General features: G+C 38.7%; 3 protein-coding genes across 3 annotated transcripts; all 3 read right to left on the bottom strand.

Annotated features, from left to right (window-relative positions):
• Nucleotides 1-17,323: 17,323 nt before the first annotated feature.
• On the bottom strand, nt 17,324-20,516 carry LOC104604374 (GDSL esterase/lipase EXL2-like). Its single transcript, XM_088890707.1, has 5 exons — nt 20,263-20,516; nt 19,678-19,808; nt 19,330-19,563; nt 18,954-19,209; nt 17,324-17,650 (listed from the first exon to the last, which is right to left on the bottom strand). The coding sequence occupies exons 1-5, from the start codon at nt 20,465-20,467 to the stop codon at nt 17,451-17,453; spliced, it is 1,026 nt and encodes a 341-aa protein (XP_088746833.1). The 5' UTR covers nt 20,468-20,516; the 3' UTR covers nt 17,324-17,450.
• Nucleotides 20,517-28,034: 7,518 nt separating this feature from the next.
• LOC104604261 (GDSL esterase/lipase EXL3-like) lies at nt 28,035-33,252 on the bottom strand. Its single transcript, XM_010268536.3, has 5 exons — nt 32,884-33,252; nt 31,973-32,103; nt 31,616-31,846; nt 29,491-29,746; nt 28,035-28,538 (listed from the first exon to the last, which is right to left on the bottom strand). Exons 1-5 carry the CDS (start codon nt 33,170-33,172, stop codon nt 28,345-28,347), a joined length of 1,101 nt encoding a protein of 366 aa, XP_010266838.1. The 5' UTR covers nt 33,173-33,252; the 3' UTR covers nt 28,035-28,344.
• Nucleotides 33,253-55,217: 21,965 nt separating this feature from the next.
• LOC104604260 (protein FREE1-like) lies at nt 55,218-86,734 on the bottom strand. The gene is made up of 10 exons (XM_010268535.3): nt 85,566-86,734; nt 83,252-83,338; nt 82,697-82,828; nt 66,845-66,976; nt 63,684-63,749; nt 63,446-63,556; nt 60,301-60,393; nt 58,399-58,432; nt 55,703-55,773; nt 55,218-55,578 (listed from the first exon to the last, which is right to left on the bottom strand). The coding sequence occupies exons 1-10, from the start codon at nt 86,535-86,537 to the stop codon at nt 55,501-55,503; spliced, it is 1,776 nt and encodes a 591-aa protein (XP_010266837.1). The 5' UTR covers nt 86,538-86,734; the 3' UTR covers nt 55,218-55,500.
• Between the last annotated feature and the right edge of the window lie 27,940 nt (nt 86,735-114,674).

The following is a 114,674-nucleotide window of genomic DNA, read 5'->3' as shown; positions in this document are numbered from 1 at the left end:
CCTTATAGCGTTCGATTGTGTCATCAGCATTATACTTGATTTTGTACACCCATCTACAACCAATTGGGTGCTTGTCAGGTGGGAGGTCAACAATAGACTATGTGTTGTTTTGTTCCAAAGCAGCAATTTCTTCTTGCATGGCACGACACCAATTTGAGTCATGAGAAGCCTGGCTATATGAGGTAGGTTACAAATGGTCTTGCAGGCCAGAGATGGGGAGGGAAGTAGGTCCATGGCAGATGTAGTCACGGAAATGAACTGGTGGGCATTGAATCCATTGAGGTCTAGGCGGAGAAGTGGATTGGTGATTTAATGGATTTGATGTTGCGGATAGCCTAGACTTAATTGTGTCGATCTCATTAATGATAGGCCCATGTTCAACAGTTTGATCTGGCTCACCTTGAGCTGGCCCATGGTTGAGTACATTATCCCTATGGGGAGTATAAATGAAGTTAGGCCCGTTATTGTCATGAACAAAAGGATTAAGGCCATAGTCATGTTGAGGAAAATGAACTACAATATAAGAACCAAGTCAAGGTTCTTGGTTTGCTGTTTGGGAATTATAAGGAAATATCTTCTCATAAAAGGTGGCATCCCATGAAATAAATAGATGTCCTGTAGTCAAGTTATATACCCAGTACCCCTTCTGGCCATATGGGTAACCAACAAACAAGCAACCGGCTGCTCTAGGGGCAAACATGTTACTGAAAATGGGACGTTCTTGGGCATAACACAAACACCCAAATGTAAGAAGATGGTCATATGTAGGTGGTCTACCAAATAATAGCTCAAAAGGGGTTTTGCCATTCAAGGGTTTGGGTGAAAGGTAATTGAGTATATATGTAGCAGTTAGCACACACTCTCCCCAAAACAAAACAAGTAAGGAAGCATGAAATTGAAGTGCTTGAGCAACCTCTAGAAGGTGATGGCGCTTCCTTTCAACAATTCCATTTTGTTGGGGGGAATCAACACAAGAGTGTTGTTGAATGATTCCATTGGAAGAGAAATTTGTTGTAATGGGCCAGACAAAAATTCCTTTCCATTGTCTAACCAAACAGCCTTGATTCTTCAATCAAATTGGACATGAACCATGTTGTAAAATGACATAAGTAAATGATAAGTTTCTAATTTATGCTTCAAGAGATAAATCCAGGTGCAACGGCTGAAATCATCTACAATGGTGAGAAAGAACCTAGCACCAGAGATCGAAGGAACACAATATGCTCCCCATATATCACAATGTATGAGATCAAAAGGTGTTGAGGCCCGTGTAGAGCTTATTGGAAATGAGACACGTGCATGCTCTTCCCGTTCACATGCATCACGAGCATCCCTTAATTGACATGAGAAATGTCCATCAAGACAAGCTGATAATTGTTGTGTAGAGGCTTGACCGAGGCGATTGTGCCATAACAGGTGTCCTCCATTATCAGTGCAAGAAGACAAGACAACAAAAGACGTGTGGTGAGGTAGCTACAAGTAGTATATGTCATTGTGCAACTTTCCTTTACTAATCACAGTGTAAGAGACTAGGTCTTGTATCACACAACTTTCATAACAGAAAAATACAAGGCACATTGATGAATCGATTTTGGGTGATGTATCAATCTTTTGGCTAAGTACCTCATCATTTGATCTGAGTTGGGGGCAGATTAGGTGACGAGCTAACTGGGCCAAGCTAGGCAGGTTAGGTGACGAGCTGACCAGAGGGTCGAGCTGCCTATTAGTTGCTGAGCTGACCAGAGTGCTGAGCTGCCCATTGGGTGCCGAGCTGACCAAAGTGCCGAGCTAGCTGGTGGCGAGCTAGATTGATTGTTGAGCTTCATAGTTCTTCAGAGACCTGCAAGGAATCAATGCCAAAGGACCCGCGGTGGCTAACCCGGCGAGGTCACTCCGATGCTTAAGTCAGTACTCTCATAGTAGACTGCGATGCTTAACCTTTATATAGGCATTATTTGGCGTGGGCTTCACGCACCATATCTGAGGTTTCTGAGAAGTCGTCTAAATTGCCTGAGATTCCCTGAGGTAACTGCCATGCATGTTGACCACCCTCCGGATCGTTCGGCACATGGGCCAACTTCCAAGGATCGTGGGAGTGTTTGGATATTCGCGCCAGGGCCAGGCCGCCAGGTCACGCCAGGGCCAGGCCACCAGGTCGCGCCAGGGCCAGGCCACCAGGTCGCGCTAGTGCCAAGCTACCAGCTCGCGCTTGTGCCAGGGCCAGGTCGCGCCTGTTCCAGGGCCAGGTCACGCCAGGGCTAGGCCGCCAAGTGGGACACCATCAACTTGGCTAAGGCAAGTTGTTTCCAAAGTGGTTAAGGGTGTCACCTAGTTGTTCCGAGGTGCCATGTGTCACAATATCATTGGAGGGCCAAATCTGCCCTCATCATTTGCCCCCCACTCCCGAGCTGAAAGTAACTCGGCGAAGGGAGTAGACTGCTCCTTTTGGCCTGAAATGACTAATTTGATGAGCTTATAAGTGTCGATTCAATTCTTTAGGCTCTGGGAGCAACTCGCAATCCACTCTCCTTACCCTTGATTTTGCCCATGCCAAAGAGGCGACTGGGTCTTATGTGCCCATGCCGAGGAGGCGACTGGGACATGTATGCCCATGCCAAGGAGGCAGTTGGGACTTATGTGGTGTCGTGGTCTTTTATCAGTTCGGAACTTTAGCCCTTAGGCTCTGGGAGCGACTCGCAATCCACTCTCCTTGATCTTTGATTTTGCCATGCCGAAGAGGCGACTAGGTCTTATGTGCCCATGCCGAGGAGGCGACTGGGTCTTATGTAGTGCCGAAGTCTTTGCCAGTTTGGCACTTTAGCCCTTAAGCTCTAGGAGCGACTTGTAGTCCACTCTCCTTGATCTTTGATTTTGCCCATGCCGAAGAGGCGACTAGGACTTATGTGGAGCCGAAGTGTTTTATCAGCTCGCCAGTTTGCACCTGGGCTAGGTCACCAGGCCGCCAGGCTGCCAGGTCGGTGCCTGTGCCAGGCCTCCAGGTCGGCGCCTGGGCTAGGCCGCCAGGCTGCCAGGCCGCCAGGTCACACTTGGGCCAGGCCGCCAGGTCGCGCCTTAGAGCTACGGCTGTGCTGCATCAACCTCATTAGTGACGTTGGTTACCCACTCCTACAAGAAACTACTAGGAGCTCAACCTACAAGGGCAGGACTACTGACTTTAGGTCACCAGCTCGCACTGGAGCCTTGGAAGGCTCGACCAGCAAGGGCGTCCATGCAGTCTGTTGGCCGCTTACTCCTGCGGAAGCCACAAAGATCTCATCTTTGTAGAGGGTACCTCGCGAAGAGGACTGATGAGACTTTATCCGAATTGAAATAAAGTTGGTAGAGCTGCTTAAGTTTGTTGGCCATCAACTTCCTGCATAGTCTTTGAGTTCATAAAAAATGGAAACTAGAAAGTAAGAGTTTTTAGTTTCTAAAAGGTGAGAACTTAGCTTTCTAGAAGAAGAGGACTTAGCCTTTCGGAGGATGAGAACTTAGCTTTTTGTAGGCATTATTTGGGGTTGGTGCCTTTATATAGGCATTATTTGGCGTGGGCTTCACGCACCACATCCGAGATTCCTAAAAAGTCGTCTAAGTGGCCCGAGATTCCTTGAGGTAACCGCCATGCACGTTGACCATCCTCCTAATCGTTCGGCATGTGGGCCAAATTCCAAGGATCATGGGAGTGTTTGGATATGCATGCCGAATTTGTCGCCGAGCACGTTTCGCAGGTCTCCAAGTCAGTGCCTGTGCCAGGCCGCCAGGTCGCGCCTGGGCCAGGCCGCCAGGTCGCACCAGGGCCAGGCCGCCGGGTTGCGCCGGTGCCAGGATGCCAGCTCGTGCCTGTGCCAGGCCTCGCCAGGGCCAGGCCTTTAGGTCGTGCCTGTGCCAGGCTGCCAGCTCGCACCTATGTCAGGGCCAGGTCGCGCCTGTGCCTGGGCCAGCTCACGCCTATGCCAGGGCCAGGTTGCGCCAGGGCCATGCCGCCAGGTCGCGCCTGTGCCAGGCTGCCAGTTCGCGCCTGTGTCAGGCTGCCAGCTCGCGCTAGGGCCAGGCCGCCAGGTGGGACACCATCAACTTGGCTAAGGCAAGTTGTTGCCAAAGTGGTTCTGGGTGTCACCTAATTGTTCCGAGGTGTCATGTGTCACAACATCATTGGAGGGCCAAATCCACTCTCATCACACATCAATTGAGATGCTAGCTTACTGATCAACAAAAGATTATGTCTAAAATGAGGAACATAAAGGACGTCCATGATGGTTAATCCAGGTTTCAAGATCACATATCCTTTATGAGTAGCTGTCAAAGTGGAACCATTAGGTAGATGAATTATAGGTTGTTGACCTTATTGGAGGTCATGTGGTTTGATGCTCCACTGTTCAAGATCCAAGAAATTGAGAAGACAGAAGGATCTTACCAGCCATGTTAGTGGTACCAAATTTTACGGTATTGTTGGTAAGCATCCTTAAAAGTTGTGTATACTGCTCATGTAGAATGTTAGCAATTGAGGAGGTGGAGTCAGTGATGGGATCAAACAGTACATAATTGGCAGTTGCTCGAGGACGGATGAGTTTGTTCTTGTTTGATTTTCCCTTTTCCCAACCTTCTGGGTAGCCAATTAACTCATAGCAATGATCTTTGGTGTGGCCTTGCTTCTTGTAATGGTCGCATTTATATTTTGATTTTTGATTGTTCCGATTTAACGATCGTTGAATAGAGGCATTGAAGGCAGCCGCTTTTAAAGTGGAAGAGTTTTTCTGTAAAAGCAATGCTTAATGCTTCTCTTCTTGGAAGACTAAGGCATAAGCTCGATTCACATTGGGAAGAGGATCAAATGCAAGTATTCTTGAATGAACATTGTTCAAATTGTCATGAAGGCCCATCAGGAATTGATTCAGCCTATCTCTTTCACGGTGGGTGAGCATTTCTTTGGTAGCACCACAAGCGCATTCAAGGACTGGTGCTAAAATTGAAAGTTCGTCCCAAAGACCTTTTAATTTTGTGAAATAAGAAGCCACTATGAGATCTCCTTGATGAAAGAAAGAGAGGTCTCATTTTAATTCATAAATTCATGGCACATTGCTTTGATTGAACTGTTCTTGAAGACCACACGAAATGTCTCTCATGTACTCAGAGTAGGTGACACTTTCATATAATTCTCGAGCAAGATAATTAAAAATCCAAGAAAAGACCATGGAATTACATTTAGACCAAGATCGCTCTTCTATTAAACCAAGAGCAGGTCGTGGAAGCATTCCATCAACAAATCCATATTTGTTCTTGGCATTCAAGGCATTCTACTGTTAGACAGTGTATGCCCTTAGCTCCAATCATATTGATGTACTGATGCATTTATAGTAAATGAATAAAAGTACATAATTGTTTCGTGTTATAATTGGTCTGTTTCTGTATAATTTCTCTTACGAGACTCGTGTTAGTTTAGAATGTTCTCAGCCGTTGGATAGACTTGAGGAAGTTTATCCTATCAAGGCTAACACTGATGTGCTACCAAGAAGGTTGGGGCAGCTTGTCTTAGCTGCCAGGATTGGACCCAAAGCACATGTAGTGTGTGATTGTTTGAAACACTGAGCTCGAACCATTTTCCAGTTATGCCCTAGACCTTGGAGACTTGTGGGCAAAACTGGAAAGTAACATATAACCCCTAGACTCGATTATGGTATTGCACTGGGTGTCGGATTGGGCTATCTTTGATATGCCGATCAATGAGATCATTTGGGGGTCAAAACATGGGTATGTTGAGGCAGTCTGAGAATTCATTCAAGTGGGTGATCATAGTGATAGTCAATTTCGGACAAAGTGAATGATCGGGACTGCACTCTCTCTAATGGAAACCAAAACTGTCGGCAGTCATTATATATATATATATATATTATGTTTTAAGAAAAAGGTTTTAATTCCTGAGACCCATTCGAGCAAAAAGTGCAACGCTGCACCTTGCAGCCAAAGGAGAGGTCATTTCCTGTCGGGTAGTGTTCGATCATTATAGGCTGAGAGGTTAAGTGTAAGAGACAATTTGGATTAGAAACCCCCTAATTCAATTAGGAGTGGTGATCCTTAAGGCTAAGAAAAGAGGAGATCGAAATCTACTCTAGATAACTCTACTCTCAGTTCTCTCTCTCTATTCTTGCCTCCCTAGAAACCCTAATTTGACCTCTAGTTCTTAGACTTATCTTAATCAGTTCTGACTTCTGATTTTTGCAAGAAAATATCAGAACCAATTTATGCTCACCTCCCTTGTTCGATCCAAGGTGTTGGATCACATTTTTATTGAAAACTGTGTTGCTGTATCGACTTCAATTCAAGCTGCGCCATCTTCAGTGGAAGATGGTTTTGAAACTCTCTTTGGGCATGAACTACCACTTTGGGAGCTACATTTGTGGAATCCGTATCAGGTATATTTTTTCCTTTCTTTTGGTTTCAAATCCGGTCCGCTTTCGGTGCAAGAACGATCGTAGAAAAATGTAGTTTTTCTAAAACTGGGAATGCAATTCCTAGAAGGTTGCAAGAAATTTTTGAAAATTTGCTCAACCATCTAGCATGGTTCGGCCATCCATATAATGAATCTAACCTTCCTTCACCCTTGGGTTATCAGATGGATGAAGGAAATAAGGTGAACTCGGATCTTGATCTGCCATGCTGTGAGTTTTTGGAAAGAAAAAGTGATACAGAAAAAACAGAGCAGGGATGTGAAAAACAAAGGAACCGCTAGAAAAAAAAATGCAGCGGCAAGAATCACCAAATAGTGATGACTGAAGCGGTGATAAAAAAGGAGGAAGAAAGGATTTACAATGGCGAGGGCCATCAGGAAGATAGTAAGATCTGCGAGAAAAGTCGCAGCAGTAAAGACCAAAAGACGCAGTCACAGCGGAAGTGATGATCAGAAAATGGCGAACAATATCAAAGCCCAGACGAGGCAGCTCTGATACATGACAAATGGCGAGCAAAATTTAGAAAATGAATAAATTCTCTATGTAATATTAAACGATTGAATACATATGTAATATATAGTTTTACAATAAGGGTGATACACTAGTTGTCAACTTGCCTTCCACGTGGCAAGATTAGTTACAACGGACTGGTATCGGCTAATATGATTCATTGCAAACGATTATTCAATCCAAGTGGTCGATTCAAATGAAGTAAAAGAGTTGTAAATAAATTTCAATTTGTAAATGCAAAGCTAAATGTTTAAAGTTGAGTGAATTGCAAGTAAAAAGAGTAGTAACTAAGAGTTTATAGTGGGGTTAGAGTCCAAAAGTCAATCAGTTATTTAAGTAGTCTAAGACCTTAAATGTCTATAAAAAGGGGTGAGTGTGTAAAAAGTGTAAATGGTGCAATTCGGAAATAAATCATGTTCAGAGAAGTTTTAAAGAAAAGAACAAGTTTGCTCAATTGATCTGAATCCCATACTGCATTAGTAAAGAGAGAAAAAGAAAAACAAAAGGCACAAAAGACTTGTAAAAAGAAAAGAGAAGACAAGGTTAATCAACCCGAAAGCAAAACCAAAGAAAAGTGTCAGTACAAGGTCTAGTTATTTCCTAAGTGAGCTACAAGGAGCTTTGTATGAGCCCTATTTGAGCCATGCATCTCCAAGAAAAATGTCTCTCATCTTACGTTTTTAAATAATATAATGATATTATCATCCCAATTTTATTTGCATCTTTATCTATTATCTTTTTGAGACCTTGGGTGCTCCAGTCTTGCACCTTCATCTCAAACTCTAGATTGCAACTCTATCTCAGGATCTGATTCGGAGTTGGATAACATCATATCAAGTTGTTCCTTTGAAAATTTGGATTACCTCCATAGTTGTAGAAAATCCAATTTTCTGGCCAATCTCTACAAGGACATGGTAGACAGGTCACAATACTAGAGGAAGGTAAAGGACTGGAAGAGGAAGAGGGTGACTCTCAATTGCTGAATAATTAGTCTTGGTTGTCCACTTGTCCACCCTTATTGGATTTTGGTTGAGTCTGATGCCTGAGGCAAGTCTTGTTGTTATCTGTTTTGGGTTCTATTCTATTTGTTTTTATGTTTTATCTATTCTATTGTGTTTTAAAAGGGTTTAGCCCCTATTTGGTATCACTTAAAATATGTAATTATTCAAATAAGTACTTAAAATAAGTGGTGGGATCACACAATAAGTGGTAAATAAGTACGTATACTCTTGTTTGACAGAAAAGCCAAGAATAAGTGCTTAAAAAATAAGCAACTACAGGGATGCTTATTTTAAGTACATAAAAAAATAAGTGTTTATTCTATTTTTTTGGGACAAGAATGTCTTTAAAAATATTCAAAATATTGATACTACCTCTGTTACTCTGTTACTGAAGAAAACCTTATGTCTTCTCCATTCGTGTAAGTGGCTTGAAGTAGTAGTGGATGGTGTTCTTCCGATTTGGAGCTCAGTTATGCAATATTTTCATAGTTTCTATTATTCTTGAACCATTTCCAATCCAATTTGGACTTGTTCTTGGGTTTTTTATGGTTTAATAACTTAGTACAAATCGTTTGTTTTTTTTTTTTTTGCATATTTCTCTAAATAATATGTCATTAACCAATTTTTTTATTTATTTGTATAATATTGTCAATAATATGCATTACCTATTTTTTTTTATTTTATCTACATACTACTGTGAATAATATGCATTACCCAAATTTTTGTAGATTTTTTTGCATACTATAAATAATATGCATTATCTGATTTTTTTTTTTGCATACTACTTATAAAAGTACTTCTAAAAATCACTTCTTGAAAGTATCTACATGTAAAAGTACTTCTTGAAAGTAATGTCATTAAAGTATTTTTTTTTAAAAGTACTTTTATAAAATTGATTTTTATGAAACATTCCATGAAAGTAATTTCATAAAAGTGTTTTTGTAAATTATTTTCTAAAATCACTTTCTAAGAGTAATTTTGAAAATTTTTTTATTGTATTTAATTTTTTATTTTCATTAGTTATTATATATTATTATTAACAGTATTTATTTTTTATTAATATCATTACTTTTTATTATTTATCATTGTTATTAGCAGTTTTGTTGTTTATATTATTGTTATTGTTATTATTTGTTTGTTATTTATTATCACTGTTTTACTTTTTGGTAATAGCGCCATGTGGATCCGTGTAGTTCTATGCACGCTACGTGTAGGCCCATGTATGTGTCGGGGGGTATTGTAGTCATTTCTATGTAAATAATTGAATATAATATTCAAAAACCAACATTTATATGCATTTGTGAACTAGGGGCTAAAAATGCCATTTCCAAAAAATTATTGGTCAAATGGCTCACCAAACAGCCTAACCCCAATAATTACTTAAAATAAGTACAAGTGGTGTGGGGAAGGGCTGCCAAATAGCAATAAGTAGTTATTCAAATAAGTACTTAAAATAAATAATTATAAAATAAGTACTTATTTTTTAAACCACTTGTCCGCCAAAGCTTCATCTATGATGGGTTCCAAAAATAGTATTTTAGATGATGTTGAATAGAGCCTCTACATTGTAGTGTGTGCTAACCATTACAATGAGTGTTAAATTGAAGGAAAGGCTAAAACAATATCCCAGCACGTCACCTATAAGGTTTTTCTTCTAAGTCCAACGAATGGGCGTGAGAAGTTTATGAGATGCAATCCACAAATAATTTACGAAGCCATAATGGATGTTCTTGCCATTTATTTGTTACTTTGTATCGATTTTCTTAATGATTTTAGCTTCATGGTTATATTCTAAGCATTTTATTGAATGGAATTTGTCTTATCAGGCTCAGAAAAAAAAATAAATAACAAACAGCTAGTCACAATTACAAAAATGCTTGATTTTTTTTTTTTTCAAAAATAAAGAGGAACATTAAAAACATCACGGATACAGAATACAAAATATACCCCTGATACAAGAAGGCACAAGTCTAGAGATATAAGAAGGGGGCATACAAAAAGAGACAAAAGATTTAGCGAGTCCAGCTTTCTTGGCCATTACATAAGCTATTAAAATATCACTTCTGCTTGCATGAACCAACAAAACATGATCAAAAAAGGAAAGAAGATGTCAGATATGATCAATGAATTGTTGATGATTCCATTTGGGGGCATTCTTTTTTCGGATTTTGAGAGGGGGAAAGTTGGTCAATGGGATTTTGGTTCTCATTGACCAAGAATCCCATGTTCTTTTTTCAGATTTATGTGGGGACCTGGAAAAGTTTATTTTCCTGAGAATCACTTACCCGGGTAAGTGATACCCATTTTTTAGGTGGGTAAATAACTTTCCCACGTAGGGGGAAAGTTGATAACACTTGAATGGGACAAAAAAGCCCCTTTTAATTATGATTAAAATGGTCATTGCCTTATTTACATGAAAAATAAAAGAACATGGATAAATGCACTTACCTAGGTGGGTAAGTGTTTAATTCGCAGGAAAAACTTACCCAGGTAACTGCATTTACCTAGAAAAGTAACTTACTGAAAAACGAACGGAGCCTTAATATTTCTCTTGGTTCCTCTAATTTCCTCCAAAATTGCCTTTGCGTTAGTGAAAAGCATCACAATTAGGATACACTTTGATATAAGGAGTCTTAAGCCTCTGATGATTGCCCATAGTTCAGCTTTGCTAGGGGAGATTGCAAAGTAATATTGTCCCTCTAAAATGCATGTGTTGTTACTATAAGAGGACAAGAAAAGACCAGTTGTAGTTGTGTGTGTGCTAGTGACCCACGAACCATTAACTATCATGGAAGCGTGTGATGTATTATATAAACTAGTGTGTTGGATGGGTGCTTTCGCAGTGTTATCCAAGAGGTTTAGTGTTCAAGGGGAAATAGTTGTCTACCTTAGAGCACACATCTAAAGGATTAGGATTTTTGTTCTTTAAAATAACCTCATTTCGTTCATCCCATAGGCTTCTTAGGGATGGCGAGATTTCTGGCCTAGAAAATCTTCTTGAGTGACTTGCCCCATCATTTCTCTTGTACCACCACTCAAGGAAATATAAAGAGAGAGAGAAAGAGTGTAAGTTCTGGATGGAAGCCTACTTAGCTTTGGAGCCAAATAGTTTTAGAGAAAGTGCACTCAAGGAAGAGGTGAGCTTGGGTTTCTTCTGCAGAGTTACAAAAGGGGCAAATAGCAGTACCACCAACTTGCACTTTTTGTTTTCATAGCATTTGACACAAGTTTCCAACCAAACAATTGGCATCTGTGCAGGACTTGAAGAGACTAGAGTCTATTCCAATGTGGAGCTGGTAATGATTGGGGTTGTGGACTAGAGCTGTTGAGAAAACTCTATAGGTTGAACGTACAAAGTAGATACCATTGTTTGTTCCTTTCCATGGCATCCTATCTCTGTTGTTCATTGAACTAGCTAGGATGTTGGTGATGGCCTCGACTGTGATAGTTGTGAACAAATGATAAGAAAGTGTGATTCCATTCCCCATCTGGATAAAGAAGATCTTTCACTTTAAGAAGTGAGTTGGTAGAGGGAGACAACAACTCTGATCATAAGACAGGCTTATGGTTTTCAGTCCATGGGATCCATGGATCTCTTAAGGCATTGACCAATTCACCATTACACACTTTACAACAAAAGTGTTTTTTGATGTTTGGTTTCAACTTCAGAATACCGCTCCACCAACAAGAGTCGGGGGGCTTTCCTTTTGCAGCTGAAAAAGCTCTTGTTTTTCAAGTACTTTGCCTTTATTTGTTTAACCCATACCCCATCTCTTCCATTGAGGAGTTTCCAGAGTTGCTTGCTAAAGAGAGTCTTATTCATTGCCTCTGATGTTTTGAATCCTAATCTATTCATTCTTCATTTTAGAGATCTTGTTCCAAGCCAAATTATGACCTATGATTTTTTCCTTGCTTCCTTTCCACCATAAATATCTAGATAATTGATCCCGTCTGCATAGAGCTTTCTTTGGCAAGATAGTGGTCAGCATAGTGTAGGTGAGAGTAGCGCTACAAATTTTATTAGAGTTGTTCTACCAACTTGAGAAAGTGTTTTTTTCTTAACACATGTCCAACATTTTCTCCACTTTATTGATTGGTTCCCTAACCAAGGCATTTTTATTGTTCTATTTTGTTAACCATGCACCAAGATATTTTGTATGATAGCTCACTATTTTCATGTTTAATAACCCGCAAAGCATCTTTTAGTGCACCTTATGAGTGTTTTTGCTAAATAAGATGTCTGATTTATAGTACTTTATTTGCTACCCCAATAGATGCTCAAAAAACCTGAGAATTGTCTTTAAATTCCCAAGGGGAGTTTGGGCTTGCCCTACTAAATATGAGACGATCATCAGCAAATAGAAGATGAATGATAGGCTATTCTTCTCTAGTGATGCAAGAGCCCTGCAGGCACCCCTGAGACTTTGCTTTCAAGAAGAGAGTTGAGAGAACTTGCATGCCAATAACAAAAATAAAGGGGGAGAGGGAGTCCCCTTAGGGATGGCAACGAGGCGGGTATGGGGTGGGGCACCCCCTCCCCATCGCTACCCGTGGCTAAAATCCCCGCACTCATCCCCGCCCCATCCCCGGTATTGGGGTAAAGATTCAACCCCCATCCCCAGCCCCGTCGGGGATGGGGAATGCCCAATATGTACCCGCCCCACAAAGACCAAGAGGACACTAAGAGAAGGCTCAGAGATGTGAGTTTGTATAGGGGTTGCTGTTGTGATAGAAGTGTCCAACCATCACCTCTTGTATCCATTAAAGAGTGAAGATCGAAGAACGAAGGAAAGACTGGAAAGTTTGCTGCTATGGCGGCGGTAGCAGCTGGTGGTCGGCGAATGAACAGAGAGCAAATGGAGAGATGAAGAATGAAGAGATGAAGAACTAGGCTGTTAGATCTGTTACAAACGGAGAGATGAAGAACTTGATGGTTCCTCTGTGCTACAACGGTCGGTGGTCGGCGGTTCCTCTGTGCTACGGTAGTGGTGGCGCCCGGCGGTCGACGGTTTTGCAAAGGTTGAAGGAAGACTCAATCTCTCTTATGTGCGAACTGCGAAGGTTGAAGGAAGACGAAAGTCATGAAACAGTTGTCAGTAGGGAAACAAATAGGCTGCTAACTCCTAAACCTAATACGTAATAGGTAATACCTTAATACATTATATATATGGGTATATTTGTAATTTACAACCGGGGTTAGGGCGGGTTTTAGGATTTATAAGCATACCCAATCCCCGCCCCATCCATGGTTAGGGGCAAAAGAAAATTCCCCAAACCTGACCCGTATGCATTTGTGATCGGGGAAAATCTGCCCCGTTCGGGGTAGGGTGGATCGGGGACCCGATTTTGTGGGTAAAATTGCCATCCCTAAGTCTCCTTGTCAAAGCCCTCTCTTAATGTAGAAAAGGTCACCCAGGCTACCATTGTTTCTATTAGAAAATGCTAACCCATTTTATCAAAGGCTTTTGCCATATCTAATTTTATAGTAGCCCATATATTCTTCCCTTTCTACCTTTTAAACTTGTGAATAATGTCTCTTGCTAGCACTATGTTATTTGTAATATGACTACATGAAATAAAAGCCACTTTGTTGTGGCTAATGATCTTTGGCATAAGTGGTTTCATTTTATTCACCAATACCCTAGCGATTAACCTATAAAGGACATTGCGTAATTAATCAGTCTGTAATGATCAGATGTCTCTACACCCACTTTTTTAGGGATGAAGACCAATTTGGTATGGTTTAATTAATTACTTTAAAAGTCTTTGTCCTATGAAGAAGTTTTGGATCACCAACTAACCTCCAACATTAATTTTTCATAGAAGAAGACTATAAAGTCGTCAGGTCCTCTAACCTCCTCCTTAGTGGGAGCAGTGAGTAAGAGAGCTTGATCTTCTCCCGAGAGAATGGGGTTTACAAGGCCTTCGAGCAGACTGGGATCAAAGCATTCCTCTACGCCACTCATGTCTAAAATTTTCTTTTTAAAGCACTCTTCAATATCTTTCCTCCCAATAACCCAAGAGTCATTACCCTTCTTTAACAATTCAATTTCAAACCATCTTCTCCTATGTTTCATTTTAAAGTGGAAAAATCCGTTATTCTTGTCTCCTTCCTTGAGCTAGAATTCCCTCAACTTTAACTGCCACAATTGCTCTTCATGTTTAAGCCATTTGTTATATTGATTCTATATTAGTAATGGTTCAGGCCTAATCTTGCTTCCTTGAGATATTTTCTTCTAGCTCTTGTACCTTCTTATTTATATTGCTAAAAACATCTTTGTTCCACACCACAAAATATTTTTAAATTTTTTTAAATTTGCCTCCCTTGTAGGTGGAAGGATGTTCAGCTTAGACTCTAGGAAGAGTTTCAGCCATTGGTTGTTGGCTAGCACTCTATCTAATCATTCTTTCACCCTTTGAGAGCCAGACTAATTGTCAATCCACAAAAAGAAAGGGCTCATTCCCCCCAAGTCAGAGAGAGAAAATTCGTTTATGCCTAACTTTAAGGGGGAAGAGAGACGACATTGACTGCTAGAGCTTGCATACTCCTAATGGTCAATGATATCATTGAGGTCATCCGCTTAAGATCCAAGGCTTCAGATAAACGTCAGATTTTCTTGTCTTAAACTAGTCCCAAAAAGAAGTGTGATCTTCCCTACTTTAATGGCCATAGATGAATAGAAGTGTCCACCCCATACCTCCTAGACTTGAAGCAATCTCTAGTTCAATATATCTTTGGGAGCTATCTACTATAGTGACATCAAGGCCATCCTTCCAAAAACACAGAAGACCATCCCTATTCCCTTGGAATTCAACGACCCCTGAGTGGAAACATTTTAGCTTACGTCTTAGTCTCAAGGCTTTCTCATTATTTAATTTAGATTCTAAAAGGAAAAGACACTCAGGGTTGAGTCCAACCCCTTAACCCCCCCCCCCCCCCCCCCCACCCTAATATTCCATGCTAAAGTACACATTTTTTATAGGAGGAGCAGTGGAAGTAAGAAATAATACAGAAAGAAAATTTGATAAATTATTAGGACTACAAAAAATAACAAGGACTAGATACAATCAAATACATGAACAAGTAATGATGCAAGAGTTGCCATCTATTGTTGGTTGAGTTAGAAGTGTCTCCTAGTACTTCCACCATTCTAAGTCTTCCAAGCATAGGGATCCAACGATTTTAGGCCCAACTAATCATTTCCTTGGGCCATAGGAATGAGGGCTGAGGGTGGTTCAAACACTACTTCACATGACTCTTTCAACAAGGAAATCCATTTTTGGATAAAACCACCCTCGACACATGAGCCCTCACCATTTACTTTTACTTCTTTTGGGTCTTACTTCTGTTTGTTGTGCTCCACTTTCAAATTAGCTAATAGTCTTTTAAAGAGACTTCACACTTAAAGGGTCATCCTTGCCTATTCAATCATGTTGTCAGGTTAATCAAACCAAGGCCACTCAAGTTGGTAGTGTATATTTGAAGATTTTCTTCTAAAGAAGGATCTGACAAGACATGCCAAGCAAGTGCACTCGGGTTTTGAGCTTGTAGTTTCATCTTCTTCTGAGTAGCATTATTGCCTAACTTGGGTTGCTTCCTCTTCGAAGACAACTCACCAACATCACCAATAGATTGATCCTTCTCCTTGCTTTGAGTTAGCTTCGATTAGAGAGGTGACATGCCGATTTGCAAGGTTTCTTCCCCCGTACGTTGTCTCTTCTCTTGCAGACTATCATCCTCTGAATCTTCATCCAAGCTTTCATCCTTCCTAATAATCTGTAGTTGCTTGTAGGATTCAATGTGCTTTCTATACTTCGGATACTTAAGGGGAGTTTTTTATTTGAATTCCACTCCCATCCAATCACTTGGAGTGTCTATTTTCCTCATCTCCATCCAACCTAGTTGCCTGCATTTCTTCTATGCATGTCCAACTAAACCGCAATATGAACAAATCTTAGTGAGATTTTCATAGGCAAATCTTATCCAAACATGATTGTTTCCTATACTTAAGAAGAAGCCCCTAAAGAGAGATTCTCAAGTCAACCTCAAGGTGGAGTAGGATCATTCATCCTCGTGAAAGTTTTCCCGGTTTGATTTCCTCGTTCTTAGAGAGGACTTTACCTGTTGCACTTGCAAAGGCCAGACAATATTGATTGAAGATAAAGCCTCTTGGAATATTGTGAAGTTGCACCCAAATTTTTTGTACCAGATCTTTACTTTTTCTCCATCCATCAATTTCTTCCACTCAGCTACTAGCTTCCCACTTGAATGGATGAACCAAGAACCACCCTTCAGGACCTTCATGTCATCCTTGTCTTCAAACATAAACTCTTAACCCCTGCTATCGTCATCGCCAACCTATACGCTGCCCAAGTATTCGCCATGAACGCTTTTACATTTTCAAGGGTGACTTGAATATGGGGAAAGATCCTGCAACGAATCGTCCTTTCAACTACATTTAAAGCTTCCTCTGTAGGATTTATAGAGATTTCAAAGTGATCTCCCACAATGTCTGCATATTGAGTCAGTTCTTCTCCCAACTCTGCTATACTCTTTTCTAGGTTGTTGTTTAAGGAAGCATTCAATTTCATGGATTAAGTTTCATAGCTGAAAGCTAGACCAAAGTAGAGGAGGAAAAATAGGATAGGGAAGACTAGAAAGCCATTGGCTCTTCACAACAACGGAGAGCGAAGAGCAAAGTTTAACAACAAACAGTGATGCCCGATTTCCATGCATATCCCGTATCTGTTTTTCAAATTTTAAACCTTGCTTATACATGTACATGGGACATTAGGAATGATCACATGTAGCCTTCCACCATTATAGAGTGGACGTATTTTCCCTTTCTATGAGCATATACACTATAGATATATGGGGTTGTTCCTACAAGAGAATACATGGACATCCTATTAAATATGAGATATCGTGAGGCAGGGTATCACTGCATCCCAAGAAACTATTATATGAAGGATTTAGTGGCATTATTCATTTGCCAAAATGGGGGATCTAACTTAACTAGGAATATGGGCCAAGAAACTATTATGTGAAGCCCATATGTTTTAGAAACCAGAAGATATAATTAGAACATACTTGAGAAGCTTTGAATAAGAGTTATTTACTCAATCCCCACTAAAAAATACTTCCAACTAGGACTTTGGTTTCTCAATTGAGGAGTGTGATTTGAAAATTTAATGAAGGTACCATTTTGAATAAATAAATAGAACAAGAGCTATACATGAATACACTAGTAAAACGTTGTAGATAAATATCTTTTACAAATAGTAAGAGGGCAAAACTTAAATAGTAGAGCTTCTTCTTAATTAAGCTGGACATGTAGATGGTGCATTTTATTATTAAACCAATTTGGACTCTGTCACAAATGCAATTAATATTTGCAACAACTAATTAATAAGTAAGCTTGTCTGATTTTAATGAAGAGAGGAATATATATATATATATATATATATATATATATATATAAAGTTTGGACCATCAGCTTTGAAAGAACTTTCTAAAATAGTTCTTCATGAAGATAGTGAAGAGGGCCTTGTAGCCTGCCTCGGTGGGATGGAAACTATCCCAAAACAAGTACTTGGAGGCATCTTTACATGTAAAAGGGTTCAAAACATTGCACAGTATCGTTGTTTCTATCTTCCCCGTTCCACAACATCCTCTGGTTACCTCTTCAAACCCTGTAAAACAGAAACAACATCAAAGTGGGAATATATACAAATAATATTTGATTTCCAAAGTCTTGGGTTGCCAAATTCTAGAAACAATGTTAACTTCTCAAAAACATGCAGTGCACTTTGAAGATTTTGGATCTAAATTGGTCCTGTTTTTTGGAAATGATCTAAATTGGTCTTGAGTGCAGTCCATAAAAATAAATCTCAAGAATTCGGTAATGAAAATATATTGTGCATTCGTGTTTGAGGAATTTATTAGGAATGGCAACGGAGCGGGGTGGGATTGGGTTTTGCATGCCCTGTCCCAGACCCCGAACTCAAATGCCCCTCCTTGAACCCCACCGGGGCTAAGAAATCCCAACCCCATCCCCATCTCCATGGGGAATGGGGATCCCCATATTTGCCCCACCCACCCCAGTTACTTTGCATACATGCAAATTATATTTTTATTTTCTTTGAAACCTACCTAGAATTATATTGTATTATATAATATAATAATAGAATATAAAGGACAAATCTTGGAAGTATTTGGGACAAATTAACAAATAATTGGAGGGTTAATTTAGATATTTTAAAATTTTTAAAGGGTTAATTATCATATAAAAATATGAGTTTGAGGGCATCTGTGGCATTTAAAAGAGAATCTTAAAGTTTAAAAATGTGATCCCTACTTTATTGTTATAAACACCAGAAAAGGCAGAAGCCAAAGCTAATAAAGAATGGCATCTGATATAGAAAAGCCAAATGGAACACGCTAAACAGTTTTAATCGGGCAATTTGTATGATCTCATTAGGTCATACAAAATATCCTGCAAACAAACTTAATATTAATGCATGACTACGCATGATATAAATAGGGGTGGCAATAGACCAGTTTTGGATTGGACTCCGTTTAAATCAAAATCAATTTAGATGGATTGGACTGACCAATAACACATTGAATTGGATTGATTCAGACTCAATCGTCCAAAGCATTTCTTGGATTAGATTGGACCTGGTCCATCCTGAATGAATTTATATTGGATTGGGTCTAATTGAATCAATATCCGATCCATTAATGATAGAAGATAAAAATATAGGTGTCAATGGACTTGCTTTGAATTGGAAACAATCTAAATTAAAATCAATTTGATCAGGTAGGATGGTCTAGATAATGAATTGGACAGGTCCAAAATTAAATGATCCAGAGTATTCATCTAATTGGATTGGACATGATCCATCATTAATTGAACTCATTATACCGGATCCAAAATCTAGTCCGATTGACACCCCTAGATATCACTATGTGAGTTCATAATTTGATAATTACCATAATCTTGAGGCCTTTGAATGATGTCAAGTAAAGAAGAGTAGACATCAATATACACAAGGGTTGAATGTGATAGCTTGTTAGTGAGAGAGATTAATTCAGAAGATAGCTTAGCGTTGAACATCTCATCTGCTTGGTTCAAATTGTCTACGCAGTCTTTGTGTTTTCCTCCAGCAAGGGTTCTCTGAGATGGAACACATCCAATGGGTGGAATGTTGAATACACCAATTCTTCTTGCCCCAAGGCCATACAGTTCCTGTGAAATACATACTTTTATCATTTATTTATTTTCAAGGAAATATTTGTGTTCTTGATCATTTTTTTTTTTTACAAAAAGAAGAAAAAAAGAAGAAGAATAGAAATTAGCTAGAAATACCTGTAGGAAAGTAGAAGCAAATTGAAGCAAGAGATCGGTGAAGGCAGAGACATCATAATTTGGTCTCCGGAATGGTGCAAAAAAGTAGTTAATGGTAACGTCGTTGCTCCCTACACACATAATGTATATGCTCTCGGACAGTATGGTTGCTGTTCTCTCCTCTCCCACTGCTTCCTTTAATTTTCCCATATATTCCTTGAACAATTTCAACTGTTTCGATAATGATATGGCCGTCTGTGTGTGTAAGTGTGTGAGAGAGAGAGCGCGTAAATTTGACAGAATAACTTTGAAAATATCAGTAGATGACGAAAAAAATACAAAAATAAGAGAGGATTAATTGATTTGTACCTCTATTTGAGATGTGAGAGGATCATATCCAGCACCACCCGAAGCAAAGTTTACGCCAGTAATAAGATCTTGAGTTTGTAAGTCGGGGTCGAGATAAGGTGGCAAAAGCTCCTTCACTCCAGATTCTTCAGCTGAAAAAAAAAATTAAATAAACTCAATGAGACTCAATCTCAAAGAACCATTCAACCTAAAAGCTTAAACTGTTAGGTAAAGGTTGATATTCTTTAACAGGCCTCCTCTAACACAAAACCCCACTGAGCTTGAAACGTGAATAAGCACAGGCCCACCCATATCTTGTGCTGAAACTTATTTAATTATAACTGGGATAGAACACTATACCACTCGATTAAAATGACTCTGATACCTAAAAGCTTAAGCTGTTAGGTGAGGTCCTTGAATGAGTCGATATTCTCTTGGCACTCAAGCTCATAAATCAACAAGTCAAGGTTGATACTGACCAATGTTTAAAAAGGGGTCCGTCATTGAATGAATCGCCAACAGATTGGCCACGTCACACTAATAGCATCTCTCTCTCTCTACACGCACACAACGCACACAGAGGGGCGGGGTGGGGTGAGTAAGTACCTAAGAAGTCGGAGGGAACCTTTCCATTCCTAAACCTTCCAGTGGGTATCCCTCCTACGAAGTCCCTCCCGTAAGGAGGGAAATTGCACTTGGCCAACGAGACTATGTAGTTGTTGTTGCCTGTATCCATAATCGAATCTCCAAACACTAGCAGAGCCGGGATTGTCTCATTCTTATCAGGTGGGACGAGACCAGCTTGGACCATCTGGAGATGAAGAGAAGTAACGATAGACAAAAGAGTGACTAGTGCAGCAGACGAAACATAAGCACGTTCTGAGGAGACGAGCTGTGCCATGATTTTCTGGAAAATTGGTAATAGATTTATCTTTGTACGAGTATTCGTTATATATAGATCGATGTTGCAGAAGAGAAACACAGCTTTTAGTAATTGGAAAATGGCTTATTAAAGGACAGATTATCAGATTACCTTGTTTGTAGGTTTTAATGCCGATTTGGTTATGACGATTTGTAAGGAAGTTAGTACGTCTGGTAGTAGTTGAGTTGGATAGTAGCTAGATAGATATTTTCTTTTTGTTATGTGTGTTAAACAACAATTGTTGACATCTGTGATCACAGATGGGTATTTGGAGAGGCTGAGTTTGGAAGGAGTACGAATGTAAAGTGCAAAACTTTATATTTTGTATTATTTTATATATATTTACACTGTAAATATTTTCATTTGTACGCTTTTCAAACTGAGCCAGAAGAAAACCGTCCATGCATCCAGATCTTATGAGATTTTTCTTTTTAAAGTAGTTTGTTATATAACATTTATGTAACGAGGAGGATTGGTGTGATTGATTGGCCAAAGATTGAGGAAGCAAGTTTGCGTTTTCAAAATTTAGTGCGAGCCCTTTCCTTTGAATCCTTTCCGTGATAAAACAATGACAAATCTATACTACTTTAAAAAGCACTAATAGTCTCAAGAATATTTTTGGAATTTTCTAAGGATAAAATTTTCTCCTTTATATTTAAATTGATCGATAAAAACTGACAAATAGGATAATTGGTTATTGATATTAAATGAGTTGAAAATAGGTAATTTTAAGATAATCAATGCATTCAATTCTCTCTCATTAAATCACAACATTTAAGGTATTAACTTGCTTGCATTCATCTTTATTGAATCATATATTTAAGGCATTTTTAATTCTTCTCATCATTAAATTCTACTAATTAAATCCATACATAATAAATTAATAATTTCAATAACATAAAAACTTATACTTTTAAAATCTACCTAGAAAAAATAGTGTTTTCATCTATGCAGTGATAAGAAATTAAACTATTTTGGGTCAAATGGGCTCATCCATGTTGCCACAAATAAATAATAAAATTTAAAAAAATATATATAAAATGCAAAAAAATATAGAAATTAAAAAAGTGAACATTTTTAACATCATATATTTGACATATTAAACAATAATAAATATGATAAATAAGAAACGTTTTTATTAATGATGAAAATGAAATGTAAAATTTAAGACCAATTGAAAATAAAACTATTTTTCTATTCTTTGATTAAATCTCATATCTAAGATATATTCACTCATTAAATCCTATAATTAAAATATACTTTTCTCATCAATAAATTCTATTAATTAAATCCACAACATTAATTTTAATAGTATAAACATAAATATTTTGAAAAGTAGTTTGAAAATAAAACCATTTTCTTTCCTCCTAGTGGTGGGTAAACAATTTAACCATTTAGGGTCAAATTGATTAATAAATAATGTCATAATTAAATAATAAAAAATTAAAAGAAATAAAATATATGATACAAAAAAATAATTAATTATGTCAAACGAAAACTAAGTGTAATAAGTAAAAAATATTTATATAATGTAGATGAAATATATAATTTAAAACTAATCCTAAAGAAAATTAATCTATTTTCTTATATAGATGGTGGGTCAAAGATCCAACTTTTCAAAGAAACTCATGATATCATAATTGAAATAAAACATTTTGGAACATTTCTAATGTTATATATCCATCATATTAAATAAAAATGTTTGTTAGAATAAAAATTATTTTTATTTATGATAGCAATGAAAAAAAAAATTAATAATAATAATAGTTATAATAATTGGTATTGTAATTAAAAATTTTCACGTGCAATGTATACATTTACTACAAGCATTTAAGTTTACTTTTAATCATATTGCTACTTTTATTAATTTTGAATTTCTATCTTAACTATGATATAAGTAATTAATATGAAGAAAATTTTCTCATATTCTTAAAGTGAGGAAATTTATAGAGAGAGAGAGAGGAGGAAATCCTATCGACCTGAGGCCAAAGCACAATAAAAGATGTGATTCACACTGACACTGGTTATATTAAGGCCAAGCCCATAATTTGATAGAATACAGATTTTATAAGTATCACTAGCAGGGCTCTATGCCATGCATGGAAAAAATCAGAAAGTTGATTAATTTTATTAATTAATAATTTGAAAGATATTAGAGATTTTTCTTTTGTGGTAGAGGTTAAAATATAGGGAAGGCTTAAAAGTCATTTCTCCAAGGGGCTACATAACTGGGGGGATCATCCCCAAACCCATTAAGCCTCCCAACCCTAGTGCAAGTTGAATTTGATCTTAATACTACAACCAACATGAGACCTTACCAACCAACCAATTGACACTATGGCATGGGATGTTTAAAACTAAATTAATAAAAAATATCTATTTATAATTTATTGTTGTTTGCACAACAAAAAAAAATAGAAAGAAAATTTTGAATATCTTAAAAAATCCTTACTACAAATATTGATATAAATAAGTTACTTTCAAAATTTTATGAATAAATTTCTGAATTGAAATGAACTAAATTTTCAACATTTATTGATATGAATAAATTAATCTTCAAAACAAATTGTGAATAATTAATTACTGAAAATGTAAAAATTATAGTAATTTAGATTTTTTTAATTAACTTTTACTAAATTAAATTACCAAAAACATGAAAATTAGTTTATGGAACACTTAATTAAAAATTCTCAATAAATACCAAAAGCCAATGTTAATTACCGATAATTATATAAATTATTAATAATTACCAAATATAAATTATCAATATTAAATTCCCTTAATAATTTTTCAATTTAATAATTGCCAAAAACTAATGCAAATTACTAGTAATTAATTATAGAAATTATCAAAAGTTTCCAATTTAATAGTTTTCAAAATATATTAAATTTTCTAAATAGTTATGGAAATTATAAATATAGTTAAAATTTCCCAATAATTTTCCAATTTAATATTTAAAAACTTCCCAAAACAATTTAAATGAAAATATCAATAAATAATTTTCATTACTAAAATTAAATTTCAAAATCAATAGTTTTCTGAAATTACCTAAAATTGCTGAAAATTAATTTTTTGAAATTTAAAAATTAAATAATTATCTTTAAAATACTGAAATTTTCATGTAATTATTATCGATTTCAGATAATACTAATATATAATTAATTTCATATAATAATAAATTAATATTTAAATATTAAAATTTGATTATTCAATAATTATTGATATAAACAAATTAATTTTCAAAAAAATTATGTATTTTATGAATAATTAATTACTAAAATATTAAAACAAAATAATATTTTCATTATCTTATATGTTTAATGTTTGGGAAATTTCCAACTTTGTTATGACATTGAAATGGGAGGCAAGGTGGCATGACCAAAGGCTAAGAGCTAGATGATGTGGAAAAATGATGGACCTAGATAGGGTGAAGATAAACCCGAATTGAACCCGGCTTCTTGTGTTTATTTTTCATTATTTTAAAATTAAATTTAAATAGATTTTAAATTAATATTTTTTACTTTTATTAAATTTTAATTTATCTAGTAAACTTTTATTGATGCATAATTTAAGTTATGATATTTATGTTAAATTTATTATTGTTTAAAATTTGTAATCTTGTAGAACTTGTTATTATAAATTATGTATAATATTATTGTAATTAATTTTAACAATTATTATTGTTAAAATTAAAAAAAAATAGTAATTTGTTTTTAATTTTCTATTATGTTAATCATTTTTAAATTATTACGATATAATATAAAATTATTATAATTAATTGTTAAATTTTTAATGATGATATAAAAAAATTATGTATAATTATAACAATTTTTAATTATTAAATTTTTCTTCTTTTATTATTTGTCTTATTGTATTATTTATTTTATTCTTATTAGTCTTTCAGATATCTTTTACTCATCTTATTAGTATTTTAGTTAAAGAAAGAGAGATAGGGGGTTGGGAAAGAGGAGTTAGAATTAGATTATTTATTGTGAGATGTCTGGATCTGCTAACTACAACACATTGCTGGTCACGCACATCCAGCTGTACATTGAGAATGTCGGTGATATAAAGTATAACCAATGTTCTCAATGTACAGCAAGATGCGCGTGGCCAGCAATGTGTCATGGTCGGTAGATCTGAGCTCTATTGTGATATAGGTGAGGAAATGTTTTAGGAGGAAGTTTTAAGTGGGGGAGACAGTTTAGGAGAACTTTTAGGAGAGGAAATGATTTAGTTGATTGGATATATATATATATATATATATATATATATATATATATATAGATAGAGAGAGAGAGAGAGAGAGGTTTTAGGAATAAGATAAGGGAAAAGGAGAGTCTCTAATTGGTTGTTTAAAAAAATATGAATTAAAAATCAAAAATGAAAAGAAAAAAAGATAGACTTCCTTGTTATATATTAGTTTTTCAAGCCATAGTGAGATTTTTTATTATTTTGGATTTTAAGATCTTTTAATATAAATAAATTAATTCATTTATTGAATAAAAAAGAAAAATACTTCTTTCCAATTTTTTGACCAAGCTTTAGGCTTTATATGAGGATTAGACTCGAACTGAAGACCTAAGCCTGACGGTTGGGCCAGGCCAGGCTTGGGCCTGATTATATTCTGTTCATATAGATACAAAGCCCAGCCCAGCCCTAAACAGGTCTAACTCCTACCACTGTTTGCACTAAAAAATGTTGGTACTAAAAGTGGAGGTGGTGGCAGTAACTATAGAGGTGGCAGTCTGATGTCTCCAGAGTCCGGATAGACGTAGAGGTGGGGATGGGTGTAGAGATGAAGCAAAATCAAGGATTTTACTTTGTTATAAAATATATATCAAATTTATGGACTCACAATTAGGCTTTGGGTTTAAGGATATAGGGATGGGACTACCCCCAATGTGACCGGAAAATACTATTTAAAACAAAAGATACTTGGACTGTAATCAGGTTCGATTTGGATCCATATCCAACGACATCGAATCAGATATGGTTATTGACAATCAAAAATCCAAATCATATTTTGGGTACTCATTTTCTTGCCTTCTTGGGGCTACACAATGGGTCGGGGGTAATTCATTCTCACAGTGTTTTTAAAACTGGATCGGATCGGAAAAATTAGGAATCAGTTTCGTTTCACCTCAAAACTGTTTTTTGGTCAAAAAAACCATTGATTTAGTTAATAAATCAATGACTCAGGTGGTCAAACTGTTAACTTGGATAATGGCTTTTGGTCTTTTTCTTTATTTTTTTGTTAGAATGGGCCATCTATTCAGACCGGATGACCAGACTGTCTGGCCCAAAAACCAGTCCTCAGAACGGTTCCTTATCTGGTCTGGTTTTAAAAACCTTGCATCCTCATACCGTTAACCCCTCAGCCCTGGTGGCAGCAAGATTTGATCCGAGTCTTCGCTACAAACATTTGGGCATCCAAATCTTGGCCAGTTGAACTATATTTGGGCCCTTTTCCAGTTTACCGGAAGTCATAAACATCAGTCAAAACCATTAACTTGGACAATCTAACCAGTGAATAAGTCTTGGTTTTACCAGCTTTTTTTATTTTTTAAAATATAAATGCAAATTTTCGAAGGCCATAATTTTGCAATTGAATGTTTGATTGAGGTGATATTTTTTTTACTTTTTGGTCATTTTTTCCAGATTTATGTGTTTCACTATTTTTGTCAGCAAAAATGTTATTTACCTTAAATATTACTTTTCAAGTATATATATAATTAGGATCGAATCCTACCTGCACCTTGGTTGAGGTTATGGATTGGGGGATGGGTTACCCCGTTGTATAGCCCTTCAAAAGAAATTAAAAAATAAAAATAAAAATAAAACAGCAAAGTTTTAAGGCTCAGACTGGATCGAATAGTCGAACTATGAAAATTGGGAACCAGTGGCGGGTCCCATTCAAATGACGGTTTTGGCAGGTTGGATGAGCGAACTACCCGATTAACTGGTAAAACTGGGACCTGAAGAGAATGCACCATATTAAAGTGGATAATCTAAAAAATAAGGTCCCATTTGAGAGGGCTGAAGTGCAGTGAAGAGCCCAAATTGGCCATCAGTCGGTCATATTTTATGTCATCCACTTCACTATTTTTAGTTAATTTGTCTAAAGTGTCTCAATGTAGTCATACCGGTTCATCTGAATGTTCAACTTCTCAAAGAACCATTCAACTTAAAAGCTTAACATGTTAGGTGAGATCCTTGAATAGGTTGATATTCTTTAAGATGTTCCCTGACACGAAAGCCCATTGGGTTTGAAGTGTGAACAAGCATAAGCCCATACATACCTTGTGATCGATGAAACTTAATTAATTATAATGGGGGTAATGAGAATCAAACACTAAACCATTTGGTCAAAGTGGCTCTGATACCATCTCAAAGAACTATTCAACTTAAAAGCTTAAGCTGTTAGGTAAAGTCCTCGAATAAATTGATATTCTCTAACACAGCTTAGCCTTGCCATTCTGCCAAAGGGGGCACTGAATGACAGCAGACTTAGGCTCTTTGGAATTTTTAACCAGATGTAATTTAAAAACCTGTCCATGGAGGATCTACCTCAAAAAGCCAGAAACTGACGTACTTCAGTCCTTCCAAACACATTAAGTCCCCATTTGGGAGGGATTTCACGCAGAAGCATAGGGCACTCCATGAGCTGAGAAACTCAGAACGCCGTGAAGCCATATTTGTTAAAAATCCAGAAAGCCAGAATTACATTTACAGAAGCCACAAGATCTTTCTGGTGAATCTATTTTGCGTAGCTTCTCGAAAGCAGTTCGATCAATGCAACTCAACCAACATATAGACTAAATGGGCTCTAATTTTCAGTCCTTCCAAACACATTAAGTCCCCATTTGGGAGGGATTTCACGCAGAAGCATAGGGCACTCCATGAGCTGAGAAACTCAGAATGCCATATTTGGCATGTCTTTTTGGGTAGATCTTCTAGTAGCTCTGACGATCAAAAGATGCATTGAGTTTTTGCATGAAGATCTGAGAAGACCGAATCTAGTTTGGCAGATGCACGTCTTTTTGTGCATCTTTCCATATCTTTCCACATGAGAATAAAACACGAAAAACGCAAAAAGCTTCATTTGAAACTTTCCAAAATCAACCCAAAATGGGTTTCTCACTCTTTTTGATGCTCTGACTTTTGGCGGCTAGATCTTCTACAAATCAAATGGAAATAGACCAAAAGTTGGTCTGCCCAGCTTGTAAACAAACAAAAGACTGCACGAAAAGATGCACCAAACGGACCTTTAACTTTCACACTACTTTCCGTTTTTCCTATTTTTGTATCAAACCAAACACAGCCTAAATCGGCTACTTGGCAACTCCTACGATGTTGATCACCCATTGGTCAAAAATTTATGAATTTCAAGGGTACGCTGATCTTGACCTATTCTTTCTACTTGCAATTACAGTGGTCGGTGAACATCTTCGGCTGGCAAGATTGTACATTGTTGCATTGAAGTCTCTGGTGACAAAATTTAAGGCCCAATACTTAAACAGATGGGGCCTGGGCTGAATCTCTTTTTTTTTATAAAGATAGGCCCCCAACTTATGCGATAGAAAACATCTAATTGACCAAAAATCTACCTATATACACGATAATAGAAAGATGGTGTGATAACTATTACTACCTATGGCTATACAGAGAGCTGATACAAACTGTGGAGTGAAATTGCGACACCTTGAAATGGTTTTATAAGGGGAGAAAAATCATAGATAACAGAGGAATTTAACTTAATTACCTTAAGAGAACTTTTTTATGATATCCTGTGTAACTGCATCCATTAGGATTTTGTAGGCTTTCTCTGTGGGATGATAACTATCCCAAAACACGTAATTGGAGACGTCTGAACATGTAAAAGGAGTTAAGTCATTGCATAGTATCGATAGTTCTACGTTCCCCGTACCACAGCATCCTCTCATAACCTCCTCAAATCCTGACATTGGCATACAGCATTCTTTCACTGAATATTGAATATTGATGTAAATAATAGACAAGTATGCATTTTGATTTCAATTACTACTGGCCACCAAATTAACTTGTTGGGTTTGAGGGGGTTGGCCCAATTAATATCCATCATGATTGGATTGGACCTTGCCCAAACCAAAATCAATTTGGATGAATTGGTCGGATCAATAAAATATATTGAATTGGATTGGACCTGGTCCGTTTGTAATGAATTATATATTGGATTGGGTTGAATTCAGCCAATGGCTGGTCCATTAATAGAAAGTGAGAATATAGGTGTCAATGAACCATAATTGAGTTAAAATTAATCTAAATTAAAATAATTTTGGACAGATTGAACAGTCCAGACATTAAATTGGACCAATCCAAAATGGCCCAAAGTATTCATTGGATTGGATTGAACAAGGTCTATTTATAATGGACTCACATTGGACTGGATCAAATTGGACCAAATCCAGCCATATCGACACCCCTACTCAAGTGCATGCATGGCTGGTGCTTGGTGGGGGACAAACACACAAATATATCAGAATGTCCCTGATCTACATGCATATTGTCCTTATTCATGGCCATGTGGCAAATTAAAACCGCTATTAGCTAGGCCACTTGTAAAGTTTGGCCCCATTTTCAGTAAACTTTAACTTATAAAATCTCAAGCAACAAATGAATTTGGATTGGCTTTCCACAGAGCGTATCTCACCCCAACCTCACAGCACTGCACACTTGTATGTTATCATTTGTGGGGAGATATTTTTAATGCACGCTGCAACATGCTGTGAAGGTGGGTGTGAGGCGCACTCTATTGTGTTCTGATCAGCCACGTGGTGATAATTTAGCCACATCAGAAGATAGGTGAGTCAGCTGCTGGTGACCCAATTTACACAGGATGACAAGGGTAAAGTTGAAGAAAATATAATTACCGTAGACATGAGGCCTTTGGATAATATCCAGTAAGGGATGATAAACTTCAAGAAGAACAAGCGTGGCGGTTGGGAGTTTATTCTGAAGTGACTCAAGCTCGGAAGATAGCTTGGCGTTGAAGAGCTTTGCTCCTACGTTCAATTTCTCTGAACACCCTCTGTCTACTCCCCCGCCAATGGTTCTCTGGAAAGGCACACACCCTACCGGTGGAGTGTTCACTATCCCAATATTTCTTACCCCAAGAGCGTGCAGTTCCTGCCAAGTTTTATTGTTTTTGAAAAAAAAAAAGGATATGATTAATTAGCTTTAAACAAAATTAATTAATTCACTCTCAAATTATAACTCAAGAGATTATTTGTACAGTTTAATTGATGCAGGGACTAATTAAATTATTGGCATATGGAAAGCATTTGTTAATGTAAATTATTTGCAAACTTTTTTTTTTCATCTTTTTACCCCAAATTAAAAAAAGAATCCAGATTTTCTACCCATTCTTTATCCGTCGTGAATTGTAGTCACACATCTCTATTATGAATTGAGAGATGTGTGGCTGCAATTCACGGCGGGTAGAGAGTGGGAGAGTGGGTAGGAAAAGTGAGTAGGAAATCTCGTTACCAAAAAAAAAAGGCCATATAGTAAGGAAGTATTTTTGTTTAGGCTGTGTTTGGTTGCTGTCAAGGTTCAAAGTATCGATATGATATATTCTGTATTGAGCATATCGTATCTTGCCGATACACAAAGGTGTTTGGATACTTTGAACCATGTTGCAGTACATATCTGTTAATTTGTAACTATGATTTGCATTCTTATACAAAACCTGCACTTTTTGTCCCATTTGCACCCACTCACTATCAATATAATTTTTTCTATCTCCAAAACTGGTGTAAATTTTGCACAACCTTCCTCCAACCTCAATTCTCTGTCATATAAAGTGGGGAGTACATCATCTTGCTTCCTACCACATAGGCCTGTCAATGATATTCAAATGCAGCCTAATCCAACATTCGACCTGATTATCCTGCCTTTGGATGATGTGTTTATATAATCAGATCAAATTTTGAAATCTACATCTGATTAATAATCTGATCAGGTTTAGATTATAAAAAACATAGATAATTATGTTTAAAATTATAAAATATATATATATATATATATTTTTTTTTTTTTATTCGGTCAGTTTCTAAAACCTCCCCTAAAGTGTCTGACCATTGCTAAAATCTCCTAAAAAATTGATAATTGCAATCACCTCCCCTGAACTTTCTAAGACAATTGCAAGTAAACCCCCTCCATTAGAATCTTCTAACAAGAGAAGAGGCATGAAAATGTTCAAAATACCCATGCTACTTTTGACCAAAACGTTTATTTTCCAAATTTTCTTTTTTTTTCCGATAGGAAAAGTTGAGGGGCTACACAAGATGGGGGGTTTTCCAAATTTTCTTTTCATATCAATCGCTACCCCAAATCCTTTCCAATCGCTTTTTTGAAATTGATTTATTTTCTAAATTTGCCTTTCATATCAATCGCTCAAATGTAACGCTGCAACTTTAAACTCTCCATTTTTGTTGTTGTTCATTGTTCATAGAGTTTGTATTGTTTTTCTATAAAAACCAGGTCCAATAGTAATTGCATGGGTATTTTGAACATTTTCATGCCTCTTGTTAGAGGATTTTAATCAAGGGGGTATACTTGCAACTATGTCATAAAGTTCAAGGGAGTTGATTGCAATTCCCAAACTTCAGGGGAGGTTTCAACAACGGTCAGGGGGGAAGCTTTAGCAATTTACCCTTTTTATATTATATTATATATAAATTTATATATAATAAATTAAGTATGTTATATTTCCATTAATCTATTATACATAAAGTTGAAAATTAATTATTTTTTGTATTTTAAAAATTAAAATTGAATCCAAATATGATACAAGTCTATTAGATTTTGAATTTGAGTCCAAGGCCTTCAAATGTGATCCAATTCAGATGCAAGTTTTCAATGATCAGATCAGATTCAGATTTTATTGAATCCTATTCATTTACAGCCCTACTATCTCACTCCCAAAGAAATAAAAATAACCCTCCACTCTCTTGCAATGTCGGATCTGAAACAAAAGTGAAGCAGAGAATTTACCTGAATGAAAGTTGAAGCTAATTGTACCATGAGAGTTGTGTATTCAGTGATATCGTAAGTGAACTGTCTGGCCGTTGTAATGAAATAACCTGCAAGGTCGTTACTGCCTGCACAAAGCATGTACATGCTCTCGGATATGAGAGCTGCCGTCTTCTCCTCTCCCACAGCTGCCTCCACTTTCTCTATGTACTCTTTGAACATTTTCAGTTGATCCGACAGTGGTATGGCCGACTATGACAGTCACAGTATTTTACAGAAGAAGAAAAATATGAAGAATATCTTCAGTTTGAAATTAAAAAGAAAAGAGAAGAGGTTAGAAACTCTTAATAAAGAAAAAGAAAGAGGATGAGACTATACCAATACTGCAGGAGTCACAATATCAAATGCTCCTCCAGCTGACGCAAAGTTTACACCAGTAAGGAGGTCTTCTATTTGTAAATTTGGGTCAAGATAAGGAGGCAACAGATTCTTAACTCCTAGGTTCTCAGCTGTAAATTTCACAAGAAAATGCATCAGTCTCTTAATAAATTTATACACCTTGTCAATCATTAAAGAAGGGTTTGGCAAGTCTTTTTGTGTGTTGTTTAGGGTTTTTCTGACCAAAATTTGGTCTTTCTCTGTTTCGCAATAAAAGGCAGGAAGCCAAAACAAACCCAATGTCCTAAAAATCTCATGAAAGCCCAAAATAACCAAAAATCTGTCTCTCTGCACCTATGATCTTCCATTTAAGATATTTACCAAAAGGTCTAGAATTTTAAAGACAATACCCCGAAAACTCATCGTATGATCTTCCTAAAGACTTGGCAAATAGCACCTAAATTAAGAGTACTAGGCAGTCACCTTTTCAATAAGGATACCTAACCACTCATAAAAAGTAAGCACGGGAAAGTAAAAAAGTTGGTTAAATTTGAGACGAAGCACGGGAAAGTAAAAAAGTTGGTTCAAAGAGTACTAGGCAGTCACCTGCGCAAGCACGAAGTATATATAATAGATATTATATATTTTATATTATTATAAATGAGTCGGGTTGGGTTTGGGCTGGGCTTTTTTGACAAATCCTGAGCCTGGCCTAACACACAATGGGGCTTGGTGTTTTGTGCCCGTGGACCTAATTACATATCCAAGCCCGACCGGGGTGCGAGTCAAGCCGTCGGGTTACCCAGCCATGAACAGGTCTAATTGTGGGGCGCAGATCTGAACTCCATTACAGGCTGCTGAGAGAAGTTTCTGTCAATTAAAAGTGAATAACTGGTAGCTAGTGATAGTACCTAAGAAATCTGATGGTACCCTCCCGTTGCAAAACCTTCCTGTAGCTTTCCTTTCTGGGAAGTCTCTCCCATATGGAGGGAAGTTAGACTTGGCCACAGAGACGAGGTAGTTATTGTTCCCTGTATCTACAATCGAATCTCCGAACACGAACACCGCCGGGAACGTTACATTAGGTGAGACGACGTCGCCTTGGATGATCTGCCATTGAAGAGAAGTAAACACAGAGAAAAGAAGGGCTAGACAAGTAGTAGAAGTGACAGAACCCAATTCAATGGCAGAAAGCTGCATTTTTGCTTGCTGCTCGGCTGGGTTCTTCTGAGCGTAAAATGAGGTAGAAGAGAACTGACATTTTCCGACTATATAATTGTGTCCTGCTGCTTGTTATGTAGACATAACTTTTCATTTATTAGAACCAGTAAGAGAATGTAGGTTTCAGTAGTTGAGATATTAAAATGTGCAAAGAAGTTGTTACCGGTAGCTATTCGGTATATCCAATGGGTAGACAGAGATGTTATATTAGTCATGTTTGGCTCGGAAACAGGGATCAGAAATTGGAATTGGAATAAATCATTTTAATTTAACTGTTTGGTTGAGCAAAATCAGAATTTCATTATCATTCCTTTTGAAATAGCTTTTCCCATGTGATAGAATTATTTCCTTCCCCTCCCTTGGAAATAAACTCCCATTCCAGCTCATTTCAGTTCCAGTTCTTTTATGAACCAAACAGACTATAGAAATTAATCTTTTCATTCGAATTCTAATTCCCACTGTGAAGAACCAAACGGATTTCTTTTGGATTTTCACTTTCCACCCAGGATATCATGTTCCACCAGCTTTCTACGGAAATTAATAAACTCAACGGTGATAGTTTAATTATTGCACAGTTGGGAAAGTGGGTACCCAAGATCTAAAGTAATTAATAAACCCAAGCATTACAAAAACGAAAAACCAGATAAGTGACAGAAAACGAATTCACAGCACATCCCGTGTGTATTGAGAATATGTTCCTGTGATAATTAAGGGTTCATTTGGCATGTTTTTCTGTACGGTCTTTCGGTTGTTTATAAGTTGGGAAGACCAAAAATTGGTCTATTTCTGTTAGGCATGCGGAAGATCTAGCCGCTAAAAGACGGGACGCCAAGAAGACGCGCAAAGCCCATTTTGGACTGATTTCAGGAAGCTCCAAATGACGTTTCCCGCGTCTTTCGGGTTTTAATCTCGCACGGAGAGACCTGAAACAACGCACAGAAAGACGTGCGTCTGTCGAACGGTCTTCGGGCTGCTCAGATCTTATGTCAAAAGCTCAATGCATTTTTTGACTGTCAGAACTACAAGAAGATCTTCTCGTAAAGACTTGCCAAATGGGCTCTAAGTATGGAAAAGAAAATGTTCCCAATGCATATTGAGATATGCACGTGAGGCACTTTGGATTGTGCTTATAGGGCACTGATGTGATCTCAGCAATCCCTATTCTGCCCAGAGAGATTTCGGATTAGCTGAATTTGGTCGCTGCTTGACATACCATGGGACCAGTCGTTTTATTCCACACCAACCCCAAATGCAAGTGAGAGATTGAACGGTTGAGGGCCAAACATATTTTATGGCTAACAATATGGATCATGAGAAATATATACATCACACAAGTCACCAAACAAGAACAAAAGCCATTTCATATCCAAATTCCAATTTACTTTTGCTTTCGATCTTAACCCTATTTTCTCAAATTTGTAAAAGAACTCTTAAAACCCAAAACAACCAATAAAGGGGTGGCTCAGTTGGTATGTTAGATGGTTTGTCTTGGTAGATGTGTGGATTCAAACCCAAAACAATCAATTTGGATGACTCCATGTTCCTATAGGTGTCAGATTTTTATGTGGAAATACCTTCATAAAGCAGTTCGAACAAAGACAGTAGTCTAGATCTACAGAAAAAGAGAAGACACTTGGTGCACCTTTTGCAAATCATATCCAAAGACCCAAAAACACCTCTTCTTGGAATGCCCTCTTTCAAGGGCTGTCTGGATGCAAGCCCAAATTAGGCTTATGCCGGAGGCTTTTCTAAACTCTAGCCAAGAATATCTGATAGAATGGTGGTGGCAATATAATAGTCATATCAAGAACAAAGCCTTAAAGTACACTTATTTTGCAAAAGTCTGTACAATTTTCAGAAGCATATGAGATGTGAGAAATTATCACAATTTTAATAACGGGAAACCAGATCCTGCACAAGGCTGGTAACTACTGCACCTCTAGAGTGACAAAGCTACAAAAATCACATTTTACTCAACTGCATTCAGAATGGAATCTACAACAGGTTCTTCATACAGCTCTTCCGATCATCTTAGTGGATGGATCATGGAACACTACCACACACACTGCATCAACTAGACTCTTTATGTTCTCACATAGATCTCCTTTTCTCATTGCAGAAGGAAAACCGTGTATGGAAAAATCATTAGCAGCAGCTGAGCTCTGGGCAATAATAAGAGGTTTACGTAAACTTTTTTGTATGGGCTTCAAAGCAGGTTTTTCGCTATCAGATGCAAAAGAAATTCTTTTGAAAATAGGAGGAACTGATAAAAACATCACCTGGGATCTTCAAGCGTTGTATGATCATATATTTGAATTATTATTACTTTTTGAAAATGTAAAGTTTTTTAATGTAAACAGAGAGTTAGTTAAGCCAACTTATGAACTTGCAAAATGAGCTAGGCTTAAAAGCACTTATATTAATAGAACCAATCCCCCTATGTATTTACCCGCATATTTTTTAGATTGCTGTAAAAGGGAGACCCAATTGTACCCATGATATTTATAGTAGTTCCTTTTTTATCGAGAAAAAAAAAATCCTATTAGTTACCGCCGACTTTGGAAAAGCTATTCCCAAAAAGAGGAAAAAAGAATTACCGCTCCAATAAAGGATTCAAATGTACAATCAAATACTAAAAAAAAAACATAAAATTCAAAATAAAATTAAACAAAATTTTGCATTCTTTTCATTTGCACTCTCATGCATTTATCTTGATACAAATAAAATTGCACTACAACTAGAAGACGGTATTAATTCCATGTTATTACATTGGTGGACGTATACTTTATAGTTCCATTTAAAAGGCTTTCATTTAATCCAAGCTTTTTGCAACACTCCATACCGTAAATGAAAACAAAGCTGGTGAGATGGAGCCCAGATGGTAAAAATGCTATTCTTTGTCCTTTCACCGTTGACATGGAAATACAGAATACAAATCTAAATTTTATGCTCACAAAATTGGTACTCATACCATCTCACAACACTTATCAGTCTACATTGGAACATCTTCACATGAACAAAAATACCTTCATTGTGAGCACAATCAAATCAGCCCCCACAAGACAGTGCCCCACAACGTCCCACAGCACATCCCTGTTGTGTATTGAGAATATCTCCCAATGACAGTATCAGAAATGATTATGTTATTTTTGGGAGATGATGTAGCGCGATCTGACTACTCTCAGCTGGAGGGTGATCTAGCTTCCAATCGAGTAGCGAGCTAGATGAATCTGTAAGACAATGGATCAGAGAACCCGGGGTGGCTAACCCGGCGAGGTCGCTCCGATGCTTAAGTTAGTATTTGCGAGCTGAATACTTTGAAAACTTGAGAGCTTGAGAGCTAGAGAGTAGAGTGATCACGCGTACCTGGGCCCTGGAGGGGTTATTGCTCTTATATAGTTGAGCTCCCGCGAGTTTCATGGATCGGTTCTGCGATCTTCATCCAGAGGGGATCCGTTTTCGCTTTAATCGGGGAGTAATGTATCAGTTAATAAAGTTTATCGATTCCGCCCGATCCGGGCGAGGAGAGGATAAGGCTTGCTGTTACATGGCGTGATCCTGTGAGGTTCAGAGTCCGTTGGAGAAACTTCCGAAGTCGTTACGTGGCGGTTCGGGTTGTTAGTCCCGAGTTGATACTTCGGTTCTTTAGTTCCGAACTGGGTTGAATGCCGAGGTGCCCTGACGCCGAGGTGACTACGCCGAGGTGACTCTACACCGAGGTGACTCTACGCCAAGGTGACTCTACGTTGCGAACTAGGCTTGCCAGGCTGAGCTATCATCTCTTAGTCAGGTCGTGTCCACGTGTCCCCTTCTCGCTAGGTCGCGCCAAATAACCCTTCATCAATTGCCCCCTACTCCTCGTGCCAGGGGTCCCAACCCGGTGCCAGGAGTTCATGGAGGATCTAAATGGATTTGGCGCGGGGTCTGGATAATCTGAAGAGCGAACCGTTGGTCGGGCCTGTTCAACCGTCTAGCTCAACCCGAAATGACCCAAATCGCGTCCTGGGTACGCGCGGACGTCACGCCGTTTATAGACTCCACGGACGTCAAAGAGCACGCTCAACCAATTTCGTCCTCAGGTGTCGTGTAACCGATTTTCATGAGAGCCGTTGGATAGAGCAGATCTCAACCATTGATCGCCATGTGGTAAACTATAAATAGGGGGTTAAGGGGCCCCTCTTCTTCGTCAAAAAATCTTGTGATTGAGCTCTCCCGAGATCGCGTCGGAGTCCTTCAGCTTGCCACTTCTTCCTTTGTGTTCCGAGGTCGTTTTCATCTTTTTTGGTGAATTCATCTTTTCTTCGTTAGTTTGTTCTCCTTTCCTATTCCAGTTTCAGTATGTCTAGTGCTAGTATAGATAAGCTTCTTAGTGACTCTAGTGAGCTTGAGGGTGTCGAGGTGCAGTCCTCGGCTCCCGCTAGCGAGGTCAGCTCCTCGCCAGGCAGTCCCCCCCCCCTCGCCCCTTAGGAGAAATTCCTTTACCCAAAGTCGGGCCATCTCGGCCTGAGGAGACTATAGCTCAGGAGGAGGAACCGACCCCCAGAGAGAGGGTCTCATCTTCTTCTCGAGGTTGGGATTCAGATGACTTCAGTCCTTCCACTATGACCTCGGACAAGCTACTGTCCTTGGTAGCTTGTTATCGTCTTCCCAATAACCTTGTATTCAGTATTCCTTTGGGTCGGTACCTTTGGGTTCATGGTCACTGATGAGGGCGGATTTGGCCCTCTAGTGAAATTGTGACACCTGGCACCTCATGCAAACAAAGTGCAGCCTCGGGCAGCTCGGCATAGGTAGCTCGCCACAGGAAGTTGGCCACTCCGCAGGCAGCCTAGCGTCTTACGAAGAGCTCGCCACTTAAGGTCAGCTCGGCACTTACAGGCAACTCGGCATAGGTAGCTCGACACTTAGGGGCAGCTCGGCGTATCACAGGAAGATCTCCTGCCTGACAACCGTACCTGACAGATCCGGAGATCTACGCCCACGTCTCTCGCTAAGTGGCACTGTGCCTGCCAGTATTGAGAGTTGTCCCTTGACTGGCAGAGCCGTACTCTGCAGCAGCCGCCTGCACCCGCCACATCATCTCTGACAGTAACGGTTGCGGTAGAAAGACAGAGGCGGTTACGCCTGACTTGATAGAGGCTATTACGCCTGATTTGACATGACACCACTATATAAGGATTCCGACCCCCAAAGACAAGGGGGAAAAGAATGAAAAAATTGAGGTAATACTTGCTCTCTAGCTCTCTCATTTCTCTCCAAGCTCCCTACAATTAGAATGCTAACTTAGGCATCGGAGAGTCCCCGCTGGAAAAATACCCCTGGGTCCTCTGATTCAGTTCTCGCAGGTCCCTCAGCTCCCGCCGCCTGCAAAGGAGAGGAGATCACCTCATGTAGATGGCAGCCAGGTAGCTCTCCACCAGGGAGCTCGTCACCAAGTAGCTCTCCACCAAGGAGCTCGTCACCAGGTAGCTCTCCACCAGGGAGCTCGTCACCAGGTAGCTCTCCACCAGGGTCCTCTGATTCAGTTCTCGCAGGTCCCTCAGCTCCCGCCGCCTGCAAAGGAGAGGAGATCACCTCATGTAGATGGCAGCCAGGTAGCTCTCCACCAGGGAGCTCGTCACCAGGTAGCTCTCCACCAGGGAGCTCGTCACCAGGTAGCTCTCCACTAGGGAGCTCGTCACCAGGTAGCTCTCCACCAGGGAGCTCATCGCCAGGTAGCTCTCCGCCAGGGAGCTCGTCACCAAGTAGCTCTCCACGAGGGAGCTCATCGCCAGGTAGCTCTCCACCAGGGAGCTCGTCACCAAGTAGCTCACCACCAGGGAGCTCGTCACCAGGTAGCTCTCCACCAGGTAGCTCACCACCAGGGAGCTCGTCACCAGGTAGCTCACCACTAGGGAATTTGCCACCAAGTAGCTCATCACCAGGCAGTTCGCCACCAGGGAGCTCCATCATCCTCTGAGTCACAAGCCACCTGGGAGCATGTCAAATGATGAGGTACTTAGCCAAAAAGTTGGTACATCACAAAAAAAAAAAATTGGTACGTGACCAGAAACGGTTACATCATTTGGCGCTGTTTGTGGGAACACGCTACAGAAAGCTAAGTTCTCATCCTACAAAAGCTACGTTCTGATCCTACAAAAGCTAAGTTCTCATCCTACAAAAGCTAAGTTCTCATCTTACAAAAGCTAAGTCCTCTTCTCCCAGAAAACTAAGTCCTCACTTTTTAGAAATTAAAGCTCTCGCTCTATAATTTACATTTTTTATGAACTCAAAGACAATGCAGGGAGCTAACAGACTAACTTTACTTTCAATTCGGATAAAGCCTCATCAGTCCTCTCCGCAAGGTCCCCCCTACAAAGATGAGCTCTTCGTGGCTTCCACGGGAGTTGGCGGCCAACAGACTACATAGGCGCCCTTACCGGTCGAGCCTTCCAAGGCTCCCATGTGAGCTGGCGACCTAAAGTTAGTAGTGCTGCCCTCGAAGGTCGAGCTCCTAATAGCTTCTTGTAGGAGTGGGTGACCGACATTACAAAGCTGATGCAGCGCAATCATAGCTCTAAGGCACCCACCTGGTCGGTTCGGCACCTGATCAGCTCAGCACCTCATTGGTAGCTCGGCACTTGGTCAGATCGGCACCTCACAGGTAGCTCGGCACCTCACAGGTAGCTCGGCACCTCACTGGTAGCTCGGCACCTCGCATGTAGCTCGGCACCTCACTGGTAGCTCGGCACCTCACTGGTAGCTCAACACCTGGTCAGCTCGGCACCTCGCAGGCAGCTCAGCACTTGGTCAGTTCGGCACTTCACAGGCAAAGCCTACGGGCCACATTACTACTTAAGACCCAGTCGCCTCTTCGGCACGGGCAAAGTCAAAGAAGAGTGGACTACGAGTCGCTCCCAAAGCCTACGGGCCACATTACTGCTTAAGACCCAGTCGCCTCTTCGGCATGGGCAAAGTCAAGAAGAGTGGACTACTAGTCGCTCCCAAAGCCTACGGGCCACACTATTGCTAAATACCCAGTCGCTTCCTCAGCATGAGCAAAATCAGCAAAAGTGAACTATAAGTTGCCCCCAGAGCCTAAGGGCTACACTACTGAACTGGCGGAGACCTCCTCACCTTATAGGCAGCTCGCCATTAGCAGGCAGCTCGCCACATACAGGCAGCTCCCAAAGCTTAAGGAATTGGATCAACACTTACTAGCTCGTCGACTTACGGGCCAAAAGAAGAAATCTACTCCCTTCGCTAAGTTACTCTCAGCTCGGGAGTGGAGGGCAAATGATGAGGGCGGATTTGGCCCTCTAGTGAAATTGTGACACCTGGCACCTCATGCAAACCAAGTGCAGCCTCGGGCAGCTCGGTATAGCTAGGGCAGCTCGGCATAGGCAGCTCGCCACAGGCAGCTGGCCACTCCGCAGGCAGCCTGGCGTCTTACGAAGAGCTCGCCACTTAGGATCAGCTCGGCACTTACAGGCAGCTCGGCACTTAGGGGCAGCTCAACGTATCGCAGGAAGATCTCCTGCTGACAACCGTACCTAACAGATCCGGAGACCTGCGCCCACGTCTCTCGCTAGGCGGCGTTGTGCCTACCGGTACTGAGAGTTGTCCCTTGATTGGCAGAGCCGTACTCCCCAGCAGCCGCCTGCACCCGCCACCTCAGCTCTGACAGTAACAGTTGCGGCAGAGAGACAGAGGCGGTTACGCCTGACTTGACAGAGGCTGTTACGCCTGATTTGACAGGACACCACTATATAAGGACTCCAACCCCCAAAGACAAGGGGGAAAAGAATGAAAAAATGGAGGTAATACTTGCTCTCTAGCTCTCTCATTTCTCTCTAAGCTCCCTACAATTAGAATGCTAACTTAGGCATCGGAGAGTCCTCGCCGGGAAAACACCCCCGTGTCCTCTGATTCAGTTCTCGCAGGTCCCTCAGCTCCTGCCGCCTGCAAAGGAGAGGAGATCACCTCATGTAGAGGACAGCCAGGTGGCTCTCCACCAGGGAGCTCGTCACCAAGTAGCTCTCCAACAGGGAGCTCGTCACCAGGTAGCTCTCCACCAAGGAGCTCGTCACCAGGTAGCTCTCCACCAGGGAGCTCGTCACCAAGTAGCTCTCCACCAGAGAGCTCGTCGCCAGGTAGCTCTCCACCAGGGAGCTCGTCACTAGGTAGCTCTCCACCAGGGAGCTCATCACCAGGTAGCTCTCCACCAGGGAATTCGCTACCAAGTAGCTCATCACCAGGCAGTTCGCCACCAGGGAGCTCCATCATCCTCTGAGTCACAGGCCACCTAGGAGCATGTCAAATGACGAGGTACTTAGTCAAAAAATTGGTACATCACAAAAAAAAAATTGGTACGTAACCAAATACGGTTACATCAGTCACCATGAGCTCGCGGTTTTCGAATAACAGCTCGTAGATGGGCTGCGCTTCCTGCTCCACCTATTCATTGTAGAAATTATTAAGTTCTTTGATATCACCATTGACCAATTACACCCGAACTCCATCCAAACTATAGTAGGTACAATCTCCCTATTTAACGAGTATAACCGACCTCTGTCCTTAGACATTTTTAGCTCGATCTATTAGATCAAAAAGAACTTTGCTTGCTTGCGCGGGGATATTCGACAGAGTTACTACATTTGTCCTCACCCTGGGTTCAAAATTCTATTCGACAGCTCGAACAAAATACCGGCCTGGAAGAGGAGATACTTTTTTGTCTGGAACCCTGAGGAGTGGCCCTTCCCGACTCACTAGCAAGTGGCCATTAAAGACCCCAGGGTGAGGCTAGATGCGGAGACCAGGGCGATCGTTAACTCTTGGAGGGACCTCGGCCTGGAGATGAGAGATTTCTTGGCCGAGGAGAAGGTTGTGCGACCTGGGCTGAGCCCTCCTGGTAGGCCTCCACCTCGGCGCTCATATTACTCTTTTTTATTTTGAATTTATTTCAGTTCGCAACTAACCTCTTCTCTTTTTTTTTCAGTAGCTATGCCGGAGGTCAATGCAGAAAACCTTTTAAGGAGCTTCCAGAGAGGGAAAAAGAGGAAGGCCTCAAAGAAGCCTCGCCGAGAGGCCGGTCCTTCTGCCCCCATCCCACCCGAGGTTGCAGCACTGGAGCCGATCTCAACCAAGCTTCTGGAGGAGGAGGTTTGTCCCAACCTCCTATCATGGACCTGGACAAAGACCAGGACGAAGGAGCTCCGCCTCATGAGCTGGAGAGCACTTTCGTGCCCGAGCCTCAGCTCTCGAAGGAGAGTATAATGACCCCTCGGGTCGGGCTCCTCAAAAGTAAGGACGTCATTTTTCCTGCCGAAGTCGCGGAGTGGGCTGACATGCCCAAAAGTCAGCTCGGAGGCCGGGCTGCCAATTATTGTATGGTGGTGAGTACTTTACCTTTGTACTTCATTTCCTTGCTCATTTTTTAAAGGTACTTTCATCTGCTTTCTTCTTGCCAGGTGAACTCCGCCATTCACTCGCTAGTCTACTAGTCTGAGATCCGATTGAAGCGAGCTCGGGAAGCCGAGGAGAACGCTCAAAAACTTTACCGCGAGTTGGACTTAGCTCGGGGTGAGGTTCTTCGGGCTAACAAAGGAGCTCGGAGTCAACAGGAGCTAATCATGGCGCTGACTAAGGAGAAGGAGAAGCTCCAACGCGAGAACGAGAACCTCGATGCAATGATCAAAGAGCACACCGAGATCTTCAAGACCGCCATCCAAGAGGCGCGAGTTGAGGAGAGAGAGTGTGCCATCGAAGGCTTCAAAGAGTCTTCGGAGTTCCACAATCTCCAGGTCGAGTATGGGCCAAGCTCTTATCGGTCTGGTTTCAAGCTATGCAAATGGTTGATGCGACAGAAGTTTCTCAAGCTTGACCTCAGAACCATTTCCATGTCCGACCTTACTCCCGAGATGGCGAAAGCGGCTAACGAAGAACCCGGCTCCTCCGAAGAGCAAAGTGACGATGAAGTCCCCGAGGTGATTCTGTTAGGACGAGAGGACGCGGAGGAGGATCGCAGGGAGACTGACCTGAATGGCAGTTCAGACGCAGAATTCTTGCCTCTTTTCTTGGACCTCTTATGATGTACACCCCGGGCCTCCGAGCTCGGTTCATTGTGATAGTTTCTTCTCATTTTTTTTTTTGTACTCAAAACTTCACATTAATGAAATACAAGTATTTTGGCAATCTCCGTGTAAAAATTTTCTAAGTGTAAATAACTCCCAAACTGGCGAACTAAACCAAATAGGAGTAAATTTTTTCTAAGTGTTGGTTACCCCGAACTGTCGAGCTAACGAGCTAGACTACGAATAGGGATAACTTCGCATCGTTGTGCGCCAACCCCAAATAGGAGTAGATTTTTTTTCTAAGTGTTGGTTACCCCGAACTGTCAAGCTAATGAGCTGGACTCCGAGTAGGGATAACTTCGCATCGTTGTACGCCGAGGTGGGCGGACACTATACGGTATATACCCAACCTGTCTGCACACGGGCTACTCGTTTAGGTGTTGGTTATCCCTTGGTTTCAAGCCATCGGGCCCGACTTCAAATGGGATCAACCTGTTGTTATATGCCGAGGTGGACTAAACATCGTAGGTTTTATACCCGAACTGTCTATGCCTCAGTCGTGAGAACTGGTTTGCCTATGCCGAAGAGGCGACTAGGACTTGTCTATCTATGCCAAAGAGGCGACTAGGACTTATCTGCCTATGCCGAGGAGGCGACTAGGGCTTATTTGCCTATGTCGAAGAGGCGACTAGGACTTATCTTAGTGCCAAGGTCTTATGTCAGCTCGGCGTCATGGCCCTTGGGATTTTGGGAGTGACTCGCAGTCCTCTCTCCACTTTGGTGATCACGAGTAGTACCTTCTTAGGTTGTCGATGTTCCACGCACGAGGTACTTGCTTCCCTTCCAAAGTCTCGAGCTCGTACGTACCTTCCCCAAACACCCATCTTACTCGGTACAGACCTTCCCAATTCGGTCCGAGCTTACCAACGTCAGGCTCAGGTACCATAGCCTTCCGAAGAACTAGGTCGCCGACGCGGAAGTATCGCTTTCTGACCCAGGAATTATAGTACCAAACTACTCTTTGTTGGTAAGTTGTAATCCAGATGTAAGTCAGGTCTCGTACCTCTTCTACCAGGTCTAGGATGGTACGGAGCTCGTCACCATTCGTCTCCTCATCATAAGCCTCCAAGCGTAGTGTAGGCACCTCGATTTCTACTGGGATCACCGCTTCTGTGCCGTGAGGTTGAAAGGAGTTTCACCTGTGGCAGTCTTAATGGTAGCCCGGAAAGCCTAGAGGACACTGGGTAGTTCATCTACCCACAACCCCTTGGCTCGAGCTAAGCAAGCTTTCAGTCCGCGAAGTATGGCTCTGTTAGTGACTTCCGCTTGCTCATTCGCCTAGGGGTGTACCACCGAGGTGAAATTTTGTTGAATTCCCATTTCGGCACACCAATTCTGAAACTTAATATCTTCGAACTACTTCCCATTATCGAAGATGAGTACCCGATGTAGCCGAAGCGACATACTATGTTCCTCCAAAAGAAATTTTGTATGTCGTGGGCTGTGATTGTTGCCAGAGGTTCAACTTTCACCCACTTGGTAAAGTAGTCTACTGCTCCAACCAGAAACTTCCTCTGTCCTGTCGCTGGCGGGAATGGGCCAAGGATGTTGATTCCCCACTGCGCGAAGGGCCATGGGCTAGTGAGGTATTTTAGATCGGTAGCAGGTCGGTGGTGGATGTACACCCCATGATGATGGACCCGCTAGTAATCATATTGATTACCCCGCGGATCGGTCTTTCCTCGGGTAACTTTCTTGGCGGCTACTCGTTCAGCCTACTGGTTTCGGGGGCATTCCTTCTCTGGTCCCCTTGTCGGTCTACTGGCCGATCCGCTTGGCCTCTCTCTTCTCGCTGTATAAAATTTTTCAAGTATCCGCGGCGGATGAGCTCCTCGATCTCATCGCGGAGGTTCCTGTAGTTCTCCGTGTTGTGCTCGTGGTCTCTGTGGAAATGATAGTAGATGTTCTAGTTCCTTGTTGCAAGATCTCCCCTCAACTTGGGGGGCCATTTGACGAAGGAGGAGTCCTTAATGGCCATTAAGATTTCCCCTCGTTTATTGTTTAATGGCGTGTAGTTCGTTCTTTCAACAAGTGGGGTCCTACAGTGCCGACCTTATTTGCGAGCTCGCGAGGCAGATCAGCTTCTGGATTTGTTTCTTCCCCCGCTCGGGTACTTGCTCTTTCTTCTTTTGTGTCCGCCATTACCTGTGTCATCATTGTCTCTTTTCCTTTTTTCTGTCGGGTTGTCAGTCTTCTGGTTGATTTCCTCTTCGGTATCGATGAACTGATCGGCTAGCTTGAGGAATTCGGTGATGTCCTTTGGTTTATTGGCCACCACATGCCATTTAAACTCCCTGTGGGTTATTCCTTTCTTAGTTGTTGTGAGTCTTACCGCTGGATCTAAGTCTGGGATCTGCAGGCAAGTGTCGTTGAAGCGCTTAATGTAGCTTCTAATCAACTCTCCCGCTCTCTGAACTACGTTGAGAAGGCTTTCCTATGACCTCAGGCACTTCTTGCTGGTGATGAAGTGCGAGGTAAACAAATCTACGAACTGCGACCAGCTCTTGATCGATCCCGGCGTGAGGTTCTGATACCAGGTCCGAACTACCCCTCTAAAGGTAGTGGAGAAGGCCACACACATACAAGACTCATCAGCCCCAGCCAGGTGCATCTGGGACTAGAAAGAGTACACATGGTCATTAGGATCGAAGGACCCGTCGTACTTGTCTAAGGGAGGCATCTTGAAGTCCTTAGGCATCGAGGTCACTAAGAGCTCGGGAGACAGGGGAGACGACCTGGAAAGTAGGGGAGGAGTGGCCTTTGTAGCTACCGAGCTCACTTCTCCCTTACCTTTAGCTTGCCCTTCTTGCTAGTTCGGCCTTGCTAGTTAGTTGTTCTAAATCGAGGTACGGCGTGCCTTGCGACATCTCTGTTGTTACCTCTTTACCGGTTCGGCATTGGTGTTGCTGATTTCAGTGTGCTCCGGTACCGCTCTGCCGCGAGGTAGTTCCTGGTTCCTTGTGGGATTCTAGGGCTGGCTATCACAGACGGAGAGGACCTGTCTCGAGTTCACACCTCAAACCCTGAACTGGATACCTGCTAGTGAACCGTCGTTTTCTTGTTGTGAACACCGAGGAAGATTGGCCCTATTAGGCTGAGTATCCCTGGACCTGTTTCCGAGGTTCCTTGTGAGGCAGGTGGAGTAATCTGACCGTCTCTCCTCCCACGGGGTGAAACCTGACTCCTGGGAGGAATTGGGACTTGGGAAGTCTCTTCGCCTCGGTGGGGAGATCGGATGATATTCTGGTTAACCCGAGGTCGGTTCTGATTCTGTTGGGCCATTGGGTGCCAAGGTGGAACCGGCTGCTGGTTCTGCAGCAATGGAGGGAACTGATGCTAGTACTACTGGTACTGTTGGAATTGCTGAACCTACTTCATCTGGATCAGGATAGCCCAGACACACAGCACCAGGTCGTTGAACTGGGATGGCCCGACTCTGAGGGGAACCACAGAAGGCTCGAAAAAGGTTGCTCCTAACACTTGGGGAAGTGGGGCATTCACCTGTGTGGTGTTCGGTGGCACGGTCAGCGTTGGAGCTCCAGTCGCAGTAAGCGGGATGGTAAACTGGTCAATGCACACCAAAGGGAGTTGGGGTTGTCCCCCGGAGACGTTCATCTCGCTGCTTTGCCCGGCGTGACTCGAAGATGCCATTGATGTAAGATTAAGGTTGATGACTATAAAAAAGGAGATGACTTTTCGGTCGGTTCCCACAGACGGCGCCAATTGATGTAGCACGATCTGACTACTCCCAACTGGAGGGTGATCTGGCTTCCAATCGAGTAGCGAGCTAGATGAATCTACAAGACAATGGATCAGAGAACCCGGGTGGCTAACCCGGCGAGGTCGCTCTGATGCTTAAGTTAGTATCTGCGAGCGGAATACTTTGAGAACTTGAGAGCTTTAGAGCTAGAGAGTAGAGTGATCACGCGTACCTGGGCCCTAGAGGGGTTATTGCTCTTACATAGTTGAGCTCTTGCGAGTTTCACGGATCGGTTCCGGGATCTTCGTCCTGAGCGGATCCATTTCCACTTTAATCGGGGAGTAACGCATCAGTTAATAAAGTTGATCGATTCTGCCCGATCCGGGCGGGGAGAGGATAAGGCCTACTGTTATGCGGCGTGATCCCGTGAGGTTCGGGGTCTGCTGGCGAAACTTCCGGAGTTGTTACGTGGCGGTTCGGGTTCTTAGCCTCGAGCTGATACTTCGATTCTTTAGTTCTGAACTGGATTGAATGCTGAGGTGCCCCGACGCCGAGGTGACTCTACGTTGCGAACTAGGCTTGCCAGGCTGAACTGTCATCTCTTAGTCAAGTCGTATCCACGTGTCCCCTTCTCGCTAGGTCGCGCCAAATCACCCTTCATCAGAAGCCAGAATGTACTGTGGGACATTGTGGGGCACAGTCTCTATGGGCGGTTGATTTTAACTCCAAAATCATATTCCAATCAATAATGACTATACCGCATCATCAATGTACAGGTAAGTTGGATTTGGTCACAAAACCATCCTCACAGCTAGACCTGTTCATGGGCTGGGCTGGGCCGGGCTCGGGCCGGGCTTTCACTTGTCACTAATGAAAATATACTAGGCCCGAGCCCAAGCCCGGCCTGACCAGCGGGCCTATAACTTGGGCCCGAGCCCGGCCCTGGTAAAAAGCCCGAAGCCCAACCTAATTGAAAAAAAAAAAACAATTTTCCCTATTCAAATTAGAAGTAAAAATTCATATAGTATTTTTTTTTCTATTTAAATGAACAATGGGCCTACAAGATGGTATTTTTTCCTTTCTTTTATATTTTAAAACACAATTTTACATTCTTAAATCAAAAAATTTATTCAAATGGACATAATCACATAACTAATTTTATGTTTAATATTAGGTCGGGTCGGGCCGCTCGGGCCGGGCTATTTTGACAAAACCCGAGCCCGGCTCGAATTTATTGCGGGCCGGGCTTTTTGGCCCAAATTTAAGCCCGCGGGCCTATAAGAATGTCCAAGCCCGTCCGGGGGCTGGGCCGGGCCGGGCTGGCCCGTCGGGCCACCCGGCCCATGAATAGGTCTACTCACAGCCCCCTTCACTTTCAATATGAAGGTATTCCCAACGCACAACTCAAGAGGCAATGACAATGCACGGTTTTATGAAAACCAAAGGGGATGTCATGGTCCTTGTCTCCTTAGTCTACCCTGACAATGTCATCAATTCCTGCATTCACATTTATGACTCACAGAGGAGACTGAATCTGCTCCTCACACAGGGCGCCTCACACCGATCTCGCACACATCCTATCATGCATTGGGAACATCTCCTGTACTTATAAATTATTATAAGCATGGAACACGGGAGATGTTCCCAATACATGATGGATGTGTTTGTGAGGCGCCCATGTGTGAGTAGCAGATCCCGTTCCCTCACAGAATATACATACTTGCCATTGGAAGATATTATGTATTGTTTATCGCCAATGTGATCTCCCAACAATGTACATGCTCTGGGATACAATGGCTATATTCTTTGAGTCCATATCACCTGCCAATAAAATACATTGCAACAACCTACCAACATAATCTGGCATGGCACATCTCATACATGACGGGTTTTATAATCTCATAGTGAGATGCACGGTGTTAGAGCAAGTTGGTAGGGTATTGAAACATATTTTATTGGGAGGAGATCCTCACACATTCTTCTTCTCTTCTGCCGCTGCCTTCCATGTATCTATATACCTCCAACTCGTTGGAAGATTGGGTAAATTTAGAACAAAGGGGCAGCCTCCAACATGAATATTTCCATTTATTTTCAACATTAAACGTTAGTTATTATTTACACCCAAACTCCACCGCAAGATGCAAAATCGAATTTGACAGTCAAGATTTTGATTTCTAAATGTGAAGTGTAGATGTTGTCATGGGAGGGAATATTTCTTTGAAAATAAAAAGGTTCTATCTCAACCGGAGATTCAATGGTTAATAAAATTTCAAGGTGCGTTCCACCTGAATAAAGTTTGGGCTATAAAAGAAACCATCAACAAAAAACTCAAGAGATGAACAAGAGAAAAGAAATAAAAAAAAAAAATCTACCAAAACAAGAAAGAAAAAAAGAGAACAGAGTACAGAAAGTGTCAAAGTATGCTCTAATGCTATTGAAGGGAATTTAGTGTATGAGCTAAATGTCAGTGTATATTTACGAGGATTGGCTGTTTCGTTGGCTGAAATCGGGAACAAACCATTGAAGGAGTTTTAATGAAGAGCCCTGTTTCGTTGGCTGTTTCGTTGCCTGACCAGAGATTTTTTTTCATGCCTTTTTCGGGGGGACCAACCCAACCGGCGATTTCCGACAAGTCTTTCTGAATTGTTAGAGCAAGAAGCGGAACTACAGGGATGAAATGAAAAGTGTTTCTTACGATTACGCCCAACAGCCCACTTGAGCAATTTGCCATTATCCCATTGATTCCTATGAATATAGGAAACTTGTATTTCTCATTCACAAATCCCTCTTTGTCTATGCTGCTAACTCTCAGTTTGGTCCTACTTCTGGTTCATTTTGTTACTAAAAACGGAGGGGGAAACTCGGTACCAAATGCTTGGCAATCTTTGGTAGAGCTTATTCATGATTTCGTGCCGAACCCGGTAAACGAACAAATTAGGTGGTCTTTCCGGAAATGTTAAACAAAAGTTTTCCCCTTGCATCTCGGTCACTTTTACATCGTCTTTAAGTGGAAAAAGGAGAGAAATAGTAGGAAGTCTCGATTCTCGGGATGTACTGTACCAAGAAAAGCACCAGCTCAGTGTCAATTAAACAAGGTTTTTAAAACCGACCCGGACAACCAACCGGGTTCTGTTCCTGGGTTGAACGGCCTGACTATTTGAATCGAACATATGACCCGTTTTGACAAAAAATTAAAAAATAATAATAATAATAACCGATCAAACTGTTGAATGGTTCAGTTCAAATGGTTTAATCGCCCGGGTCAATGGTTTTTCTGGTCCGACTGTCCGGCCGTTCCGATTTTGAAAACCATGCAATTAAAAACTAGTTTTACGGAAAAAGAAATAAGGGTAAATTGCTGAAACCTCTTCTGAAGTTTCTGATTGTTGTTGAAACCTCCTTGGAGTTAGTGATTGCAACTAGACCCCCTCTGTTAGAATAATCTAACAAGAGGCACAAAAATTTGTCAGAAATACCCATGCAACTGGTTTCTACAGAAGAAACTGGGAACCACTCAAAATGTTGAACGGTTCAAACAGTTCGAATGGTTCAACCACCTGGGTCAATGGTTTGGTGACCAAATCAACGATTTGGGGGAAATAACGGTTCTGGGGTAAAACAGAACCAGTCACATGACCGGTTCCCAGTTTTTCCGGTTTGACTGTCCAGTCTGGTCCGGTTTTGAAAACCATGCAATTAAAAACTAGTTTTACGGAAAAAGAAATAAGGGTAAATTGTCGAAACCTCTTCTGAAGTTTCTGACTGTTGTTGAAATGTCCTTGGAGTTGGTGATTGCAAGTAGACCCCCTCTGTTAGAATCATCTAACAAGAGGCACAAAAAATTGTCAAAAATACCCATGCAACTGGTTTCTACAAAAGAAAAAAAATACAAACTTTATAAACAAAGAAAAAAAATAGAGAATTTAAAGTTGCAGCTTTACCTTTGAGTGGTTGATATTAGGGAAAATTTGAAAAATAAATCAATTTCAGAGAAGAGATTGGAAAGATTTGGGCTAGCAATTCATATGAAGAAAATTTTGAAAAATAAACATTCTGGTCTGAGCTAATTGCATAGATATTTTGGACATTTTATGCCTCTTTTTAGAGGATTCTAACAAAGGGGGTCTAATTGCAACCATGTCAGAGAAAGTTCAAGTAGATGTGTAAATCGGGTCGGGCAGCACAATTTTGGACCGGCCCGACCCGACACAGCACGGTGGACCGGGGGTTCAAGGCCCATGGGCCGGAACGGCACGGCACAACATGGCCCATAGTAGGCCGCGCTCAGCCCACCCAAAATATAGTCGTTGCCCCCCCCCCCCCCAATATAAACAGCCATATTAGAGGGTATTTGTGTATTTTGCTTATAGGGGGTTGAAAAAATGACATAAATGCCCCCCAACATCTATATAACAACTAATTTATGGGGGCTTTTTGGGTAAAATTAAAAATAACTTTACAATAACCAAAATACCCCTCCCAACAACTAAATAACAACTAGTTTTTTTGGTATTTTGGGCAATTGAATTATGTTAAATTCCTATACATACCCCTATCCTCTACCATTCTCATCACACCAATTCAACAATTCTCTTAATCTCTTCTCTCTCTCATATTCATACATTCTCAATTCTCTGTAATCTGAGTAATTTTGATTATCTGATTGTCTGATTCTGCATTCTCCAATTCTCAAGTCTCAACTTTATTGAAGTTTCAACTTTCAACAAGAAGAAGGCTTGCTCAACTAGTTCAAGTAACTCAATTTGGGAGGCTTGGATGTTGAAAGGCTTCAACCGTTGAAATCAAATTGGGATTTTGAATCGGCAATCCGGATAAGTCGAATTTGATTAATTTTTATCTTTTTAGAATTAAAAAAAAATGGCGGGCTCTTCTGAAAACTGATTCCCCAACATGTTCACCATTTATGATATTCAATCGCATCATGATAGTGTTAGCACTTATGCGATTGATGTCGATGGAAATGGAACTTTCACCCCCGGTACTGATACTAGGGGAAAAAGAAGGGCCTCTAAGCTAAGTAGCCCGGTTTGGAAATTTTTCAAAGTAGAAGATATTGAGGAGAAGGGGAAAAGGGTCGTTTGCCAAAAATGTAAGAAGGATTTTAGTTATTGTAGCAAGGGTGGTATGGGTCATTTGAGCAAACACCTGCTCACAAATGAGCGAGAAGAAGATGAGGGGAGAGAAACAACCCAAACACAGATTGGGAGTGGGAGTAGTTTTGGTACTTTTAAATATTTACAAGAAAAAAAATGAGACAAGAACTTGCTAAGTCTATTGTACATGCAGAACAATCATTTATATTAGCTAAAGATCCAAAGCTAGAAAAATGGTTGCATAGTTCTGTAAACCCACAATATAAAAAAGTTTCTAGGAATACTATAAGAACTGATGCTTTAAAAATTTTTTATTCATATAAACAAAATTTAATTTCTTTGTTAGCAAATCTTAATTCTAAATTTGCAATTACTACAGATGTTCGGACATCCAAATTTAATATTAGTTATAATTGTGTAACCGGCCATTTCATTGATGAAAATTGGCTTTTGAATAAAAGAATTTTTAAGTTTTACTATGCTTGAATGGCCACATAGTGGCCCAGCTATTGTTGCAAGTATTTTAAATACTTTGCATGCTTATGAAATAGAAAATAAATTATTTTTTATTAGTTTTGATAATAACAACAATAATGATTTTGCAATAAATATTTTAAAATCTCAATTAACACCATGCTTAAATGGTAAATTATTTCATATTAGTTGTGCATGTCACATCTTAAATTTATGTATTCAAGATGCCTTGAATATTATTTCTACTCATATTTCAAAAATTAGAAATTGTATTATATATATAAAAAGTTTAGGGACAAGAAAACAAGAATTTAAATATTTATGTCAAAATTATGGTTTAAAATATAAACATTTTATATTAGATGTAAAGCATAGGTGGAATTCTACCTATGCTATGTTAGAAAGTTGTATATCCCATAAACAAATTCTTCTTGATTTTTGTAATTTAAAAATGCCTAATGATATGATATTTGAGGAAGACTGGGAAATGATATTCTGTATAAGAGATTTTTTAAAACATTTTTATGATGCAACTAATGAATTATTTGGAATTTATTATCCAACTAGTTGTAATTTACCTTATCAATTCATGGTAATTAATGATTGTTTTGCAAAGTATAGAAATAATCCACAATTTCAATGTATTGTTGAAATTATGGAAAATTTTAAAAAATATTGGGAGAACATTTCGCCTTTTTATTGTTTAGCTACAATATTAGACCCTGGGATTAGGAAAGATGGTTTAGATAGTTTACTTGAACCATATTGTAAAAATATGAATATTGATATAAGAAATAAAAAAGAAGAAATTAATAATTTATTATTTAAAATGTACAATTGTATGAATCTGAAGTTGTAGGAAATATTTCTACAAGTTCTAGAAGAGAAAATAAATTAATAATTTTAAATACTTCTAACCTTGAGCCCAGTAGTAGAAGAGAAAAACTTTTTTATTTAATAAGTAGAAGGCAGAAATCTCCTATTTCTACAACAAGTTCATTTACTAAACTTAATTTTTATTTACAAGCAATTTTTTCTAATTTTGGTGAAGGATCAAATAATTTTGATATTTTAGCCTAGTGGAGTGAACGCTCGAAAATTTATCCGGTTCTCGCTATCATGGCACATGATCTACTAACCCCTCTGGTGTCTACAATTCCATCGGAGTCTTGTTTTAGTGCAGGTACCAGGGTGTTGGATGACAAAAGAAGCTGCATGAACGATAAAAGCATAGAGATGTGCATCTACTTCAAGGATTGGCTAGATGCAAAACAAGATAAGGGAGGGCATGATACTACATCGGATATTTCACCTGAAGCAGATAATGGAAGTCATAATGATGATTCATGGATTTAACTACTCATATAGATTTTTTATTTTTTTCAAATTATTGTAAATTTTTTTAATTTTATTTAATTTATTTTATATATTTTTTTAATTTTTTAACAATGTAATTTTGTATTTTCAATTTGTAACCATATTGTATTTTTTATAATTTATTAATTTATTCTATTTTCATATTTCATTCGTTCAAGTATGCAATGATCCAATCATTGTATTTGTAATTTGTACCATTCAAATTTAAATGAAATAAAATTCCTATTTTTCTTCCAATTTGTTATTCCATCATTCTTATTTCAAGTTGGTTAAGTATTTTTTCATTTATGTGTTAGATAACTTAGATTTCTCATTTCTTAATTTTTTAAATAGTTCCCAATTCATAGCATTATCGGACTACACAATAAAGAGAGCATAGATTTGATTAAGTGAGGTTTCTTCTGGTTAGAAATGGAAGGTGGTGATACCGGGATAAAGCCAAGGTTCAAAGCATCAAGACGTATCGGCCCATATTGGCCGATATGTATCATTTTGGGAGCTCTCTGATACACCCCTACAAAGGGTGTATCGGGGTTCTGACCAGTTAAGAGAGTGGAGGAGCCTTAAACCAGCGCCCCTGAATCGGTTTTGAAAAAAAAAAATAAAAAAAATAGAAAACCACTATCGATATCTCCCGATACGCCCCTACCGGCGATCGGGTGTATAATATTTAAAACCTTGGATAAAGCTAGTGGTGCTGGACAATTTAAAGCAAACAGACCCCTCTCCGGATATTACAGTTTCTACTTTTTTTGCCAGCGACATGGTAGAAAACTGTTGCAGGCTCTTTATTACCACCAAGGAAAGCTGTTGCTGGCTTGCTACTAAGCGGTTCATATAGAAACATTATAGTTTCACGGCTCTTACTCATGCAATTAATATTCACTGAAACCAATTCCGTTTGAGTTGAGATTTGAGAAAATTCATATTCACCCGTCGAAGAGAAACTACCCAGAAGAAGGGCGTCTTGATAACCGGATGAGTGCCAGGCTTGGATGGCGACATCACACCACACCAGAAATCCATAAAATTCTTCTATTGGATGATGGTTTTATTGTAAAAGAATGAATCCGATCTGCCCATTTCTCATGTTCCGATGTTGGCCCGGGAGCTCCAATGGACAGCTCAAAGGGTAAAACGTATTTCATCGATGTTATCACTTAACTTTTTTTTTAAGCTGCAACGATGGTTTTTGTTAGAATCAAAACTAGAAGGAGGAGCTTCATGACAGAGCGACAGGGAATAAATAAACACAAACAGCATACCAACAGATTGACTGTTATAAAAAACATCGTGTATGATGCTCTCGCATTACATTCAGATACACAAGGGAACTAAAGAATTCAATTTGGACAACACGCATTCGGAATCAACAGGTGGTGATCATATATACAAACTCCATGAATCTAGATGCTTATTGACAGCAGAACCATACTGAAGAACAGAGGGAATTAAGAAGAAAAATTACTTTTTGTATCAACAAAACAAACTGCCGCTGGGATCATGATGTGACGGTGCTCAAACTGGGGATCAATGAGCACTCACAAGAAATGGATGCTGGCAGACTCCACATTCTATGGTCTCGGAACCAGAGCTTGGAACCTGAACCTGAACAAAGACAACAGCAACAAGTAGACTTAGTTTGTTTTGTTACCTTTATTCCTGCACATGTGCACGTATTTCAAAAAGAAAAAATGAAGGAACAATGCAAACAGGCCAAGAATTCCAAAACCTGGAGATGGACAGTGCAAGTGGGACAGGCAACTTCTCTCATCCGCTTCCCGGATCCATCTGACTTTGAACCTGCAGAGTAAAATTATTTGAACAAAGGCCAGAAAGACGTGTCTTATTCTTCCAATTTTGAGGCTCAACCGCATGCAAATTGTCATCAAACTACTGTGAAAAACTTGCAGAAGGCATGTAGCTAGACCTTTGATCGACAAGATAAGAATATCAAGACCCAAATCAACCCAGATACGGCACATCTCCCGTGAAATTAGCTCAATAGGACTTGCATCCATTGTCTGGATTCAAATCCAATCGTATTGAGGCAATCCAAATTTAATTCCATAAGTGGATCAAATATGGATCCAACCGCAATCCCATCCACTAATTTGAGCTATTTTATTTGACACCCATTCTATATTGTAAGTTGAGGTTAGGTTTTTATTTTATTTTTTAAGGATTTTTTTATAGATAAGTTTTTTTATTTGACTTGAGAGATTAAATAAGGTTTTATTTGTAATTAACGATTTGTTTGACACCCATTAAATATTGTAAGTTGAGGTTGGGTTTTTTATTTGATTTTTTAAGGATGTTTCTATAGATAGGTTTTTTTATTTGATTTAAGGGATTAAATAAAGTTTTATTTTTAATTAATGACCCATTTATCTAGAAGAATGGGTCCCACACTATTTGTTATTCTGTTTGATATTCACAACATATGCATATGTAGTAAATTTGATTTGAGTTTCTTATTTAATTTAGTAAATTAAATCAGGTTTAATTTGTTATTTATGGCCTATTCCATTAAAGAATGAATTTTTTATAAGACCCTTGAGTTTTTTGAAAAGGCCTTAACCACTCTTCAACTTTGACCTGCCCTTAAACCTCCCGACTTTTGTTACTAAGGGACTTATAAATCTCCCCTTTCGTTACTTTACTGCCAGAAATCTAACAGCAACCGCTGATGTCATGGATTTAAACATATTATAATGCCAAATTTGCTCTTATGTAAAATCATCAAATGTTTGATGACTGAAATACCCTTAAACCTCTCTTTACCCCAAAACAGGTTTTTTTGTGGTAAAAAATAAAATAAAATACTAAAACATATTTACTTGTATTAACAGTTCAAGGATAAGTTGGAATTGGGAAAAATCTACTAACTTGATTGGAGGAATTAGTATGAGCATAACAGACATTTAATGTCTCTGAGAACTTAAAACAGTGTTTTAAAAGCGTAGGATGGTAGGAGGCATACGCCTGGAGGCGCGCCTCCAAGTGCTCCCAAAACACCCTGAGGCGTATGCCAGAGCTGCTGACACCTCTGAGGCGTATGCCTGATGCACTTTTTCATGAAACGTGCTAGAGGCATACGCCTCATGCACATCTTATATAAAAAGACAAGACCCCCCCCCCTTTCAACTAATGTTATGCATCTTTATTCTTCTTAATAATAAAAGATTTTTATTAAAAATAAAGAAAAAATAAGATCCCCCCTTCCTCTTCATCCTCCTCCCCTTCCTCCTTTTTCCTCCTAACCCCTTACGCCTCCTTGTGTTCAGGAGGCTTATGCCTCTTGTGATCTGAACTACGCCTCACACCTCTAGTAGTGGAACGCCTCATGTCACACCTCCGTGTTTTAAAACATTGCTTAAAAATAAGTGAAGGGGTCTCCAAGTCCCTTTATCCCCAAAAGTCGAGGGAAGTTTAGGGACAGGTTAAAGTTCAGGGGAGATTTAAGACCTTTCCAGGAGGTTTAAGGGATTTGCCTTTTCTTAATAGGCATAAATGCTTCTTAAGTGAGTACTTCTGAGTGGAGTTAACTACTCCCACTTCTAAGTGAAAAAATCACTCTCTGGATGCTCTTTCTCAAAAAGATAGGTTGCCATACTTCTGAAGTAGAAAGCCCTCTGGTCTGAGCTAAGGGCTTTCTTTTTACATCTACTTAAAATTAATATCCATATATTAGTAAAAATAAGTGAAGGGGTCTCTAAGTCCCTTTATCCCCAAAAGTCAAGGGAAGTTTAGGGACAGGTCAAAGTTCAGGGGAGATTTAAGGCCTTTCCAGGAGGTTTAAGGGATTTACCTTTTTTTAATAGGCATAGATGCGTCTTAAATGAGTACTTCTTTTGAGTGGAGTTAACTACTCCCACTTTAAAGTGAAAAAATCACTCTCTGAATGCTCTTTCTCGAAAAGATAGGTTGCCATACTTCTGAAGTAGAAAGCCCTCTGGTCTGAGCTAAGGGCTTTCTTTTTACATCTACTTAAAATTAATATCCATATATTAGTAAAGTCTTGGATAGATAAATTATTTTAAGCCATTCCATTCATGATATACTAGAAGTAGAACAAATTTATTTTTAGTCTATTTTACTAATATACAATTTTCTCATCATTTTTTAGTTTAATTTCTTAATGGTATTCATCAATATCTAAATCCAATCCAATTCCGATCTAAATTAGAGGTAGAGGGATGGGATTTAATTAAAATCGAAACATTAACGAGTCAAATTTGGATCTAGGCATAACCTATTCAATTAGATCTGTCTGCAGTCCTATAAGTCAACTCAACAATCAATAGTGCTCACAGCCCAAATGTTGAAGACATTGCAAACAGCAATGACAACCCAAACCCCAATATGGAAGGAATAACCACCCAAAAAAAACATTATACTAGAAGTAAAATTTTCACCATTAGTTACCTGATGATACCCTACGATTTTTGTCCATCTCCTCCTGTAAAAAAAAGGTCATCCATAAGGCATGAACTTATAAAATCAATGACAATTTCAGGATAAGATGAAGTCCAGAGAAGAGACAGGAGCAACCATGCAAGATTGTGATCCTTTCAGAATAGTGGCAGGTAAAAGAATATCCCAAAATATGAACAAATAAATAAAGATGGCACAGCTATTACGAGTCCGGGTCACCTGCCCACATAACGTGTTCCAACCCTCTACCAACATGATCATACACCACACATCTTATACATGGTGGGTCCCACTTTTATGGTGGGCCACAGTCTCATGGTGAGATGTGCGGTGTTAGATCAAGTTGCTAGAGGGTTGGAAGGCATTTTGTTGGCAGAAAATCTCAACTTGGCTATTGCAGGCTCCTTCCTATACTTAGAAATAGGAGCCAAATCAGATAGTTGTATATAGCACTGGCAGTTTCTTTTAAACAATAACAAGCCATGATTTCCTAATTCTTTAGATATACAAACTGTAATTCACCAATGTCTATAAATCTAAACCACCAACTATCATCTGAAAAAAAAAAGTAATGACGATGACAATGAAAAGGTCATTATCCAATGTTACTCCTAGCTATCTAGTGTCTTGGGAGGGGTAGACTGGATAAGGACCTAACCTTTGGCTTTTTTGCATAATGTGGCCAATCTCCGACTTGTCAGACCTAGATTTTACCAATGCACCAAGCAAGGGCCCCTTAATAATAATAATAATTTTTCTTAATATTTGCATATGGAATTAACCTATACACTTCAGTTTAAGAGAGACCACTTTATGCATAAAAAATGCCAAGCATTAGATTGATATCCACCATTGCAGTTCTACACCCCCGGTCAACAATCTACAGTCTAATATATAGTAATTCAGGATTGAAGATGAAACAATTCTACCTCAGGAGTCCAGAGCAGTTGGAATTTCTATAGCTTACAAATAGCTCTACTTAGAATGAAAACAACCCCTTATAATAAAAAATTCACTGGTGAACGTTTTGTTGAAAGATGTAGATTTAAACACCTCAAAAAATGGAAACATCAATAGTGAAGTAGCAGGTAGCAAAAGCCTATCAGAGCCATCTATGAAACCCCTCTCATATATAATGCCAGCATTAGAGTAGGCACCATAAAGAATTTAAACCACAAATGGAAGACATATCACCCCATAAGTTGTGTACATGCAAAAATACTCTTCACATTTGTCCTTTCTTTTTGGTAACAAGTTTTATTAGATACAAAATACAGTATAACAAAGGCATCTCAAAGAAACAGCACAAAAGTGACAAATACAAACTTACATTTGTAAATATAAAATATGAACAAATGAAAGTCCATCAAATACAAATTCCATTTACTAATAAATAACATATAAATTCCATTGAGCTTCTTTAAAGAATTTAGTTCTCGAATTTTCAAAGTAGCTTAATAGAAATATGTTGATTAAGAAGACTAGTCATAGTTAACATGACAAACTGCTATGTAATATAATGGTACAAGTGCCTAATCAGACTCATGTAAGATTGCCCAATTTCATATGAATACCATAATATGAATAGACAATATTTGTTGTTCACTGAGCCTTAGGCTATGTTTGGTTTGAAGGAAAATGTAGGGAAAGGTAAGGGAACCTTTACAAAGCTTGTATAGGTTTCCTTACCTTTCCCTACTTTTTCCTTCAAACTAAACACAGTGTTAATGAACTAAGGGTAACAAAGAAAATGAGATTTTTATCATCAATTCAGACTTAATGAGGAACAGTACTTGATTAGTTAGTAGTGCAAAACAGTGGGCATCAGCACCAGAAATAAACAAACAAATTTTGCATGATATATCAACAACCCAATTGCAAACTTGCAGTCACCTGAAGCTTCCGGGCAAGATCCTCATGGCTATGCAACCCAACAGGTTTGCTGGCAGCTTCTCTTGCAGTACTTAGCCTTTGAGTCACTTCTGCCTGCAGCAGAATATTAAACAATTAAATTCTTTTTGGTTGTTCAACAGATCTGCATATAGTATAGATGCAGAACATGGATACTATCAGGCTGGAGTGGCCTGATTATAAGTTGAACAGTTAATTCATGTATATTTCTAAACCAGACTTGCTGATTCATTTGCCAGGGGAGTAGGAACATAGGATCTTAGTGTAGGGAGCAAACCAGCAGTTTCAACCATGAGACTATGCACTCCCTATGCCATGCAGTTAAAATCAATGACAGCATGAAACAAAATCGGAAGATTCATGAAACAAAATTATAATTACTAAAGTCAAGTTTTCCACTTTCTCTTCAAGCTATCGCAAGTCAAACTTGATTGTTTGTAAAATGAAGCTAAAAGTTGCAAGCATAAAGGTAGCAAACCTTTAGTTTGCAGATGACCTAATGATTTCTTGTGAAGGTCTTAGTGAAAAGGTAGCAAACCTAAAGGAGATAATAAAAGGATTTGAAAGTGTCTCAAATTTGAGAATAAATCTGGAAAAGAGCTGCATAGCGGGTATAAATTTGGAGGTAGGGGAGGTTGAGGCTATTGCGGAGTGTCTTGAGTGTTCCACCTCTGCTTGGCCTATGTCATATTTAGGGCTTCCTTTAGGGGCAAATCCTAGGGAGAGTAGATTTTGGACCCCATTGATAGAAAAGTTTGAGAAGAGATTAGCCTCATGGAAGAGGAACTATATCTCTTTAGGAGGGAGAATTACCCTAATAAGAGCTACCTTGGCTAACTTACCTACCTATTAGAGGGGGGCTTGGGAATTGGGAGGGTTTAGAAAGAATCAAGCTCTGTTAGGGAAATGGTTGTGGAAATGGCCTTTGGAAAGAGAGAGATTGTGGCATGAGGTGGTGGGAAGCATTCATCGGAGGTCAGAGAACGGATGGGATGCTGGTGTATCGAGGCAAGCTAACCTAGCAGCACCGTTGAAGGCTATTCACAACACCCTTCCTCAATTCCTCAATTTTATCAAGTATGAAGTTTGTTCTGGCAACTCTGTTCTTTTTTGGGAGGATATTTGGGTAGGAGACTCACCGTTAAAGGACTTGTTCCCTTCGCTTTTTTCTATTTCTTCGTACAAAAAAGAGGTGGTCTCAAAATTTGTTTCCCTTTGGGAACACCCTTAGATCCTACTTGGGATTTTGGGTTTCGTAGAGGACTTAGGGATGCTGAAATTGAGTCTCTTTCTATTTTGCTTGGTTGTCTTAATCAGGTTTGTTTGAATCCCTCCAAGACAAATAAGAGAGTTTGGACTCCTAGACCCAATGGAACCTTCTCTTGTGCTTCTTTCTTCAAGTCCATCTCTCAACTTTCTTCTCACCAACCCTTTCCGTCTAAAGAAATTTGGTGCAGGCCAGTCCCCTCAAAAATTATGGCTTTTTGTTGGGAAGTATTCCATGGAAAAGTAAACACTTTAGACAACCTACAAAAGAGAAGACCTTTTCTCTGTATTTCTCCTAATTGGTGTATCCTCTGTAGAGCTCACGGTGAGGATTGTTACCATCTACTAGTATCTTGTCCATTTTCTGCAGACCTTTGGGCTTGGCTACTTTCGTTGTTCGGGGGTAGTTGGAGTCTACCAGCAGAAGTTCACATGCTCTTCAACCATTCTACCTTTTATTGGCCTACAAAAATAGGGAGAATTATGTGGAGATGTGCTCGTGCTGCTTTGACTTGGACTCTTTGGGAAGAAAGGAATCTCAGAATTTTTCAAGACAAGGAAAGGAACAGCCAAGATTTGAAAGACTGTGTGTTAAACAGGGCAATACTTTGGCTGAAGACCTTGGAAATCTTCCATCAGTTCTCCTTTAATGACCTTTGGAGAAATTGGTCAGCAGTAGCAAGGTGCTCATCTTTAAAGGACAAATCAATTACAAGTTGGTCTCCTCCACCCGAAGGCTCAATAAAGTTGAACTTTGATGGAAGCAGCATGGGTAATCCAGGATTATCCGGAGTGGGGAGTGCTTTGAGAAATGAGAAGGGAGAGATTTTGTTGCTCTACTCAGGTCCCTTGGGAATTGGGAACTCCATCAGGGCAGAACTTTTAGCTGTTGTACAAGGGGTGCAATTTGCAAACCAGCTGGGGGTACAACACCTAATAATCGAGGGGGATTCCAAAGTGGTGGTGGGTTGGTTAAAAAATTCTGAAGAGGCTATGTGACGATACAAGAATGAAATGAAGAAATTTAGTTGGTTGACAAGGAATATGTTGGTCACTGTACAGTGGGTGGGGAGATCAGCAAATACTCTGCCAGATGTGTTAGCTAAGCAAGGGGTAAATACGAAAGAATTATTTTGGGCTCAGTTGTGATTATTGTTTTTCTTTCCTAGTTTACTTGTAAGATTCAAGGAGGGGCTGCAGCTCGTGCCTCTCGTTGGGATGATGTATGAACTCACTCTAAAGTTGCTTCTGAATCAATAAACTTATTATTATTCATCAAAAAAAAGTTGCAAGCATAAAGTTGTTCCCAATACCATGCATAAATATTTGTTTTAAAACCTTTAACCCCCAAAGAGAGTGGTCCACTTCAAATTTTAGAATCAAGAACATGTTTTCAAAGTTAGAGAACAAATCCACCCACACAAATGTAAACAGTAATCTCTCGGTATAAGATCAAAGAATAAGGTCAACAACGAAAAGTTGGTTGGTTGCTAAAATCTCCCTGAAGTTCAAAAGCAACACTCTCATCATCATCTAAGCCTTATCCCAATTATAGGGGGTCAGCTTCAAAAGAAACTGTTTAAACTAATGATCTCCGTCTGGTTTATCACATTATTTTGGACAGTGCATAAAATTGGGGCTTTGACAGTGCAATGACATTGACAAGGAGACAGAAGATCTCCCATCTGGAAAATACTAAATGGTCGATTCTGAATCTGCATATCAGTGACATGTGCTTAAATTCTGTACCACCATCTAATCACCCAAACAGATTTCCAAACAAACTTGACCACCTTCTTCTCATAAATTGGGAGGTATAATAGATAGAATGAAGGCGTAGACAATAAATGATAGTGCATACCATGCATTGGTCACAAACTCGTACTGGCTGAGCTTGCTCATCTGCAGTGAGAGCAATTCTTCCATGGGTACACTTGTCACAGAAAATATCCCCACAATTCCTGCAATGGTGCTGAAATTATAAAGAAGTAAGGTTAGCATATGGAAAGTAATACAAGTGCCCCTTGAAGCCCCAAATTGCTCCAAAGAAATTAATGATAAATAGACATTAAAGTGACGATCAATGCATAGATTCATACCCTCCGCACAAAAGCTCCAAAATCTGTCCTACAAGCTGTACACTTACTAACTGCTTCATCAGGAACCTGTTTGACAAGGGAGAAAACAAACTCAAAGGGTTATTCAGTTAAAACTAACAGATCTAGTGCTAGGTTACTATGCTGAGAAAAGAAAGCTTTAGCTTTAATTCAACAACTAATATATAACCGTTCTATCATACTTCTGAAGTGGCAACTAGCTTTGCAAGCAGTAAGCACCTAAATGCATCATTATCATCCTGTACAGGAATCTTATCCATTATTTCCACTGAATCCAGATCACATCTTATGATATGAAAGTGGGTTTCAGATCTTTTTATCACTACTTGAATCCATGCCCCCCACCCCCCTCCCTTCAAAAGAAAAGAACAGAAAGAGCAACCCATCCATCAAGTCACTCATGAGTAAAGCTCATTCATCTTCCTTACACATGACCAAACCATCCTCATCTTATTGATGATGATGATGATGATGATGATGATGATGATCAACAACAACAATCTATAATTTATACCGAAAGCTGATGGAAATCATTAGTTCTTGTAAAAGCATAGACATGTAAAGCACCAGACACCAGAGACAGACGGGCCCAATGACCAACCCAGATTACCAAGTAACTCAGAACAATTTGTAGGAGCAATATAGGAAAAAAAACAGTGGATGACAGCTGGCCACCTTAGATGATGTGCCATGGAAGATTCCGGAAACCTTTACAAATTACAACACCAGGAACATATTTACTTGGGTAAACGCATTTACCCAGGGAAGTGTATTTACCAATGTTCTTTTGTCAAACAATTTACCCAGGTAAGTAAGAATTTCTCTTACCCATGTTCTTTTGCACCTACCACTTTCCCAGGTAAGTTGGTTATTTTTCCCCTGTTACCACTTTTACCCTTGGGCCAAAATTAATAATTTTGGACTTTTTTAAACCAGTTTAATGGGTAAAATGGGCTCCACTCATCCAGTCCATGATTAGGCCCAAAATTTCTTGTGGGTTTGTAATGTTTTTTAAGCCGGCTTGTAGTTTTTTCGGTGAAGAACTCACCAGAAATGTCACCTGCACCATGAAATTCGCCGGAGAGGTCTCAGTCAGCCACGGGTGAGAGAGGGGTTGAGAGAGAACAGCTGTATTGATTTAGTCCCACAACCATTTAGGTAGCTCCCCCCCACCCCCAGCCCATGGGAAAATGGTTTACCCACCTGGGAGAAGGGAAACACTTACCTGGGGAATTGGCCCAAAAATTTACCCAAGGGAAAATGCATTCTATGTGGGCCCTATAGCTCTCTGCAAAAGAATATCGGGAAGTTGGTCCTGAAGTGATGGCTCTCTTTCATGGATTAAGACTTGCTGTACAAGTTGGAGTAAGGAAATTAGAAGTGGAAGGAGATTCTCAGTTAGTCATATCTTGGTCCAAGAATATCAGATCAGCACTCCATGGAAATACAGACATGCTTTTAGAGAGATCGACACCTTGGCAAAGAGATTCAATTCCACTTTTGGGTGGATAAGAAGGTCTGCAAATGATGGAAGATGTATTGGCAAAGCAAGGAGCTGATAGAGATGGCTTGTTTTGGCTAATTGTAATCTGATGTACATTCTTGAGAATTCTCTGTAACTGTAATTTGATAAGTTCCTAGGGATGACATCCCTGTCATCATTTGTACTGTTACAATTTTCTTGAAATCTAATAAATTAATCTTTTCTACTGATCAAAAAAAATTATGGGGAAGTTGGACAGCCATTTAGGAAGCTTCCCCCATCCACGTCGATGGGCTTGCAGTTCTCTTCCAATAAAATGTTATATGGTAAGACAACATCATGTTGCATGCCAGTGGCTCCATATAATAAAGCAATGTTTTAAAAGACAGGCGTGATGCAAGGCCCACTACCTAGAGGTGTTAGGCGTATTTCACAACGTAAGAGGCATAAGCCTCCTTAAGAGGAGTGGAATGAGGAGGATGAAGAGGAAGGAGGATCTCATTTTTCCTTTATTTGTAATAAAAATCTTCTATATTAAGAAGAATGAAGATGCATAGCACTAGTTGAAAGGGAGCTTTGCCCCCCCAGCCGGCCCACCTGCTTTCTTTTTCCTTATCTTTTCTTCCCTTCCCTTTCCTTTTCTTTTCTTTCTTTTTTTTTTTCTTCTCTTTCTTTCTTTTTCTTTTCCTTTCCTTTTCTTTCCTTTCTTTTTTCTTTTTTCTTTCTTTTCGTTTTGACTTTTTATATGAAGTGTGCATGAGGCATACACCTCTAGCACATCTCATGAAAAAAGCGTATGAGGTGTACACCTCAGAGGTGTCAGCACCTCTGGCCTATGCCTCAGGGCATTTTGGGGGCACCTCGCCTAGAGACGCACCTCCAGGCGTATGCCTCCCACGCCTTTTAAAACACTGCAATAAAGTTTACTTTAAAGCAAACTAATTAAACATACCAAAATAGAAATATGATTAACTCAACTCAAGAAAGATATGTTCCAAATATTTGTGATCTGACTCAAAAACTAAATACATGATTACCCAAGTTTAAACATTCAGACAAGAATCTAGGATCAATTAAAGAAGCTCATCGAATACAAGGGTTTTCCCCATGCATGTACCTTACATTTAAAACACAGATGGCAGCATCATAGGAAATCCCGACTCTAAAGCTTTTGAAACTATGAAAAGAAATTAATTGGAAAGCCAACTTCAAAGAAATTAAAAAAGATGGCAGGTATACAAACATGAAAAATGTGTTCTTTATGTATAATAATTATCATTATAATCTAAGCCTTATCCCCACTATATCCTGTTTTGCCATTCCACTCTGGCCAATGCCATATCCATTGTTTAAAAAAAAAATGTGTTCTTCATGTATGTATATTGTATAATGTTGGATGACGTGGGAAGCATGGTTTCTCTCACAAACCACCTTATTTGTGCATAATACATATACAACATTGTAGTACTTCCAAATGTATACAACAAGACATTATGAAAGAAAAGACAGATAAACATTCTTAGTTGATAAAGAAAGCTATACACAACCAACAACTTCTGTGAAATTGTGAATAAAATTCAATGCAAGAAGATTAGATTTTTAAACAAGAGAATCTAATAACCAAGAGAATGTTTTAGGCATAATAACTTTGCAATCTTACCCAATGATCTTTTTCCTCATTGCCAGGCTTTATCAAGTTCATCCAATCAGAAAAACCTTTCTTTTTCTCAGTAGACTGTTCAGCAAACTTCACAGGTTCAGAGGGTTTGCTTTGTCCACCCATCTCCTTAAGCTACATTCCAAAGAAGAGTTTAGCATTAACTATTATCAGAAGAGAGAAAAAAAGACATGTTTTATAAACAAAGCAGACACCAATGAAAGAAAATCATGAAGACAAAAATACCACACGGAAACATTATACATTATTTAGGAAAACAGAAAGCAGGAACTTGCTGATACAATTACTAAACAGGGGACTAACAGGGAACAGATGACAGGGGGTAGTTAGCAGGCTATCAGAAAGAGAAGACAGGCCATGGACTACTAAACACATAATAAGAGGATATAAAGTGCTTCCAATTCGAACCAATAGCTCATTGACTTGGGTTCCTAGATCTGTCAACGTCACTGCGAATTCTCTTGCTAGGGAAGGAGTGCTCAGAGGTGAATTAGTTTGGATAATGCCAGATCCTAATAAGGAGATGACAAATATAAAATCTGCTCTTTCAATTTGAATTGTAACTTATGTGGTCAGCTTCTGCTATTGTAGTAGTCTTCATCCTAATTAGGCATCCTTTGGTTGTGTAAGTACATGTAGTTTACCATCACCAGGATTATGACAAAGATGTCGAAGGAAGACCATATGGAGAAATCTCGATCGGGATACCCCCACAACAGTACAAAAACACTATCGAAATGATGAAAAGCTCGTACACTTGCGATGAGTACACAGCCACCAAGGATGTGCGATGGGCATTAGGGGTGTCAATCAACCAATTTTGGATTGGATCCAATCCGATCCAAACCTTATCAAATCAGATTTGGACGGTCCACTATAATTATTGGATTGGGCCAATCCAAAATAAATTGGTCCATATTCTTATTGGTCTGAATTGGACCTAAACCAAATTTCCAATAATCCGATCACGAGGCCAAATCCTTGTCCAATTTGAAACCGATCAAAACTGAAGCCAGCATAAAATCACTTTTATGAAAGTACTTTTATGAAAGCACTTTTACGAAAACATTTTTATAAAAGCACTTTTATAAAAGTAATTTTATGAAAAGTACTTTTACGTAAACACTTACAAAATACTTTTACTAAAGCACTTTTACAAAAGTCCTTTTATGAAAGCACTTTTACAAAAGTCCTTTTATGAAAGCACTTTTACAGAAACAGTTTTATAAAAGCATTTTTACGAAAGAATTTTAATAAAAACAAGTACTTTTATAAAAGTACTTATACAAAAGCACTTTTATGAAAGTACTTTTATCAAAATACTTTTATGAAAGCACCTTTACAAAAGTGCTTTTTCAATGCCAAAAGGGTATATTTTTGTAACTTTCAGATTTTCTTCATTTTAATATACTTTTGTAATTTTTTATAGGTTCTATTTTTTATATAATTTTTGATATTTCAATCGGTTTGGATTGGATCCAATCCAGTCCATTTACATTTTAAGGCTCCATTTGGTTTGTGGGATGGGAATGAGAAAAAGGGAATGCTCCAAAAATATTCCCTTTTCTCATATTTGCTTTGAGGGAAAGAGGGGGATGGGATGAGAAAAAAGTGGGATGCGAGATCCCAAAATCACGGATTCGGGGTCGCACCAAAAAAGTGCGACCTCGGTGAGAAAACTCGAGTTTCCATCTCCCTCCTCCCTCCCTCTCGTAGACCATGCCGAAGGTCCCACACACATTAACAGAGAAATCCGGCAACACAATCCTATTCAGCGGCACCAGCACAGGTGTCCGGCACCAATGCCACCGCCAACGTAGGGGAATCAACACAATGGCAAAAATCCCTCGCAATAGCCAAAATCCAAAGCAGCTTCCCTATTCGGATAGAAGAAGTCAACACTGAATGAAAACTTACGAAGGAATCCACTGGTACGCCACCGCCACTCTCATCATTTCTGGTTCTGTGGTGACAGAGTAGTGGAGATGAAAAACGAAGAAGAAAAAGAAGCAAAAGAAGAAGAAGAAGAAGGGGAGAGAGAGAGAGAGAGAGATTAAAGAGGGGACGCGCAGATCTACCGCCGCTGCAACTTGCAATAGCGGTGACGAAACAGAGCGAGAGAGAAAATGGGGGAAGAGGGGAAGAAGAAGGAGAAGATCAAGGAGAGAGAGCGGGGGAGGGAGGCCGGAGATGGGTTCAGATCCGCCGCTTCTCTTCCTAGTTGCCACTCTGTTCGGTCAAGAGGAGGACGAGGGTGAATAGTGGATTCCTTCGTAAACTTCTCCCCCTTTTTACATTTTCCCATCCCATCCCATCCCAATAACTAAACAATGGAAACTTAAATTTTTACACTTTCCCATCCCACCCAAATCTTCACACGAACCAAACGGAGCCTAATGGATTGGATTGGATTTGGTTTGTATTGGATTTGGACTGGATTGGGTCCAATCCATTTGTAAGTGGACTCACATTGGACTGGATCGGGTTGGACCAAATCCAATCCAATTGACACCTCTAATGGGCATGAAACGCCTTCCGGGATCTGCGATAAGCACAAAGGGCCATCCAAGACCCACGATGACCATAAAACACCTCTTGGGACCTGCGATGAACAATGAGCATCACCCAAGGCTTGCGATGGACATAAAATAACATTGTCAGTCTAAGACAAACCCGATACACAACTAACACCTTGCAATGGACACAAAACGATAGTCCATGACTTTAATGAATGGTGGACAGATCCTGAGGCCAGCAACACCCGCCTACGAGAGATCAGCATTCCTTCAAGTCACAGTGAGCTATGACAAGGCGTTTCGAGGATAACTAATGAAATACTCGAACACGTTAGCCAAATCAAGATCTTATCCTCGACATGTGTCCACAGAGGAACCTGTAAGGGGATGAAGCCTACATGTACCACATGAGAATCCTTAGGAGAAAGAAAACCGTGTCCTTGAAGGATCTCGCTAGACATGTGGCGAAACCCCATTGGTGCTCCGTTAATAATTGACGTGAAGATAAAGACCCCTTTTCCTAATAGGAAAGGTCTCCTTTTAGATCCTTCTCCTTATAGCCTTATGTTTCTCTTTATAAAAGGGGGAGACCTCTACTCGGCAGGACATAGATGCAAGGGGCTTTTTTGCCTTCTCATCGATGAGCAAGAGGAGGAAGGGGATCCCGCCACATTCGAGCCAGAGATCTCTCTCCATGCGATCACTGGTATTAAAACCTCTCAGACCATGCAGTTACAGGCACAGATCGCAGGTCCGCCGGTGCGCATTCTCGTCGATTCAGGGAGCACACACAACTTCATAAGTGAACATGCCGCCCTGCAGTTAAAACTACCAATGGAACTCCGGCCACGGCTACAGGTAGCCGTCGCAAATGGTGAGAAAGTTCACAGTCCAGGGATTTGTAAGGACGTCCCGATACAGGTCAATTCTGAACTAATTCTTGTTGATTTATTTGTACTCTCATTGGATGGGTTCGATATTGTTCTTGGGGTCAAGTGGTTAATCACCTTAGGGCCGATTTATCACCTTAGGGCCGATTTTATGGGACTTCAGTGCACTCACAATGACATTTCACCTAGATGGGAAACAAGTTTCATGGAACGGTTGCAGGGTTAAAGAAAAGAGACCACAGGTCCATACTCTTCAAACAGAACCGGCAGCTATGGAAAAACTCCTCGCCGAGTTTTCAGATTTATTCCAGGAACCCAAGGGACTCCCTCCTCCCCGAGCTTGCGACCATCGCATCCCTTTAGTGGCAGGGTCAGCGCCAGTCGTTGTTCGGCCTTATCGCTACCCTCACCTATAGAAGGATGAGATAGAAAGACAGTATACAGCAATGCTGCAACAAGGAATCATACGCAAAAGTCACTCCCCCTTCTCTTCGCCGGTTATTGGTGGCAAAGCAGGATGGAACGTGGAGGTTCTGTGTTGACTATAGAGAACTCAATGACCGGACGATCAAGGATAAGTTCCCTATTCCCGTTGTGGACGAATTGCATGGTGCGCAATATTTCTCTAAGTTGGACTTCAGATTAGGGTATTTCCAGGTTCACATGGCTTCCAGCGACGTGAAGAAGACTGCCTTCCGCACCCACCATGGCCACTTCGAATTTTTGGTCATGCCATTCGGCCTCTCCAATGCCCCATCCACATTTCAGTCATTAGTGAATGAGGTATTTCAGCCCCATCTGCGCAAATTTGTTTTAGTTTTCTTTGACGATATCCTCGTTTACAGCAAATCATGGGTAGAGCATGTGCATCATCTGCGATCAGTTTTCGAGCTCCTGCGCCAACACAAATTATTCCTCAAAAGGTCCAAGTGTTCCTTCGGGGAGCGACAGGTTCTTTATCTCAGCCACGTCATCCATGGGCAGGGTGTGACAGTTGATGGTTCCAAGATTCAGGCTATCAAAGAATGGCCCAAACCTCAATCAGCCAAGGCCTTGCACAGATTCCTTGGATTAATGGGTTACTACCGCAAATTTGTTCAGAACTATGGATTGTTGGCTGCACCGTTAACCAACCTATAAAAGAAAAATTCCTTCCGCTGGGACGACACAACAGATGAAGCTTTTCTGGCGCTAAGGACTGCCCTGTCCTCCACCCTGGTCCTGTAGTTACCTAATTTCGCCCTCGAGTTTACTGTCGAGTGCGATGCTTCCGGAGTAGGTATCGGCGCTGTATTACAGCAGCAAGGCCACCCAATTGCTTTCTTCAGCCGCCGACTGGCCGATCGGCATCTAAAGCTTCCAGCCTATGAGCGCGAACTGATCGGCCTCGCCCGAGCCGTCCAGCACTGGAGACCATATTTGTGGGGGCGGTCGTTCGTCGTCAAAACTAATCATTACAGCCTCAAATACCTGTTAGAGCAACGTCTCATCACTGCCCCTCAGCAGCATTGGGTTAGCAAACTGCTCGGGTTCGACTTCCGGGTAGAGTACAAGGCGGGGTCCTTTAATCGCGCAGCTGATGCCTTATCTAGGCGAGATGAAGACGTGATGACTCTGTATGGCATTTCCCAACCCCAGATCTCTCTGTTTGACGACATTAAGAAGGCAGCACCACAATCTCCGGAATGGTCACCCTTGGTCCAGAAGATCCAGTCAGGCACTGTCGACCCCAATTGGTCGCTTCAAGATGGGTTGGTACTATATAAGGGACGGGTCCATCTTCCGTCCGACTCCCCGTTGATTTCCACCAGCATCCATAACTCCACCCATGAAGGCGTTTAGAAAACGCTACACCGCATCCGGACTGATTTCCATTGGCGAGGTATGAAAACTTCCATTCAAGATTTTGTCCAGAAATGCTCCACATGCCAACAACATAAATGGGAAAACCTACACCCAGCAGGCCTCCTTCAGCCCCTTTCCATTCCGTCACAGATTTGGGCCGACATCTCCATGGACTTCATTGAAGGACTACCCAAGGTAGGTGGCAAATCAGTTCTCTTCGTGGTAGTCGATCGTTTCTCTAAATATGCTCACTTCATCCCTCTATCACACCCGTACAGTGCCACTTCAGTTGCCCTCGCCTTCTTCACACATTTTTCGCTTACATGGGTTACCAGAATCCATTGTCAACGATAGGGACCCGGTTTTCACCGGTGCCTTCTGGAAGGAGTTATTCCGGCTGCATGACACCACCCTGGCCTACTCTTCAGCTTATCGGCCGCAGACCGACGGTCAGAAAGAGGTGGTCAACCGCACCATCGAAATGTACCTCCGTTGTTTCATCAGCGATCAACCGCGACGGTGGGTGGATTGGCTCCCTTCGGCCGAGTACTATTACAACACAGCCTACCATTCTTCCCTCGGCATGACTCCCTTTCGCGTCGTTTTATGGCCAGGACCCTCCCCGCTTGCTGTCCTACGAGCCTGGTTCTACTCATTTCGACGCAATTGATCACTCCTTACAAGAACGCAATGCCCTCCTAGCCGACGTCCACCTTCGCTTACAGCAGGCCCAACTCCGCATGAAGCTCACCTATGACTAGCACCACCGGGCACTGTCGTTCGATTTAGGACAATTTGTTTGGTTAAAGCTCCAGCCCTACCGACAACGCTCCTTGCGCCACAGGGCTGCCCCGAAGCTGTCCCCCAAGTTCTATGGGCCCTTCAAGGTTCTACGACGGATTGGCAGTGTGGCCTACCAGCTAGAACTGCCAGCGACCAGCCGGATTCATGATGTCTTCCACATCTCCTTACTGAAGCCATTTACAGGTGTTCTTCCGGACCAAGTTCCCCCCTACCACCCCTGAAAGATGGCAAACTGATCCCCCAACCGAAAGCTCTCCTCCGTTCTCGTTTCAATCGAGGAGTTCTTGAAGTCTTGGTGGAATGGTGTAACTTACCATCGGCCGAAGCCACATGGATCCCATTGACAGAGTTCCAGGCCACGTACCCAGAATTTGAGCTTGAGGACAAGCTCTTAGTCCAGGAGGGGAGTAATGTTATGGACGCATTCCTCGGGAAGACATACCATCGCCGCCGGCAGCAGTAGAAACTTGACCCACCGCCAGCATCAATAATGACTCAGTGATTCTCGGTCTACCCAATTCGGCAGTAGTAGTCTCATCCAGATTAGATTAGCTTATCTTGCTTGTTCTTATCTTATTTTATTGCTCTTATCTTATCTTGTTAGTAAGTTATCAGATTAGGATTAGCTTATCTTATCCTTAGCAAGATAGAACTGAAAGTCTCCCTATTCAACAAGGAGACTCCCTCAGATTAGGACTCTTGTAATCTCCTATTTAAGGAGACACCCTTATTGAATGAAATCATGAAATTATTCAGTCAACAAGTGAGTTAGGAGAGTTGGTGATCTCTTGGACAAATCACCAAAGGCACCAAGATAGGTTCATCACGAACAGGAAGGAACAAAGGAAAACAGGAGGTTTTCCCCATGGACCGACCCGTGACGAGATCCTATTCTCGGGCCCTCAACAAGCCGTTTGTTATGTCCTTGACTATTTCTCTTCCAGTTCCTATTGAGTCTTCTGTGGAGTCATCTACTTCTGTTGCACCTCCCACTGTGTCAACTTCACATGTTCCTGCTCCCCCTCCTCATGCTCATCCTCCCACGTTTCCTTCACATCCTATTGTCCAAAGGTGGTACCAAAGACAAAGACTCAGGTATGGGCAAGTTGTTTCCACTCCTTCAACAGAATCTCCTACACCTCCCATCACTATTGAGGTCATATGTCAGCATTCTTTTGATCCATTTGCTACCTTTCCAGACCTTGACCTTTCTACTGCCCTTCGCTAAGGCAAACGAAAGTGTACAACACATTGTATCTCCAAACACTTGTCCTACGACATTCTTTCCCCAACCTATTATTCTTTTCTTGCCTCCGTTTCTACTCATGTAATTCACAGGTTCATACCAGAAGCCTTATCCAAACTAGAATGGAGGGATGCTATGACGACTGAGCTAGATGCTTTGCATAAGAACTATACCTTGAGATATTGTTGACCTACCTGAGGGGAAGGAACCAGTTGGTTGTAAATGGGTGTTCACTATCAAGTATCATTCTGATAGTACTATTGGAGGTTTAAGGCTTGATTGATTGCTAAAGGCTACACTCAGATGTATGGTATTGATTATCTTGAGACCTTTGCTCCTATGGCTAAAATGACTTCAGTTTGAGTTCTGTTATCTCTAGCTTCTACTTTTGATTGGCCCCTTCATGAATTTGATGTTAAAAATGCCTTTTTGAATGGTGACCTACATGAAGAAGTCTATGTCCTTACCTCCAAGAGTGTATGGGAAGGAAATGGAAGGGAAGGTGTGTAAATTGAAGAAGTCTCTTTATGGTCTCAAATAGTTTCCTAGAGCTTGGTTTGAGAAATTCAGAGCTGCCCTTGTTTCTTTTGGTTACACAGACTCAATCTGACCATACTTTATTTGTGAAGAGAAGTAGTTCCTTGGTGACCTTTTTGATTGTTTATGTTGATGATGTTGTTACTAGTAATGGCACCCAAGAAGTGGTTAAGCTCAAAAGGTTTCTTAACAATGAGTTTGAGATAAAAGATTTTGGGGGATCTCTAATATTTCTTGAAAATCGAAGTGGCTAGATCTAAAGATGGTATATTCATTTCTTAATGCAAGTATGTGCTCATCAAGTTTGCTAGTCTCCTTGCAGAGACTAGCAAACTTGATGTTAAATTGGCCTCCACCCCTAGACTTAAATCACAAGCTTTCTGCTACTTATGGTGAAATGTTGTTTGATAAGGGAGTGTTCCAAAGACTGCTTGGGAAGTTGCTATGTCTCTGTATGATTCGGCTAGTTATCTCCATGCAATGAGTGTCATTAGTCAATTTATGCTTTCTCCTAGAGATACACATTTAATAGCTGCAGAAAGAATTTTATGTTACTTGAAAGGCTCTCTAGGGAAAGGTATCCTGTTTTCCAAGCATGGACACATGAAGTTGGAAGCATACACTGATGTTGATTGGGCCGGATGTATTGATGGTAGGAGATCCACCGCAGGATATTGTGCTTTGGTAGCAGGGAACATTGTCTCATGGAGGAGTAAGAAGTAGTCTGTAGTAGCCAGATCTTTAGCTGAAGCAGAATACAGGGCAATGGCACATGGAATGTCAGAATTATTGTGGTTGAGATCACTTTTGGGAGAGTTGGGTATTGAATGTGAGATGCCGATCATTCTCTATTGTGACAATCGGGCAGCTATCAACATTGCACATAATCCCGTCTAGCATGACGAAACTAAGCACATAGAGGTCGATAGACACTTTATATGGGAGAGAGTTGCTTCAAGGGAAGTTTGCATGCCATTCATTGCTCCAGAGGAGTAGTTGGCTGATGTCTTGACCAAAGGTATTCCAAAAGGAGAATTGACTCACTATATAAGCAAGTTGGGCATGATTGACATCTATGCTTAGCTTGAGGGGGAGTGTAGAGAGACTGGGCTGAATGGGCCCTAGTACTTATTTATACTTTATGTATGTAGCGTTCTATTTATATTTTATGTGTTAATGGGCCTTTTCATTATGGGGCTGTTAACTTGTTTTTGTTTCTTTCAAGTGTTTTATGTGCTGGCGGCCCACTTAAAGGGCAGGGATGTAATTAGTCTTTTTTAAAGTGAGATTAAATAAAAGATTAAGGTAGAGAGGAGGGAATCCATCGAACTTTCTTCTCCTTCTCTTCTTCTTCTTCTTCTTCTTCTTCTTCTTCTTCTTCTTCTTCTTCTTCTTCTTCTTCTGTAATATCTTTTCTCTGTTCTTTTACTGCTGTAATCAGATTTAGTTATCAGATCTGAAGGACTGATTTACATCTTCTTCATTGAAGTCTGTGATAAAGGAACAATGGATCCCTCCTGCACAACAATAGGTGAAGCTGAACTTTGATGGAAGCTCTTTAGGCAACTTGAGTCCCTATGGAGTGGGAGGAGCTTTCAGAGATAGGGAGGGCAGATTGATTGCACTTTATTCTGGTCCAATAGGTGTTGGAGACTCTTTGAGAGCAGAGATTTTGGCCTTGCTCCAAGGCTTAAGGTTGGCTAAGCAATGGGGCCTATACCAGATTGAGGCAGAAGGGGACTCTAAATTATTAATTGGGTGGATTTAGTCACACAATTTGGGGGTCTAGGTACATCATCAACTCATGAGGGAAGTAACTTGCTTAGCAAGGGAGGTGGCGTACAGTTCAGGTGGACAAGGAGATCAGCAAATGGATTAGCCGACGCCTTGGCTAAGCAAGGAACTTTCAGGGTGAACTTACTTTGGGCTGTTTTGTAATTTGAAAACATTCTTCTAAGGGTCAACACACTTATCTTGGGTCGTGACAATGTATTTTATTAAATATTATCTAATGAAAGTTACCGTTTCTGATATAAAATGATAATAATATAAAAGCATAGGCGCCGTTTGGCGCGTCTTTTTGCGTGGTCTTTCAGTTGTTTCTAGGAAGACCGAAAATCGGTCTATTCCCGTTTGGCACGCGGAAGATCTAGCCACCAAAAGATGCGGCACTGAAAAGATGCGAGAAGCCCATTTCAGGCTGATTTCGGGAAGCTTCAAATGAAGCTTCTCGCGTCTTTCGCGTTTTAATCTTGCGCGGAAAGACCCGAAAAGACGCACAGAAAGATGCAAACTTGCCAAACGGTCTTCGGGCTGCCCAAATCTTATGTCAAAAGCCCAATGCGTCTATTAACTGTCAGAGCTATAAGAAGATCTTCTCAAAAAGACTTGCCAAACGGGCCCGTAATCATCAGTCATCACAAATCGAGATTTTATCTTGGAGTTTGACTTGACAAGATGAAAACATGGACTAGCAGACACATCTATAGAGAAGTAAATAATATTAATATAGTCCATATATTTTGTATTCTAATATTGCGTACCTATAGGAAACAGTCTAGAAGTTTATTATTTTTATTTAAGTAGCATTCTTTATGAAACATGATGTTCATCACCTATTAGGTATTGTGAAATAAGCAAGGAGGAAAAGGGAAACGATAGCTAGAAATTCCCTCATGAATCTATGGATTGATGTAATCATGCATGTTCAATGTGGACACTTCAACAGTTCAACCATTAAAGAGAGTCCATGCAACACTGTCAACCACCCAAGTTGGAGGCAGCAACCTGTAAGTGTTGTGGTAAGGCGACGAAGGTTGGTCAAGTCTCTAAAGGTCCGGAGAAGACGGCAGGAAAGATAGAACACGGGGAGGAATACTAGTTGTAGAGGACGGTGAGAGAAGAGCAAAGAAGGGATGATAAGAGAGAGAGGTCCCTTAAGAAACTCTAGGGTCAGAGTTATATGGTTGTCCCTTTGGGGGGAGACACAGTTGAAACATTGACCTCTCGCTCGACGTTCTGCCATTTCTGCTCTGGTCAAACGCTTGATGGGAGGAGTGGCCATGTTACTGCTTGTACTTGTCATTGCTCTAGAGGTGGTGGTCGTGTGAGGTTTCAGTTCCCGGCTGGTAGCCGAAGAGGGGGTCGTTGTTGCTGATCTTGGGAGCACCCACGAGTTCGGTGGACGACCCACATTAAAAATTCTGCGGCTGAGCTGCAGCTTGCGCTCAAATGCGCAGACTAAGTTCATGGTTGTGACCAAATTTGGGGGATTCTGCATTTCGACATCCACTCGCAGGGGTTCTACTAGCCCTGTTGTGAACAAATCCACTTGTTGGTCGGGTCGCACGGAGGATGCCCTCGCGAGGAGGGTTTGGAATTGTCGCTGGTATTCAGCAATTGTTCCGGTCTATTTAAGGTTAATTAGCTCGCCCAGCGGGTTGCTGGTCAGTAGGGGTCCGAACCGAAGAAGGCAATAGGATTTAAACTGGGGCCAACTGAGCCCGGGTTCTTGCTCTAACCGATAAAACCAAAGTTGTGCTTCTTCTGTTAAATGAAAGGCAGCTAGGCTTACCTTATCCCGGTCATCTGTCCGTTGATTCTGGAAGAACTGCTCGCAGCGATACAGCCAGCCTAGGGGGTCTCCGTTGCCGTTGTACGACGGGAACTCCAGCCTGCTGTACTTGGGGACGACGGCTGCTCCATGGCTAACGGACTGCTGTTCGCCGGAAGACTCCGGCAAATCTGGTCGGCGGTCGTTAGCGGTTGTCCCTCCTTCAGAGTTCCTTTCCCTGCTAGAAAGGAACACCTCCATCAGACGTCGCAGTTCCCTCACTTCGCCTTTGATCTCACGAACTTCGGAGCTGGTCTCCACGAGTTGGTGCTCGAAGTCGTGGACCCTGGATGGTAGCTGTTCCAGATCTCCCATGACGCCTTGCTCTGATACCAAGTTGTTGAGGGCCCGAGAATAGGATCTCGTCACGGGTCGGTCCACGGGGAAAACCTCCTGTTTTCCCTTGTTCCTTCCTGTTCGTGATGAACCTATCTTGGCGCCTTTGGTGATTTGTCCAAGAGATCACCAACTCTCCTAACTCACTTGTTGACTGAATAATTTCATGATTTCATTCAATAAGGGTGTCTCCTTAAATAGGAGATTACAAGAGTCCTAATCTGAGGGAGTCTCCTTGTTGAATAGGGAGACTTTCAGTTCTATCTTGCTAAGGATAAGATAAGCTAATCCTAATCTGATAACTTACTAACAAGATAAGATAAGAGCAATAAAATAAGATAAGAACAAGCAAGATAAGCTAATCTAATCTGGATGAGACTACTACTGCCGAATTGGGTAGACCGAGAATCACTGAGTCATTATTGATGCTGGCGGTGGGTCAAGTTTCTACTGCTGCCGGCGGCGATGGTATGTCTTCCCGAGGAATGCGTCCATAACACGGCTCCTCATAATGCTCCCCCTTAAGAGAAGTACCAAAGAAAGGAATAGACTCAACAGATGTGACATCCCTGGAGACAAAGCGGGTGCCATGAACCGGATCAAAACACCAATATCCCTTGTGTATGGAGGCATATCCTAGGAAGACACACTTATGTGCTTTAGGCACAAATTTGTGTCTCTGATGATTCTAAACATGCACATAACAGGTGCACTCAAAAACTCGAAGAGGAAGAGAGAAGAAATCCTCATCCGAGAAGAGACGACTAAAAGGGGTTTTGAAACCCAAAACCCAGGAAGGCATACAATTAATTAAATATGTAGCTGTAAAGACAACATCCCCCAAAAATTTAGTAGGAACATGAGATGCAAAAAGGAGGCTTCTAGCAACCTCAACCACATGGTGGTTCTTCCTTTCCACCACTCCATTCTATTATGGAGTGTAGAAACAAAAACTCTGATGGATAACCCCAAGGGCATCAAAGTAGAATGAAAGGTTCTTCTCAAAATATTCTTTAACATTATTAAATCAGAATATTTTGATCCGAGTGTTAAACTGGGTAAGAATGAGTTCATGAAACTTTTCCACAATAAGTGGTACTTCATCTCAGAATCTCATGAGATAAACCCTAGTATAGCGAGAGAAATCATCAATAAAGAGGATAAAATACTTGTAACTCCCATAGTAGGTAAATGATATGGCCCTCACACATCAGAATGCACAATATGGAAAGCAGAAATAGATCTTTTATTACTCATTGGATAAGATTGTCTACAATGCTTCGCAAGTTCACATGACTCACAATGAAGACTCGATAGAGATATTCCCTTAAACATGTCAGTAAACAAATGACTCAAAGCAGAAAAAGATAAATGACCAAAACGTAAATGGCATAACATGACTCGATCAATAGACTCTGACAAAACAGACTCCAAAGCAACTCCATTAGGTGGTCCAAGAATTCTACTAGGTGTGTCTAGCAAGTATATTCCATTCGCCTCATGGCCACCCCAACCATCCTCTGCGATTTCAAGTCCTGAAAAACACAATGGGTAGGAAAAAAGGTTATGCTACAATTCATGGACTTAATCAAACTACTAACAAATAACAGATTGGTATTAAGTTTGGGGACATGGAGAACAGAGGATTAAACAAGAGTGCCAAAGGCTTTGATATCTCCTTTGCCAGAGATGGAAGCAAGAAATCCATCTGCAAGGGATATCTTCTCTCTACCTGAGAGGAGCTGATATGAACAAAAGAGGTTAAGTATACTGGTCATAAGATCCGATGCACCAAAATCAATAATCCAAGGGATTTTATGATTACTTGAAACAATAGCATGATTTGCAGAAGCACAAGTACCTGAGTGAGAAAATGCGGATGAAGAGCTGTTGCCTAAAGGGTTAGATATTGCAACAGTGGTCCCCAAGTGATTAAGTAACCTCCAATACCTTTAAAACTCTGCCTTTACTCAGTCAGTTGCTCCATAACCGATTTTTCTTCACTTTCTCTATTTTTGCCTACAGGCACTATAGCAACATTTGCATTTTTAGGTTTCCCTATTTAACCACTCTTTTTGAAACTGTTGTTACTGTTGTTTTGAAACCTGTCCGGGAGAAGTTCTAAATGGAGTTTCCAACAAGTGTCCTTAGTATGCTTCGGTTTCTTGCAATATTCACATATCATTTCCTTCTTCTCAATCGACCCTTTCGGCTTTATCCCAGCATTTGCAAAGTGTTCTAAAGGTGGTCCCCGTAGCTATACTTACTTCCTACTCTTTTCACTGTTCACTATAGAGTATGCTTGAGCAAGGGTGACTTCACCTCTGGCCAGAATATTCTACCCAGTAATGTCGAACTCATGGTTGAGTCATGTAAGAAACTCAACACACCCTATTTTGTTCTACTAATTTCTAAATGTCTTTGCATCCTTGGTGCTCTCCCATACAACAGTCTCCATAACATCATTCTCCTACCACAATGACTTTAACATTGAGTAGGAAACCGCTACACTCTTCCCCTGTCTCATATTGTTCACATCACTCTTCAGCTTATAGGCTCTTACAACATTTAACTTCTGTGAATATGTTTCAGTGACACTATCCCAAATCTCCTTAGCTTGTCATCCAGAGGTAATGGTGGCTTATGTGAGGTTGCATAGAGTTGACTAACCATCCAATCATTGTGTAGTTCTCCTGCATCCATTTTTCATACGTAGAGTCCGTCTTTGTAGGTTTCTTCTTACTACCTGTGAGATACCCCAGTTTACCTCTACTACAAACATAAATCCATATAGACTGTGCCCAGGCTAGATAATTGTTCGATCTAGTTTAATTGTAGCCACTCCACTCAAAAAGGAATCTGTTGGACTAACCCCAGATACCATAATCTGCTACATTTCACTTCTAGATTGCTCCCAAAAAATGAGTTTTTCAATCTTTATAGGCCTACCTTAGGCGAGCCCATTACCAAAAGGTTCAAGAACTAGGGTTTCACTACACCCGGCTCAATGGGAGAAAGAGAGAAGAGATAGTTGCTCCTAGTACAGCTTCCCAATCTTCTTCAAACCTCAACCGCCCCCTTCTAGGAATCAAAAGACACCTCCCAAGCCCCGAGCACCACACCCAATCCTTTTCCTTATCCTGTAACCTAAAATCTATCTAGTCGGCTAGGGTTTTGGTCAAAAAGATAACAGCTTCGCTACTTGGCACTCATCAGCCAAACTCTAGTTCTCCAAACCCACTACCAACTAGGCAAACAGTCCTCTGATTGATCAGAAGCTTATCTCTCCATACACTCTTCTAATCAAGGGGTGTATGGAAAAAAAGGAAAAAAAAAAGAAAAGGAAGAAATTGCTCTGATACCAAGATGTAAGTCAGTCCTTCAAATATGATAAATCTGATTACAGCAGTAAAAGAACAGAGAAAAGAGATTACAGCAGAAGGAAGAAGAAGAAGAAGAAGAAGAAGAAGAAGAAGAGAAGGAGAAGAGAGTTCAATGGATTCCCTCCTCTCTACCTCATCTTTTATTTAGTCTCACTTAAAAAGACTAATTACATCTCTCCCTTTAAGTGGGCGGCCAGCACATAAAACACTTAAAAGAAACAAAAACAAGTTAACAGGCCCATTAACACAAAATATAAAGAGAACACCACATAAAGTATAAATAAGTACTACTGGTCAAAAAGTATAAATAAGTACTAGGGCCCATTCGCCCAGTCTCTCTACAGAACAACTTGCCACAATGTTCCATCCTCTAAACAAGTCCTCAGCTGAATAGTCTTTGAATAAAGGAGAAGATTTGAGACAATGTATGACGTTGATAGTTATGCAATCTTTCTCCTTAGATCTTTCAGCTCCTTGAAAGATCCTATTGTTTCTTTCTTTTATATTATTATCATTAAAAAAACCTTCACTCATTGTTAAATAAATACATATGTATATATTGTCAGATATAGAAAAACAGAAATACTATTGAGAACTATCCAGAAGAGACAGGAAGAACCATTGCATTCAACAAAAGAAAATATTTATAGTTTGGACTTCCTACCTGAACAGTTGCAGCTGTCACATTGTCAAGAATGGTATTGGTCGTGTAGCTGTTTGATTGTAGCCTTATGCGTCTTGGTTCAATGTCAACTGAGCTTTTGGACCAAAAAGTAAAAATAGACGAATCGATAACCTAAATCAGAAGAAATAAATTTCAGAACAATTCAGAAAGAAAACAACAGAATCAGAAAGGCATTCAGAAACATATAACCAAAAAGTTTGACCACAAGAATGCAACCTCCTAACTTCTCGTCAGTAAGTTAGCAAGAAACATAAATTTCCATACCCGTATACCAATACAAGGGTGCCATATCATGTCATATGCTTCAATTTCTACTTTAATTTCCATATCCAACAGTTTCCAGCCATTAGGGCTACAACTTGGGCAGGCAAGGGGTAACATTTGTTAATCTGGGTGGCCCAAGCCTAATGTTGTAAAATTCTTTAAGTCATGTACCCAACATGCAACCCTACCAGCTATGTCCTTGCCATATCTGATAACATTGTTCATAATAACTAACTAGAATGTTCAAGGTGTAGAATGCATCTGACTTACCTCCCATCTTGTCACTGTCTCAAGTGGGTATATCCTCAATGTCCGACTTGAACTTGGGTCAAGCATATGAATACCATCCAAACCAATCTGAAAAGAAATGCTTTTTTGATAAATCACTGATAAGAAAATAATAAACCAAACATTCTTTGAAAGTAAGAGTTTATTATACAAGGTCACAAAGAAGGGATAAATGAAATACATTAATATGTGAGATGATACTAATAGATTACAAGAAACCAAAACTTTGGGGCTGAACCAGAAAAAATATCTTCTATAAGCAATAACACTATAATAATTACTCCATGCCTCCAAGAAACAAATTTAACTTCACAGACTTCCCTGTCATTCAAACATTGGTGAGTGACGAAACAGACAAATCAGAGGTTATGTTAGACAATTACATGGATAAATAGTTGATCCCATTGTTCGAGGAAGAAATCACTGAAGCTTGGCAACATTTTAAACTTTGACCCAAAATATAAAATCATTATATTACTCCAATAAGCATTCAACAGACCACAATTTCATTATGATCCATAGATAGGTTAAAGTGAACCACAGGTTATTGGATCAAAAGAAAGACAGGTCAAATGTTGATATCATTGAAGGAGAAATTTTGAAAAAAAAAAAATTAAACTAGAAACCCTTTTCACTCTGATCCCTACAGTGGCACCACAGAAACTAATTGGGTATTATGGCCAACAAGGTCATGCTGTTGTACAGTGGATAGGTTGAGGAAGTGATTGGTATTATTAATCCCTCAGTAGGAATATATAAGGAAATTATTGCAATAGACAATAAGTCATTCAATTCAGCCACTTCAGTTGTTGTCAAATAGCCCCTAAGACTAGATTTACTATAAGATGTAAATATAAGTGCTCTAAGTTCCTAGAAGCAATTCTGCATCATAATCCATGTGGCAAAAAATGGGTAAGGATCAGATAGAATCATAGAACATGCTTTTTAGGAGATGAAGTTTTTAATTGTAATCAATGCTTGTATAATGCATACATTAAGAAGGATTAGATGAAAAGAACAACAGGCAACTCTATGAAAACATAGGTGGAGTGGTTTAGAAAAATTCCAAATATAGGGCAAGAATTTGTACAGGGGTGTAAATAGTCATCTAGGGTAAGAGATAAAGATATGATAGGGTACATGGATGATTTGGATATGGGGAGTGTAATGAGAGGAGAGATGAAATTTTAAAACATACAAAAAAAAAACTAGAACATAACAATAGTAAGTGAATGCTTTAAAAAAAAGAAAAAGAAAAAATGTCTAGTGGTATTTAAAAGCATATCAAATAGGAATCGAGTTAAATACATACATACATACATACATATATACATATATATATATACATTGTTTTAAAGTTGTACTTTTAAAATTTAAAAGAGTAGAGGGTTGAATTTTGAGAAGAAAAAGAAAGAAAGAATAGAAGTATACTCTCTCTCTCTCTCTCCCCGCACTGTTGTTACTTTCCACTTTAAAGTTTTATCGTATAAAATTATAGCCGTCTATAGTTGCTAATTTATATGAAATTGCTCCAATAAATACTTATTATATTAGTATTGTTTAAAAATATTCAAATTGATATATTTAAAATACATTTATCTTTTAGGTATAATGGTTTTACATGTTTTTGAGAGGAAATTTAATGTTCTTAATAAAGAGAATTGATATTTTCAATTAATATGCATGTTGAATGTAATACAAAACTAGGGACCAAAAGAAAATGTAGTTCTTTATTTTAAAAAATTCTCATTGTCCAAGTATTGCCTAGCGCCGGTCTAGGCATCCCACTGTCCCCAAGAATTTCCTAGTCACCTTGACAACTATGATTAGAAATACATACAGCATTGAAAAGAAAGCTACATGAAAAGCAATTGAGGTCAAGTTTCTGTAACATGTTCCTTCTTTTAATATTGCTCAAAATCAACCTTCCTTGCATCCAACAATTCAAGAATTGACTGAGAGTGTAGTTGAGTTATTGTAACATTTTCTTCCTAATTTCTCTCGCATTGAGGAATGTGAGATCAATAGTTGTTACGTCTGAGGATACCACAAATTCAGCATCTAAAAGTCATGCCAAGGGCAACATAAAGGGAAACGAAAACATAAAACAAGCATTTAAGCTATCTGCATAAACAAAACTGAGTAATCTGAAATTCTAAATGTAAATCATATATGCAGGTTACGTTAACTGACTAAATGACTTGATTAAGAATCATCTATTCTAATTCCCCAGACTGCAGTATTTGCACGTGTCAAATGGATAAATTTAAGCAGCAATGAGGAAATAGCTACGAACCTGGCAAAGAACATCCGTGGTGCCCGGACTTCCACCTTCTGGCAAAAGCTTGACCCTGAATTTCAGAACGCCATTCTTCACGTCTTGCTGCGTCTCCGCCTTTGGAACAGCTCTCACAATCTTAGTAGAAGCCGCCTGTTCCTTCCCAGATGAGAAGTTGATCGACCTACCATAATCATCGAAAGCCAACAACATAGACGACTTGGAGGCAGTGCCTCGAGCACTGTATGGCTCGACCTTTCCCCCATTATAGGCATAAACACCGTCTCCAAGGCCATCGTCACGAAGCCCATCCCGATCATAACGAGGCTCCGTTCTATTCTCGTAGAAATCTGTCCCCAAATCGGAACGGTTTCGGCCGTATACGCCTGCACCTCCATATCTACCAGAATTATCATCGAGGTAACCTCCCCCATGATCAAATTTCACGCTACTCTCGTAAAGATTTTCATATACGGGCGGTGGGGGTGGCACCGAAGAACCAATTTGACCATATGAATAGGGCGCAGGGAATGATGAACTGAGATTGGGATTAGGATTAGGATTAGGAGGAATTGAAGGGGAAGGAGTATAATTTGAAGGCGTCTGATGCTGATCGTATGGCGGATAATAAGCCGGTTGCTGGATCGGAGGTGTGAATGACGCCTGTGGCTCTTGCGTATGTGGAAAAGATGGGAAGGTAGAAGATTCAGAAAAGGGAGTAAAGGATTGGAAGTTAGGGTTTTGTGCGTAAGAAGGAGCAGAAGGGGGGATGTTGGGGACAGGTTCGGAATTCTGTGAATACGGAGGATACTCAGATGAAAAGCCTGAGTAATCTGGCGCAGAACAATTGGCAGAGAAAGGGGGAGCAGAAGCACAGGTCGGATTTAGGGAATTAGGCTGGAGATCGTTAGGGTTAGGGTTAAGGTTTTGAAGATGAGGTTGATGGTATTGGTGGTAATAAGGAGCGCTGCTGAAATCTCCCTGTTGCATCTCCAAAATTCAGGATCTTCCCTCCGGATACAGAAGGATCGATGGAGATTGAGAGCCGTTCGGTATTTCAGCCTGGTGGACGTTTGGTGCAGGGCAACTCAGGTAATTCGAGCTTCAGAATTTCAGTGGGTAGATGAAAGATGAATATGTCGTGAGTAGGGAAAGCAAGCTTTTCGCAATGGGGACACGTATGGAATATAAATATATAATGTAGCGACTCTTTTTATTGGTTAATCGTTACACGGAATCCCGCCAAAAGGCGGTAGACGTTGCATCAATTATCGAACCGAATTGGGATTTTCTGCTAACAAAACACTACATTCTAACCCCTACCAATTTGATCTAAAACCACACATCTCACCATAAAAATGGGACCCGCCAAGTAGGTTGTTGGAATGAATTTTGCTGTAAGGTGATGCCAATGTTATTGAATCTACTCGTAATAATGTAATTATAAATAAAAAGTTAACTATTGATTAATTTAATTATGATTATAGCTTAATTTTATATATTTACTAATTTTTAAGTAATTTAAATATTTAAGTGATATTTATAAAAATTTGAAATATTTAATCATTAATAAAGTAAAATAAATAAAATATAACACTACAAATAATATGGAAAAATAATTATTTTATTAAATAATTAGCAATAATTTATTATTTTTTGCTACAAATATTAATATAATAATATAATTAACCTAAGTTACTAAATTACTAAATTACTAAAACATTTTTGTAACAAATTATTAAAACAAAGATTTAATTATTTTAAATAACATTGCATTTTTTTCTTAATTATAAGTTTTGGTTATTTCACTTTCCTTGATAAATCCCATGCATCACACGGGTCCCCACTAGTATAAATATATAATGTAGCGACTCTTTTTTTATTCGTTAATCATTACACGAAATCCCGCCAAAAGGTGGTAGAGGTTGCATCAAAGCCGACTATGTTTGGGAGTGAAAAGTAAGTGATTATTGAATCAAATTGGGATCTTTATGCTAACAAAACACATTCCAACCCCCTACCAACTTGATCAAAAACCACACATCTCACCATAAAAATGGGATCCACCATGTATGAGATGTGTAGTGTAAGATTATGTTGGTAGGTTGTTGGAACGAATTTTGTTGTTAGGTGATCCCAATTCTATTGAATCTACTTGTAAGTGTGTACTTACATGGCAATTTTAGATAATGATAATGATAGTAATAATATATTCAAAAAATTATCTCTCTCTCTCTAAATATGTGATAATTGGATCTTGTTGTGAAGTTTAAAGTATCATTGACAAGCCTACCTATTTACCTAGGTTTTTCTATTTGTAATGTTTTATCTTTTTGTGTATCTATTTTTGTTCACTTATTAAAGAAATGTAAAAAATTAAATAGAGGAAATTGAATGAGGTGAAAATTAATATTTCAATTTACCATTTAAATCTCATAACTAAATAGGGACTAAATTAAAATATGAATATTTTAGTCAAAAGAAAGTTCAACGATCTTATTCATATTTTTAATAGTAGCATAAATATAGAATTATAGTTGTGTTCACTTTTTTCTATAATTTTTGTATTTCTGTGTGTAGAAATAATTATGATATGTCACACTTACTTTTTGTTTAATACGATAATTATATGATATTATACATGTGCTTGATTTTTTTCCAAAAATTATGTATTTTTTCATTTTTATATTTTATTAATTTTTATTATTTATTTATGACATTAAATGTTAATAGATTTGACCCAAAAGTTGAACTATTGATCTTTGCCAAACAATAAAATAATTTCATTTTCGGCCAGTTCTAATACTTTTTTTTACATTTTTGTAATGTTCTATATTTATTTCAGTTTTAAAAATTGTATTACCTAACTATGACTTCATATGTCGATCAATTTGATAGGATGACCCACCACTTGGATAAATAATGGTTTTATTTTTAGTCGGTTCTAAAATATATGGGTTTATAATGTTAAAATTATTGACATAGATCTATTTAGTAGCATTTATTAGCGAAAAATAACTTGAATATAGGATTTAATAAGAGAATATGGGAGTTAATGCTTTAAGTATAAGACATAATGAGAGGGGATTAAATGAGGTGGAAAGTAATCATTGAAGTTATATTTTTAACCCTTAAAATTAGAGATGGGCTAAATTGACAAATATGGGAAATTTGCTGGCATTAAAGTTGTAATAAAACTACTTTTATATCCTTTCTCAAACAAGAAATAAAGAGTAATTTTAGTCCAAAAGAAACTTTCACTCTGCATCTACACTTTTATATATAGTATAGATATATAAAAGTAATGTAAGCCACGTTAGATGGCCTCTCTTTGTTCCGTTACTCCAACCAAGAAATTCTAGAGGGGGTGCAAGGTTCCCTCTAAAAGCCCATGTTGTTGCCACCCCAACCTCAGCATGAAAATCTCCCTTTTTTTTGCCCCAAAACTATCACTCCCAAAACCGTTCCTTATTCCTCTCATCCAACTGAGATTCCACAGGAATAGCTTGATTAATACCAATTTAAAACAACTCAGTTGATAGAAGCAAAAAAAAAAGAATAAAAATAGGACTCAATTGAAAAATAACACATAAATTAACATGCTAGTACAATATGGTGTTCCAATTGGTGGGTCTTTACCAACTGATGGTGGCTCAATAGGTCGGATCTCTAACCTGTTGGAATAAAGACCTCAGATCAAATCGCGCCACTACCAGAGTTGAGCCGGGGGTAAGGGAGGGGATAGACTACCCCCCGTTGTGTAAATGTGTAGCCCTATGGAGCAAGAAAAAAAAAAAAAAGGAAAATGGTGGGTCTTTAAAGCATCTATTACCCAACATATAAGATGAAGGGATTGTTACTTGTATTTTTTAATATTTTATAATATAAAGTTCTTAGAAATAACAAGTAAAGTTAGCATTGTTATGTAAAGAAGAATCAAATGATGTTTATCAATGAACTTATATGTGCAAAGTAAATACATTCTAATATCTATATTCCTAAAATAAAATGTGTAAAGGTATACACAGCCCAAATTATTTTATCGGTGTTGTTATTTTAATGTGCCAACCAACCCTAACCCATCCATGACAATTAAAAATTAAAGAAAATGTTGAGCACCAATTGTTTATTTTTTATTTGGATAATTTACATATACCACCTCTAAGGTTTGGATCAAACACTGAAACCACCCATGTTTTAATAGAAAATAAAAAATAGATTAACCATAGAGCAAAAATATACAATCATTCAAGTTCAAAAATAGAGGTTAAACAGTGTGCTAAACCATTATAAGATGTTTTTACAAAATAAAAAAAGAAAGTCCAAAGAGATAGACATAATCCACACATCATCCAACAAAAAGTTACATCACCGAGGAAGAGAAAAAGATTGTCCATTTAGAGCGAAAGTGGCAACCAAGGTGTACGAGTAAATAGCAATAGCCCCATAGCTATTTTTTTGGTACTTCATAGAACACTTTAATAACACCCGTAGATAAGTGGTAATAGCGGGACTCAAATCTACATATCCATTGGGACTACTCAGCTAATGTACCAATTGGCCACCACTGACTTGGTTATCTCCATAGCTAATTGAAGAAACGTCTAATTGAAAAAAAAAAAAATGAGTCAGGATTTCCTACACATTTTCCTATACATCCTATCATAATAGGCCAACTCAGCTTCACACAATTAAACTCTTACATGCGTGAACATGTATGCTAGAAAGGCTTCCATTTCTTTGCTTTTTATTTTTTAATATTAAAAACATTAGAAAATAGAGAAAAAAAAAACCATTTCTCCTTCACTAAGCTCTCTGCAGTAAAGAAGAAACAAAGAAAATCTGTTTCTAATATGCAACAAAAGGGAAAACAATAAAATTTATTGTCTGTTTGCATCATTGCACATTACCTTTCTCCACTTCCCTCTGTTCAAAATACCTTAAAACAAGGGGCCTATCTCCTCTCATGGAGACAAAATCTAACCTGAACTTTCTAAACAACCATGATAGAGAGAGCCTCCCATCATGTGCTTCAATTTTCTGCTAGCTTTTGGGTCTAGTCGGGACTTTTATATTTGGCCAAGGCTATCTCTCGAAGTTCTTGTAGTGCTTCAAAACAATGGAGAAGATAAGCTTTCAAACTTGTCTAGATCATCGTTGCTGCATCTTGAGTAGGCTATAGGCATCTCCTTCTCCCCATTCCATTTTTAATGTTTCCAGCCAACCCTCTTTGCAAAAGCCTTTCTCATAGCAAAAGCATGGTCAAGAAATTGGTACATATATTTGGATTCTTAAAAAGAAATGGCAGTAAACCCCTTGAAGAAGAAGAGGGTTTTCTATTTTTTTAAATGTATTTTAATATTTAAAAATAAGAAAAGGAAACAAACACATATGTTAACTAGTTAATAGGAATTTAATCATGGGATGCTGACCCGATACATTATAATAGGTTGTACAGGAAAATGTACAGATCTTAATGTGCAGGAGATCCGGACTTAAAAAAATTGGCCTCCACAGCACTAGCTCTAAGCAAGCACCTTTCTCCTATAACAAGCAAAAAAGGGTAAATTACAAGGACCCCCTATATTATGGGGTCAATGACAAAGACCCCCCTACACTTCTTTTTTGGTGACAAACACCCCCATGAACTTTGGTCATTAGACAAAGACCCCCCTCCGTTAATGTTCTGTTAGTTAAATTCGAAAAAAGATTCTCATCTGTTTGTTTAAAGTATTTTAAATACCCAAACTGCCCTTTATATTGTTCATACTTGAATGTTTATTTTTGCTATCAATATTAGACTTTCATTAAAACTCTTGAATTTAGATAAGGTTTGGTTTGAGAAACTGCATTGGTGTCAAGGAAGATCGTCGAGTTTGGACAAAGAGAAGAATGGAAAAAAGAAGCTTCGCATTTTGAGAGCTAGCACCCAGCAGTGGCATTGGTAGGTTAGTCCTGTCTCTAACAGCCAAAAACAGAGGATTTGATGTCAAAGGTGCTTTTAGACTCTAGTGTAAACCATCTCAAACATTACAGTTAGTAGATCTTATAATGAGAAAGGTTCATTTTTTTAGGTTTTAAATGAGAAAGACTCTCCGGGATTGGACCAGAGAAGTGATTACTCCCAAGATCAAACTCTTTTCAATTTATGAAATTGAGTTATAAACTCTGAAAGTTCCCCTAAAAAGCTGTTGTTGTCCAAATCCAAAACACGTATGTTCCTGCAAGTCAAGTTGGGTGTTGCACTGTTATCTACAAGCATTTCAACTCCCCCGTGCCCTTCTCCCCCAAGTTTTCCAGTGTGCTCTTGATCAAGTTCTCATGAATTTCCATCACACCCAATAATACCTTTAATTGTTGTTGGGTTTCTGAATAGAGACCATAGTTGGGTCTTTAAAGACTACAGTGGGGGTGGAGGAGGAGGAGGGGCGGTAACGGTGTTTGTGATTGTGGCTACTGTTAACAACAATTAAAGGTATTTTTGAGTTAGTTAGGTTTTAAGAGAGAATGGCAAGAAAAATAAAATAGAGAAAGTTTATTGGGGTATTTTGGTAATTTAACACTTTCACTCATCTACCTTAACGGCCAAGGGGGTATTTGTCGCAATGTAAAAGACCAGGGGGCCTTTGTTGCAAATTAAAGTATAAGGGGGGGCTTTGTCACTAACTCTATAGTACAACAGGGTCTTTGTAATTTACCCAACAAAAAACTAGCACTAGACTTACTAAAAGCAATACAACCCAAAAGAACCAAGCTTCTCATTAACCACCCCACCATCACAAAAAAAAAAAAAAAAAAAAAAAAAAAATCACAAACTCCTTGATGCCTAGAGAAGATAAAACTTTACTACTGTCAAAATTAATAGTAAAATCCTTAAGCTCAAAATTTATAGGGCAAATTTCTTAAAGTACTTTTAAGCTTTAGGAAATTGACCAATTCACCCCTATTGTTTACACATTGTCTTAAAGTGCCCCCTAAGTTTTGTGACAATTGACTAAATCCTCCCCTATCGTTAACATCGGCCTTTTTTTTTGTGAAAACATCTGAATTTCATTAATGAAAAAAGAGAAAGATCACAGGCAGGCAAAAAAGGAAAAAAAACACTACTGGCAAATACAAACACCACAAAACAAGACAAAAAAACAAGACACTACCTTCTAAACTAAGAAAGACAAGAACAAAAAGGTAGATCCAAATTAACATTTGAGAAACACAAAGGACTTGCATTACAAGACCTGAAACTTGAACAGAAACCAAATTTTGCCACAACATGTGCTGCACCATTTGCTTCCCTCAAGCAAAACTAAATACTAAAATTCCTTCTTTTTGTAACCTCTTGAATGTCCTTGCAGCAAAATAGGATGTATGGGTCTTCACATTCAGCAACATCATTCAAAACTTTCACTAAATAGTCACAATTACTCTCAAAACATATGTCTAACTTGTTCAATTGATCAGCAAAGGTGATCGCTTCTACAAGAGCTTTGGATTCCATTATCAGAGGTTATGAGGCTTTAATAGGTCCAAAACCAGCTCCCTAGCAACATCCCAAGTGATCTCAAATTACAAACCCAAAGAAGGCCTGTCCTGATGACTCCAAAAAACCACCATCGTTGATATTCATCTTGCCTTGATTCGGTGGAATCCAAAAAAACTTTTCCCCTTCTAGGTTAGTCTTGGAAGAGCTTTCCAATCTCTACTGCCAGAGACAATATCTCTCTGCTATTGACCTGCAAATGGATGAAATAACAACTACGGGGTTTGTAATTTCATTTTCAAAATAGAAAGCATTTATGCCTTTCCATATACACCAAATCACCAATGCAATATTTGCTAGTTTGTTCAAATGAGTCTTTCCCAAGTAAAGGGACATGTTCATTAACTAATCTCTGAATATTTGGAAATTTTAACCAAAGTTTGGATAAATGCCACAACCTGACCCTAGCTATATGCATCTTGACTTATCACACAGAAGCAAAGCATGTAAAACTGATTCAGGGTCTTTTCCACATCTCTCACATATATTTGAGTCTCCTAGCCCTCTTTTAAAAAGGTTTTCTTTAACTACTATTCCATTTTTACAACATCTCCAGATTAAGTGTTTTATTTTTGGTTCAGTTGGAAGGCTCCACACTAGATTCCAAATTTATTGTTTTGCATGGGTTTTATATTATTTCCTGAGTTTTCTTCTTGCATTTGGCTAACAAGGAAAAAAACTTTCCATTTTTGCTACCCAGCCATATTAGTTTATCATTCCATGGGTTAATTGGGATACCCAACTCTTGGATTTTTTGGGCATAGGCTGGTGGAATAAAAGAGTTTATAATATAAGAATTCCAACTTCTACTTTCTTGGTTGATTAGGTCAGGCACTAGTAGGTTTTCAAAATTCTTTTGTCTCGGCCCCATTAATTTAAATCCTTTTGTATTTGGAATCTAGGGATCGTCCCAAACTCTTATTGTTGATCCACTACCCACCTTCCAACAAATACCTTTTTCTAAAATTTCTCTTCCCTCTAAAATGCTCCTCAAGTTAGCAAGGGTGAAATGAGACTCAGGATAGTATTTTGCTTTTAACACTCTTGCCCATAGACTTGTTGAATCAGTGCATAGCCTTCACTCTAGCTTAGCTAACAGAGCAAGATTAAAGGATCCGGGGTCTTTAAAACCTAATCCCCCATTTGATTTATTTTTACAAATCTGATTCTAGCTAACCCATCTTACCTTCCTTTGGTACTCACTATCTCCCCACTAGATTTTTTTTTTGTTTTTTTACTTTTTATCAAGGATTTACATATGCTTTTCGGTAAGAGGAAACATGACATACAATATGTTGGAATTACAGTAAGGACAGACTTCATAAGGACCTTCCTTCTTGCTTGAGATAGGAGAGACCCCCACCATCCTTTGGCCCTATTTGTCACTCTCTCTCAGAGATGTTCAAAAATTTGGTTCTTTTTTCTACCAACAAGGGGATGAGATCCCAAATAAAATGGCTTATCTATTTTTTTTTTAATTTTTAGAACATTTGATACCATCTTTTTAAATTTGGGATGCATGTTATTGTTATAAAACACTTCAGATTTTTGATAATTCACTAGTTGCTTGGAGGCCCTTTCAAAGAGAGATGGCTTCCAGCAGAGCACTGGCTTCCTTAAAGTTTTGCCTTAAAGAAAAAACAATTGTCATCTGCAAAAAACAAGTGAGAGACTGTTGGAACTAGTTTACATATTTTAATTCCAGAAAATTCCTTTTGTGCCAGTTTTTGTTTAATAATGGTTGAAAAAACATCCGAGCATAGTAAGAAAAGGTAAGGAGATAGGGGATCCCCTTGTCTTAATCCTCTTTGCAAGTAGATTCTCTTTGAGAGAGAACCATTTAACAAGAGCTGGTATGTGATTGTGGATACACAATTCATAACCCAAGAAATAAATTTACCACCAAAGCCATTTTCTCCATGGTTAACTTTAAGAAATCTCACTCAACTCTATCATAGGCTTTGTTCATATCCAACTTAACTACCATAAAGACATTTTTGGCTTTTGTATGGGTCATGTAGTGCATTACTTCATAAGCAATTAAGATGTTATCAGAAATAGCCCGTCCCGGTATAAAAACACTTTGATTTTTTGAGATGATATCATTTAGGATTGTTTTCATTCTATTTACTAAAATCTTTGCAATGACCTTGTAAATAGTGTTACAGAGACTTATCGGCCTAAAGTGGGATACATCTTCTAGCTTTTTATCTTACGAATTAGAGCTATGAAAGTTGAGTTGAGATTTCTGCTCATCCCACCTGAGTTAAAAAACATTCTCACTTCCATTATCACATCCTCTTTCACAACCTCCCAAAAGGCTTGAAAAAAGAAGTTTAGGAAGCCATCATGTTCAGGGGCTTTCCTAGGAGCCATTTGGAACAATGCTTCCTTTATCTCTTCTTCTGAAATATCCTTCTCAAGATTTTCATTGTTCTCCTCATTGACTATTGTCTGGACTCCTTGCAAATCCAGCTCAATATATAAGACAAGAGGAAGTGTAAATTTTTTTTGGAAATGGTTTTCCATAATGGATTTAATATTTTCTTGGCCCTCCATCCAACCTTCATTCTCATTTTTCAGCTTTAAGATTCCATTTTTTGCTCTTCTTCTGATTGCTTGATTATGGAAAAATCTTGTGTTTCTATCACCAAATTTAAGCTATTTTACTCTAGATTCTTTGGCCCACATAATCTTCTCCCCTCTGATCCACTCATCTAAATGCTTTTCAAGGTTTGCTACATTTTCCTGATTGTAGTTAGGCCCCCTTTTTTCCATTTCCATGGTAAGCTCCCCCCTGAGTTTTTTGATCCAATGTTGGACTTTCTTGAATTCTTTTTTATTCCATGTCCTAAAGGTTCTACTTATTTTTTCACATTTTTTTGACACCATGAACTTAGATTGGATATTTTATTGCTCTGCCCAAACTTCCTTTACAACCTTTGCACAATTTTTGTAAGCCACAAATCAACAGGGGATCCGACTCATGACTTGTAAGGACAAGGACTTTGGCATCAGGGAAGTTTTCTTTCCACTCTAGGTTACTAAGTCCCCAATCTAATTTCTCTTGTACATTTGCTTCTTTGTCCCTTCTATTATTCTAAGGGTATTTTGGACTTGAGCTTTGAAACTCTTCTAGCCCCCAGTAATACATAAAAGTCCTATTCTTGTTAATCTCCCTAACTTTAATATCTTTTCCACCAACCTTATCATCCAAATTAAATAGCAGATTAAAATCTCCGATGCAACACCAAGATCCTAAAATTTTGGCTGCTAAGTAATTTATTTTTTCAATAAATTGCATTCTTTTACTTCTTTAGGACTCTCCATATATGAATGTGCAACACCACTCTTTGTCATTATTCAAATCCACAATTTTGGTATGAATTAGATTTTGATCTGCTGCTAGAACCTGAATGTTCAGATTGTCTTCCCAATATTTTCAACAGTTGAATTTTTTCTACACACTAAAAAATTGCACTTAGTTTCACTAAGGAAATTTATTTTTTTCTTTGGACCTCTTTTATTGAACGAACTGCCAAGGGGATCCCAAACCTTGGCAGCTCTAACAGAGAGCTTTCATTTTCACAGAGGGAGTTGTTTTGGGTTCACTCCCGCAAGCCCAGAGTTTTGTGTCTCTTCATTCTAGAAGGTCTTTGGAATATTTGGGTGTTTTCTTTCATGAGTAGCATTATTTTTCCTAGATAGTTTTTCTAATCTCCACTTACTCATGCAAAGGGTGGAAAATTCTATCCTACGCAATAAAGGACACTTGGTTTTGAATTTGAAGTTTCTATTTTGTTTACACCCACATCTACTGATTTGGTGTTTCAACCATTCTTTGATTTTTAAAACATTTCTAAACAGAAATTTCATCAAACTTTTAATCCTTTCAAATTCTTTTGTGTCTGATTTCATGACATTTTTTCTTGTTTTTCTTTTACATTTCAAAGATGGGTAATTTTTTCTATCCAATCGCCTTCTTTCTTTGGATCCAATACATCCATCTTCTTTGGTTGATGATGTCGGTATGATTCAAGAGGGTTTCTGTTGCAGAGAAAGAAAGGAATTTATTCATTCTCATTATTGATTGATTAATAAGTACCTTTGAGTTTAGAGAAAATTCAATTTTTAGGGTTTGGATTACCTGTTCGCATGTTGACGGCCATATCTAGTTGGAAGCTTTCGGCATTTGTTGGTCAATATCACACATAAATTAGCTAAGGACCTCTCCTTCTATGCCATTTGAATTTGTTCTTTCGTAATCTTGTGCTTTCTTCTGCTTTTTTGTGGCTTCTTCTACTTCTTCCTCTTGCAACTCTATTCTCCCCCTTTTCTCTCTATTGTTCTCGGGTTTCCCTGTTTATCTTGCCAAGTCATACCCAAAACTTCATCTCGACTCCCCTTTCCTTTATCAATAGGGGTTCCATTGGCTTTGATAGTCGAAACCCCAATTTCTGAGAATGCCTCTAAGTCTTCCTCAACCAGAGATCTAGAATTAGAAGCTTGTCCTTTCTCCAGGTTTAAAGGACCATTCACCTCACACTCTAGTTTTGGTAAGACTTGAAGCGAAAGGCATGACTTTCCTTTTCCATGTATTTTAGTCATCAGGTCGGTCTTCACTTCTCTGACTACGTAGCTTGGAAAAGTAAAACTTGGACGGCTGGGATTGACAATTCTTTGTTTCCAAGCATCCTCTTCTCTGCTCGAGGCTCTTTGCCGGAAGAAGGTCATCGGCGATAAAATAACGTTGGTATTCAGGTTTACCCCGTCCATGGTCGCCAGCCAGCCTAGCCCTGTTTCACCTCCTTTCTCCTCCAGGAATAGCTTTCTTTTCACCAGCGTTTTGAGAATTTCATGGTTCTATAGTTCATCATTTTTCTCTCCATCGCTCTCTTTTCTATTTCCCTCCATTTCCTTTTGTCCATTCTCAATAGTTTCATCCCTTTGCTTTGTCGAGTTTGGAAACTAGATCGGCTTCCTTCTTTCTGATCCTCTACTTTTTCTTCCCATGTTCTTTTCCTTTCTTTTCAATATTCAAGAATCTATCTTCCTCCTTCCCCACCCCACCTCTCAGCCCTAGACCATAACTAGTCAAATCTTTCGACAACCCCATGCTTTGCGTTCCCAATCTTGCAACTAGTTGTTCCATTGTTTTCATATAATCTTTATCCTCATTATAGGATCTTTCCAGGTGTCCAAGCAAACCACACCTGAAAAAAAAAATCGGTAGATTTTTGTATTGGGAAGAGAACCATCCTTCTTTCCCATCCTCTAGCATCCCTTTAGACCCAGTTGCTAGTGGATTTCTCACATCAATCCTCACTTTGCCCTTAATCCCTTGTTCCACTCTTCCTTCTTCTTTTTTTCTCACCTCTTCTTCTATATTAGCGTCCAAAACTTCCCTTGCTACTTGCACCAGTAAAGCTCCTATTTCTTTGGTTCTATAACCTATTGGGACATCCATAACTCTTATCCACATATCTATTGTATTCAGTTACACCTCCGACAGTAGAACCTCATCTGTGTACTCTTCCAAGATTAGTGGGTATTCCTTCACCATCCATGGCACATCCCTAAGAACATGTTTCATATATTTTTCTCTTGAAAAGGAGATCCAGAGAAGATTTTCACTAGCTCTCTCGATCTGTATCTCTCCTTTTACCCACCACCACATGTTCCTAATTTGTTCTGACTCCTGAGACATTTAGAGGTTTATTAGAGATTACCTTTGCATAGAGACCACACCTTCTTTCTAGGATCTTTTTTAGAATCCTTCTCTGCTCCTCCACTCTATCAACTTCCTTCATCTCCATTTTCCTTTTGTCATCAATCAATCTTCACTGTTTCAAGAACACACTCTAACAAAACATATAGCCTGTAGCCTATGAGAGTGAAACGAGATATCAGATGCCGTTAACATCGGTTAATGATCCATTACAATCCAATCACATGTGACACCACATGATATTTATAGTTTTTAAAACCCAATATTACCCTTTTTGTATCAATTTTGTCTTCATTTAATTTTAAAATTTTCTTCTTCAGTGTTTGAATCTCATCACAAAAAGACTTCATTAAAGCGGCTTGGCCCACTGCAGTGGTTTCAGGCATGTTGTCGTGTAGCTTCTTTTCAGTTACAACTTGCCCGTCATAGAGCTAGCCAAGATAGACAGATTCAGACCCACCATTACAAATCTTATTTCTTGTTTCTTGAACCGATTCATGAAGGATTTGAGTTATTCGTAACTGAACATCGGCAGGATGAGATTTGCTTATCCATGCCGGTGGAGAAACAGAGTAGTTGAGTCTTCATTTTTTTATGATTTCAGTACCTTGTGGAAAAAGATTTGTAATGCAACTATGGCAACAAGCAGCAAACACGTAAAGATGAAAAGGGCACACAATAGAATGATCCAATTGGGGTTATCTCAAAGAATCCATGGTGGCGTCAATGGTGTTGGTGTATTGGGGATTAAACAAAGGAATGGCTTTAGAATGTTAGAAGGGTTGAACCCACATGCACCATTCTTTTTGAACTAGGGCTGCAAGTCGGGCCAGGTTAGGTTGGGTTGAGGCCAACCCTAGCCCAACCCTAAGTTCTAAACCCCAACCCTAACCCTAACCCTAACTAAATTCCATCAACCCTAACCCAACCAAACCCAATCGGAAGTCAATTTTGGGTTGTGTTGGGCCCAACCCAACCTTCTTCCCATCCCTTAAAACCTCATAGAATTTCTCGATTTTAGATCTTAACTCAACTTTCACTACATATATTAATCCTATGTTTCATTAGTATTTGTTTGTCGACATTTTTTTAGTTCTTTTGGTACAAAATCAGGAAAAACAAGTGTTAGAAATGACTATGGTTTATTATGAGTTATGGCCTATGATAGATCTTTCTTGGGCGGCAAACAACATAGAGGAGATGAAGAATAAAATTTTCAAAAAAACATAAAATAATGTTATTAAGGTTTTAGTCTTTCTGATTAGGATTAAGTGAAGTGATTATATTAAAAGAAATACATGATACTATGTGGTGGGGGCTATACAAATATCATGCATCTAAACAAATCAATGTATATTATATATTACATATAACATATATTTATATATTACATGTACTATAGAGTTGGGTTCGGGTTGGGTCGGGTTGGCTAAGGGATCAACCCTAACCCAACCTGAAGTAAAGTCGGGTTCATGAATTTCAACCCTAACCCTAACCTGAACATCAACCCAACCCAACTTTTTCGGGTTGGGTTCGGGCCAACCCGGCCCAAGTTGCAGCCTTATTTTGAATGGCTAATCCTTGCACTTAAAGAAATCATTTCTTTCATCTCATTGGATCTGGGTTACGATTTTGTAAAAGGAATTTACCTAAACTCATAGTTTTTAAAACCGACCTGGAGACCGAACCGGTTAGGGGTCCGGTTATCGGGTCGAATAGTCCAACCGTTTGAACAGTCGGCCCATTCTGACAAAAAAATAAAAAAATGAAAACCGATCAAAACCGTACAAACGGTTTGAATGATTAACCGCCTGGGTCAACGGTTTGCTGACCAAAATCAACGGTTTTAAAGGAAAATTCAGTTTTGGGGATAACTGGAACCGGTTCCCAATTTTTCTGATCCGATCATCCAGTCTGGTCTGGTTTTGAAAACCATGCCTAAATTGATTGCCATGTGAGTAACATACCTATTTATATTTATAGTCACTGGGCATGATGCAACAGTTTTTTAAAAGCTGAAATGGGCTCTTGAGTAGCTTGCAATCCCAAGAACAACTAACGCCATTGACAAAATATATTTTTCTTCTTCCTTCTTGAATACCGACGCTACTGAATGAAAATACAAATTCATACCTTTTAATTACCAAAGGAGTAGCTTCTATGAATGCTTTATTAAATAAAAGCAAGTATTAATTAACTAGCAATTGTCAATTTTACTATGCAAAATTCTCAGCTCACCAACTTTAGTTGCAACATAGGAAATTAAATTCAACCAGAAAATGAGCAGGGCTGTCCTCTTTGGGTTGGGTGATTGATCGAAGACAGTATTAGATTCTCCTTAAGAAGGAATTTGTTAAAATGGCTTGGCCCACTGCGATGCTTCTAACATGTTGCTCATGTAGCTTTCTTTATAGGCTGTGTTTGGTTTGATGGAAAAAGTAGGGAAAGGTAGGAAAACCTTTACAAGGCTTGATCTAGTTGGAATGGCCCCCACATCTAGGAAGGAATTAAATATTTCATTTTGAAAATTTAAAAAAGAGTGATGGGTAAAATAGTCTCTTTCATCTTTCTATTAATGCATGCTTACGATAAGAGTATTAGTCCATTGTAAAAAAAAACTTAAGGGTATTTTAAGACAATTTGTAAACAATATGGGTAAAGTTAGTCAACTTCCTAAAACTTAGGGATACTTTAAGAAACTAGTAATTAAGCACATGCGTTGCAAGTGAGAAGCTTTTCTTCATATTAATTACTTGAATTTTAGATATATCATAGTTAAGATACAAATTCAAAATTAACAAAAGTAACAATATGATTAAAAATAAACTTAAATGCTTGTACCAAAAAACAATTCTTCGTCTTCTTCTTCTTCTTCTTGTTATTATTATTATTATTATTTATTATTATTATTATTATTATTATTATTACTGTTATTATTATTATTATTGTTGTTGTTATTATTATTATTATTATTATTATTATTATTATTATTATTATTATTATTATTATTATTATATTTTGTATACCATTTCTATCATAAATAAAAATAACTTTTATTTTAACAATTATTTTTATTTAATATGATGAATATATAACACTAGAAATGTTTCTTGACAAAATTCTATACATTTTCATTTATTTGTGTTCTATTTTTTTTAAATATTTATTATTCAATTATGACATCATGGGTTTCATAGAAAAGTTGGATCATTGACCCACCATCTAGATAAGAAAATAACTTTGCTTTTGAATTAGTTTTAAATTAGGGAAAATTATAGTAAGAACCGGTTATACATTTAAATTTAGGCTACAGGTTAGTCCAGAAACCAACAAAACTCTGACAATGGACTCTACTTTTCAAATTATAGAAAACCCTACTATGTCATCGAAGGCTTATGTGGCTATTGCCAACACGGGACTCTTAATCCATGTTGAGCACAACAAAAAGCTTATACTGAAATTGCCCTTTAATGCTAGGTGATTGGAAAATAAGAAAATGGTTTTTAGTTTCTCTCTCTCTCTCTCTCTGAGTCATCTTTCTACTCAACAATTGTGTGATTTAAAAATAAATAAAAATGGTTTTCGGTTTCTATATTTATGTTATCTTTATCAATTTCTCTCATTCTTTCTCTACCTATCATTCTCCCCCAATCTCTCTCATTATCTTTCTCAGTTAATCTCTCATTCTCTCGTAATTTCTATCATTCTTCCTAAGTTTATTTTACATTCATTCTCTTGTTCATTTTTTTTTTAATTTTTTACATACTTATACGGAATTAATGATACCATATAAACAAACATGAGATCAACTTGGTATAGTTCAAAATTCATTACACCAATTTGAAAAAAATTCATAAGAAACTCTTGGATATGAAATTTACACCAACTTGATAGAAATTAATAACTTGATTGTACAAGTGGTTAGTCCCTTTAGTTCTTTTATATGGTGTGATTAATATTATAGAAGTTTATAAGAAAAATAAAAAAAAAATGAGAGAAGCAGCGGCAAAAAGACTGAGGAAGAAACATATATTAACTAAGAGGGAGAGTGAGGAAGAAGAATGAGAGAGCTTGAGAGAGAGAGAGAGAGAGAGGAAGAGAAATTGAGGTTTTGATTTGGATACATACCAAAGCTGAGAGAGTGAGAGAGAAAAAGGGAGCGGGAAAGAAATTGAAAACCTATTTTCGGTATAGGCTTCTTTTTGTGCCCAACATGGATTAAGAGTCCCATGTTGTCAACAACCACATAAGCCTCTGACGACAAGCCAGAGGTTATTTATAAATTGAAATGTAGAGTCGGTTGTCAGAGTTTTATTGGTTTCTGGACCAACCTACAACCTAATTTTAAATGTATAACCGGCTTTGACTATAATTTTCCCTTTAAATTGTATATTTCATTTACGTTATATAAATAATTTTTACTTATCACACTTAATTTTTCTTTGTCTATGACATCATTTGACCCAAACCACTAACCCACTACCAAAAAAGAACAATAGCTTGATTTATAGGTTGACATTAAATTTTGTATAACATTTCCATCATTGAAAAAAAAATCTTATGTATCGTACTTATTTTTGTTCAATATAATGAATGCATAATATTAGAGATGTACCCTGTACCCATAATTTTATTTTTTATAAATATATAACATTATATATATGCCCAAAAATTTCTCTATCTCGTTTTTTATTTTTGTGATTCTTTGTATTTTTTTTAATTTTTATTATGTGACTATGACATCATTTCATTTCTAGGTAGATTTTAAATTTGGCATTCCATTTTCATCATTAATAAAAATACGTCTTACAATTCATACTTATTTATTTTAAAATTTTTATTATTTAATTATTGAATTATTTATTAATCCATTTGACCCTAAATGACTGAATTGATTGCCCACCACCGGGAGGGAAGTAATGGTTTTGTTTTCAAAATATTTTTTAAAAATATTTATTTGTATACTATTAATATTAATATTGTGGATTTAATTACAAGAATTTAATGATGAGAAAAATATATCTTAAATATAGGATTCAATGAGAGAGAATAGGAAAAAGTTTTTATTTTAAATTGGTTTTAAAATTTACATTCAATTTCCATCATTAATAAAAACATTTCCTATTTATCATACTTATTTTTTTTAATATGTATGTTAAAAATGTTTCTAGTTTTTTTAATTTCTATTTTTTTTATTTTATCTATTTCTTTAATTTTATTATTTAATCATGGCAACATGGATTAATCCATTTGACCCACAATGGTTTAATTTCTTACCACCACCTAGATGAAAACTCTATTTTTTCTAGGTAGATTTTAAAACTATATGCTTTTATGTCATTGGAATTATTAATTTATTAAGTATGGATTTAATAAATAGAACTTAATGATGAGAAGAAACAAAAATAACTTAAATATAACATTCATTGAACATGAATGCAAGTTAATAAATTAAATATAGCATTTATTGAGAGGGAATTGAATGCATTGAATATCATAAAATTACCTATTTTCAACTCATTTAATATCAATAACTAATTACCCTATTTGCCCTCACTTTTTATCAATAAATTTAAATGTAAAGGGATAAATTTTGTCCTCAAAAATTTCAAAAATATTCTTGGGGCCATTCGTGATTTTTAAAGTAGTTTAGATTTGCAAAACTTATATTAGAAAGATATTCCAAGAACAAGGATTTGATCATAATGATGAACCTAGAGAGATCCATAGTGTCCTCAATCCCTAGAAATAATTGCATTTCTTAAAAGCCACAAATGATAACAAAACAATGCTGACCAAGATGGAAAAACTCAAAATCATTAGCAAAGGACAAAATACATAACAGAGATAAAATAATATTAAACATTGAGCCAAAAAAAAGGAATCAAATTGCAACTTTGACCTCTAACATCTTGGGGCCTCTAACATCTTTTTGTGTTAATAGGTAGGATCCTTGGTCTATTCAACCTCGAAAGTTACAACTTTGACCTCATAGCATCATTTGGCAGCATTAGGAAACAATCCAAACAGACCCAGCAAAAGTATAGAAAAAGAATAAATGAGCCAAGGACTCATCCTTTTGAGAACAAAAAACACACTTCTGATGAACTCTAAAATCTCTACTTAACATAACAAAAGACATAGAAACAAAACCCCAAAAGAATAGGGATGATAATTTGCCCCATAAAACCAGGTCCCGGACTAGGCCCAACACGACTAAGGTGGATTTTCCCCAATCTTAAATTGGGTATACATGTAAAACCCTAAACCCACCCCAAACCTGATGTTAAATTACACTAGTACCCCTATATATTATATAATACCCATAATATATAAAATGTAATATTAATGAGTAATGAGTTCCTGTTCCTGATCCCATTCGGCATGTTTGACATTTCCAATTTCCAAATGGACCAAAATGGCAAATCCCTTATTCCCCTTTAAGACTTTTCATTTGGGTTTGGCTTTACTGCTTTGGCATTTCCCCCCAAAAGACTAAAAGCCAAAACGACAAAACCCTTTTAGCTTCTTCATCCAAACTTGCAACTCTACAAGGCCGCAATAGTTCAAGACTTCAAGTATCCGCTAGAACGGTGGAACCATTGCAAGCATCTCTACTCTCTACTCTTTGGTTCACTGGAATTGTTGCAAGCTTGCAACTTGCGAGCATAATCAACGTTCAACAAACAAGCTCTACTATTTTGTGTAGTTGTGTTCATGTAAGGATGATTTCCCTCTCCTCCTCATCCATTATTCCCTCCCTCTCCCTCTCTTCTTCTTCTTCTTCTTCTTCTTCTTCTTCTTTCACTCTCTGATTTCCATGTAGCAAAGTAATAAATCTTTGAGTTTGAAGAGCGCAGAGAAGGAAGAGTGCAACAAAGTTATAGATCTTCTTTTTCTTTCACTTCTTTGTGACTGTGAATGTGAAGCATAATCAAGTAAGTTACTGGAAAATGAATTAATTATTTGTCATTGGAATTTTCTTAATTTCTTTCTCTCACCATAGATTAACAAATAGTAATTAATTGTAACAATAGTAGAAATTATAGATAGGCAATTAGATTTCATTACATGAGTTGGTTTAATAATGATTTGTCATTGTAATTTTTTTCAAGACCCCACACAATGGCTACAAGTCATTAGAATTTTTTTATTACATGAGCTCATGTATTCCTAACTCAAGTAGATTTTGTTTTCAATAACAATTCTTAATTTAATTATCTGGAATTTTTTGGTAAGAATCCATAAAAAAACATATGAATATAATCATAGTTCAAATTGGAATTAGAATCGGAATCAAAATCACTCAAATTCAAAATCGGAATGGTCTATTCCCATAGTCTATTTGCTTCAAACAGGAATTAGAATCAACTAGAATGGGATTCCATTCCCAATCCCGTTCTCATTCCAATTCTAGACCCTTATTCCTATAGTTTGTAGACTATAGCTAATTATCTTATTACAATTTCTATTTTTCCTTATTTTTTGTTTTTAATTTGTTTATCTTTATTACACTATTTCTCAAATATTTTGTTAAGGTTTAAGTTAGTCTTGATGTCAAGAGAAGGTGATATTATGGGCTCTCTACCAACTAACAAAAGTAAAATCTCACCTATTGCTTCGAGTCCTTCAACCCCAAATGGTTCAACTATGACAAGTCCATCTTCAAACTCTCAGAGTGATCCTGGTAAAAGAGGAGCCACAAGTATTACAACCCTAGAACCAGAAGCACCATCTAAGAAGAGAGTCACATTAGTTGTACGGAATCACTTTAGAAAAGCAACGATTGAAGGACAAGGTAAAGCAATTTGTAACTATTGTGATAAGAAATTTGGTGGGGCCTCAAAAAATGAAACCAAGCATTTGCATGAACATAACTAAAGGTGCCCAAGGTGTAATCAATTTGACATAAGGCAAAAAACTTTGACAGCAAATCAAAATAAGAATAATGGGAAACTGAAGGTTACATACACCACTTTCAACTCAGATACCTTAAGGACGGAACTTGCCAATACGATTGTTCTACATGAGTATCTTCTCTCTATAGTTAACCACATTGGATTTAGGAGGTATTCATATAGTCTTCAACCTACTTTTATAATGGTTTATAGAAACATAATAAAAAAAATATATTCTAAAGAACTTTTTAGCAAGATACGAAGAAAATAATGAAATTGTTAGAAAAGAATGAAAGTAGAGTAACCATCACATCTAACATGTGGGTTGATAATAATTAGAAGAAAAGGTTCATGGCCATCACAGTGCATTTCATTGATGTTGATTGGGTTTTATAAAGTCAAATATCGATACAGTTGATACTTTGGTAGGGGCATATTGGCTTGTATTAAGGCTCATTTCTCTTATTTTCTTTTTAGTTTTTTTCAATCTAGTTCAAAAGGGTCAGTTTGTGGCTCGTCTACCCCCTGAACCATGGTCTGACCCGTAACACCCACTGTAGGGGCACATCAAGAAGCCCTTGATATGTATTGAAATTTTAACCTTGTTTAGTATCTTTAAACAAGTTGTGTTATTTTTTGTCTTTAGTATTATTACTTAATTTTTAATCTACTGTTAAGGGTGTACTTTGTCCACACACAAAAAAAAAATGTTCTTATGAATATGTTAGTGGAATGCTTTTTGGATTGGAATATTGATAGAAAGCTGTCTACAATCACTATTGATAATTGCACTACAAATGTTGTCATTTTCAATGACATTATCAATAAACTTTCTATGAGTTCGTTCATGTTGGATGGAACATTTTTTGCAAATGTGTTGTTGTGCACATATATTAAATTTAATTGTTCAAGATGGGTTAGTTGTGATTGGAGGGGTACTGAAAAATTTGTGAAAGTATTGTGTATTGTGTATTGGATGAACAACAACCCCTAAAAGAGAGAAAAAAAAAATTGAGGAAACACCCCATAAATTGAATATTCAAAATAATAAAAAGTTGTTTCTTAATCGAAAACTAGGTGGAATTCAACATATGATATGCTTCATACTGCTTTGAGACAACATTAGCCACAACATAAGTGTTTGCCAAGTGAGGAAAGTGGGAGTTTGTAAGGAAATTTGTGGAAGGTTAAAACTTTTTTTTATAATGTGACTATGTTGTTCTTAGGGTCTAAGTATCCTACAACAAATTTGTATTTTTCCAAAGTTTGTGAGATTAGAATAGCATTGTCTTAGTTGCTTAATTGTTGATGCAAGATTATAAGGAAGATGGCATAGAAAATTTGGGAGAATTTTAATAAGTATTGGTGTGTAATTAATGGTATTTTGGGTATAGCAGCTATGTTGAATCCAAGGTATAAGACAAAGTTGATGGAATATTATTTTCCTATAATATATAGTGATAGAGCATTGGATGAGATTGAGAGGATTCACAAACTTTGTTATGACTTACTTCATGAGTACCAATTCATACCTAATTTGAACAAAGAAGTTGAACATAATGGTGACACTTTAGGTAATCCAACTTGCACCTTTGAAAATGTTGACATGGAATATCAAGATCCTCTTTGCAAGTATGACTTGTTTGTTTAAGAGGGGTTCAAGTAATGTGATTGTGAAATCAAAGCTGGACCATTATTTGGAAGGGAATGTATTGCCTAGAAATCAAAACTTTGATATTTTAACTTACTGGAGTCAAATGGACTCAAGTATCATACCTTACAAATAATTGCTAGAAATGTGCTAGCTATTCCTATTTCCATGGTGGTTTCAAAATCTGCATTTAGCACTAGGTGAATGTTAGTAAGTCCAAATCATAGTAGACTTTATGCTAAGACATTGGAGGCATTGATGTGTGTTCAAAATTGGTTGACATATGAAATTCAAACTAATCTTATTTTAATTGAAATTTATCTATCATGTTCATCATTTCATCTTTATAATTAGCTCTCTTCTTTTATGCAAATGCTCCTCATGGTGAGGATCCTTTCAGTTTTGACACCACCAATAGTGATGATTCTGATGCAAAATATAAGGTATATGAATTAAAATAAATTTGTATTAAAATTTATATATGAGTCAAAGTTATTTTTAACTTAAATCACCATTTACTTTTAATTTTTTTATTTGTTTCAGGAAAGCAAGATTGTGGATTGAAGTAGAAATTGTTTAATTGAGATGGTTTCTATCTATTGAGATGGTCATTAACTTTGTGGTACCCTCTTCGTTTCAGTTCTTTGGCAAAGAACCTTATATCTAATCCACAACTTTAGTTTCTAAACCTTCCTAATTAACCATTTAACATCCAAAGGAAGATGAATATATAGCACGGCTACTCCAAATATTATAAACTGCCTCCTTCACACACACACACACACAAAAAAAAAAAAAAACAGACTTAGAACAAGCCCAAACAAACAAATCTTGAGTTTCCTGTCTAAACAGGTGATTTTGCAGAATAAAATCATTCTGAACCTCACCAAAACAATCCCTAACCCTACCTACATTCCTAGTACTATCCTAACCCATCAGGTCTTCAACCTTAATATTCCTATAACTCCAACTAGGAAGGCCAATTAGGGTAACAAACCTAACCCAGCCTGAATCTAGGGAACATTCCAAACATTTACCTCAACATCTAAAGAAACTATAAAGCCCAAATTCTTATTTATATCCTTCAAGGCCACACAAATAGACTTCCAAATAATAGAAGAATCATTATTAATTCGAAAAGGAAACAAATGATAATTAAAAAGATACCTAGCTTTAAAAATTTTGACCCATAAAGCAAAACATCCATTAAGGCTCAGTTTGGAAGTAGTGCAAATGCAAATTTGTGGAGTATAAAACCTTGCATTTTGTATTATTTTATATGTATTTGCACTCTACAAATTTGCATTTGTGCTTCTTCCAAAACTGAGCCTAAAAAACATCCAGGCTAACTTCCATTGAAAAAACCTATTCATTTCCTTAGTCTCCCTAAGTCCCAAACCTCTAGGGGCGGAGCCAAGTATATTGACTCTCTAAGGGTTTCTGGATCACTCTCTAATGCTACTCCAACTTCCAAAATTAAAAACTTTTGTTTATTTTTTCTTTAAAAAAAATATATAATAGACCCAAACCTTCCCACCCTATTTCCCTATTTCCTACACACCCTACCTCTTCTATTTCTTATCTCATTTTCTTGTTTAACTTGGCCCCAAGAGAAAATTCTTGACTCCACCACTGCAAACCTCCTTCATATTTAGGAGAACAAATAGTATCCGAATTACACCATCTAGAAACTTTAGTATTATTACTATAATTCCACGAAAGTTACTTTTGGATTAGATTAATTTTCTTATTAACTCACGATGGCAATTGAAACATTGACATAACATGATTAGGCATTGTTTGTAACATCGACTTCGAAAGCATTAGCTTGCCGGCCTGAGAGAGATTCAAGGATCTCCAACCGTTCAACTTATTCCTCAAATAATCAAGAACATCTTACAAAGAGTGAGCTCTATTTCTTGCTTAAAATAAAGGAACACCAAGATAGTTAGATTGACAATCTAGATTACCTATTCTCAAGTGTCGTTTTAGAAGCTTTTCACCTTTATGACTTACTAATAAAAACAAAATTATCATGAACAAAAAAACAAATGAAATATGGAAGGAGCATCTCAACAAATTTTAATACCATAAATAAGATTTAAATGTTTTGCCTTAACAAGAAATGTAGAAAAACTCTCCACTATTAAAATAAAGAGATAAAGAGAGAAAGAGAGGATCAACTTGACTTAAGCCTAAGAGAAGGAAGAAAGGCTTCCTACCAAGACCCATTCATCATTAGGGATGCAAATGAATCGGATAGGATTCGGATCAGGGTATATTTGAATCCGATCCACACTATTCATGTTGGATCCGGTCTGATCCGAAGATCCGATTAGATCTGATAGGCCTCGGTTTGAATTTGAATCCTATCAGTAAGTTGGATCTTCAGATTTGATCCGATTCGACTTGTTTTTGTAAAAATTAATAAAGTATTAAAAGAAAAATAAAATATACCAATTTAAATAAAGAAAAAAATAAAAATACAAGTATTTCTTAATTATTTTTATCATATATATACATGTTTTTTATAAAAATAAATAATATAACAAATTTATAAAAATATAATATAAATAATACATTTATAAATAAATAACATATATATTACATATATATTTATATTTGTAAATATATAACATATATCGGATTGGATCTTCTTGGATCGGATAGGGGTGATTCAAATCCGATCCGATACAAAGATTCGAATAGGGGTGATCCGAATTCAACCAAATAGGATCGGATCTCAGATCGATCATGGTCCGATCAATTTGCACCCCTATTCATCATAACATAAAAATATAAAGAAGAAATATAAAACAACACCAGCTCAATCTTGCCTTCAAAATGCAAATATTTGAGATTCAAAAAAGTGCCTTTATTTACAGGCATTAAAAAGCAGTTTTACCATCTCAAGTTTTAATTTACTGATTTTTAATCTTTTTTTTTAATTTTCATTAGTTATCGCTTTAATGTTAAGGCAAAAAAAAAAAATCCATTATAAGAAGTGTAAATGAGAGCAATTTTGTGATTTTTGTCTGTATAAGATAGAAGATAGATGGTAGGAACTAGGAAGGGTTTGATGGATTTCTAATTAAAAAGACGTATAAAAAATCGCTGTCACTAAAAACAGACGACAGCCTAAGGGCTGAGTAAGGTTGCTTTTGGATAGGGTCCAGGATTTGTGCTTTTAAAGCCTGAAAGCAGAAAGGTCTGGGGCTTAAACGTGTTATGGTCTTAGATTTTGGTTGGCTATAATTTGTTTCCCACGGCCCAAATCTCACAAGTCACAACCAAAAGCTTATCCAAAGTGGATGATAATACCGGGCTAGCTCGTTGATCCGCATGGACCTTTTCTAGTTTCCGTCGACTTTCCACCGTTATTTTCATGTTTGGTCGAGAGTCGAGACAAAGGTGGCCGGAGCTTGACGGAAACTGGTGACGACGAGACAAGCAACGACAACAGCTTTGAAGGAGGCGTTAAACGTAGAATCTTCTTTAAATGGGGGGTTCGAACATGAGTTGATGATTCAGGTACGATTGAGGCAGTGAGCCCAACTGAATCAATGGAGTCCCTTCCTTCCATCCCATGAATTAACTGTGCATAGTACGACCGACCGGTCCATTCGGCGCACTAGCGATTGGGCTGCGGTAGCCGAGGCGGAGCTTCGCTGATTCAGCAACAGTGGTATCTGTCTCAAATCTTCCATGTCGACTATTCCAATTTCCAAATACGCCAAACTACAAGCTCACTTACCCATATTCAGGGAGAAGCCCATGTGATGATGTGTTGAGCTTTTCCTTAATTGAGGGCTACTCCCATCCGATAACAACAAGTTCTTACCAGAATAAGATCAAGGATGCAAATGTGAGTCACCCAACATAAGATAGTTTTTGCTTATTTATTAGGGGTGTCAATCAGTCTTTTAAAATTCGATCCAGAGGCTGAATATATATATATATATATATATATTATCAATAAATAATATATAATTATGTTTTACATTTAATGTGTGTATTACTTTATATTTAATTAATTCTATTTTAAATTTTTTATTTATAAAAAATATTAAAATTTTCAATTTGAGGCCAAAAGGGTTATTTGGCAAAAATAACGGGGCAAGGTGTTAAGACCCCTTGAGATGCATAGATCTTGAAAAGTTATATAAAATAATAAAAAGAATCCTCAATTGAACATCGGTGTGCAAAGTTATGGGCTCTCAAAGTTTTCATATACATTTAGTGTGCCACCAATGATCCAGTCACTGGGTCGAATGGATCAATGGTCCAACCATTTGGGTCGAACAGTTCTTGGCCAAGTCAATAATTCTTGACTGTCTATCAGATTTTACTAAAACCGGGCTCGAAATCTTGACCGAGTGACAGTTTCAGCAATTCAACTGGCCAGAACAACGAAAACATTATTATCAATATACCAATTTTAGGTTGGACTTGTTCAAAACAAAATCAATTTAAACAGATTAAATGAACCAACAAGGCATATTAAATTGATCCATCCATAATGGATTTATATTGAAATGGGTTGGATTGAATAATAATATTAGATTCACTCGATAAGAATAAAGGTGTCAATAGGCCCTATATGCATCGGAAATAATCTAAATTAAAACCAATTTGAATAAATGGGATGATTCGGACACAGAATTGGACCGAACCAAAATGGCTCAAAGTATTTATCGGATTGAATTAGACCTGATTCATCTGGATTCTGACCAGATCCGGTCCGATTAGCACCCCTATTAAAATGGACCCAAACAAAAAACTAAGATAGATGGTGGGATGGTGGTGGGTGCTGGGTAGGAGAGGAGGCTGCGAGGTTAGGTGATTAGGTCCCATGTTTAGACAGTGGTTGTATTGTTCAACAGTTCTTACGGTCTGTGTTTAACCTTCGTGGGGACAAATAGAATAAACCAACCAAAAAGAGTCACCGCCCGCGCTGGGAATGTAGGTAGATAGATCATAGATGGCACAGTCTATGGTCTAGTGCATAAAACTTGACCGGATTTTCTGTACCAGCCTTACCTAAAAGTCCACTCCCGATACCCTCGGTCCTCACGCTAACATTGAGTGTTGGTTGTGGGATAGATAGCAACAAAACAAAGCAACCTCCCTTTGTACTCCCCCCTCCCCACCGTATGTATTGTCACGACAAAAACAAAGGTCCCTCCAAGGCAGTACGGTTCTATTGCCTCAGCCTCTCAGTCTCTCTCTACTTCCCATACGTACATTCATTATTATCCTTGTTGCTTCTGCACCTCAGACTGATCAGCCTCGGCCTGGAGCAGTGTTTTGGCTCTGGCGGTTTCTCACTTTCTCTTTATGTTTTGATTAGATAAAGGAGAGAGAAAATCATCCACATACATATAATATAGAATTAGAAGCCCAGGCTCTAGCCAGAGCCAGCAGCCCGCCCATCCCCACTCCCATTCCCTCTTCCTCGATTGCTCGTCCCGACTCCCAAAGTTTTCTCTCCGTCACTCTCTCTCCTTAACGGCATCCAATGAAAAACTTACGTGGCAACTTCATCATTCACCAACGCCCATCCCCACTCCCATTCCCTCTTCCTCGATTGCTCGTCCCGACTCCCAAAGTTTTCTCTCCGTCACTCTCTCTCCTTAACGGCGTCCAATGAAAACTTACGTGGCAACTTCATCATTCACCAACCTAACCAAAACCATCACAAACGACAATCCTGCATCATGAAACCTTATTCCACTTCTACTCCTTATGTTTTGATCAGCCTGGAGCAGTGTTTTGGCTCTGGCGGTTTCTCACTCTCTTTATGTTTTGATTAGATAAAGGAGAGAGAAAATCATCCACATACATACAGAATTAGAAGCCCAGGCCCTAGCCAGAGCCAGCAGCCCGCCCATTCCCACTCCCATTCCCTCTTCCTCAATAGCTCGTCCCGACTCCCAAGGCTTTTTCTCCGTCACTCTCCCTCCTTAACGGTATCCAATAAAAAACTTACGTGGCAACTTCATCATTCACCAACCTAGCCAAAACCAACACAAACGACAATCCCGCATCATGAAACCTTATTCCACTTCTACTGGCGCGATGCAAAATACTAGCCACGTGGATTATACGACCAAAGTTGTGGGATACAGGAATCTCTTGTAAACGTTTCGATTTTGCTTTCTTGCTTGGCGACCGGTCGGGCGAGTCGCGATTCCCCGTGTGTTAATATGAAAATGAAGAGGGAAAAGCTTTTGCTTTTAATCCCCTTACCGTTTCATTATTTTCTTCTGTCAATTCAATACAGCACGCCACTGCAGCTGCCGCTGATGCTGCG

Source organism: Nelumbo nucifera, chromosome 6 (assembly GCF_055504915.1).
Source record: "Nelumbo nucifera cultivar China Antique chromosome 6, China Antique-T2T, whole genome shotgun sequence".
Taxonomy (NCBI): Eukaryota; Viridiplantae; Streptophyta; class Magnoliopsida; order Proteales; family Nelumbonaceae; genus Nelumbo; species Nelumbo nucifera.
The sequence above is the reverse complement of the archived record's forward strand: the minus strand, read 5'-3'. Positions and strand labels throughout refer to the sequence as shown.

What these genes read in the sequence shown, in the direction of transcription:
- LOC104604374 (XM_088890707.1), bottom strand. Translation starts at nt 20,467, where the DNA reads ATGGTCCAAGCTGGTCTCGTCCCACCTGATAAGAATGAGACAATCCCG. An exon ending in CTCTCACATCTCAAATAGAG is followed by an intron (nt 19,564 to 19,677) that starts GTACAAATCAAT and finishes TTACACACACAG; the next exon opens with ACGGCCATATCATTATCGAA. An exon ending in TCAAAGGCCTCAAGATTATG is followed by an intron (nt 17,651 to 18,953) that starts GTAATTATCAAA and finishes TCTGTTTTACAG; the next exon opens with GGTTTGAAGAGGTAACCAGA.
- LOC104604260 (XM_010268535.3), bottom strand. Translation starts at nt 86,537, where the DNA reads ATGCAACAGGGAGATTTCAGCAGCGCTCCTTATTACCACCAATACCAT. An exon ending in CCACGGATGTTCTTTGCCAG is followed by an intron (nt 83,339 to 85,565) that starts GTTCGTAGCTAT and finishes ATTTCTTTTCAG; the next exon opens with ATTGGTTTGGATGGTATTCA. An exon ending in CTTGCACTGTCCATCTCCAG is followed by an intron (nt 55,579 to 55,702) that starts GTTTTGGAATTC and finishes GTCTTTGTTCAG; the next exon opens with GTTCAGGTTCCAAGCTCTGG.
- LOC104604261 (XM_010268536.3), bottom strand. Translation starts at nt 33,172, where the DNA reads ATGCAGCTTTCTGCCATTGAATTGGGTTCTGTCACTTCTACTACTTGT. An exon ending in GGTACCATCAGATTTCTTAG is followed by an intron (nt 32,104 to 32,883) that starts GTACTATCACTA and finishes TGAAATTTACAG; the next exon opens with CTGAGAACCTAGGAGTTAAG. An exon ending in TAGCTTCAACTTTCATTCAG is followed by an intron (nt 29,747 to 31,615) that starts GTAAATTCTCTG and finishes AAAACTTGGCAG; the next exon opens with GAACTGCACGCTCTTGGGGT.